This window comes from Drosophila tropicalis, unplaced genomic scaffold, assembly GCF_018151085.1.
Source record: "Drosophila tropicalis isolate 14030-0801.00 unplaced genomic scaffold, ASM1815108v1 contig_573, whole genome shotgun sequence".
NCBI lineage: Eukaryota > Metazoa > Arthropoda > Insecta > Diptera > Drosophilidae > Drosophila > Drosophila tropicalis.
Window position 1 is genome coordinate 647,620 of NW_027173049.1, and position 144,179 is coordinate 791,798.

Below are 144,179 nucleotides of genomic sequence, written 5' to 3' on the forward strand. Positions count from 1 at the left end.
AAGTCGACTCGTCGACTTGGGTATACCATACACCAGGTGAAACAAATATTTCAAATTTCGAAAACCAAATGTATGTCTATTAAATTGTTTTTACATGTTTCATAGTATGTGCTATCTCGCTCACTCTCTTGGTAGTTTTGTAGAAATAGATAAGATTAATTAGTCTGCCGAATTTGAATGCGATAGTCAAAAAAATACAGGATGAAATCGGTTTTTTCTTAATTATGGAGGCGGAATTGGGCGTGGCAAAATATGAAAATATATATACTCTGCGTGAATACTAAGCCAGTATACATACTAAATTTGGTGACTTTAGCTTTGTTTGTTTTTGATAAAATCAGTTTTGTTTAATTTGCGGGGGCGGAAGTGGGCGTGGCAAAATTTGTAAATAGCCAGTTTCTGCGCGTCTATTAAACTAGTCTGCATACCAAATTTAATGTCTCTAGCTGTTACACTTTTTAAGAAAAATAGTTTTATGTGATTCCTGGGGGCGTAAGGGGGCGTGGCCGAAATTCCAATTAACTCTATATATGTACATAATACACAAGTATACATACCAAATTTGATGGCTCTACCTCTTATAGTCTCCGAGATCTGCGTGTTCATACGGACGGACGGACAGACGGACATGGCTAGATCGACTCGGCTGTTCATTCTGATCAAGAATATATATACTTTATAGGGTCGGAGAAGCTTCCTTCTGCCTGTTACATACATTTTGGCGACTTTAATATACCATTTCAACCTATGGGTGTATGGTATAAAAAGGACAACATGTATAAAGCGGTGGCTCTTTGGTTTTTGGAGTTTGGATTTGGATTACTTTTAAAGTTAAGCTAAACTAATTGAAATACTATAAAAACTGTTTCTTATATTAGATGTGTCCATCCAATAGGGATTAGGGATTATATTATTTTGGGAGGCAACTAAAAATCTCAGTTTACAGTTATTGAGTTATTCGAATGGAATTTCATCAATCATATGCATTTTATACATACATACAATCAATGAATGCACACATATATTATATTGCATATATTGGTCGAAACAAAGTGAAAAAGAATAATAGAAAAATTGAAAAACGCTTCAATAAACAATTTTTCTAGTCAATCTTTGTGCCAATTGGCAATGTTTATTAAAAGGCAATTTAAACCGATTTATTTTGCATATTTGTGTTTTGAACATAAAACAATATGAAATAAAAAGAAATTGTATTGAATATGCAATATAGTTGAGCTTCGTTTAGATTGTTTTTTGTGTTTCTTTTTTTATGTGTTTTGTCAATTTGGTTTGAAGTTCAATTCGTTGGAATTCGATTCAAAAATTTCAATTAAAGGCAAAAGTTGAATTTGATTTTTACAATTGTTGAAAAGCCTTGCCAGATATTAATTAGATTTTATGATTTACGGCTCATGATTGCCAGATGGGATTGTTGTAATGCTCTGCTTCCGTCGGCATCGGTGAAACGGAGCGGAAGATGGCGGGTATGGGTATGGGGATGGGCAAGATTCTGTTCCCGTTGCCTTTTAATGAAGTTGTCTGTTGTAATTAGAAGTAATAATAATTTCCTAGCCCGAGTAGAGAGTCATTATGAATTTGGATTGCGGCCAAGGAAATGCCATTAATCAAATTAGCGAGCGAATAACTTTTTATGATTATGCGGCCAAGATAAGCAAACTGTCAGAGGATACAGATAGACAGAGGGAGGGAGGGCAGAGCTATGTCGCGAATCCTGTTGCTGCACATGCAAAGATAAACTTACCAAACGGCTGACTGACTGGCAGGCTGGCAGGCTGGCAGGACAATGTCTGGTCATTTGTTTTTTGCTTTTCTTATTGCTTAATTCTATTTATTTTTTAATAAACAGTTTTCCTAATGAAATGCCTGCAAAACGAGTGGGCGACAACCGAACAGAGAGGAAGGGCGAGTAGCCAAGCAAGAACCGCAAAATTAATTACGATAAACCATGGAAAACCCTGCGACTGGAGCCGATGTTGTAACTGAAAGTGAGGCAGCTGGAGGAGTAAGAGGCTGGAGTGGAAAACATCAAGTTAATAGTAATTGAAAAATTGTACAATAATGAAATTTCTCTACTGCTGTCCGACGATTCGATCTGCCAGGCATTGAAAGGGCCTCACCCTAATTAGACAAACTTAAAGGTCCATTGTTTGTTTGTCCATTTGCATAGTGGACAGGAAATCGTATGAGAATGAAAAGAAACGAAATGAAATCACTCTTATCACTATTTTTAAAGTATTTTTCCCAGTTGAAGGATTATGTCAGCAAAAGAGAAAACAGAATGCCCTCAACCCCTAAATAGTGGGAGTGCATAACTTTTCTCCTTAAGTGGAATAACTATGGAGTACCCCCTCTTTGAGTCGCATAGAGATTTAAATTTTAGCTTCATTCGGGCTAATTGGCCATATCGAATTGGCATGGTTTGTCGCCGTGTTGACATATTTATTTTGGCATTCCGAACGAATTGAACGCATTTTGACCCAATTGGCCGAACAACAAGTCCGACCGAATTGCCGAGACTAGAAGCCAGGACTCGACTCGACAAGTGTGCACTTTGAACTGATTATGGACAAACAAATGTAGTAGTGGCTGGTTCTGCTGATGTTGTCAGATGTCATGGGTGTGGCGGAAAGGGATCTTCATGCGCCGGATGTAGAACATTTGGAGCAGCATTTCTTATCGATTGCAAGAGTGGCAGGTAAATGGTTGGCCCATCGATTGTACCTCCCCTTGAAGCCACCCATTGTAGTGGATGCTGTTAATGCAAGTCTGCATTTAATGTGCCCTGCTTGGCTGTGTATTGAACCACAAAACTGCATTTGTCATTTGCCATTTGCCATTTACCAAATGTTTGTCCAAACATTAGAAAATGCTAACATAATTGTCGACGACTGTCTTTGAACAGATCTGCATCGGGATTTGTCTTTACTGACTGTCGTACATTTACAAGGGGGCCAATGAGTCGGCCAACTTTCAGAGGAGCGTATGGAATTTCAGACACTTTTTATAAGTTATTAAAACATCCCATTTAATTTTTTTTTTATTCACGGTTGAGGATTTTGGCATTTAAAGTCACAAAAGTTGGGTGGAGACTTCAAGTTTCAAAGCGAACGAGTAAGTGAGTGGAGTCTGGGTAGGGTGCGGAGCTAGAGTGGGTCAGCAGGTGGTTGAGGGTTCGAAAGGATATGCAAATTGGGAATGTCTTTTGCCTCCTTGTAAGTTTCAATCAAAATGCAAATATTGATGCAGTTGACATATGACGTTGTTCGGCCAGCAAAATCAAAATCCAAGCTATAGCAGCAGCATGCAGATTTATGATAACAACAAGAACAACTACACAACCAGGAACAGGAACAAGCAGCTAAGAGGAAGAGACATACATACATATGTACTGTATGTACATACAGGGCGGGGCAAGGAGACACAAAAGATGTATGGCGAGCAGAAGGCACAGTCTTCGAGAATGCAATAACAAAGGATAAAATAATAAGATTTACTCATGACTTACCTCCTACCCATGCCTCTTTGCCTCCTCCACCGAATTGTGGAGTCTTGGGTGGGATTATTGGCTGGAACAACTGGGAATGGTGACGACTTTGTGGGAAGGGGATTGAGAGAGGCTCGGCAATGTTTTATTAAAATATAAACACAAACAAAACCCAGCGATAACAACAGCAACAACAGCAACAACAACTATGACAGCAAAGATGCCATCGGATTGAATAATGGAAACAGCAGGTTCATCCACTGCTCACAGGATCAAGACAGGTGCTGAGAGTTTTGACTCAAGACCTGCGGGCTGGTAGATAAATTAAAAAAAAAAAAAAAAACTCACACACACACACACACAAATTATTTGAGCCACATTTGTGATTACACCGAAGTTGTGATTCTCTTATAGTTTCTTGGTCCCTACGGTAAAACCTTAGAGTATCCTCAATAGACTTACAATTAGATCTAAATGAAGGTTAAGTTTCGTTCTATCTTCGCGTAGGCCTATTAATACGAATCGTCCATTTTAGAATTGGAAAATGGTGAAATTTTATCGCCGTTTGAAGTATCGGCGTTTTCAAAATCCAAAGAGTAGGAATCAGCCCTGAGACAAAGTTTACCAAAAATGACAGTCATTTTATTTGAAAATATATTTAAAGAATCTACTTTTTATTTTCCGAAACACAGATCAACCAGTTTCGAATACCTTTTCCACTGAAATAATGACAGAACTCTCACGGGTAAGGGTATTACAAAAAAAAAAAACTCATCGTACTAAATTAGAGCAACAACAATAACAATAACAGCAGCTGCCAAGGTAACTTTCAGTTATTATTTTTCAATTTCTTTCTCAAGTTCTGTTGTCATTTTTCAAGTGCTTATATGCTTCTTGTGCATTGCTAAACAAAAGTCTTGATTAAGTTTTGCCTAGAAATTCAATTTTTTCCTCACCTCCTTTCTCATCAATTCTTTTGCCTACCACGAAAGAAAGGACTTACATAGGTAAACCATACACCAGTAAAGCAAATATTTCAATTTTATTAAACAAATGCATTTTCACATGCTTTTTACAAGCATATCTTATTGTTAGTATCTCGCTCACTCAAGCACACGAGCACCCTAGCGCCCCCACCAGCCAACGGCGAACTCTGGCCTCATGGAAAAACGTTTATATGTACCTACATATGCATAACTCGGCTATTTTATGTCCGATTTTGATCAAATTTGGTATTTTGCTGGATATTGGTATCAAATTCAAGTGCGCCAAATTTGATTGCATAATGTAGAAATATACGGAATATAATCGAGGTTTTTTTTTCAAATTACGGGGGCGAAAAGGGGCGTGGCAAAATCTTTACACATTTACTAAGCAAATATATGTACACACCAAATATGATGTCTCTAGCTAGAATAGTTTTTGAAATACACGCTTTTTTTTAAATTGCGGGGCGGAAAGGGGCGTGGCAAAAATTTGAAATATACTCGATAACTTTACATACTACACGAGTCTCCGAGATCTCGGTGTTCATACGGACAGGTGGACGGACATATGAAAAGAGTTCGAAATAGATTCCAAAAATCATTCGCATAAATCGCCATCGAGTTTCCAAGATCACTCATAGACTTAATTTTAAATCCACTGCCGTCCCATGGATGAAGTGCAAAGTCATCGTAGTGATCGTTACACCCAATCCGAGCCAACGTCAATAGTTTCATTAACTGATCCGTTTTGATATTCAAAACGTCTTTTGAGTATCCAAGCAGCGATATAACTCTTAATGGGCACCGTCAAGGGTTTCCATCCTTGCATGGACGTGGTCAGTACCAAAGGTTTACATTAATAATTGTGGATTAACAAGTCTTAGATTTCTTTCTTTTGGAACAAATTTAGTTTTAAAACTGGTTTTTTAATAATGTATTTATTTAGACTTGCATTTGGCTAATCCATCTTTGTCCATATTCTAAGGACAAGGAGTCCAACAAAAAGTTTTGATATTTACTTCATCTAATGGAAAACTTTTTGCTTTTGGACTTTAAAGAGTTTAAAACATTAATTACAGTGTCGGGTTATTTCTTCCATTACCATTTGTAATAAAATAATATATAACGATATTAGCTAAATTATAATTCTAAGCCTGTGACTGCGCTGAGTAGTAATTAAACTTTCGGAGTTACCTTTATACTTTATATCTTTATGATTCATTCCAGACTTTTGAGCTGCTGATTGATCTATGTATTAATATTATTTATTTTCGCCATTTAGGTTTTCTTTGTCATTACAAGGTGAGAAAAATCAAATCAACTTAAAAACAATATTTTCTTTCAAACTCTAAATATTGAGACTTATTTAATTATGCCAAAATAGGTTTTTGTTTATATGACTATTAGATAATTATAAAAAATGAGCTCAATATTATTGTAATATTCCGTTATTATACAGTAAAACAAAGGCTCAAGTTTACAACTGAAAATTATTTTCACAAATTATTATTACCGACATCCACATTTTGCACGGACAGCTTTATTCAGTAATGGAAGGGGAAGGAAGTTGATATTTTAATTTTTGTCTTATCATTAAAGTGCATGCAATACAATCGCTATAACAAAAAATGTTCATAATAACTTCGATAGAACTTCCGCGAAAATCCCCTACAACCGCCATCGAGGTTCTAACAGCACCCAAGGATTTTATTTTGTCTTTTTTATCTTCTTCCACTTGAAAGTTATCAAAGTGGGCAAATGAAGTGCTTCCATCCTTTTTTTTTAAGTGAATGTATAATTCGTGGGGCTGATCTTTAGTGAGAGAGTACACCATATTTGAGGCAATATTAATAGTTGTTTTGAGTGATCCGTATTGAAGTTCACGACGTTGTATGACTAACCAACCAGGACCAGCGATATCATTGTTAATGGTCACCGTCGTGGGATAATAATTTGCCTCATGAAGTAAAGATTTATATTCTTTGTTTTCTAGCTTTTCAATTTTTGTTTGGTAATTTTTTATCAGAATTTCATTCTCTTTAATTTTTGATGTCAGTTTATTCTCCATCTTCTGTTTTTCAACTTCGAGCATCTTTAGTTTCTCGTGGGACTCCTCTAAAAACGTATTTTTTTGTTTTTCAATTTTTGTTTGGTAATTTTTTATCAGAATTTCATTCTCTTTAATTTTTGATGTCAGTTTATTCTCCATCTTCTGTTTTTCAACTTCGAGCATCTTTAGTTTCTCGTGGGACTCCTCTAAAAACGTATTCGCCTCTTTGAGTTTAATTTCGGCTTCTGATAGCTGCGCGATTAGACTCTCTACTTTCTTCTTGGACTCCTCAAAAAGAGCATTGAGTTCATCTTCTCTAGCTCTAGTTTGATCCGCCAATTGATTCTCCAGTTGTTCTTTTGGTATTTCAAGGCTCTCATTGGTCTTGTTCGAAGGAGCATTCGCCTCCTTGAGTTGCTCCGCGTACTTTGATACGAGGTCCGAGATTTCCTTGCCCTTTTCAGCCATTTGATTTTCCATATAATGTTTCTGTATATCCAGACATTTCATTGACAGTGTTGATATTGTCCTTACATGATTATCAATTTGCTGATCTTTTAGTTTAATCAATTTGGCTGCATGCTGCAATAAGGACTTTAGTTTCTGATAGCAGTTTCCCTCACATTGGGTGTTCATTAACTCAAATCCATCAATAATCTGTAATTATGAGTACAAATAAATATTTTGTTTTAAATCTACTCACTATATACACTTACCGAACTGGTCTCCGATGATGGATCTTCTGGAGAAGCGTCCACATTTGACAACATCAAATTGAGTATGGCTTGATCCATTTTATCTGTAAAACTGAAGAATTCGCATTAGACGCTTGTGCGCAGTTGTCACCGACTAACTTCAAACTGTCTCTTTCGCTTAGTAAGCAAATTCAATAAAAGCATGGACGTACATACATATGTACAAACATACATATATACATGCACATGTATGTATGTACATACATACATACATATGTATACACTTGTGTATGTACATATGTATGTACACGTTTGTATAAACAATTCCACTTTGATTCACTCGAATTCCAAAAAGAGTAACATATGTACATACATACATACATACATAGTGGAGCTTCGTTAAGTATCTTACACTTAATTGGGCTATACTGGGTATATATATGTAAATGCATATACATATGTACATACATATATACTTACATACGTATCTGTTTATATATTTGATTTATTATATTCAGGTATTACCTTATTATTTAAGAACGTTTTCTTACAAGGAGTTAATAGAACTTTATACTTTTTAATAGTAATTCTCAACTCAAATTGAATTTACTTTGGGAACTGAACACTGAATACAGCCGGCAATCGCAGAATGAAAGACCGCAAAATAGTTATCGAATATGGGGAATAATCGTGTTAGAGATGGGCTTACAACAATTGAGCATCGTTTTATTAGAGATGGAATGTTGTCAAAATTTGCTTTTGAAATGGATGATATTAAGGTTTAATTCCACTCGATCCATCTTCGGGGAACGGTTGAAATTAACAGTGAATGTGAAATATCGAATGCCACTGGCACCATGTACCAACTCTTTACAGCTGATTTCACAGCTTGAAACGAGAAAAACGAATAATTTTCTACATTGACTTGCTTTAACCTAAATTGTTAGTAGCCCTTAAAATTTAGATGTATTTATGTAGGCTTGTACCTATGTGTGTATCTGGGCATAGGCATGTGTATTAATGTATACTCTGGCCCGTTGCTAAATTTATTGAAATTTTGTTTCTTTCTATTTGTTTCTTGCCATTCATTATTTACATTTTCGCTGTGAATAGCACATGTTTTCCAGCGTATGACAAATTTTTTGTGTTGCATTCGCAAAATATCGATAAAAAGACCAATCGAACCGCCTGAGATTATAACGCGTTTTTGGGGAATCTCAATCGTTTCGATTTTGTGATATTTGCAGAATTAAAGACTGAAGATGTGTTATACTGAGAGAAAAATAACTTCTTAATACTTACATACATGGCTCAGCCCTACAAGTGATTCGATATTATATCTGTTATTATTTTTTCAATATTGATGACCCTTTTTTTAAAATAAACAAATTGTACATTTTTCTCTCAATAAAAAAGTATTTGGATTCTACCAGGGTTTGATTTGTAGAACATTTTACATACTTCATCGTGCACTCTAGCGCCACCACTAGCCCACGGCCAACTCTGTCCATATGGACCGCCTGCTAAAACTCGTTTATACCTAAATTTCGCATGTATGTACATATCTAGGCCGTTTTCAATCAAATTTGGTAGATCGGTAGAAATGAAGAAGAATAACCAGTGTGCCGAATTTGATTTCGTTTGTCAAAAAAGGCGGGATACAATCGGTTTTGTTTAAACTACTTTAAATAATCATAATCTGCGCGATTACGAAAAAAAACCTACAAACCAAATTTGGTGGTTTTAATTTTGTTAGTTATCGCGAAATTTTTAAACAAATATAATCTACGCGCATACTAATTTAGTATACACATCAGTATCTCTAGCTTGTATAGTCCTAGAGAAAATCTTTTTTTAAAATCGTATATTAAAGTCGCCAAAATGTATGTAACAGGCAGAAGGAAGCTTCTCTGACCCTATAAAGTATATATATTATTGATCAGGATCAACAGTCGAGTCGATCTAGCCATGTCCGTCTGTATGAACACGCAGATCTCGGAGGCTATAAAAGCTAGAGCCACCAAATTTGGTATGTATACTCGTGTAGTATTTAAATATATAGAGTTTATTGGAATTTTGCCCACGACACCTTACGCCCCCAGGAATCACATAAAACTGTTTTTCTTAAAAAGTATAACAGCTACCGACATCAAATTTGGTATGTAGAGTAGCTTGATAGACGCGCAGATATTGACTAGATCTGGACTAGATCATACATATGTACATACATATGTATGTACATTTGGTTTTCGAAATTTGAAATATTTGTTTCACTTGGTGTATGGTACACCCAAGTCGGCGAGTCGACTTACTTACTTTATTTTTTTTTAATTTGCGGTGGCGGAAGGGGACGTGGGAAAAATTAAAAAAAAAACTCGATAACTGTACATCCTACACGAGTCCACTTTTCAAGTTTGATGGCTCTATCTCTTATAGTCTCCGAGATCTACTGGTTCATACGGATGGACGGACTGACATGGCTAGATCGTCTCGGTTGTTGATGCTGATCAGGAATATATATATTTTATGGGTTCGGCGACTTTAATGTACTATTGCATACTATGGGTCCATGGTATAAAAACCATGTCAGTATTTGTTTTTTCCCTACCGTTTCATTTCGATGCACTACGTGGGAACACGATGTAACATATGTAGTTTCGATGGAGAGTTTCTATTGCTACATGTCACTGAAAGCTTTTCGAAATAGGCCAAATATTTAATATTTACTATCATTTTTTCTTTTATCAAAACAAAACACTGAAGCATAATATAACCATTAACCACATATAACCACATCCGCCAGACGTCTAGGCATCGAATCCACAAGTTTGAGTGTATCCTCGATGGTTATTTTGGTCCATTCCTCCATAATAACCTCCTTAAGCATATTTTTCGAGGTAATGGTGTGCTCTCGAATCCTGCGCTCCAATAAATCCCATCGAAGCTCTATTGGGTTCAAGTCAGGTGTTTGGCGTGGCGTAGGCAAAAAAAATCATCCGCAATCCCCAATTATTCGGCAGTCTACTTCAAATTTTGATCCGAAATTGTCATGTAATCATTGGGATCCATGGTAGACTCTATAAATGTTAAGTTTCCAACACCACTAGCCGCCATCCACTCCCAAACTATTACTACTCCACCATGTTTCACTGTGGGAATCAAATTTTCTTTTTCGAAGACTGCTCCTCTTTTTCTCCATCTCATTTTCTTCCCCTTAATGCCAAATATACAAAACTTTCATCTTCGTAAAAAGGAGCATCAAATCGAAGGTGTGCACGACAATGCCCCAATACATACCGCCAGGATGTTCGATGGTCCTAAATATACAATATACATAATTCAAAGTCGGGTTTAACAAAAGGCTTTAAAGTCGCTTATTCGTTAATTTTATTAAATTACATTGCCAAATTATATTATTCGATAACTAATCGAATTCTCAAGGTTACAACAATATCAAATATTTGTGAATGATGAACAAATTTTCAATACACTTTTTTCATACTTTTAATAATAATAAATTTATCTCATGACATACAATCTTCAAATATTTCATAAATGGTATGGAAAATATTTCACGTTTACGGTAAATGTGAGGGGGCGCTAACCTGATGACGCGCAGTGTATGTATGTATGTATGTACATATGTATGTACATAACAAAAGCATAATGTACCCATTATCCTCGTCCTCGTGTAGATCAACAGAAACTGCTCCTAGACCGCTTAAGCACTGTAGAATTCTGCAGATGGATCGGATTACGTTTTAATATTGCAAGTATGTACATATGTAATTAAGCAATTAAGTATACACTAAAAAACTGGCTAAGGTATGCAAGCTGGAATCATGTGATCGAATTGGCATGCAAGAATTGCATATACAACATTTACAACATTTTACATATGTATATTGAAACACCCTAACGTACACATACATAAAATCCCTTTGAAGGAAAGAAAAACATTTTCTCTACCATTTTAATTCGGTCTCTCGGTCTTTGAAGTTGGCAATTCATCAGTTTGACTGGCATGTACATAAATCAAGCCCAAATGAAAACCTCTTCAAAGCCATTTATAGTTGTATTTACAGATGCGCGCAAAACAAAATAAAGCAAATAAATACATGTACATACATACTCACATACACAAATAAAAGTAAATATGGGAGAAACGAATGGGATATTGCCACTTAACAGGACGACAAGTGTACATACATACATACATACATACATACATATGTATGTATGTACATATAAAGTTTTTCACAAAATTTTAATTGAATGGCAATTGCATTGAACAACTTTCTGATGCCACTAAAATTGATTACACACACATCCAACTGACGGCAGCAACATTGCAGCAGCAACATCGGCAACAGCAGCAACAGCACCGGCAGCAACACTCGAAAAGTTTCGTTAAATGTACATACATATGTATGTACATAGGTTTGTATGCATCCTCGTCTATATTGTGATATTGAGAAATTATTGAAGCGGAAATCGGCCAGGCCGCAGGACTGCACACACATACACTCTTGTGTGTCAAATGCATAACGCTGTGCGCTCAATCCAATCCTGTAGCACTCCGAATCTGAGCCCTGTCGCATTGCCAGCATGTTGCAATTTATTCTAATCGCTTGTCGGGGAGTGAAAAAAAAAAAAAAAAAGGACCAAGCAACACACAGAGACGGAAGAGAAAAGAAACTGCAGAACGAGGGCTGATGGAATAGAACGACAAGGGAGGGCGGGGTTGGGCGCTTAGCGATGCGTGTAACGATGCACGTGAAGTCAACGGTAAACCAAAAGTCGAGACCCCCACCCAGCACCAGGATCAGAGAAGGCCTGGCCCAGAAAGGTTGCCAATTGAGAGGCGCCAATCAATCTGCTCTTCGACTAGAAAATGTGTGTCAAAAGCGGCGCCTATGCCTTGTCAAGCTGCTGAAAAACTGCAACTTAACTGCAGCTCGAGGGGTAACTGATGTATAGATGGGTGGATGGATGGATGGCTGCGTGGATGGAGACATGGTGACGGTTTGTTGTGTCGCTTATGGCACTTAATTGACGCCAATCGCATTGACTTGCAACACTTTGCTCCAGTTCTCGCATTTTTCATCCTGCCGGCTCTGAGAAATCACAGCTCGTTAGTGTTTGAAATTTGTTACGGAAAAAAACATTTGAATTGAGATTTATTTCAGAATTGAATTGCACAAAAAGGAGAAGAGTTGGTCTCTCTCAATCTCCCACTGGAATGAGTTTTAGCTGTTGCCTTCATAAGCCGCAAATCAACAGCAGCGACAACTACATGACAGCCAACAGACTCACACACACACACACACACACACACACACACAAACATAACTCTATTGTCGGAGGACCTTTTGCCCAACCGCTTGAAAAGCACATCACATGTACTTTGACTCGTATGTGCGTTTGTTTCTTAATGATTATTTGACGCCATATTTGATTGACGTGTCCTGCAAGGAGGTGTAGCCAGGTGGGATAAGGTCATACAAGCGTATGTTTGAGCTCGTTACAAGTCTTCATCGTAAGCTCCGGCGTCTTCTTCGTCCTTTTCTGGTTACTGGTGCAAAATATTTCTTATTGTATAAATTTTATTATGCGAACATGCGTGTTTCGAGCCACCAACTCACTCCCCCCCCCATCTCTCTCTCTCTCTGGTGTCTCTGTCTCTGCTAATGGCCGTTCAACACCACAACAACCACAAGGCACTTATCAATTTTGCGCCTTAACAAAATGGCACTCAAGCGCGTATGTGTGTGTGTGGAGGGGTGGAGAGACATTTCCTCTGGTGATTCAGACAGGGATGCATGTTTGTACGTGTAAGTCTGCATTAATAAGCCCTTAAATTGACAGAACGGTATATGTATGTACGATATGTGTTAAGTTCGCTGACTTTTCATTGTTACAAGCAGAACGTATAAGTTAGTTGTAATGTGGTCAAAAATAAAATGTCTTTAATGGTTAACATATATGTATGTACATATGTAGATATCAAACGGACAGAACGTTTTAATTCAAACGATAATATATAGTCTATATATGTGATCTGCATCAGATTTAGTACATAATTTTACAATTTCGAAAGCAAATGTATAGTCTAAAATGGAGATCTTGGCCAGCAGCAAGCTTTAGCGGGTGCCGATCATCTGGATGTCATGGGTGTGAAACGTGCAGGTTTTTTATTCTTTATTATAGATGATAATATATGTACTTACAAATGTACAACTGATCGTGGGATGAAAGAAAACTGGGAAAATCTTACCCCAGGCTCCGGTTCTTGCAGTCTCCGAGATCTATACAGATGTTTGTTCGGACGGACAGAGGCGCGAAAAATTTGTATAACATCGGATGATTTCAGGATTGAAAATGCCGACACTTTCAAGTAGAGTAAAACTAAGCCGTTCGTTAGTTATAATTGAGAACTTTTAATGTATGGCTTTCACTTTTAATCTGAGGAATACTCATCGAGTCAAAGGCAAAGAATGAAGTTCATGCCGAACCATGGAGGATCACATAAGAAGAGAATGTAAGAATGTTCTATAACATCTTTTATATAAGATAAGAGTAGGAGATAAATAGTCTTTTTGTAGTAGGTGCAAGTATCCTAGCATCCTAGTATATATATTTGTAGTCTAATTCACTAGCATGGGTCGTTGGTTGTTGGGCCTCCTGCAAGTGTTACAACATCCAATATGCATGTTTTCACTTTTTTCGGCAATTTTTGTTCAGACAGACTTCCCCTCAGCAATTTGGAAACATTTCACGCCTGACCCACTGTATGTACATACATACATATTGTTGGGGGATCTCTGACTCTGGGTGATGTGTTGTTGGATAAACTATGTAGAGAGTCCTTGAAAAACATGCAAAGCCATACAAGCAGAATGCCAGCGGCTAAAAAAGTTAACAGTTGACATAGTTTAGAGTTGAGTTGTATGGTGGGGGGAGGGGAGCGATCAGAGGACTTGAAAGCAAAACGGGTTCAACAGCCACAAGCATAAGCCAGTCAGCCGTTCTGTTGAGTGCGGAATGAATGAATGTCTTAATAGGAGTGTGCAGTGTGTCAGCTTATTGCAGAGATGCTAGAAGGATGGCCAATGGTGCGACGGGGAGAGCTGGGGATGGGGTAGTATGCCAAACTAAATGAATTTAATTGCCGCTGGATATGAAAGTAATTATTTTGCAGTACATAGGCGCAATACACACTAGAAAGAAGGAGGGAATAAGAGACACGCTGAGAGAGTAGGATAGAAAACGCATTGAGGCCAAAGGCGAGTGTCTCTATCTCTGTCTTTGTCTGTGTTTTTTCTCTCGCATTGAGAGGGAGAGAGAGAGTGCGTGTGTTTTTGTGCCTGTGTATTTGTGGGTGCCATCGATGCACTTGCACTTAACAGCAAACAGGCGTAGGCGTATGGCGTTGGGCGTACAAATCGCCACGCCCACTGTTCAGTGTAACTGTAAAATTGCCCCGCGGATATTTTGAGTTGTTCTTTAATTTATTCTCTTTCATGTGTGTGTGTGTGTTTGTTGGTGTCTCTGTGCCTGGATGTGTCCTTCGTTGTCCTTGCGCTGGTTACGCTCCATAGAGGAGCAACGGAGAGAGCTTCTACAAAACGCAACGATGTGTTGCACTTGCAGTTGTCGCTTGCCACAGCCACCCACATATGTAAGTGTACAAATGTATGTATGTGTGTATGTGAGGCACTGTAATGTTGCTTGTTGGTATGCCCGGACGATGTTTTGCTGCCTAGATCAACGATTCGCTTTTTTTCTGTTTTGTTTTTCTTTTCCTTTTTTTTCCTGTGCATTGTTAGTGGGCAGGACCTCGTAACACTTTCGATCTGCCTCCCCCTTTCTCTCATACCTCTTTTGGATGTGCAATGGATTTGTTCTCAGGCTGAAAATGATTGAACCGAAACAGCTCTGCATTCAATTTTAAGTTCCAATTAAAACCAACAAATGCGATTTCACTGTACTACTCTCTTTGCTGTTTCAGTGATTTCTAGCGATTAACAATCGAGAAATAAGTTAAATATTCGTTTTCGTTTTATTTACTTCTAGTTTTGAACTCTATTCGAGGAATCGCATACAATTTGCTTACTGCTCGTATTGCGGCGACTTAACATAGACAGGAGCGGGATCGGTTAAACCATAGTTACGCACTACTTTCGGGTAGTTGGAGGCATATTCCTGCTTGGGATAGCTGGCTGGTTGGTAACCCGAATTCGGAACTACCTGCTTGTGGGCACGGGAGCGTTTTGTGTGAGTTCTAACTGGAGTTTGCTGATAGTAATAGCTGTTGTAGGCATCGATGGCATCGCTAGCATCGTCCAAGGAACGTTCTTCTTCATAGTCGAGATAACGTTGCTTTGGTGGAGGTGGTGGTGGTGGTGGTGGGTAGCCATATGGGGGCAGAAAAGGGTATGGTGGATATGGAGGGTAACCATAAGGTAATGGGTATGGTGAATATGGAGGGTAACCAAATGGTGGAGGTGGTCCATATGGATGGGGCTTATGCCCATGGGATGGTTTTGTTCCACTACCGCTTCCAGAGCTGCTGCCGCTTCCAGAGCTGCTACCGCTTCCAGAGCTACTACCGCTTCCAGAGCTGCTGCCGCTTCCAGAGCTGCTGCCGGATCCGCTACCTGTGCCGCTATTAGGATCAGTTGTCACCAGAATGCAATTCACAGTTGTGGTATCATCGACATCGATACTACTACCACTGCCGCTGCCGCTTCCACTGCCACTGCCGCTTCCACTGCCATGACCATTTCCACTTCCACTGCCATGTCCACTGCCGTGCCCACTACCATGTCCACTGCCGTGCCCACTACCATGTCCACTTCCGCTACCACTGCCACTGCCACTTCCACTTCCACTTCCACTTCCACTGCTGGAATCACTGTTTGGCTCATAGGTGAAAGTTAAAGATTTACCAGCGTCTTTCCCATCGTTTTCATCGTCATCATCCTCATTGACATCCACATTGGTGGCAGAGATGACGCACAACGGATAACCCTTTTTGGTGACCACTTTCTTTGGTGGTTCGGACGAGCCAAATAACGATGGGATGAAACTGCCAGCGGCGAATCCACTCTTAACACCAGCGGCCAGACCCTTGATGCCAGCAATTGGACTGCTTAGAAGGCGGGCCTCAGGGACTTCCTTCTCACCCTGAGTTAGACGGAGCAATTCGTTGTATTCCGCTCGCGTCACCTGATGCAAACGCAACAACTGGGGACGACTTGTGCCTGAGTGGAGACGTTAATAAAGGATAAAGGTGACACAATACGAGAATTACAGTGACTTACCAGCCTTGGCGGCGGCGAAGCTCAGAGCTAGCACTGCCAGAAGTATAAAGATCTTCATTCCGTTCACGAATAAGTTGGCACTGCTTTCGACATTGACTTATATACGTCGATTGACTTTCTTTGTGATCGCTCTCGTCAATTTAATGATTCAAGATCTTCCCCTCTTATGGCATTGTCATTCAAATGGCCAAAATGGCTCAAATGCCGCAAATACAGTTTAATGCTTGGCCATAAGTATCTTGAGAATTTGCATAATTTACATACTGACCCAATTCTTTTGCCGTCCTCTAAGCCAAGCCCAAAAAAAATACTAAACATGGCTATTTTTATGACTGTTTTAAGTCGTTTGCTGGTTCGGTTAATAACATGAATACATTTATGGTTAGATTTGCATGATAAGCGATTCTAATGTACAATCGTCATGGAGAAATGAGTTCGCAAATTATCAACAGATCGTGAGAAAAGGCAAAGCCCGAAAGTGGCTATGATTAATTTTACTACGGAGAAAACATTTCCCCCTCATTTGCATTGTTTGATTGATATCATTCGACATTCCCAAACATCTGCAAATCTATCTAATAATCATTTATCAAATTAACCAAACAGAAGAAGAAACATTTTTGATATTTCGTACAATTATTTATTCATTTATCATAAAACTATTCATTATCATAACCCCAATGATTGTCCCTTTCTACATTGTATATAATTTCGGGTTCAGCGACTACTTCATAGGAAGAGTCGTTATACAGATTATCATCGTCATCGTCATCGTTATCGTTATCATCATCATCGTGATTTTCATTATTAGACGGATCGTAAGGTCTATAAAGACCAAAAGGAAAATTGTAAGGCTGATAAGACTGTGGGGGGTAGGGACCATAGGGACTAGTGAGTTGAGGGTTGTAGAAGCCGTAAGGTGGGAGACCTCCAAATTGTTGTTGGACAAATGGATAAGGATTGTAAATGCCGTACTGCGGTGATGGTGGTGGTGGTGCCGAATATTGAGGGTATTGGTATGGACTGAATTGACGCGATGACAAGTCATTTGATGGTGACTTTGAGTGGGTATTCGTTTTAGAGTGACCGGATTTGTGTTTCTTCTTCTTGGCTAATTTGGGCTTCGGTGGTGCCTCCGTTGTAACTTCTTCCTCTAGTTCTTCTTCCTGCTGTTCTTCCTCTTTCTCTTGTTCATGTTGTTTCTCAGCTGACTGATCTTGGGTCTTCTTTTCGTCTTGTTCTACAACCGGTTGCTGCACCACTTCCATCTTAGCTGGCTCATTTAAGTCTTGTCCAGATGCATATTGCGGTTCTTGCACTTGCGGGGTTGACCAATAGTTGCTAAAATTTGGGCTATATTCTACACTGGGCAGCTCTTGTTCCTGTTCGTGACCATTGTTGAGCACAACAATGCAGTGGATGGGCTCCTCATCAACTTCATCCACGTCATAGGATTTGCCAGAGCTCCGAGCAGAGGTATCTTCTCGGAATTGGCCCTCACCCTCTCTGGTCTTGATCACGCACAAAGGCTGACCATCTATATCCAATTTGGCCTCTTCATCGGCCTTGCTGATTGTAGTGAGACCCACGATACGCAGCAAAGAGTGCCAACCCGAACTGAGGCTCTCGCTAACGGTGGCAAAGCCTCCGCTGATCAGTCGGGCCTCTGATATCACGTTCTTGCCCTCGGTTAGTTTGAGCATTCGTTCATATTGCTTCTCATCGATCCTATAGACACGGACAAGCTGCTCTTGTTTGTTGCTGCCCTGGGGCTGAGGTGCTGTGTTGAATGATATCATGATGAGGGAATTTCGCTTGCATTCTCAATCTAATCGTTTACCCACCTGCCCAGCTAATGCCCAAAAGAAACAGCAGACCCAAATACCTGACCAGGGAGAGTTGCATTGTGATCTAAAAACTCGTGCAAAAATACTAAACTCTGATCACTCATCTCTGGGTTTATTTATACATTCGTCAACGTTATTCAAGAAGCGTCGGTCCATAAAACCAAACGGTAAATGTTTCTTCTACTAAATATGGTTTACAAAAAGGCCAAAACGAATTGCAATCAACGAAACGAAAATAAATAATTTATTTAAATAAATTAAGTTCGGTAAGTTGATACACATTCAGTCAGATTCTGATTCAAGCAAGTCAATGAACGCATTAAAAGGTGCGTTGAACCGGTTCCATACTCGAATATGGACATGGCCAGAGCTCGGGGCAGGGGCAGGTGTTAGGCTTTTGACGACTGATATGAACTATTTGTCTGCTGCTTCTCTCATCAAAGTTGTAAGCGACTGAATTTAAATTTATAATATATAAATTTAAATTTATAAAAGGTAACCCAAAAATCTGAATGGTTATTTTGCTTTAAGACAAATAAATTAACATTAGCGGAATCGTGAAAAATATAATATTGGCTCAGATTCACATAACCATGCCTCATTATAAACACTTCAAGAACGTAACATTCGTTTAGAATTTATGTGTACATATATTTAATGATCATATTTTAAAGAATTAGAGATAAGCAGACCCTTTCTGACCAATTATTCAATTACATACAGTGACCACTCGGCTAACGAAAGTTGTCGTACAAACACATTCTGGTTTCGAAATGAAATTTCTGTATTTGTGGGTATTTTACCCATCATAAACAAATTTTCCTTTCCAAACTTTCTTTCCCATTTCGGTTGTCTCATTCCGCCCAACGCATATTCAGTTCCTTTCTTTTAATAAAAGCTAAACTTGAAATATATTTGGTTTTTTTTTTCAGTTCTTTTATAGTATTCATGTATTTTATGTTATGGTAAAAGTTCAATTTGAAGCATATTTCAGTGTGTTTTGCTTACCTCTATAGGAACAAAGTTGTAAACTTCGGCCTAGACGAAATATTTTCGATTGCTTGGTATTCAAAGCTGGGTGATCCTCGTTATTCTGTTGACAGTTGGACAAGTCTAATAGTTTTGCAATTTTGGCTTGAACTGACAAAAAAGAAGAAGGAAGATCTAAGAAAACGCTTACAGGATTCTTATTAAAAAGCTTTACAAATTTGGTCAGCATCCTGAATTGACTGAGATGGTTTTGGTTGAGTTTGTTGCAGTGGGGATTTATCAATCATTTACCTTGACCATATCGAACGAGCAAAATTCTTCGATCCGCTTTTACTGACCCAGATAAACAATTGAAATTTTTTTAAATTTTCTAAATAATAATTTTATTTCATCATTTCGTGTGATTTTGTGTCTGTGTGAGGGTTTGTTTTTGTATTTGTTTCGTTAAACTTTCCTATATAGATATATATATATGTATATACATATATGCATATATATGTATTTGTAGAATTTATTGTATTTGCTAGATCTGTTTTTGTTGCTGCTGTTGCTTTTAATGATGATATAATAATCATTAGATTTTTCTTACATATAACACTTAATGTGAGACAAATTGAATCATTTTCTTGTCCATTTGTATGCTTCTTGATGTTAGTTTAATAATAGTTAATATATTAGTTTATCGCCTGTCTTTGGTTAATGCAAAAATTCGTTATTATTTACAAGATGTGTTTTACTTTTTCTTTGTAAGACCTTGTCATCGATTGATCGAGATTCTTCGGAGTGGAAAATGTTTACTTAATCGTTTCTTCTATTATCTTTGTCGATGTTTGTGGGTGTACATACATATATGGGTGACTGTATGTACGTCTGCGTGAGTGAGTGTGTATTGTGTGTGCTGTTCCTTGCCCTCTTATTCCGGGCTATGGCCAATTTTGATTCTGTCTTTGCTATTGATTGTGCCACACACAGACTAATATGAATTTCAACATTTTAAATTTTATTTATTTTAGTTGTTTTCTCTGTTTTTTCCACTTTTTTTGGTTTTCCATTGGGGTTGCATCGTATTAAGTTAATTAAAATTACAGCTTTGTCTACTAATGAGTTTATTTACAGTGAGTGCTTGCTCATTTGCCTGGCATTCGTATCAATTACCGATAAGCACAATTATAAATTGCATTTATCAATACACAAATATATATATTTAAATGTATGTATATGTCTATTTGTTGGATATATCTCGATTTCAATTATGTTGTTGTGAGCCAAAAATGCATTCATTATATGTATATACAATTAAAAAACAACTATATAGTTATGTAAGTGTAGGTGGCAAATGGGTCTGGCAGATGAAACAAGATAGAATCAAATTGGGCTGCTTTGACACTGCTAATTTGAGACGAAGGCTTACAGTTAGTACTAAATGTTTACAACTATAACTTAAATGCTCGAATACAATACAAAAATTTGTCTATGCAATGGGTTTTTTGTTTTCGTTTTGTGTGTTTTATGCAACTTTTAGTGTTTGTTCTAAAATCTTCTTGAATGGCTTTTATTTACAGCAATCATTTGGAAAAAAAATCTACGAATTCACAATTCAATTAAACATTGTACAGTTACCTATAGAAGTACATGTACCTATTAATGCATATGCATTTCAATGATTGCCAAAATCGTTTTCTTCATTGGCAGTCACGAGAGATAGAGTCAGAGACAGTGATGTTGAGAGAGATAGAGAAAGAGAAAAGTCGAAAATTATGAAATTTCTCAGTTGTAAATGCAATTGCGAATGCAAATATGCGAATGCGGATGCGGATGTGGAGGAGAGATAAAGGTTTCTGCTTGGTTGGTTGCTTTTGGCTGTTTGTTTGGTTAATGAAGCATATTTATAGCTAGTAAGTCTTATTTTATAATGATAATGGTCTGTGTAAATCTGCATAAATGAAATATTAATATATTATTTTAAATGTGTTTTCTTTTCGTTTGGTTTTGGTATTTCCAGTGTGTGTGCCCTATGCTAAAATGTTTTCCACTAAGTGTATGCATTTCAGAAATTTTCACATTCAAGTTATACACCACAAACCATAACTGAACATCTCCATCATCGTCTCATCTGCATGATCAACATCACCAACTTCAATATCGCCTTCATCTTTGTCTTCGCCATCATCGTCATCGCCATCACCTTGGGTGAGTTTGACATTTCTGTATGTTCTCGTTTCTCTTTATGATTGCTTCCTTCATCTCATGCATTCAACTGCCACAAGGCGTTCTCTTAGTGTTGTTGTTGCTGCTGTAGATGTTGCCGCAGTTTTTCTTGCATTTGGACATTGCTGAAGTGAAGTGGGCTCAATGCACCTCGCCGACATTCTCCTGGTTTCACTTGCTGTTGCTCCTACTGCTGCTGTTGCTGCTGCTGAAGCTCTTTCTGCTCCATAGCTCGTCGTCCCTCCACTCACATTGACAAACCAGTGCTGCAGGCAGCAGGAGACAATGCTTAGCAACATGCAACAGATGCCGCAGTAGAAACTGTTGCTATTGCTGCTTGAGTTGTGCTGCATGGCCGCCGGGTGTTCGCCTGTTAGAAACCAGAAAGCAGAAAGCGAGCAAATCAGCAATGCATTGTTACTTCATTGGTTGTTAATGAGCATGGAGAACATGCTTTATTTACTACATGTTTCACACACACCCACACACACCCACACACACAGACACACGTCTTTCCATACCCATTCATATCCTATCGAGCTGATAACAATGATCAGATTTGCCTTAAAGCCAAGTGCCCGAAAATTTCTTTTTGACCTATTGTTGTCCGTCTTTATTGTTATCTAAAATTGGGCTCTCTGAGATATAGTTTCTCTTGCACTCCACCAAATGGCGGAAGACTCCAAAGGATATATCTTATTGCTAATTGTGTAAAAGTGTCTTTATGGTTTTTACTTTATCTCCAATAACAAGTAGCTATATAAATTGTTATCTGTTTCTGCAAAGAGCCTCAAAAACTTTCTGGATAACTAGCTGGTTGTACTTGTGAATATGTATGCATGGGAATACATATTACTTAAGGACACAATTGCATAAAGTGAGAACTGAGAACAGCTCAGAGTGCAATGCAATTATGGGCACTGCCACGCCCAGTTGTGCACTTGCACATTACAAATTGCAAATGCGCCGTTGCTAACAGGCAACTTCCCGTCATAAACATGCAAAACTGTCAGCCAACACACACACACTCACACTCACACACTACACACTCCCTTCCATCCGGGAATCCCTCCATCACACTATTTTTCAACCGTTACTTACCAATAATTACGTGCACATAGACGCTCGAGGTTTTTGCCACCGTCGGCACACAGGTGTAGTTGCCAGTATCGCCGGGCATGGCATGCCTGATTTTTAATCTGTGGAGTAGACGGACGAGAAGGCAGAGGAAGTGAATGCGAATGGCAGTGGAAATGTCTGTACATATATGGGTTCCTTTTTTTCGGCGGGAACAAGTTCGAGATGGGAGGGGCGAAAAAGGGAAAAACATTCAAAAACTTTTCCTACTTTATGACTTTCACTCAATCTCCCAATCTCTTTCTCCCTTACGTTTTCTGTATGTCCTTTCACTTCGCTAGCAGCAGCATCCTCAACATTTTATGTTCGTCTGTGTCGTTAGTTAACTACAACCATATATAAATGGACTGGCTGATTATCAGGTAGATGAACTGATGTACACAGTTGGACTAATTAAAAGACACATTCGCCTGAACAACTATCCATGAAAATGGATTAAGCAATGGAAAAGTGAAAGTTAATAGCTTGGTTCACTTCTAAAAAACTTTCTCTAGAAACTTTGCACCCCACAGTGTCATTTGCCAGTCGTATTGAGTTAGTTAGTTAATCATTCTACATGCTAATGGCTATTTTCAATTGACTGGTTATAAATTTGTTATTGTTATTCAGTTTTATAATTCAAATAGAAGTTAGCCGTCGATGGGTTAAAGATGCTGATTTGAAGACCCTTTTCTGGAATGCTACGCCCATGTGTTGACTGACTGGTTGGCTCGGGCCTTAATTAAGTGAGGCGGAATTTTAATGCAAAATAATACAAATACTTGACATTAACATGTTTGTGAGTTTCCGTCTGGTGTAATTTTTCTGGGGCATACCTTGAAGTCAGTCCATCGGACCAATCATCCTCGACGCGAATGCGTGCCATGGCGCTGTCAATTTCGTTCTCATTCTTCACATCGAGCATTTCGGTGCCTGGAATGCGAATGTAGATATGCGGGGTCACATCAGGGGTGAATGTAACAAATTAAATTGTTTAAATGAGACTGAAAAATTCTATGGCTTGCGCATTGAAGTTCATTACGCATACGCACCTTTGTACCAGAATATGTTGCCCAACTCGTGGGGTCCTTGCATAATTTTACACGTTAGGTTAATGTCGCTGCCAGTTTTTACCATCAGATCGCTGGGCCCAAAGATTTCCGCTTTGAGTTCTGCAAAAAAAAAAACAAAAAACGTAAAGTAAGGAAAGAATAATAATAATACAAAAGAGAAGAGAACAAAAAGTCACTTAAGTTGGTTTTTCCTCCTCTTTTCTTGTTTTTTTTTTTTTTTTTGTGACAACGATAATAATATTGTTAATGATAACGTCCAAGTGTGTTAGGGGGGGGCAACTGAGACCTGGGGACCGGGTGAGTGAGCTTTACTTTATTACACAGACGCGTGTCTCTATTATGCTGGGCGATAAGCTTTTGTTATGCCATATAGAGAGAAGAACGGAGTCCCTCTGCCCACTTCACTCGTCCTCTTGCCACCTGCACTTAAAGCGTGTATTTCTGTTGAAGTTTGCTTTTTTTCTCCTTTTGGTACTTCTGTTTTTGGCTTTTCATTGACGTTGCTTTCCCCACTCTCAATGGAATTGTATATGTGTGTGTTTGTGTGTGTGTGTGTGAAAATGAATTTGCTACTTTTCATTTTCAGCTCTCAAATCAAAATGTCAACGATTGAAGTGGCTTTTGTTGTTGCCATGTGTCAATGGATTTCACTTCGAAAATCGCCTTGGACAGCTGCGAAATGCGATTCGATGTTAAATGCTAAATGTTTATGACTGCTGACAGTCGCCTTAATGGAATATGTCTAGCACTTATAAAATATACTTTCCTGTTTTCGTTTTTCTTTTTGCCGCCTCATTGCCACTAATACCACACCAATGTGGCACACTCCCGCCACATATACAACAAAGTTTGCTCTACTTTCACTCTTGCCGAGGAATACCTCAACTCGTAAACTGGCAACTCGGCGTCGCGGCAACGCAGCAACTCTGCAACTTGCCGCATGTAGATCAATTTTACAACTTTGCTTTGTGCGAAAGAAGGAATGGAAAAAAAAACACAACTTTCGCCGCTCTAAACAACCGCAAAGCCAGCGGAAATAAATTGCACTAAAACTGGAACTGAAAAAAAAGTAAACTAAACGGTGGGTAGAAAGGAGTCTGCAACTAGAACGGGATACTTTCACATATTCCTTCTTTTTTGCCGCAGGACTAGGACAGTTTACCATTCAATCGCACAGAAAGAAAAAAAACCAAAAATCATTTGGCAAAATATGTGATGTGAAAAGGTATTGCATACTTTTAGGCCCGCTGATTTGCATGAGCCTTACAACCGCGAACAGAAACCCTTGGCAAACCAAGGGGGTTGGAAGCCAAGAGGAGTTAGGTACTCTATATGTATATATACTTAACATTAAAGACCCTTCAACCTGTGCCATTAAATCAGGTTGGAGTCTCCCACCCCCACCAAAATGGGGTAAGAGAAAGAATACCGAAAATGTTAATCTAAATGAAATGCCAAGTGAAAATAGTGATAGAAAAAAGAAGAAAAACCAAACCCCAAAAGGAATTCAAACATGCTGGAGACCTAGGCGATTATCTAGGTTGTTTTATAGACCCGCACAGTCAAGCCTTCGCCTTCTCCTTCTCCATTTCTCCCACTTTCACAAAAAAAAAGAAAAACAGTCGGAGTCAGAGTCAGAGTCGTAGACAGAAGAGAAAGCGCTGAATGTTGGTGTTGCTCTTGCTGTTTGTTGTTGTAGCTGGCAAAACAATTGTGGCAGTGGCAAGCTAACCGTCTATGACTTTTGGCCGCACAATCCAACTCCAAAACCCAGAAACCAAACCAAACCAAACCATCAGCAAACAATATGGGGGAGAGACAGAGAGAGGGAGATAGGTGAAAGGAAGGCAAAATGGCAGAAAAATTATTGCCACACGTGCAGCTGACAACGCGACTGTTCGCTCCCACGTATGTACATACATACATAGGTACATATATGAAGGAGAATGGGGCATGAATTCTCACCTTACCAAAGAGCTGTGGCCTGTTTGCTGGAAGTGTTCAGGGGGGAGCCCGCATTTTTAGCATCGGGGAATACATAAATGCGACTGGAAAATTTCCTTTGGGCTGACATAGTGTGAAATTGCTTATTTAACAATAATTAGATTAAGTGTTGGAGGCAATTTATAAATGACAGCATGAAGGGTAGTGTTGGGAAGGGGAGGCGAGGTGGGATTGGGTCGACAAACCTCATGTATATTTGAAGTTTTCATTTAGATTTGGCCACTATGTTGACCCAGGTTGGCCATGAAGTATGTAGACGAAGAAGAGCAAATTTGGGATCTCTGGCCACATGCCAAACGATAACTGGCAACTTTTACATCCCCCCTCAAGCTCTACCTCATTTTCTCTCAGCTTTTTGGCCAGGACAAACAAAGGTCTGACTACTGACTAAGACTTGTTTGCACAGACACACACACACACACACACACATACACGGAGAAAACTCACTCAGGCTGTTGGAAAATTTTTGTGCAACCAAAGCAAAATGAAAGAAAAGTATGGGAAAGGGTCGAAAATATACTCTTGGAAGGTAGAAACATGAAAATGCATTTTCATTTTTCTTGATTTCGCGCATAAAATGCGCATAAGCCTATATGCCCATAAACATTTGGGGCAATGAACTTTTCTACAAAAACATGGCATACTTTTCCATCCCCCTCCCCCACTTTGTACTCCTCTTCCTCAACGCTCCTTGGCTTCGCCTGGTTATGTGCTCTTCTTTTTCTTTTTTTGTTGGCCCATTGCAACTTTGCTGTAGCCATATCCTTTGCTGGCTGTAAAAATTTATTACCCCTCGCCAATGCTGATGTATGTTTGCACACATGTAACAACACGAAAGAGACGGAGACAATGGAGGATGGGTATTTATTGCCTGGAAAACAATTTAATATGTTCTATATACATGTGTATGTAGGTACACACATACATGTGGGGGTAAAAGGGAAAAAAATCGCTTAAAGTTTCACTGGCTCTTTAAAAACATCGTCGACATAATTAATCTTCAGAAGCGAGCGAAATTTCGGGCTATCACGAGAGGTCAAATTGCTGTGAATTAATTGACAAATCAAATAAATAAATTCAATTTGTAAAAGTCAGCCACATTGCCCCGAAAACACACAATTGATGAAGTATTTGTGTTTGCCCCACTCTCTCTCTCCTCCTCTCTCTTCGTTGGCGGAAAATTCTCATTTGGCTGTCAAAAATCTCGTTCCAATGCCAGAAACCTCATCAAGGCCTAGTCCAACATCCCCACCCACCGACTGTAGGCCGCTCAATTTCATTCCTCATCTTAGGCCTGGGACCTGGACAATTTTCTTTTGTTGTGATTATTATTATTATTAATAATTTGGCATTGCTGCAGAGACATTAATCATTTGCTTCTCTCGACTTCTGCTCTTCTCCTTCTCCTATTTTTCTATCCCTCCTGTTCGCTGTTCCTCCTCCTCCTCCTCATCCACCACTTCTGGCCCATTTCTTTTGTCATATTCTTGTAATTTATCAATACGAACGCTTGAAGAGCAATTTTTTGGCCTAGAATGTAATTTGGATGCGAAATGAAGGAAATTGTGGTAAAACATTTTATTGTCGTGCCAGCATTTTTTTTTCCGCCATTTTGAATACCCTAGAAAAGGATACATCTCGATATACAAACTGTTTGCCATTTTGAAGAAAAGTTAGTCTATGAATTTTGTAAGATTAGAAACTAATAATTTACAGTATTATTTAGGTATTTAACAAAATCTGCTGATGATAGAACTCATTTTTCTGGAATTAGCTCAGATTGACTTTAAGCACTGTATTTGATCCAAATTTAAAGAAGATTGTAAATCAATATGAATTACAATTTCTACCCAGTTGTCGTTTCTGAGTCGTTCGCACCGTTTCCGTTTCCGTTTTCAAAACATTTTTGCCCCAGATTCGCCCACTACTTATGACAGCTTACAGGGAATGAATGAATAAGAGTAATGAAAAAAGGAATTGAAAACGAGAATAGGTTTGTTCTTCTTTTATTTAGAAGGTAATTACTTAATGCCAAATAGATTAATTAAAATTTTATATTCCTCGCCTGATTTACCAGATTTCTATACTTATCAAAATTCATATCTTTCTCTCTAACTCGATTAACATTACATCTGCTGATCTGCAAGTTTCTTTTTTCATGAATCTATCAAAATTCTATAGGTAGACAAGTTAATATAAAGGCTTATGCATCAATAAAACTTGCTTTTAAGGCGGTTTAGAAATGTAATGCTTCTCTTATGGGGCGGAAGTAAAGTAGGATAAAGAAAGAAAGTTCTTGAAAAGCAGACAGCAGAAAATGTACTTTACTTTTTGATTACATTATAATCTGATGGAAGAAATATATATCTACTTTACCCAGTCAACTACTTTACTCTTCAACTACTCTTTCACCTAGATCTTTATCTGTATCTCGTAGCCAGAGTCTAGTTAGATGATCGTAGAAATGACAATAAGGTAGTCAATCTGATGGATAAGCTGTCATAGAGAAAGAGAATTGAACAATCTTCCAAGTGACGTGTCAATTGCCCTTTCAGGTTTAGTAAAACTATAATATATAGAAAGCCCAAATACTACATATGATCTGTCAATATCATACGAAATAATGATTGATTAATCACCTTATTTTGTTAAGTAGAAGTTGTCATCAATCTAAGTTAAGTGCTCTATCTGATTAAGAACATACATAGATCGAAAATGAATAAACTGGAGGGCCTTTCAGACCTAGCAGGGGGGCAATGCAAGGGTATTTAGGACTCAACTTGCGGAAACTAGCTCCGGCAATCAGTCTTATAATACAATATATAACAATCAAGTGGATATGTACATATGTACATATAATGCTTATAATGTTTATGCATTTAAATTAATTCTCTCTTTGTGCAGATTTTAATGTCATTCCATTTTTTGTATCCGCTGTATCCGTCGGATTGTCGGCCGCAGTTCGCTGATTTCTTTGAAACATTTTGTTGATTTTGTGCTCTGCATACTTATACTTTTTCATAATATATATAATAAGTTAAATAAACTTTTCCGCACGTTCAATTTCCACGATGCAAATTGGGTCAACGGAAAAACCGACAACTACAAACTGGCTTCCCACTCGTTACTCCGTTGAATGCAAATCGTTTAAGTTTTAAGCTGCCTAAAGTGTTGGGTAATTTGGGCTCTTAATAAGCATAATAATATGCATTTCGGTTTTTGTTTTAAACCGCAGTGCGAATGGGAGCACTAAGATGCAATTTGCTCGCTGGTAAGGAGGCGGATTATGTTTTCAGACAAAAGACCTCGTATGATAATGAATCGAATCCATCTCATCTCAGTGCAATTCGCATTTCCATCTCCGAATGTCACAGTCTCCCACCTTGAAACACGTCAATGGAATCTAGAAACCCATTAAAATTATTTCAAAAATCGAAATGAATTTAATGTAACAATCAAACATTTCTTCTTCATCAGTATTTAATATTACTTGTAAAAAGAATTAAATTTTAATCCACCTCAAATATTCACCAGGAAAATTAAATATGAAGAGCCAAATTAATTACACAAACAATACATATTGAGAGTAAATCAGTCAATCAATCATTTCAATCTATGATGGGAATATTTTAAGCCGAACTTAAATACGGAAATTAAATTTTAAAATACAATACAGAAATTCAAATTAAAGATACTCATATTAAACAAAAAATTATTCGTTACCCACAATCCTTTCCATTATCCCCGACAGAACTAGCTTTCAGTATTGCTGCATCGGAGGGGAAATGCTACCAACATTGGGGTTTGAAGTAAAGTAAAGCTTTAAAGTTTAAACGAGTGTAATTTAATTTCTTAAGGGAATTTTCGTACTGTTTTTTATTCGTTTTTCTTCTTTGGGTTATCTACAATGAAATTCCCCACCAAGTTTAGTCTTTATAAAGCGTTTTGGGATCATGAATTCGCGTTCTACCTAGTGGATGTAACGTTCTAACTAGACGAATTGCATAAGGTCTTTTCTTTTGAAGGCCACAGTGAATGTTGATCTACAGGAGATAATCGAGATTTTTTAAATTACGGGGCGAAAGGGGGCGTGGAAAAACCTTATGTCACATTCACTTTACAGGTGAGTGGTATAAATAGCTGTTGGTTAAAAAAGTCTTCTTGTGCCATACCCAGGGATTCGATTTTGTTTATGGCCATTGATTGATTTTTAAAATCGAATCTCTTATCGAAGCCAGATGATCATACAGCTTCGTGTCTCTCTTTCTCTCTGTCGCTCCTTCTTAGTCTTTGAAGATGATTGTTTAGCAAATGGTAGCAATTTGTTGAGCTGCTTTCTTGAATACGTCTACCCTTTAGATGGGTTCATTGTTATGTGTTGTGAGAAAGAGCAGAAAACATAATGTGCAACACGAAATGCTTACAAATTGAACGTCTCTTCGAATTTTTAGAGCTGGGGAAATTATTTGCGCTTGATTGCATGCAATTTGCTGGCTGCTAATGTCAACAAAGCGGCAGGCAGGCAGAGGCAACAACAAATCCTGGCGGCAGGACATCAGCACCGCCAGTCGCGTTGCTTTATGGAGCCCAAAATGAGCAATCTACTCGGTTGGCAACTTCATCTGCGACGCGGAGCCAAAGCTGCGCATTCAAATTGCTGTCAATTTCAGTTTTTTTTTTCTTCCTTCGCATCTTTGCTAGATCCTACGCATTCCTCGCATTCTCTGGTCCCTCAGTTGCAGCAGCCACTTATTCAACTCTATGGATAGTACCTCTACCTGAACGTACTGTGTGTCTCCTTTTTCCTTGTTGTGTCTTTGTTGCCGCCTAAGCAATTTAAATTTATTTTTAAACATTTCCCCCCGCCCTTCGTCATCCGCATCTTTTAGTTAACTACGAAGCGCTCTCGCTTGATTACATTCGCCCGGGTAAACACAATTTTTTCATTTGACATTAACATCACCTTTTTTCGCTCCAGTCTGCACTGGGCTGGCCTGGCCTGGCCTGGCCTGGCTGTCTCCTTTCAGTGAGATGCCACACATAATTTCATTTACAATTTGCTCACTTTATCAGCATATTTGATAATTTTGTCTTGTATTCAAAATTAAATCGAGGCCAGGCGACAACTTGTTCCCCCAGTTCGGCTATCTATGCGTACATAGTTTAGCACCTAGTTGAGGGAAGGGCTCGGTGGACTCCTCTTCCTTTCCTTCTTCTCACTTCCGTCGAGTTGTGTACATAAACTTGGTAATTTAAGCAATTGGAGCGGCTGCTGGTTGCATTAAAATGTCGAAAATATTGTGCAAAATACAGGGGGGAAAGCCTGGCGTAGAGTGGGAGGGGAATTTATGTTTATGATGCTTTGGTCATCTTGGCGCTGTTTTGTCTCGCTCGACAACGCGACTTCGCACTGAAGTGTAAAAGAATTTTCACTGGCGTTGGAGAAAATAAATAAGTAAAACGGAAAAACAAATTTATGGAATTTTTAGTGCAATGTTTTTTTCAGTCTTTTCTTCCTTTTTTTTTTATTTTTTCTTTTTTGTTTATTTGCATAAGCGCATAAAAAATGCTGGCACCAACAACAAATGTGTTTGCAGAGACAACATAGACACGGCACAGTGGGTCAAAGCTATCAAAGCACGACGAAATTATAATTAATGCGGTACAGTAGAAACTGAAGCTTCTTTAGGAGTGAAGACTTACATGGCAATATGATTTGGAACTTAAAACCTGCCAATTGAGGCAAGGCATAATGCTATCCTAATAAAGGATAATGGTTTTTTAAACAAAGTTAGAGGATATCTCTAAGGTTTTAGTATTAAATTATTACAAGGTAAGAGTAATTACACCTTTTATAATTCTATAATTTATTAGCAATTTCAAACTGTCAGCTCACATCTTCGACGTTCCTCAACTCCTAACTCTCTTTGTGTTCTTGACATTCTATCTCTCTTTCTTTCAATCAATCATGCCGTTTCATCTATGTGAATTATTTTGAAAATGAGGCGCGAAATCAAGTTAGTTATTCATTCCACAACTTTAGACAAGACAATTAAAATATGCGGCTTGCTTACTTTAATCTCATCCAATCTTTGTTGAAACAGACTAGACATTAGGGCTTTATATGGATTTAATCATTTTAGTTTCGCTGGCTAAGGATATTTTTCGATTATTCAGAAGCCTTTTACTTACTTCCAATCTTTAAAGGATTTTTTTCTGGTAAACGATTTTTTGTGGTTGAATTTCGGGTTCAATAGTCTTGTTACAACTGGCAATTGAAATCAATTTTTCGTTAAATAACAAATAGCTCTCATACCACTGTGTGGTCTGACCTGCTGTTTGCTGTTTCCGCGTGAGTGGCATGTCGAATATTTTATATGCACATTTCTTTTTGGGCATTCAAATGAGTAGGGGGAAAGAGAGCATAGTGAGAGAGTGTGAGAGAGAGGGTGGAAGAGAAAGAAGGGCACACACCGCCTACCTACACACATACATATGTATGTATGTATATAGATAGAACATTGAATAAGAGGGTGGTAGCGGCTTGAAGGCGTATGGGCGTATGAGCGTGACCGTTTTGGCAGTCATTTGCATTTCCGCAAATGTAATATTTATGACTCTTATGTGTGTCTGCCTGTGTAAGTACGTATGTGTGTGTGTGTCAGTCTCAACTGACATGTTGGCTTGTCAGTCTGTCATAGCGTAGCATTTCTTGTTGTTGTTTTAGTAAAAACTTATTCTCTAACCTCTTTCTGTGTAGTCATATTAAAACATTCATAACGCACTCACTCAGGGCTGACCAAAGCATTTTATTCAAAACTCTCTTTTACCCATGTGACCCAGGGAGAGCACACACATGCACATACCCAAACACACACACACACACACACACACATGGATGCATGCATGGTGTGTGTTTGTATAGAAGGCAAGGCTATGGGAAATCAGAAATCAAATAAGCTCATTGAAAGCATTCTTCCGCACCAAAAGATTTTACCCAAAATGCATTTTGGGGCTAATGCGAATTCTGATAATAAAAATGCAACAACGGAACGAAAACGGGAATGAAAATGAAAATTCATTAAAAAATAAATGTATGTTCGGTGGGTGGGGGAGAAGTGGGGGAATGTATCTTTTACTTGACCCTTCCCGCCCCATTCCCCAACAAAATGTTTCAGCTTAATATCAAACTAAACTTGTACTTTAATTACACAACACAAAACTAGTTAAGAACTGGAGACTTTTGTGCGAAGTTTAAGCAACAGCCAATTTGATATGCTCGTCGTGGCTCAGCAGCAGGCCAATTTGCACATAATCGAATTTGAAATTTTATAATCACACTAGACGGCAGAAAGCAGCAAATGCTTCTAGCCAAGCACAAAAGCCGCTCAGTGGGTGTTTAAACTTGGCTAATGGCAAAGATGCTGCTGCTGCGACAGAACGTGGCACACGTAATAGAGCCAAAGGACGGCAAACAAGCAAGGGGAAGTGAGGGTGAAGCAAAGTCTGTGTATATGGGATAAATAACATGCATAGTGTATGACATCCTTAAGCTCATGAAAGCTGCATGTTCTTGAAATGCGAAGCATTTCCCCTTCCCTGTCTCTCTCTCTCTCTCTCTATGTTTCTCTCAGTCTCTCTCTCTATTTCATGCACATGTGTAGTTTGGGCTTAGACCAATTTCAAGAGCATAACACATAAAAGTAATCACTTCAGTGGTTTGTGACCAATTTTCGGCAATGGCATTGCCCAGGGAAACTGCGACTATATGTGTGGCCATATAACTTTTTAAGATTTCGTCCAATTTGAAAGTATTCTCAGATGAGTAGAATTTTTCTTTGGCCTTTACGATAATGAGCACAAGTTTGTGCCCGAAATGTGTAGCATACCTAACAGGGCACTATGGAGGCTTTGAATTTCAACGCTGACCAACACTTTTTTTTTTGAGAATTTGTTGTTTAAAAGTTTTATTAGAATTCATTAATTTCGTTTGTCTGGGAGCGACGAACAAAATGTTTAATTATCGAGCTGACAACTTTTTATTCCGAGGGACAATGGAAAAACATTTTTAATGTCTATGTCTTTCTATGTTATTTATAGCAGGTTTTAATTAATTCTCATTCTATGCCATGGGTACTCACCTACAACATTGAAGGTGTACGACAGGGACATCTTTGGTTCCGTGTTGATTTGGCACTCATAGACACCCGAATCTCGTGGTTGTGGATATTTGATTTGCAGTGTCCAATTGGCTGATCCGTCGGGTCGTATAACCTGCAGGGAAGACACAGACGCCCCTCAATTACGTTATTCACGGCTGCTAAGCCGGCAAATCAAACCGCTTAGCTTACCTGAAAACGCTGATCGGATGTGTAGGTTGTGCCGCCAGCTGTAAGTATATGCAGATCACGTTTGCGTATCCAAGAGACCTGCAAGCACGAGAGAAGTGTAGGATGTTTTATACATATATGTATTTGGGCAATGTCTGAAGACTTGAAACAAAAAATTACAAATTTCCGCACTTAAAACTTTTTTCTATACACACATAAATTCAACTGAGTTAACGTATTTTGTCTTCTTTCCCCCACTTGAAGCAGCAGTGTCGAGGAAAAACAAAGCGTAAAGTTTTCTTTTCTTTTCAATGCTCCTTGTCGTTTGGTTTTTTTTTTGGTTTTCTCTTGTTGTTGTTGTTTAATCTTTAGAATTTTGCCGTTTTTGTTTTGGCATTTAATCAAGAAACAAAAAAGTGAAAGAAAAACGTACAAATGTGAAGGCCACCAAAAAAAAAAAAAAAAAAAAAGAAAACAAGTTGAGAGGGCAAAAAGGGTTGCGTGTTCGACACGTGAACTAAGCAACAAAGCAGCGGAAAGGAGGGGAAATGGAGGACAACAAAGGCTTATTGTCTATATCGATGCTTGGCCCTGTACCTCTCTATTCACCACCTAAACAATTGGAAAGTCTTTAAGCCAGCCAGCCAGCCAGACAGACAGACAGAAGGACAGCAACAGCGATGACTAGTTGAAAGGCCAGTTGAGTTTTGTCAAATTTGCTGCCTCAGCGGAATTTCGAATTGTTTCAAATAGCCTTCTTCTTCCATTTGTCCTTCATTTCAGCAATCCAGAATTCACAATCCTCAATCCCTTTGCCAATATCCAGACAGCTCTAGCTAAGCTTTGACGCCATTTTTTCTTCGTTTTTGTGTTGGCCTTTATTTGCAACATTTTATATTGCTTGAATTACATTTTCATTTGATTGCCTTTGACTTTGCCATTGCCATTGCCTTTGCCATTGCCAATGCCTTTGCCTTTTGCCTGGCCTTAGCCAGGAAATCTTCTGGGAATGTGCCATTAACCATGATTTTCTGTCTTTTTCTCCTTGGACTGTGATTTCTTTGGGACTGCTGACTTTTGTGCCTGGCCTTTTCATTTCTCTTCTTTTTTTCTATTTTTGTTTTTGTTGTTTTGTTTTGGCACATTGTTTCCAATTTATTTAATGACCTTAGTTTTGTTTGGACTTCTTGTTGTTGCTCTTATTGCGATACTCAATTTTAATTACAATACAAAAAGTTTTGTGTCTCCTTTTTGCCCCTTTTTGGATTTTGAATTACAACATTCAATAGTTAATTTACGCCTGTCGACCATTCTTAATAATAAATTCAGGCCGAGAACTATTGGCCATCTAATAAATTCATTTCGATTTCGAGCAACAAAAAATACATAAGAATACATAGAACACCAACAACAATGGGTAAATAAAAACGGTCACGTAACACGTAAACATAAAAATCATTCGCTTGTAAAAGTTTTACGCTCTCGTTTTTATGTCCATCATAGAAGATTCTCCCCTCTGCTCTGTCTCTGTCTCTGCCAAAGTGAGAAAATGTAAATTAAACGTTTCCCATACTGCAAAACCCAACACAATAAATTGGTGGGGCCAGACAATTGGAAGGGGGCGGTGGTGGAGTAGTGTGGAAAGGTTAAAAGGCAACAAAATGAAAGCCGTTCGTAAAACTCTCAAACAACATTTTCAACTGAGCAGCTTAATTCTGGTCAGTATTAGATGTTGCTTGGTCGGCCGGCTTTCAGTGCGTATGAGCAATATGAGGTAATAAGGAATAAGAAACTAACTGCAAGTATCGTAAAACCTAACAATAAGCCAACAGTTTTCGTATATTAAAGTAGGCAACGTCTATTGAATACCCTGCAGGCTTAATCCAGTGATGTGCAGCACTGAAATAAGTATATAAGTATATTACTAACTAACTACCTCTGTGTTTGTTAGTTCGTCAGACTGTTATTCATTATTGATATTATTGTAACTTTTAACCTTTTGCTACTCTTTAACACTTTTTAAAAGGAAAACAATCTTTGCTTACAAATAAATTAAGTGCAACAAAACTTTCTACTAACTTTAAAACTTTCTAGACTCCACGCAAAATATCCTTTGCGAATACCTGGCAATTATTTGAATGGTCTCATTTTATTTTCTTTAATTTATGGGTTAAAACCGAAACATTCCATCCCATCTAATGAAGCTAACATTAGCCACAATTTAAATGATTTGCTTTATCTTTTTGTTAGATGACAATTTCATTTATCACAAAAGATTCACAGAAAATGATTTGTTTGATTTCCTGGAAATTCTTGCAATGAGATGGGATAAATTTCTTTTGTTAATTTGGTCATCTTTGATCTGTTTTTATCAATTGATTCTTTAACTTTTATCATTCTGACATTTTGAAGAAAAGTAAGTTTAAATTTCTAATATCTTAAGCTCAGTTTTTGCGGCTTCATCTGACTTTTCTATCATACTACTAGAGGGTATTAAAATGGATGTTGAAACATTCGATGGGGAGGGGAAATGGAATCGGTCGTATACTTAATTTATGAGTAAGTATGGCCCGAAAAATACGAAAGAGTTTTGCAGTTTACAACTCAACAAGCTCAACACTTTAATATTTAATTTCGCAAACTAAAAAGCAAAAGTGAAAAGTTTTACAACTTCGCTGCAAACAATTTCACAGAGAAGTGTGCAGAGCAACGGTGAATACGGTGTTAAACCCAAACAAAACCCTTCGCACCGGCCAACTCAAGGATTTGTCCAGGTAGCCGAGGCAGCTAAAGAGAACGACCAGCGACCATGTCAAGTCCCTAGCCTGAGAATAAAGTTTTCGCACTGTGCTTTGGGTATAATTTAGGTAATGTCTTTAGGTTTAAATAAATACCACAAGCATAGTTTTATATTATTTAACACTTTGTGTTGGTTGCAAAAACTTTCGCTGGAAAAGCTTCAGTTTTCCCCATTTTCATCCACTCTTTTTTCACTTCCATCTCACTCTTACTTTTATTTTTCGCCATTTTTTGTTTTGTCATTTTACAACACTACCAAAATGAGGCAAGTTTCAACTGGGCAAGGGGTGTCCCCTTACCCGCCTATATATGTATAAGTATATATATCAGTGTGAATACGTGTGTGTGTGTGAAAACTTGGCGAAAATACATTAAAAACTTTGCTGACGCATTTTCTGCGTCTCTAACCAAGAGTCTTTTGGTAAGGAAACTTGAGAGCCTGAAACAGTTGCAGTTTTGCTATTAGTTAGTTGTTGTTTTCTTTACCTCTTCTCTCACCAGCTTCTCCCTTTCTCTTTTCTTTTCTTCTCCACAAGTACTTTTTCTCTGTCTGGCTCTTTCTTTGGCAGTGGCTTTGTTTAGTCCGAGGTCCTTTCGCAAATGGGTGTGAAAAATTTCATCAAGGAAAAGTTACTCGCTTCCAACCAAAAAAGGTCATGGGGTGGGGAAGATTTGACCCCCTTTTTCGACAAATTATAATTACCAGAGAGCTAACCTAATGAACTTAATACACATTAAATTGCCCTTTCATCGATCTATATTAAGACTCCAAGCATAAAGCGCAATTATCACTCAATACGAAAGAGGAAAAACTGGGTATAAAAATGAAGATTTAAACGGCAACTTCTGCAAGTATTTTGTAAACAAAGTTGTAAACAGATTTTTCCCTCTTCTCTTTTTTTTGTTATTTTTTTTTTCTTTTTGTTTGTGTGAATGTTTCAAAAACAGCAACAACAAACGTGGAATTAAAAAGGGTTCGCTGCCTAAAACTTTTCTTTTCTCCTCTTTTTTTTTACTGGTTTTTCTGGGCTGTGTTTAGGCTGTTGTTACATGGCTAAATTGCTCATACTCGTGTTTTGGCGGCGGCACTCGGCACTGCGTAATAAATCAACAGTGAACGGACAATCCTGTGAAGTCAAGTTGAACAAGCGGATTCAAGAGAAGCTTCCGGCGCTCAACGAAATGCAAAAAAAAAAAAAAAACCAGAGAGGACCATCTGAATTTGACTAAGCCGTAGTTTCTATACCCTTGCTGGTTCATCAGTTTATCATTGAGCATCAAGTGCTAGCCCTTATCTTTTGGATAATAGATTCATTTGGTATGCAAAATCCATTAATGCATTTTTTGAATTGTTCAAGTTTGAAAGCATACTTTTGGGGTCAGCTTTTATCTCATCTCAAATGCAACTAAGGATCGTCCGTTTTCCAAGGTCATTGTTCGTAGCCAACTTGTAAACATGCATTTAAGTGTTTGGCAATGCATTCATCTTTGTGTTGTAGAGTTACAAACTAAACGGAGATACTCTTATTGCAAGGGTACGCCGAAAATGGAGAAGAGAAAAAACATTTGAGAATGAAAATACAAAAGGCAGACCGTCGGTTCGCAGGCAGTTGATATGGTAATGGCACCCGCAGCAAACTCTGGCTAACGAACTAACAACGCGGGCATAAATTACACCAGGATGCCAAAACTTTGGCCACCTACCCTATAAAGTCCTTTGGCATGAAAGCCCCATCGTAATGGAAGCCAAGTGGCGGCAAAGTTATTTGCCGTAACTGTTACACTTTCAATTTAGAGTTTATGGTGATGGAGCAGAGCAGGGAACGACAAGGACGGAGGCACTGCAGCCTAGATACCAACACACACACAAATAAAGGGTATGAGGTGGAGTGTCCGTGTGTGCGAGTGTATTTGTATGGCAACTGACAACTCGCGGTTCCACTCTGTCGATTACAATTTACGTTTAACAACCACAAGCTGCTCTTTTTTTTGATTCTCCCTACAAACACAATGGGGTTACACCCAATGTCTGTGTTTCATAGCTGCTGCTAGCCCGGGCCGAGTCTAGAGATCCATATGTACGTATTTTGCATATAGTCGTTCAGTGTGATGGACACCAGCTATCTACCCGACAATAATCCACTGAACACAAAGTAGGGGTGTACCAATATTACAGACTCCCAGAAATTTTACATCCATTCTCAATTAAACTTCCACTTTATGCCCCTCGAACAAGTGGACCACTTTGCTTCCCAATCTCTGACTGGCGTTTGCATTTAAGTTTCCTTTAATAATGATGATTCTGAGGATTCATTTAACTAATTGATTAGTTGGTTGATGATGGATACTTTGTATTCAATATATCAAAAGTATACACTTTGGGTCCATACCCAAAACATTTCTAAAATTTGCACCCAAATGTGTGCTAGTTGAAGAACTTTTCGTTTTTTAATTTTAAGGAGCTATTCTAATCTATTGGAGCTAACACATTATTTATTTGTAATGTTTGCAAACAAATCTGTCAAAAACTTCTTTGATTATCTTTAGGATACTTTTGGGTTTCTGTTTTTCAACCTCAGATTTTACAACATCCATCATGATGGACAAAAGCCAAGTGTGTTTTCAGATTCAGCCCTCAAATTAAGCCCATCATGATGTCAGTTAAATATTAATTTTAATTTTGAAGAATTTCAACTTCTTTGACTAAGGCAATCTCATTATTATTAGTATAATTGACTTTGGCATTGTTGGCCTTAGGAAAATGATCTACACGATGGGGTCAAATCAATGTGAATGACTAAATTAGCAATAAGTTAAAACAATAAGCTGTTTTTAATTAATAAAGGTCTTTAAGGTCTATAAGTAAGTACAAATATTGCTTATTGCTAAAGATAGTTTCTCTCTAAATAAAAAAAAAGTATTTCAAATATTGCTAAAAATTTCAGGGGGAATGAAAAAACTTCCTCGATGTGTCAGAATCATCTTAAACCGCTGCGGAGACGAAGTGTACTTTGAATTTTCAAACAAAACTTTTATTTTAGCCTCATTATAACATAAAAAACGAAACGCCTAAAATATTTAAATATGATTTAAAATTTCTTGTGTTTAGTGAATTGCTTAAGACTTAAACCGATTGACCGTCTTAGGGATTACTGATTAAATCAATTCGTGGCACCGTTCAGTTCACGTGCGGAAATGGAGTGTGAGAATTGCGGTTAGTTCACCTCAATCAATCGCATTGAATGCGTAACTCGTTTGTTTACTGTATCTTCCTCCCATTCTCCACACGGCATACATATAATTGCGTAGATGATTCGGGCAATACTATTGACCACAAGCCAATAGCCGAGACAACATTACAAATGGAACTCGATGAACTCGTGTCGTCAAGCAGTGCCGATGCCATGCCACCAGGCATCATTATTGTCGAGACCTGCATCAATTCGAAGGAGCTGCAATTGCCCATTGCAGCAACAGCAACAGCAACAGCAATTGATAAGGACAAAGATGTTGCAAGTGTTGCAACTGTAACAGAGATGACCGAACAGCAGCAGCCAGCATGCTCCATTTGCTTGGGCCTAAAGCCAAATGTGCAATTTCAAATACTACAACACGATGACGAGAGGTACGAGCATCCTCTGGCCAGCACTGAGGCGGCTTTGGCGGCGGCAACATGTTCCGCTTATGCCACATCCAAGTCAACAACAACAACAGCAACAACAACCACAAAGGATTCAATTTCCACTTTGCGCTATTGTGTTGACGGGACCACACAGTGTAATAACCTTAACCTGGAATATGAGTCGCCTGCCTCTAGTGATTCAACGCCATCGATTGGTTCTCTTGTCTGTCGCATTTGCCACAACGCCGATAATCCAGAACAGTGAGTAAAACGCTAATAAATCGTTTTAGAAAATCAACACAACTGATAGACTAGGTCATATCGTAACCAATGAAATTTAATAGGACAGTAATTTAAGGAGGAAATCAAATTAAAATTTTGGTATTAAGTAAGAATGAACAATTTTCCCCTGCACATGCACCGCTTGAACATCTTGGGAATTATAGGCATTTGGTTAGAAACGAAAACAGGTGCTGATTGAATGTTTTGGCTTTAATAAACGAGTGAACTAGCTGTTAGTAAGAGTGCTTAAACCTATGTACCTAGCATATGAGTTTTTAATAGCCCCCTCAAGTGACCCTTGAAGCAATAATTCCATTTTTATTGGTAACATTGGGCTTTAATTGCACATGAGAATAATTGATATAGGAACTGTCTGTGGCTCGCTGAGGGCATCTGAATCCTCTGCGCCAAGTTCTCTAGTATGTCGGGCATACCCGATTTCATTTAAATTTACTTGCGGTTACAGGGTATACAATGTCCCATTGAATTACGCTCGAACAGTGGCAAATTGTGCGTGAAATTAATTGCATGGAATTAAAATTGAATGCGTTTAACTGAGAACATTTATTTAAATTATTAATATTAACATGTCATGACACCGCCAAAGACCGTTTTGGTGTCCTGTGTTCCCGCACACGCACACGCACACACACAAGCACATACGCACACAAAAGTCCTCCCACTCCTTCAGGCATTTGTCTTTTGTTTTTCATTTCATTTCGCTTCGTTTGTTTGTCTATTCTCAACTCATCGTTGAGTTTTGTTTTTCCGTTTCTTTTGTTGTTTTTCAGGCTTGTGTCGCCCTGTTTGTGCAAAGGATCGCTGACTTATGTTCATGTGCACTGCCTGGAGCGTTGGATTAGCACCTCGCGTTGTACCACCTGTGAGCTGTGCCAGTTTAAGTACAACACGGAGCAAACATTGCGGTAAGTGTCGAAAAGACAAAGAGCAACAACAGATCAAAGAATGGAAAAGTTTTAATCAGCCAACGTTGCTTGGATGGCGGATGGTTGCATGGAGTTCCTCTTGGCCCTCTCACTTAATTGTTGCCTTATTGTTTTAACCCTCTCCTTCACTCTCCATCTCTTACGCATAGCTACTCGTGCCTACACTCCTTGCGTCTGTGGTATTCCCGTGCCATGAGCCGACGAGCCTTGCAAGAGGATTGCCAGATGTTCTCACTACTGACTCTAGTGGCCTTTGGCATTATTGGCACTTTGCTGGTAGGCATTCAATATTATTCATTGCACACTCAATCTTGGGGCCTCAGTAAACTGTGGACCAAGTCGTGGATGTTGTTTTTTCTGTTTATGACGGTGAGCATGAGAGTCCTTCAATCTTCATTCGTTTATCTTTGCTTTCATTAATAATTCGCCTTCCAGATTACAGTTTACTTTGTCAATGTTTATATACTAATCAAATCCCAATTAACGCCCTGGTATCGGTAAGTGCGGATCAATAAGAGATTATTCTGAATCCTGTCTAACGTGTGGTTGTCTTTCAGCTGGTGGCAATCTGCAAGGGATATCAAACTGATTCTCGAAAATCGACGACCTTTTCCAAATCCCAGTCGTTTGCAGAGACTAACCCCGGAAACTAATTCCATTTCTGCCTCCATGTTCACACATCATGATCAGCAGGAAATTACTGCAACAGTCGAAAGTGATAGAGAAAGGCCAACTCCAGTTCCAGCTTCGGTTACTCCAGTTGAAATTCCTGCGCCAGTTACAATTCACCGCAAGGCACTACAAATTAGCCAGAACAGTGAAGATGAGACAGCGGAGGAAAAGATCAGTCAGATGTGGGGCACTCGAATGGATAACGCTGACCTGGCTGCTGTGGTAATCGCCACAGTGGAATCAATAGCTGACGCAAGTGCCAGAGAAAGTGACAGGAAATCAGAGCAACAGCGACAACAGCAGCAGCAGCAGGACACCAATCAATAAGGCCGCCATTTATTACTAAGCACTAACCCACTTCTTTCACTCCTTCACCTCCGCCTCCGCTTCCACCTCCACCTCCACCCATTTGATGGGTTCTCGTCGGACCATTCTGGCCAAGTGTAATTAAGGCTCAAGGGCAAGGATTTTTGCTAGTCGGCTTTTGTTGGTTGTTTGCGTGTGTCATTTGTTTAATGTAGTTTCAATGCTTTTAATGAACTTTCCTTTCCATGAAGATGAAGCAGCTTGAATTAAATGGGCAAACTTGAGCTTAAGCTGGTGCCTGCACTTTGTGTAGTTCCTGCCCCCGTCCCCTTCTCCTTTATCCTAGAACACTTCCTGTTTCCTGTGTACGAGCGAAAAACGACGAGAGTTCAAGCAAATTAAAGCTGATAACGTTGGCCACGTCAAATGGTTGATGTTGATGGCAGAGCCAGTCACGTGATTGATGGCTCATAAATTAGTCATTTTGCCTTGCTGGTGGTGCACTCGTTAAGGTTGCAGACACGCCTACGTTTATGAGGACGCCCACACAGCAACTCACCAATACACACAAACACAAACACGCTCACCGATACATACAACAACATTAAGCAGTTCCTGTTCTTGTTCTTGCTCTTACTCTTACTCTTGCTCCAGTTGTTGTCATCTGTCTTGTTTGCCAATTTTTCTCTCTTCCCTATGCTATTCCCTTTTTGCCAGTGCATTTGCAAATCACCCAGTAATTTGGTCTAAGCCTCCCTTCCTCCCTCTCCCTGTTGCCTCTTCTGCTTCGAACACTTGGCATTTAATAACAGACGCTTTGCTCCTGGCAGTAGTGCTGCCAGTCCCTGAGTTCGTTCTCGAAGCACAGTGCACTATGGATTGTGGGCATCATCAGTTAGTCTTTTTGTTTTCTGTGTATGTTAATTATTTTTTTGGGATTTTTCAAAAATTATTCTCCAGGGAGAATCACAAGCTTTTTCCTCAATTTCTACTCATTATCGGCCTGTCAGTGGCAAATCAAAAAATTTGACTTCTCAATCCAATTATGGAGGACGAACAAATTGTTCAGAAAAACCACATTCAAAGTCAATTTTGTTAAACGTTTTTCATATGCAGAAACAAATTCTAATTAAATTGTTTTTTGAGATATTCTGCAAAAACAGTTCAAATAAAATAAAACCTAAGACTCGTCTCCTAGTAAATTCATTTCACATTTCGCCTATCATTTAAAGAGAAACTCAAGCCTAAAAGTATGCAATGATTTTAGTTCATGTGAATTCTGAAGCACCCAAGCCTAGCTTCATCTTAAAGGAGAAGAGATAAGGATAACCAAAGTTATATATGACTTTCTCTTTAATGCAGGAAAATGTTAAAAAGTCTCATTTATCTCTGAAGTTAATTTTATGTCCATAGTGCAACGGTTCAAGTTTTGGGTAAGGATCTACCATCCAATCATAAATTTTTCAAGTGAACCCAAACCACTGTGCCATGTGCCGCTGATGTTGACATATTAGGCTCGACTCTGGCACATAGTCATTTGGTTGGCTAGTAACTAGGCATATTTGGCGAAGGGTTAACAACCCAAAACGACCTTCAATCATTCGGCTTAGTGCGGCCTTATGGTTACGCAAGCAATCACGACGACCAGAATGATTGAGTGTCTAGCAAATCCCTAACGGAATTTTCATTTATCTCGCACAATTTCCATATGCTTGGTGCTTGTTTTTTGGTCGCTTTTTTTTTTGATTGTCCTTTTTTTTTAACTTACATCCTTATCGCCCAAACGCTCCACGCGGCAATGGAGGAAGCCGGTTTGGCCAACGGTTACGGTCAAGTTTCGCGCCACATCAAAGTCAAAGTAGGGCAGCAAATTCGAGGGCGAGACTGTGGTCGTCGTTGTCGTCGGCGGCGTTGGGGCAATCGCAGCTCCGTAACCTACAAAATACAGAGAAAGAAGGGAAACATAGAGTGTGTGAGCATATAGCATATAGAAACTTGTGCCAAATGGAAATTTATTTTCATTTTCATTTGCTCATACAAAACGAACCCATACGAATGTATTTGTATTGTTGTTTTAAGGGTAAGGGATCCTAGAGAGTGAGTCCTCAATTTTGGTGGCAAGCTCACAAAGCCCTCGAAACATAGTGGTGGTGCAATGTGTGTGTGTGTGTGTGGGGGAGGGGGAAGCAAAAAAAAAAAAAAGCAAACTGAAAAGTAATAAAATTCGCATAAAAATTCTGCGAAAATACAAACAAACACAGCAGCAACAAAACAACAACCAAAAAGGAAAAAAAAAACCCTCAACAAACAATTATATTCCTTTTTTTGCCATTTTCAGTTTGCTGACTGTTTTTTGTTTTCTATGATTCTTTTGTACCAAAGTTTGCATATGGCTTGAAGGCATGGGCGTAGATAGCAAAATTCTTCGAAATAAAAAATACCGCCTAAAAAAAAATAAAAACTCTATCCATGACAGTCGAATAGCCCTTGGATTTGGCCACAATATGACCTCGTTTTAATCGGATATAAAGATTTGGAAGCCCCGGCAGTTCGTGACAAAATGTTTGGTCATATCTCGGCCAAAAACGTTCACAACGTGGACTAAATGTTTGGCATAAATAAAAACATATTTGGACAATAAATTCCGAATTTAGTTTCAAATCGATCAGTTTTTTTGCATTTTTGTACCTTTCTAATGTAAAGTTGTTCAACAATAATTACAAAAATACTAGATGGACAGATTTTTGAAAAGATTTATCAATCAAGATGTATCGGTCTTCATTTCCGTAGGCGGTCCCCATGTCCTACGTCCTTCTTCCCTTTCCATTTAAAAAGAAAATGGACTAAAGAGGCAATTGAACATGCTTTTGTTTGATGTTTGCTTCTTGAAAAGCAAACACTTTGGTTATTATATTATGCAAAAGGTTCGATTCAAAGCATTTAGTAATGGTTCTCGGAAAATAGCTGAATTTTGTGTGTGGTGTTGTTTGAGTGTATGTGTGTGTGTGTGTGTGTGTGTGTGTGTGTGGATTGGTGTGTGGGTGAAAGTGTGTGTTTCTGAAACATTTGCATAAGGCAATGAGTTTGAAAGCTTTCAAGAAGAAACGGCTACATGCAGGACCAATATGAAAAGCATTATGTAGATACAATCAAAAGTAGAAGTAAAACTGGCGAAAATAAGTTCATCAATACGAGAAAGAGATATGACAGCAGTGGAGGGGTCGGGGCTGAAGAGGAATAAACTTTTCACCATGGAACATTCAGCACTCAGCCGGCTGAGACTAACAACTGGAATCAGCCAACAAGAAGAGTTCTTCATCCTGCCGCTGCTGCTGGTTTTTAGTGTATCGAACTCTGAACTCGATGCGGGCGGGCTGGCAGCGAGGAATCAAAGAAGAAACTGCTGTTGCACATTTCCGTTTCCGCACGCGCCCAAAAACGAAACGAAAGAACACGAAAAAAATAAAAATAAAACCAAAAAAAGTGAAAAGTTTTCCCAAGCACGCACGCACACAAAAGGCAGCTGGAAAACATACGCAAAGTTTTTCCACACGGTAGGGAATCAGAGATAGAAAGGAAACCAGATAGCACATAGATGGAGAGCGGGTGAGGGTGATGCTGGGGCATGGTGATGGGAAAGTAAAAACATACGAGCATCAGCATAGAAGTTGCTGGCACAGGCAAAACATGTTGAGACTCTCGCAATAGACTGACTGACTGACTGACTCACTCTCTGTCCTGACAAAGGGCATGACAAATTTTACGATTTACTTTGGAAAAATTTTCGAAACAGACAAAGTTAAATTTAATGCGTACCCGCAACATTTTCGTACGTGAGTCCTTGTAGCCAAAAGAGATCCGAATATGAAAAACAAATTCCACATGCCAAATGTAATAACGATAAGGCCAAAACGAAATCGATATGCCCTACTATATGAGTTTTGCCAGTCATAAACACTTTGAGTCCCTCTCGAACAAAGATAATCAATGTCCAAACTGATGTGATCCAATCTTGTCTGGCTAAACTGGGCGGACATGGATAGCCGGATAGCTGGATAGCTCGATAGTCGGATAGACTATGCCAAGGGAACTTAGGTTCATGTCTGCTGCTGAAAATCAGTAGCCAAACGGGGAAAATTAGCTGGAAAATTTTTCACGTATGTGTACGTGGTATGCGTGAAAAAAAGCGTTGGCGGAAAATGCGTGGGAATTTCGATAAGCAGCAGCAAACGAGGCAAAAGCTGAACTTAATTTATTGATTATCAGCGGACATGAAATTTATGACCAACAAACAGCCAAACATTTCCAGACGAAAATATCCTGCCATGAGTGTGTGTGTGTGTGTGTGTTTGAGTGTGTGAGGGCGTGCGTGTTTTGGAAATTTTGTCTAAAATTTTAAGTTTATGCATGGAAAATTTGCTCATATTGTGAAAATTAACGATGCGGCTTTTCTGTTCTGCTTTGTGGAAAATGTTTAGCCCAAGTTGCCACTTGCCACTTGCCGCTGGCGGCACCGGCAACACCCAACGAATAGCAGATGCCGCCTGTCAGATTTTGGTTTTGGCTTTAAACATGTATAATCAAACATTTTCAGCGCCTACAAATTAACATAATGCATTAACCTAACCAACCAACCAACCAGCCAGCCACCCACCCACCGATCCACAACAAAACAGATGGCAGACAATGCGAAGGCTTCCGGGAAAAATGTTTTCCAACTTTCTGCCACTAAATTAGCAAATGTGGTGGAAAATTTTTCAACATGATGTAAATTAGAATCTACACAAATACATTCATATATAGATAGAGATTTTGGATTGAACAAACATAAATTGAAATTACTTTAATTTCAATGACCTCACTTCATCCACCCCACCCCACCATCCATTAATTGAGCGTGAAATGCATTCGGGTTGTGGACCAAGTTGGCTCAAATATTTGGTCAGAACTAACAAACGGCTAAGCGGAAGGACACTGAGCACAAACAAACTGAATAATCCATAATCTATGTGCATAAATACAAACACGTTTAGAGCAAAATAAACGGATATAGAATTGTTTCACAAAAAGGTCATTCTTGGGACCTTTTTCTTTGAGCCATTCACCATCGAAGTTTATGACTCAGAAATAGTCAAATCATTTATCCATTATTGACAACTTGATTTTAACAGAAAGTATAACTACTAAGTCTCGATTATTAAAATTTTATTGTTAAACCTCACTTTATTTTTATGTGGCAATAAGTTTAAAACGACTAATAAATCTCAAATCACTTGGCAACAAAAAAAATGAAAATTGTAATAACGATTCAGAACTAATGCATAATTATTGAATAAAGTTGCATCTTATCAAATAATTATTACACTTAATGTTAATTGATAGAGTATTTTATTCCTAAACTTGTTAGTTCATTATTTCCATATTCGACTGTGTTATATCATTCATAAACTGGCTTAAGTCGTAAATTCTAATTGAGTATTTAATTTTATATTATTATTTTAGAAGTGTTTGTCAAATCATTGGATCAGGAAGCAGCGACGGATACAAACGAATAGCAAAATAATCAAAACTTATTTAATCTAGAAACTTAACTCACAAGTAAGTACTTCTCTTATACGTAATCCATCCGATTTTGAAGCCAAAGCTGGAGACAGCTAATTATTTCATTACTTTAATAGATGATGTATGTATACAGACGCTCATATAGATCTGATATAAACTTTGGAATAGCATTAATAAATAACCATTTCCGACACATTGTTACACATCTTATCTCACTATGGCTCACTCTAGCTAATCGTATGTTTTATTCTCTAGTTAGTTAAGTTGTTTTTCTTGTAATCTGACGTCAGCATGTTTGCTAAAACGACTCCAACTTAACCGGACGCAATGCTGTGTAAGTTGCTTTATATTCTTCATGATCCCATGCACTTAAGGTTAAGTTGCACTGACAACACATTGACGCATTGAGTAGCAGCGCCCCTTCGCAAAGTCCTGGCAGATTTTCTTTGGCTTCCTCTTCACTTTTTGCATCCTTGCCATGTCCCTTTCACCCTTTCCCTTTCGCTCGTTCTCCCTCTCCTTCTCGATGTTGACTTGGCATAAAATTGTCTAGACGCTGCACGAGCTGAGTTCTTGAGCTCTTTTAAATATGTTGAACTATCCATCTATCGATTATGTGCTACTACTACTGATAGCCTTCACCCGCGCCCACGCCCTGCCCTCGCTTCCATCAGCCATGAGTTTGCCTATTTCTGTAGAAGCAATAAATATTTGTATTGCAAATTGCAAATTTAAATTTGCAGAAGTAAAGTTGTTAAATCAAAGTTGTTTGTTTGTTTGGGGGCTACAACTAAATTGAATTCATTGAGTATGACTCGATTGATTAGCACAATCATTTGCATTGCTTTGAGAATGAAAACTATCATTCGGTTGGAATTTGTTTCATCGATTTGCTGAAAAATATTTACACAGGCTCAAGTAATCATGTGACTATTTTGACGGCGAAGGTGACTAATTGTTATCTAGATATGCCCTAAATAAACTGTCTAGTTTAACCAAACAACCGAGTCTACTCTCTAAATTCAATACATGATGACTGCTTGACAAATTCGAAGAAGATTAACTTCATAGTGATTCTGTCTCTATTTATTTCGTTAATCTCATGCTGAGCTTGTCTTGGTATTCAATGGGATGTCCTTCAGAATGTAATGATGCTTAAAGGTCAGTTCCCAGGAACATTAAAGCAGAAATTTATGCAAATCGTGTGATACTTAGTTTATGTATGGCAAATCAAGTTCTTTGCCGTTCGTTAAATTCCTTAAAGCATTTTCATGTATTCAAAATGAAAAGTTTGTCATACATCTTTTTTCTTCAGACTGTGTAGGATTTTATTTGCGAATGTGTGAGTGTCGAATGGCAAGAAAAGTTTCTCGATGTCGTCGCCATTTTTATGGCTGACAATGTCTGCTCTTCTCTTCTGGTTTGTTTTATTTCATCACTCTCTAGTTGCTTCTCTTCATGCATGGTTAGTGCCTCATTTCGGATTTATGTATTATTATTTCTCTCTCTAAAAATAAAAAGAAACTATGCTTAAATACTAATACGCATACAAATCAGATTCTATTCATATGTACATAAGCATGACTCAGAATGGAAGATTTAGGCAATCCAATGAATGTATAAGAATGCGCGAATGTTGACATCTCCAATGGAAAATGAAAGAAAAATCTTTTCATAGGGAGAAATTTGAAAATCGAGGCAACTTTCTCTGCCCCACGGCATCCCACCATTTTCATTTAAATCTCGACTCTCTTGCCGCATTTGCATGCGTCGCATCACATGTCACGCAGATTGGCAAAAAAATAAAGTCGGACGAAAAAAGTCAACAACGAAATCAGATAAACGCTTGCTGAATGCCGTTCATGGCGACAACTGACGGATATGGTCGTAAATTCTTGTCGAGATCGTTTTGGCAACCAGAAAAACACAAAAAGAGAACATTCATTTTACAATAAACGCGAAAATCGGCTTAAATCTACGCCTATCAAAAAAAAAAAAAAAAAAACGCCAACTTGTAGATAATTTAAATTAGCTTTGGTTAAGCCTAGTTGCTTTTAGGCAACAGGAAAGAACAGACGACTCTGAATTCTCTTTTCTCTTCTCTTAGGCACTTTAGTACCCTCAATTTACTTGGAAGTAAAGAATATCGTAAGAGTCTAGAATCCATTTTCATTGAAGCTGTCAAATTTTGCCTAGCCTAGGCAGAACTTCAAACATTCGAATTTCATCGCAATCGGTTCAATTTAAGGACTCTCATTAGTAATAAAATGTCGTGGGTTTACTCAGTCTATAAAAATGTTGAACTATTGTTTTTTGTTTTAAAAGGAATCTTATGCTAATTTAACACAATTGGAACCTAAAAACGTACTAATATTGTTCGTCTCTTTCAATTTAAGACATATTGTGTATATTCTACAAAAGAAATGTCCTCAGATATTTCCAAAGAACCAAAATTTAATGAAAATCAGTCCAAGAGTCACATGTCTGGTTTGTGCTTGTCATCTACTGAATATTAAATACTCCAAGGTGATATTTAGAGATAAGTCTACAATAAATTTTGTAAGCCAAAAGTGTGTGTTGACAATGCCGAATACACACACACACACATACACACATAGAGAGAGAAGGAAAACGGGGAGAGAGAGACAGAGGTAGATTCAGGGAAGACAAACTGCTGGCATTGGCAAATCGAAATCTTTGGGAAACGACATACATGGAGGCAAACATTTGTGCTGAGCATAGCAAGTTGCTCCTACATACATATGTACATATATGTGGTGGGGGAGGGGAGGGAATAGAATGGATAATGGTGTTGGAGTACTTCAGCCTTAAATACTTTTCGGGACAAACAGACAAAGTAAAGTTCACTTCACTTAAATGCAGACATTAATCGAAGCGTTCACATCAATTGTGTTTGCAGTTGCCCAGGAAATGTTCGAGCATTATAAATTCTGCCAGAATTTAATGTGGAGAAATCAAATTGATTGTACTATCTACCTACAGCACACACACAATATATCATACATATACATTTTAAGCTGCTTCATTGGTGTATTTCAATTGATGATGATGGTTAACCCGAAAGAGTTGTTCAATAAATGAATTTAATTGCCTGATAAAAAGTCGACTCATTGCACAGAACCATAAATAAGTATATATATGTACATATGTATGTATGTATGTATGTATGTACATTTATGTAACTCGTATTATTTGGCATATGGTTGAGAACTGTTAGCAATTTTCCTACTTATTAGTTTTCCGTTCCATTCGGTCGATTTTGAATCTCTTTACCCATTTGCCAGACGACAGCAAACGCACTTAGGCGCGACAATTAATTTATGGCCCAAGGGTTTTGCCAAAGTAATAAATTATACCACAAGATGCTAGCCGAATAAGGAATTCAGTCGAGTTGAAGTTGTAGTTGGAATTGGAATTGAAGATGGTCGCATTAATTGGGCTAACTAGGACAAGAAACCAGAATTTGGAAATGTTTGGTGAATTTTCTTTTGCCTAAAGAACAATTATTTGTCGAAAATATTTCATTTCAACTAATTGGAATTCGTAGGGAACAACTGATTGATTAATCTTTTGACCACAATTGATTAACTAGCCCAAGAGTGGTGAGGTATTTGGCCATAGTTAATTTCAAGTGTGGTTTCAACTGGTTGATATTGTGGCAGAATTTCCCATTATAAATTCGTTTTGATTTTAGCACTTTAAGTTGTCCTTTAAGCAGACTATCTTCCTTCCTCTCTGTTTCTCTTGTATATATTCTTTCACTTTAGCGTTTTTGTAACTATATCCTTTCGTTTTGGCAAACTTAACTAGAGATTTCTAAACAATAAACAACTGCCAGCAAAAGGTTTTTGGCATTCATTTTCTTCTCCTGGCCAAGTTGTTGGTTCTTCTAACCATTTATTCTTTTCATCTTTATGCATTGTCTATCTTTAAGTTGGCCAATATTTTCAGAGCCTTCAAACGCAACAATGCAAAAATGACATTCACAAAAGACATCGACTACAAGTGCTTCCTCCTACTCGCCTCTCTTGCAGCTCCTGCTGCTGTTTCTCGTTGCGCAACAAATTTTGTTGGCTGACAAAATGTGAAAACTATTGGGGCGGATTCTATCTCTCAATATTGAAGGAGGAAAAGAGAACTAACTGAAAGAAACTGAGGGGGCACTCACACATACACTCGTATACATACTTGCACATGTATGTGTAACTGTAACTTTGACTGTATTTTCCATGTGCGTCAGGGCCAAAAGTTAAAGTAGACAAAAAAGCGTTGCAGACTTTCAGGCGTCGATTTTATGGCTAGCTGTTGTTTTATTTGTTGTTGGCTCTTTCATGATTATTTGCCTCGTTTCGGAGAGATACTTTTTTGCTACTGCCCTTTTCCTCTATCTTTCTTCCTATTCTAGTTGAGCAAAATGTCGCCAAACCAACAGTTTTGGCCCTCCGTTTGTTGGCCATTTGGTCAATTCTTATGCCATTGCTATCTGGTTGGGAAAGTAGATGTTTCTGCTGCTGCTGCTGTTGTTGTTGTGTCATAATTTAGCACATTTTATTAACCAAGGCTTGGTCGATAAGGCAGTCGATTAGATTGGGCCATGTCCTAACCACTGTCAGCCAAAAGAGCCTAGGTCGTCGCCTCCTTGGCGCTCCTATTAAATTAGGTTAGCTGGGTGGAACGAGAAGGCGAAGATGAGGGCTCAACAATGCGTATGAGTGATTTTTATGGCATTTTTATTTGAGGCAGAGATTTAACTCACTAAGCCATGTCTAGACTGCCTTTCCCACCCCTTCCCCCACTTCTCATTAGCTCTCACAACATTTATAATGCTGCTCAAATGCAATTCCATTTTTATTTCTTCTCAAGCACATTAACGCATTGCAACTTTCAGCTCACCCCAAGACCCCCCCTCCCAAACGAAATCCTTCCACAACATGGTAAACAACTTGTACTTGCAACACAAACAAGAAGCTCAAGAAGAAGTGGGAGAAAAATTAAAATGCAACTGCTATCTCATTTAATATACATGCGGCATGAAAAGATTCTTGCGTATGCAAATGCCAGAGTCAAAGTTTCGTTTCGTTTGCCTTAATCAGTGCGTAAAATATTCCCTCCGACACACTACCAAGACTCTGTTAACTTGTTGTTCTTCTCTTACATTCTTAACGTTTATTTTTTTCGTTTTTTACGCAAATCTTCGTCGCCTTTGCGTTGACTTAATGTCATCCCGAAAGTTTTCCCTGCTGTCTGTCTGCCTTAAAATGGATTTACTGCATCCAGCTTGCAGCTTGTCGTGGCAGAAAGAAGCTTCTGCCAGTGACATTTAATTTTTAGTTAAAAATAAAAGAAACTCCTCCATCGACTGTAAGATGTTGTGTGGTAGTCAAACTCTCTCCCCACTCACATTTCGTGCATCCAATTTAAAAACCAGGCACAACGAATCCCTGGAATTGTGATGAATGGCTTAAACATTTGTTGGAATTCATTTTCTTTGAGGCAGCGAGCGGCCTTGGTAAATATTTTATTTGCCCCATTGTCGTTAAATGAAATAAATTGTGAGGAAAATGAGATTAGCAAATTTTCTTGGCCGAAGCGTTGCCTTCTTTATGATTATAATTTTGAGTTTTTTTTCCACACTCATTTTTTCTTTCCCCATCACAGAAGATGAAAAATCATGGCCTTGGTGTCCGAGGGTTGGCATGAAAGCTTGCCAAATCTGAGCAGTTCTTCTAATCGTATATCTTTTGAAAGCGGATGTAAATATATTACCTTTTATTCCCATCTATTTTCACAAATCAGATTTCAAAAGTATTAATATTGCGGTTCACTTATTGCGAGCAACTTTTGTTAACCCAGGAAAATCAATCCCGCGGACGAATGCAAAACATGGAGAACAGTAAAACTTTAAAAGAAGTTTTTCGACTTCAAATACTGAAATCGAAATTGATATACTTATGTATACACTCACTTCCAGTCACACAACAATTAAGTCGAATCTTGTCTAGTTATTTATTAATTTTATTTATCAATTCTGAAATGGTTTAGAAATTAAACTTAGTGACGTCCTTTAAAAAAGGAATATCTATACGACGCAAGGTTTTGGACAACTCCTCTATGGCAAAGACAAACAAAAAACTGTCTTGGCAATAAGAAAGAACTCACAAAATTAACTAAGGTAGAAGAATTGTGTCAGGATATGAAATAGAATATTAAATGTTCACTTGTCTAAAAAACCCTTCCCAGAAAGTCCCCCTTTACAACAAACAATTGTGAGGAATGACACATCTTAAACAAGATTAATTTCAACTTTTGACAATCACCAATGGAAGTAAAAGTTGTTTAAAGAAAATATATCATTGATGGATTTGATGTTTTTGGCCCATTCAATTGTTCAATGGAATTTATCGCTTAAGGAAATTGATTTGCTGGCTCTCTATTAAAGTCGTTGCGTTGAGCATATTCAAGGCAAATGCCAAGTAAATAGATCTACTTACAAAACTCTCAAGTTAATGGTCTTCCCCATTCGAGCCCAAAAGTCAACAAGTCTTTGGCCATTCTCCATTCTCGCTATCATCCACTATTCTTTTGCCACTCTTCTGCATGACCAAAGGACTTCTATTCAATTTGCATTGAGTATTCTTGTTGTTATGCCGCACACCCATCCCACAGACACACACACACCCGCACTCATACACACACAACACTCAATATAGAGCCTAGTGAAAGTGTGCAAATAAATATGTTTGCTTCATCCGGAGGAGAGAAAAAAAGCTGGCAATGGCATCTGTTCGAGCTTGGGGGGACAACGTGCGGGGTGGGGACTTATTCATAGTCCGGTCACAAATTCAACACCTACGCAACTATTGTGCCAATTCCGAGACCCAAGTTGACCTTTTTTCTTTATTTTTTTCCAACCTGTCTGTGTGTGTGCCTGACAATGCATGCAAATGACGACATTTTTTTTTTTTTGTTGCTTTTACTGGGAAGGTTTTTCATTTCGGTGCCACGCACAGGACTCACACCCAAAATAAAAACATTCTTCAGAGTCTAGTTCATTTTTGGGTTAGTTTGCTGACTGGCAGCTAATGTCTTCACTTTTGGTCTGGGTTTTGGTCTTATGGGCTTGTTAGCACTCATAAAACTGCCTAAAAGTATGCCATTGCCACTAAGGAAAAAACGAAAGAATAGGAGCCAGGGAAATGAGATGGTGTTGGGCGAGGCGAGGGTGAGAAAAGCTTTTGTAATTTTATGCCTGACAACACACCATACGCAGGGAAGGACGGAAGGAACAAGTCCGAGACTTGAACAACTTTAAGGCTTCAAAGTGTCGACGTGCCACCAATAGCTAAAATTATTATGGTGTATGCTAATTTCTTCGTTTCTTTCGCTTAGCTTTAATGCGTCATAATCACAACACACACACACACACACACACACACAGAAACACACCCAATCATAATTTGCATGAGGCATAAGGCATGCTCTGCATAATTTTCCACATCATTACCAAACCTACTGAAAATTAGCAACAAAACGAGAAAACTTATGTACGCCCAATTGCCTAGCCAAAAACCGCAACAGCAGACCCAACCGGCAAAAGCGGCAACAGCGGCAAGTGCAACTCATTTAGACGTCTTTTGTTTTGGGGCCACTAATTGAACTACCTAAACTACGTAAACTTACAACAAACCTTAGAAGGCATGGCTCGTTTAACCCGTTGCGGGGGCAGGGGCATAGGTGTCGGAGGTGAAACCAAAATCCCAACTACATAGTCTTCTATGTACAGACATAACTACTTACTTGATACCTTTTGTTGCTGCTGCTTGCCCCATTTTGTGGCATGGGGTTAAACGGGTGGCAGTGGCCAAAGTTTCAAGTAGCTGTCAAACACGAGCTGCGTGACTCTACTTACTTGAGAGATGTCGAACAGCTAGACACACAGACAGACAGTGAGACAGAGAGAAGGACTTACATACATACAAGGGCTTTGAATCCTACTTCAATTTGTTTGTTTGTTTGTTTGTTTACATGAAATGAAAGTTTCACCTCTAAAACTTGGAATCTTTGAGAGAAGAAGCAATCAATTTCTCTTGGAAATATGATTTTGAATCATTTGTATAATAGAATGATACTTGGTTTCATTTGCCATGAGTTATCGATTGTTGTTTGGCAATTAGTTTAATTATGAGCAAACAAAATGACTGTTCATTAAGTTGATATAGTTGGTTAAATTTAATCAGACAAAAAGGTTCGACACCAAAATGCTAAACACACTAATTAAGAGTTAATTAATTTGAATTTGCATTTGCATTTGCACTCGTAAATTATGAAAGCTCGCAAATGGCTCACCAAAAAGTTTATACGAAATGCATATTTAATATGTTCGCCAATTGAATGATTTCCCATATACATATATATGTACATATATAAATAATAAATTTATGCAAATTATGTCCGAGTGTATGCGTGTGTGTGTGTGTGTGTGTGTCTGCATTAACAAAGAATGAGGCACAAGTGCAATCCATCGACTGTTACGTAATTACGATTGTTGATTAAAGCGTCTCTCCATCGGCAAATGACCTGTTTAGCTGCCCAACGGCAGACACCAACTCTTGATTAACCGGAAATAAATCAAAATTGTCAAATGAAAAACATTTCAATTAATTTTTCATTTCATTACCAAAAAAAAAAAAAAAAGGAACTTTTAATGCATATTAATAAGAGCAAATAAAATAAAGAACCGCGAAAATTACGCTCAGTGACAAACAGCTTACATCAATCGGGGACAATGTGGCGTATGCGTAATGACAGATTTATGCCCAACGGAAAATACTGTTCCACTAATTGATGACCAACCGCACACACACACACACACACAGTGCTCATTGCAATTTGAATAGTTTACATAATTATGTTAATAATTTTACTGCGGTTTGTCAATCAAATGCTGCTAAGAAAGTTTAATTGTTTGCCACTAAATTTAATTTTCAACAATAATGTTTAAGAATAAACATCATGTTCATCTGAAATGGCTTCACCAAATCAGATTGAACAAAGAAATAGACAAAACAGAAAACAAAAATAGCTGATACAGATTCATATATCAAGTATGGCTCAAAAACCAAACAAAACATGCGTCCACACTGGGAGCTCAAGATTATAACAACGGCACAATATCAAGTCGCCAACGCTGTGCATAAAATATAAACATTAAAATAAGCATTTTTAAGAACAATTGTCGCCTCCTAGAGTCTAAGAATTCATTTATATACACAAGACGTTTGTTAATAAAATCAGTTCATATTTTGAATTCAACAGATGATGCTGAAATCCTCTTCAAATAATCTACCAGAAGTCTTTATTTAAAGAGAAGTGAAACATTAGGATCGATTACTTAACTCCAGTTAGTTTTAATACTTATGATATTTCCATTTTTAGATTGTGAAAACTAAAGTCTGAAATATCAAAACTCTAGCTCATGATAGATAAATAGTCCAATAAAAGTCAAACTAATGAACTTTTGTTTGAAATTAATTGATTGAAATATATTGGGAGCTTAGAAAAACATAAAAAAACCATTTGTGCTTTGTATTTTTTGACCTTGAGTCGGCATATAATAAAGGTTTGATAGAAATACTCTTTCCGCTTCTTCACCCTCATATGCACCCTGAACGAACGTTCGGACCTCTTATGCATGTGGATCGGTTCCACGCAAGCTTTGTTGAGATTATACCCATGAAACGAAAGGCCTGGGGATAACTTCGGCCGCGCCGAAGTTTTTATACTCTTGCAATAGTTTTTTTTTGTTTTTTGTTTTTGTTAATCATTCCTTCCATTGGGAATATCCGTCACCGAGAAAAAAGGTTTATATTTATAAAACATGTAATGTTTGCGAAAGAACAGCAGTAATCCAGCGCCAGCATATTGATAGTTTATCGTTTGTTTATATGGCAGCTATATAATTTAGTCATCCGATATTGATTGAATTTGGTACAGTTATTTGTAGGTATTCGAAAGGAAGAACTATTCGGTTTTTATCGAGAAAAGTCACTGTTCGTTTGTAGGGAGCTATATGCTATAGTGGTCCGATCCGGCTGAATCCAAGATCTACAATCCGTGCAGTATACATACAGTCTACAAGCCTTTACGGTCTAGAAGGAGATTGCATTGATCCAGACGGACATGGCTATATGAACTCGTCTGTACGTGCTGATCAAGAAAAATTTCGGATTCAGCCGGATCGGACCACTATATCATATAGCTCCCATACAAACCCCAAAGTCACGAACAGTGACTTTTCTCAATAACTTCGTTATTTTCTGTGCTATTATTGTGAAACTTAATATTCGAGGGTTTATTATGCCTATAAACGACTGTGCCAAATTTGATCAAGATCGAATGACTATATCATATAGCTCCCATAGGAAACAACCGGTCGAAAACAGTGACTTGCAAATAACTCGTTACTTTTACCGCGATTGCTTTCAAATTAAACATTTGTTAGTTTCATATATCTGTTAATGACTGTGCCAAATTTGATAAAGATCGGGTGACTATATCATATAGCTCCCATAGGAACGATCGGTAGAAAACAGTGACTTTGATCAAATTCTTCGTTATTTCCTATGATTGTAGGTCATTCTTTCACAAGCATAAGCCTTTTTAGATAAAACGTTCTTCCACATTGATGGCTAATAGGTAAGGAAAGAGTTACCAAAAAAGTTGCAGGGGTATACTAACTTTGACGCGGTCGAAGTTAGCCCCGGCCCTCTGGTCATTTAATAATGTTACTCAAAACTTTTTAAGTATTGAAGTTTTTATAAAATCCTTATTTCCAGAATGGCATCCAGGATTAATACCATTTATAACAAATGTGTCATGTGGGTTATGGGCATTAAAAAATCCCTTCTCATATGTTGTACGCGCATCTCTAGTTCGATAAATATTCGATACCTATGTAAGTACATATATTTTGCGGTCGTTGGTTCACAGGTAGTTTTTAGTTTATTGCGGGACTCCCAAAAAAAAAAAAAAAAAACTACATAAGTTTGACCTGCGTTAAGGATTAAAACCAGTTAAATAAGGTAATAAAGGAGCAGATGTCTGTTAACAAATATCACAGAATACCTAAATATCATAAATGAGCCAACACATATATATGTATGTATCCAAATGTACATAAAGAAGTTATCCACAGCATATGTATGTATGTTCATATGTTTGTCCATCTGTTTGTTTGTATACATACATATATTAGCTACTGACTCAGCAAATCAGACAGTTTGATCGGTCACTACTTCACACACATTTCTCACTCAAATTCCTCAACCTTGCAGCTGAAATGGATCAAGCTATAATCAATCTGATGTTGTGGAATACCGATGCTTCTCGAGAAGACTCTGCATCTGAAGCCAATTCGGTAAAGAACAATTTATTTAATGCTGCAGGGTAAAAATAATCAAATTAACAATACCCCTATATTCCAGATGATCGATGGATTTGAGTTAATGAACACCCAGTGCGAGGGAAATTGTTACCAAAAAGTCAAGTCCATTTTGCAGCAAGCAGCTGATACGATTAAACTGAAAGATCAGCAAATTGATAATCATATGAAGACAATATCAATGATGTCAATGAAAAGCCTGGAAATACATAAACACTATGTGGAGAATCAAATGCCTGAAAAGTCCAAGGAGGTCTCGGACCTTGTGTCGAAGTACCAGGATCAACTCAAGGAGTCGATCGCCCTTCTAAAAGAAACTAATGAAAGACAAAAAAACCTTGAAACTCAAAAGGAACAAGTGGAGAATCAATTGGCGGATCAAACTAAGGCCAGGGAGGATCAACTCAATGCCCGTTTAGAGTTGTCCAACGAACGACTAAGGATGCTGCAACTTGAAAAAGAGCAAGTGGAAAATCAGCTGACAGTAAAAGTTTACGAGAATGAAATTCTTATTCAAAATTACGAAAAGCAAATTAATAATTTGAAGGATCAAATAATGGCCCAAGCTCCAGCCCCTGAAGAACAGAACAAGGACAAGGATACCGAGCAATTAGTTTGGATCCCCGGATTTGGCCCCATGCCCGTAACGATTCAAAATAATTTAGAGGGTTATGATTGGATGGTAATTTGTCGCAATGAAGAAAATCGTGGCAAGTTTCATTTAAAAATTGATATTGAGTTGGAACGCTTATACCATTTGACCAAAGATTTCGAACAGGAATTGTACATTCAGTTTGATAAAAACAAATTTATCTATCACCACATTACTGAATTTGCCATGTACGGCAAATCAGATGGATATCAAGTGAAAACGTTAAAACTGGACCCACAAAAAATGACAAATTATTTACCTATCGATGGAAATATATATGATGTTATTGATGGCTGGTTTGGTTCTGACCCCTATACTGTAATGATGAGATACAACCCAAAAAGTTCTATTGAAAAATGTTCAAATTCAAAAACAGCTCCAAAAATGTATTTTATGAATCGTTAACACTTCGAATGTTCCCAAGTTCGTTAAATGCAATAATCAGTTATCCCAGTTTTTGCCTTATGTGTCATATCCATGGTAGTTAATATAGATTTATCTTACATAAATACAATATATATATAATATATACATATACAATACATAAATGCCTATAGCTATACATTTGTTGTGATTATTTTTTGGGGGAAGGAGAGACTGTCTAGCAAGCACAACATCTTGTGCCAATATATTAGAGAATAAATAACTATATGTAGATAGAAATTACTTTTGCGCATTTTGTTTTGCATTTTGATGAGCTATTTTTCCTTTTCTATTTTCGATTCGTTGTTGTTGTTATTGTTGTTACTTTTTTTGGCTCACATCCAACGTATGTGCGCCCACAGGTTTTTGGCCCTGTGTCTGGGAGACTAACTTAAGTTTACGTATTAGGCTTTGTTAGTGTCAGTATCCCGAAATCGATTTTACGCATTGATGGATATGCCAACACTCATAGCTATAACTTAAAGATATGTATACATACATATATACACTTCATAGGCCAACTTTAAGTGGTGCTGAGAGGACTCTCTTTTAAACAAGAAGTAGCTGGCCAAAAGAGGAAATGAAAACTACTTTAGTATGCAGCTTTTCAGAGGCAGACCGACTGGGAATGGGGTGGAAGGAGTTGAGTGTTGCAGTGTGTTGACATGGGCTTAAGCATAAGCCGCGTTGGCGCCATTAAGGGTACTCAACATTAATGTTTCATGAATTTAATGCTTACTTCATTAATGCCCTCGCAGCGAGTGCAGACTATCACCCTGACCTGACCTCCTCGCTCCTGGCATTGGTCACAGTTTGGCGCGGGTTTTCACGCTACAGCGGCCAATGACCATTTAAATTATAATTCTTTTTTCTGTGTTTTTTGTTTTTTTCTTCGAGCTGATGCCTTCTAAGTACACATGCAGACAAAGGCATTGCCAAAGACTTGGCATAGGCATAAATTCCAAATGATTTGCTCTGATTGTCGGCGCTGTAATTAAACTTTTATAACCTAATTAAGGCTAGCCAAATGAATGTCCCAGGCCTCCCTTTCCCAACTGACCCTGCTTCCACCCAGTAGCAATGTGTGTGTCTTGACCCTGTCAATAGACGCATAAACATTTTAATGACTTACCGAAATGACAATCAGCTAGGCTGCTGCTGTTGGCCATGATGACAGCTCATGGCCATAAATGTGCCAATAAATGACAGTTGCTTCTGTCCTGCATTAAAATATGACAAGAACAGATACTTTTCCTTCCGAAACAGGATACACATGAATGTATGTATGTATGTAGATGTGTGCGAGCTTTAGTCGGATGCCATTGGATGTTTGTCTTTGGGGTTTTTATTGCTTTTCCCAACATATGTATATATGACTAGCCAATTTTCACTTCACATTTCACACTGCTCACATTTGTGCCATTGTCTTATCAAATTACCTCATTAGACAAGGAAGGCAACTGAAATTGTATCCAAAACAAATATCAAATTGGCCAAAAGGTCGTTTCGACCCATTTAGAAGCCTTACAAATTGCATAAAATTGCATTAAAAAGTAATGCAAGAAGCGCAAACAAAAAACCCTAAAATAAAATTCACTAAAAGTCTCCTTCTTTCCTTTTCTTTTTCTCTTTCTCCTGCTAGAGTCTTAAGTATTATTTGTATTTAAACGTTAATGACAAGGGCGTAGAAATAGTGCCACTAATGGGGGGCGGGGGTTGTGACACATTCATCGAAGCAATTAACAGATCAATGATATTACAATTAAGAATATTAAGGCCACTTTATTTACGAATTACTAATCAGATTCTAATGGTTCAAAGAAAGCTTGAAGAAAGTTTTTTATGTCAGCCGAAATCAATAAAGTTGTTCTCAATAACAAGGTTTTTTGTGAGGTATAGGAATCACTAGTTGACTCAATTCACTCTTTAATAAAAAAGTCATTCTCATTAAGAAACGGAGAACTATCCTTGTTAGTCATTATTTTCTACGCCCATGACTGCCATGAAAATGTGGCCATTAGGAAGGATTCTCCTTCACATTGCTGCTACTGCTCGGTTCCATGATTAACGCAAAGTTGCCATATCTTCTATATGTAGATGTATACCTATTTGAATGTATTTCTTTACAACATAAAGCCTGAGCGCCTGAACCTCTTCAGTATTTTGTTATACTTCCGTTTGTTGTATGATTTACTTGACTATCTTGCTGTCTCTGTTGCTTTCTCTCTGTTTCACTTTGGCTGGTTCTGTTTCTGTTCAGTTTCTCTTTTCGCTTGGCTTTCCGTTGCCTTCTGAAAGGAACAGCCATCTTGTGGCCATTGCTTCTAGCCATTAAAATTGCACTTTTTTATGGCAAACGGATGAAATTTTTGCTTGTGGCCATGCAATTCTATGGCTAAATACATTTGGTCGGTTTGCTTGGTTTGCTTTTGATGCAATTTAAATGATTAAGTATTTTAAGTTCAGCAAAGTAAATGGAAGCAAAGCAAACTGCAAATGTAGTTTCAATGTTCTTTAATGTTGGCTTTAAGAAGTCATCAAAGTGAAGTTTTGTTAACCGATTCGGCAACTCGGGCGTTTTATTTTGGGATGTTTTCTTATTAGTTATTTAAGAACAAACTTGAAATCATTTCCATTTGCTTGTCTCAGCAGCATTTCATTATGTTTTCCGGAGCCCGCAGTTGCTCCGGACCATTCATTAATTGACTCAGTCATTAATTTATGAGATGCGCCCCGTGTCCACTTTATTGTTGTGTAGGCGAGTTTTTTGTTTGCAGTTACACCCAAGGTAAATACATCCAGCTAAAGTACAAACCAAGACAAGAGACTCCTCAGACGGTAAATGGGAAATGCGAAATCATGAAGTATAACCCCAAGGAACGAAACCAAAAAGGACACAACGAAACCCAAGCATCAGAGGAAAAAAGGCATCAGTGCCTGGGTGCAAATTACATGTATACATATAATCAAGTAAAGAAATACGAGAAAACATTAATAAACTGGATTCATTAACGTAAATCTAGGCGTAAACAGCAAATGACAGCAAAAAATAAATAAAGCACAAACAAACAATTTACGATGAAATCTCTATACCCTATAGATCTCTTAAATTTATAAATTTCTTTGAAGTTTATGTAAATTTTCATTTAATATTACTTGATAAAGTGATCAATTTTGTCAACTATTGTTATAAGAAAGTAATATTACATGAATCAGCTCCTTTCCGTTTCGGATATACCTTTGACTCTCATCGATAAGTTTAGTTTTACAAGGCATTTAGATTATGCATTCTTTTAGTCTATATTGGACTATAATGATTAATACATCCTTTTTTATCTAGTGAAAGCCAAGAACTTTCGGCAGTCGCTATTACAATTGTCGATTGGGATTTCAAATTTGATTCAAGTCAATTGAAGAAACTTTATTAGTTAGTGTCTAATTGAATTGGTTTTTACTGTCACTCACTGATTCACAATTCTAATTACTTTTAAACCATTAATAAAAGTATAGTTCGTTAAGTCAAGCTAAGGAAACCGAACTTCTATCACGAAGTAGAAGAAGTGCATACTTGGCGTATGCGTAATATTAGGAAGCAAACTGCCAAGAACTATTCCTCTTAAAGGTTTTGTAAATACTTTACTGAGGCAATCTCGGCTTGGCATATGCCGCATTATTCCTAATTGTTTAATATATATCCTCAAGTCGATGGGAATGGCGAATTTTTTCCCCGTTTTATATAATGAAAAGGATTTGCCATCGGATCTGTTGCAACTTTTCTAATCAAATGCCATATACAGAAAAAAGAAACGACAAAGAGCCACTTGAGTACCTTTGTTACCTGTGTAGTTTTCAGCGTTCAGTTTCGTTTTCTTTTGTTGAAAAGGTCAATGAACATAATACGAATTTAGACAAAAGAGAACATTATGGCTATAAAGAGGCCTGGGAGGAATGCTTTCAACAATGATGACACTGCTGGGGGATATGAGAGAAGGCCCAAAAAGACTTCCGTTTAGGATGATTAATTTCTCAATCCCCCAAAGATCAAGAGAATGCGAGCATAAATGCGATGACTCGTTTCGTACTCTCTAAATGTATGAAGATAAAGGAGAAATGGCAATTAAATGATAATTCAAAGCTTCAGCAATATTCAGAATGATTATAAATGTCACTTTAACTTGATGCCATATTTTATGGCAATTGTAAATAGAGCTTTTTGATAGATTCTAATTAAATGCCATGAGTAATTCGAGTGCAAATAAAGTCTAAATTAAATTAGGTTGAATTTGTCACTGTCGCGGTTACTGTTTATATTTGGTTTACTTTCCTATTCTTTGTACTCTGTTCATTTTTTTGTTCGTGTTCTTGTCTTTCGATAGTAATTCCCACCTCCATCAAGGTGGCATCAAGGTTGCCAATGAGACGAGAAGCACTTGAAACAAATTGCCACAAAATGCGGCAACGTCTTCTCGTCGCTGTCTCATCTACTCTGTTCATGCACCTTGGCAACCGCAGCCGAATGGCAGTAACCTCCTGTCGCATAAATCTTCATCAGTCAAAGTAAGTAAGCAGCATCGGTGCCACGCCTTCAGCCCCCATCCAAAAGCGCCAACTGTCTCCAATTCCTGTAAACTCCTCAGCTCAGACAATTTGTTGTTGCCTTCTTTACTCTGTGCTACAATGTTAATTTTTATTTATTTTTATTTCCATTTTTTTGTATACATATATTGTTTTAATTAAAATTTATTTAAATGAAATTTTCCCTTTGTGTTTTTTTCGCATACTCTTGTCACCAAAAGGCATATTTGTTTGGGCAGCCCGTTTGCCAGTGATTTGGTAATAGTAACAACCAAAACCCATCGACCCCAAGCTCTCTCTTGTTCGACAAGGATTAAAGATGATTCCCTATTAATGCCGAATTTAATCAAATAATCCCTACCAGAGTAAACCATTTAATATTTTTTAAATCAATACATCGATAATTCTTTTGTTTTACGATTAAAATCATAAATTGAGTGTGGATGAGATGTGAAATGAGCTAAATGAGCCGAATCCATTAGTTAATCAAGAAAAGATGTTTTTAAATATTTTGTGCCAAGTTCTTGGAGCCAAGTATTTCGACAATTTAAGGAGAAAAAGTATGTTAAAAAATTTGTTTAGATTATTCAAAAGTGGATTGAATAATTAATCGGCTTCATTTGGATAAATTTTAAGAAAACATAAGATTTTCAATCGTAAATAAGGGGTTTAGTTTAAAATTAGACTAAGAGAACTAATGAGTTCCTGAAAAATCCACTCAAAGTACTTGATATTGAGAAATTAAATTTATAACTGATGAGAAATTTGTTCAAGTTACTTTGACGATTACTAATCAAGACTAAATTCATTCTTAATCGATCAGTTGTGTGTCATTTCCTGTTCTACTGACTCAAGAGTATACAATCTTCGGGACACTGGAATTAAGCCCGTTTTCCACTTGGTGTTATTTTTTGTATCTTGTCGTGTCTTCTGTTTTTCGAGGCAAATCGTTATGAAACGCCTCTCTGGCAAGGATAATTTATAATGAAAAGTTCACAGTCGCTGCTCGTCGTTGTCGTCGTCGTCGCATTTGCTAACGAAATGCAAACATGCATACTAATTACTTTTAAAACCGGCAGCTAAACCAAGTTAAGCACGAAAATAAATCCTTTTTTTCCCACAACCAAGAAGTGAGAGTGTGGGTGAATGCGAAAGAAAGAAAAATTATTTCAAGTGTGCAAGAATGTGTTGAATGGGGGGATGAGCAGCGGAAACAGTTCAGTACAGACATTTGCCTTTCTCTTCCGCTTTGGCATTATTTGTGTTTCCACATTGTAAATGCGGCCTAAAGCCGTCACTGAGAGGCTTTGCTTCCCAGGCTAACTTACTGATTATTTCTATTTGGTGTGGTTAGTCCTTGTCATTGAACAGGATGCTCTTCAGCATGTCTAATTTCAAAAAATTTCAAAATCGTTCTTATAAAAAAGAATCTCAACTGGAGAGAGCGGATAGACTATAAGGGCAGTTCAATGCATCTTCTGAATCTCGCCGAGAGATGGGTATTTCCATAGAATCTTAATCAGTGTAGGGAAAGCGGTTTCTTTGCTTTTACCCACCATGCAGTTAAGCCAATTTGTTTACTTAGTCGGGAAAAAACCTGTTGAAAGGCTGGCTAAAATGAGATAATTCTGCGAAATTTCTGAAAATTGAAATGTATTTGCAATCTGCTTGGGGCCATGTTATACACAATTTTCTCCCAGCCCACTTGCTGTTCCATTTTAAGGACCTAGCAACTCATACTTGGACTTTATCCTTTGACGTAAGATTTTCGCATATTTACTCCTTACTCTTGGTAAATATTTTATTTTCTTTCATTTCGTTTTAAAAAGCAACAATTTCTTTTCAGCCAAGTAACAAAACACAAAAAAAAAAATTCCAAAGTGCTAATGAAATTATATCTGTGTGCCTGCGTGTGTGTGTGTGTGTGGGTCTTTGGGTTATTTTTTATGATAATGTGTTTAATGAAATGCCATATGGATGTTTATTAGCATATAAAATATTTACTTTGTTTTAACGCCCACACACACACACACACACTCATACACACACTTCCGACGCCTCTTTTTAGGTATTGCCATAAAAGCTTCGTCCTTCCCCTTTTTTGTTTAAAGGACATTTGTACATATGTTACATAATTGTTTGTTTTTCTAAACAAAATAAAAAAGTTATTTGTACTTATGTATATGCATCTATAATTAAGCCAAACTTATGGCAACTGTGTCCAGGTTCGTCCTTAATTTGTTCCTTTGAGTTTTTCTATCTCATTGATTTGATCAATTTCTTTACTCGGTATTTGCCAAATTTACGCTTCGTTGGTTAACAGCAGCTGTGATTTTGTCTTACGTATTGGAGTGTGTGTGTGCTGAGTATCTGTGTGTTTATTTGTTTGCCTCCATCTGTGTGCTCATAAGCTATAAGTACACACACATGCCAGATAATTAGACTTGGCAAACACATTCATAGAAATAGGCATTTGGTGCTTCATTGCATTTCAATTGCTTGGGAAATGATTTAGAGTTGTTTAATGCCTACCAAAAGATCTGCTAATGGCTTGCAGAAATTCTGTCAAATTGAATTGCATTTAAGTCTGCAACTCATGGAAAAGGTATCTCGATATAACAATTTAAATGAGTTAAGAGTTATCGTTCAAAGATATCAATTCCTGTCTACACTTCATTGAGTTGGCTAAGCGAATAAAAAAGATATTTGGAAAGATATTAACTCCAGCTTAATTCAAACTAATTTAAAACCAAACGAGTAAAGTGTTTCCAACTCTTTGCATAGTTTCAGCCAAAGGCAATAGACAATATTTTAACATCAAAGTCACTTCAAAGGACATCAAAATGATTCACTAGGCTGAGTGATTATAGAAATGAGAAAATAGATATAAATTGAATTGATTTTTATTTTAAATTATTTCCCCTTAAGTTATAAGATTATTAATTAATTTAAAATAATGGCAAATACATATTATCTAAGTTGACTTGAAGGAGATTAAATTCACTAAAAGTCGCAAAAATTTCACTAATTTATTTTTTGATAAAAAGTCATTTCAAATCATTTCAAAAATAGGGTTAAGCGTCCTTTGGAAGAAGAGTGACTTGATTAGAAGTCACTCTTCTTTCTTATTAATTGAAAACCTAATTACCTCCCAAAATTTTTAAGCAACTTAAATTTAACACACTGAAATCTGTCATTAATATCCAGGGAAACTTGAGCAAATTCAGTCCGAGTTTTTGCGTAAGATCAGAGTTAGAGTGCTCATGGGTTTGTTAGAGTGAGCGAGATAGCATGATAAAAAAAAAACTTATCAGTTTAAGTGCCATCTCGAAAATTTCATGCTTAAGCTTTGAGAATGGAGATTAAGTTTTTCAATTGGGTGGATGGGTCAACTTTATTGAGATATATGTAACTCACAGTCAGTAGAAAGTAAGAAATTTCTCATAATATACATACATACCGAATTGTAGTAAAATCTTACAAAATACAAAATTACTTCGATAACTTCTTCAACAGAAATTTATGAAGGGAATAAACGATTTTACAAGAGCACCCTCTAGCACCCTCTAGAAGGATAAGCAAAAAAGGATAAACCAAATAACTAAATGAAGTTTTTTTAATAAATATATTTTATCTATCGAAGGAAATTTCTCCTGCTCGGTCCCCGGTCGTTGAAGTTGTTCGGAGCCAATCTTCGCAGCTTACTATCGAAATTCTATCCTAAGACTAGACCGTTTAAATTGCTCTGTTTCGCGGTAGGGATTACTAATAACTAACTGACCAAGGATCGTGTATACACTACGTCCCAAATTTTCGGAGACGCGATCTACCCGCGAATTTCCTCCCACTCAATTATTTTTCAGGCAGTTAAGTTTTGTTCTTAAAGTTTTTGTTGTTGTACGTGCTCTATATATTAAACAGATTCTCAACTGATATCCTTTGGCACTCATTTCCACTTCATTATGGTAAAACGAGACAATGTAAAATAAGAAATATGAAATCTCTTCCTTTTTTTTGAGAATGTACAAAATGTTTTTAATTTTTATCACTTTCTGCTTCTCTTTTGTTCAAATTGAGCTGTGTGAAGATAGAAGAAATTATGTACATATGTCTCCCACTCTCTCTTTCTCTCTCTCTCTCTCTCACGATGTGTGTGTAGGCAGTGTTAAGGCAAACAAAATGGCATAACAAAAGCAACAGTATAATTTTTGCCAGAGGCATCAGAAATTTAGGAAAGTGATACATCAGCTGGAGAAGAGGAAGAAGCAGCTAAGTATGCATAGAGGCGATGCGAAAGGAGTGACAGCGGGCGGCAGGAGGTGGGCAACGGGCGGAGTGGGGCTGGATATGTCCCAAAAACGGGTTAATGAAAATGAATGCGGCACTCTAGAGCGAGCGAGAGTTCTGTCATGAGCAATCTACTTTATGCACATGTGTTTGTCTCTCTTTCTGCTCACCCACTATATCCCGCCACCTATTCGTTTGTGTGTGTGTGTGTGTGTGTGCACTTTGTTCCATGGTCTTTTGTGTTTTACAGGATGCTCCGTTACGTTGAACCGCCTCTCTCGCTCTCTCTCTCTATCCATGATATATATCTCAGGGGGGATTTCAACATAATGAATGAATATGAATTTACTGTGACATTTTAACTGTGGCGATATTTTTCGTGTTACATGCTTTTAGGCATGGCTTTTTGTTTGTCGTTTGTTTCGTTCGTCAAGTGAGTAGACATAATGTGACCAGGCTCACACACACACACACACCCAAAAGCACAAAGACAAAAGCAGGAGGGAGTCAGTTAGACAGAGACAGATACAGAGGCACAGAGTCATATCAATCATTGTGGATTATAAAATGTGCAACTGACTCTCACACTTCATCTCTCCCTGACTCCCTGTCTGCCTCTCGGCATGTGTCTGTCTCTCTAGATGCAAATGGACAATTCTGAAATGAGCCCAGGCCAAAGAGACAAGCTAGATCTCTTCCCCCTGGGCGAAACAGTTGGCAAATGTATCATTAATATATAATATGCTCCCAAAAAAAAAAAAAGAAGATATATAAAAGAAAAGTATGCAAAAACTTTTTTCGCACTCTCTGTTTGGTTGTGTTGTTGGCGACGGCAAGAGGGGACGGGGGGCGGGTCGAGGGGGCCATATAAAGCTGATGCTGTCAACAAAACTCAACTCGAGTCGACTCCCTGGCCAGGCATTAAGCGAGTTGTGGCAGCTAAAAGCCAACGTGGGATTAGATTGCGTTTTCATATTGGATTTTTTTTTGTTTTTGCCTTTTTCACTTGAAATAGAAATTAAATTAAGTCTGGCATGTGTGTCTGCTCCTGTCCCTCTCTCGATTTGAGTGTGCGTATGTGAATTATTTAAAAGCAAGAGAGATATGTACATTAAATTTCATCTGTCAACATTTCCAGGCCGACATTAAAAGTACTTGCCAAAAGAGAAAAAAAAGGAAAGGTCCCAACTGCAACATAAAACTAACAGGCATTGAGGCAGGTTAAGCCAACTGCAAATTGCCTTACTGCAGGCGGCATAAACAACTGAAACAACAGGAGCAACAGCAACCACAACTCAACAGCCGCAACAAGGGCAGCTTATTAACTATAGCCAACTTTTTCTTACAACATGCATCATGCAACAACAACAAATATGCCTTCCCAGGCTGCAGCTGTTGCCGTAGTTGCTGTAGTTACCTCTGCAACAAACTTGCGGCTGGAAAACTGAAATAATTAAAAATAATTACGACCACAACACCAATTGCAATAACTGCAGCAGCAGCAGCAGCAACAGCTCAGCTCAACTCAGTTCAGCTCATTTCAGTCCAAAACCACATGAGCTGGAGTCAACCAAACGCACACACGAATGCCAAGGATGTACAGGATGTACTAGGATGCAGTCATCTCAGCCGGAAGACTCAGTTGAAACTGAAGCTACCAACCAAAGTTGTCATTGTCAAATAAGAGAAAATGAGTTGAGGCCGAGCTAGGCCATTGTCTGGCTCTCCTTAAATTTGTATACACAATCTTTAAGTTTACAGCCAACAATTTAAAAGATAATATAGTATATTCATGAATGAAACAAATATGATTGTTTTTGCAAAAGCCGTCAATATACTTACAAGAGAACTGCATGAATGAGAATGAAAGAATGAATGAATTTGAGACATTTACATTTAACATTAAGACTGAAATGAATAACTCTTTTAAGGAATTCAAATATTACAAATGTTGTCGAATTCATTCAGTCTTTCAATCAAATGAGTCAAGTGAGTACACATACGAATAATCCACCCTTCAACTATGACTCATCCGGTTGCAAATACTCGAACTCAAGTCCTGTTCTTGCTTGTAAACTGCTAATGAATATATTAAAAAGTAACAAACTATGAATCCTTAATATACTCAAGTCTGATCTCTTTGTGTTTATTTCTTGTATCAGTATTTTTCAGACTGACTGGGTCATTCATTTTTATTCATACCTACTCAAAAAGTACTCCGATAACTGAAATTTTGGTTTTCAAAACAGATAAGCCAAAGTTTTGTGTTGCTGGAGCAGCTCTTAAATATATAAACAGATGCACAGCAAGAAAAGTTTAGTGTCTAAGGAAAACAGCGTTCTGTCCCACTGTGCTGGATGTGAACCGAAAGCCTTTTCTTGTTTGGAAACCGTTTTGAATCGGATATTAAAAAATGAAAAACTTGGCAGGTCATTTGGAAACCGACGAGAAAGAAGATATTCCTATTCTAGAAAATTTATTCGAAAGCGATGCTAAAATATTTAAAATTTTGATTTATAATTTTGTTTGTAGTTGTAGGTCGGCCTCTGGAAATTTATTATTGAGTTCATATTTCAATTTTTTTAAGGTAATGAAACTTTCGATCTACTTCAGTGTCTTTTTGGTAAAGATTATTTTAAAACCCGACATTACACTTGCTCTATAATACAATCATATGGAAATTCTTAGTCTTTTGAACTTAGTTGAATCGGTTCGTGTTCAAATGACCACCGAACATCGTGGAATAGGGAAAAGTGAAACAAAAAACAGATTGTGAAAACCAAATTACGCAAAAGTTATTACCCATAAGTCAAAGCTGCTTAAACTTGTTCCATCTAATAAGCACAAACAAATTATAAAAATGTAGCCACATTTACCCACATTATGATTAGACACTTGAATCAGGAGAAGTGGAAAGCGAGGAAAAGTTGTGAATGTTGGAAAAGTTTTGTATCAAATATTTACGTTTCTTTCGTGGACACACACTTTTATCTAATAGTCTTCATATTGCAAAATGAAGATTAAATTAGAAACTATGCTAAAATGGAATTTTTAATGACATAAAAGATAGTCAAATGGAAATTATAATTATAGAAACCAGTTTCGGCCAAATTGTGTTTGACGCATTTCTAACTAATTTTATTTCTCGTCCGCCCGTACAAACTCTCACACGCCACAAGGATGACCATTTGGAGCAGCAACAAAGGATGTCTCAAATTATTTTAGATTGTCGCCCGAAAGTTTTTTGGGGTCAGGCCATGGACATGAACAATTTCTACTATATGTACACGCATATATATCATAGCCATAGTCTTTCGGGTTGCTCGCATGGCTTTTGGCTAAGCTTTGCTTATGGCCCGGCCAGTAGCAAATTATCAAATCTAGCCTACGCCCACACAAACAAACACACACACACACAGACACTGAGAATTTTGGGTTGGGGGTCATCTAATATCCACACGTAGATCCTGCACACACAATAAACATTCCCCTTGTCCTTTTCCAGAGTCTGAGAAATTTAACATATGTGCCCCAATTTGTAAGTGTTTTGTGCGAATTGGAGAATTGTGCAATTTTTCAGCAAGCAAACGAAAAAAAGAAATGGGAAAAAGAGCCAACTCGAAACTAGGCCCAAAACCTACCCAAGGGATAATCACATATACATATGTATATGCACATTCATATGTACATATGTATTGAGGAGCAGACCTTATCTCTGTATATTTCCAATTTAAATGACAAACTTTTATTTAATGTTGTAATTTATTTTCTAGTCCTGGCCCCAAAGAAGTAATTTCATTCCACGAAATTTAAGGCTGCAAATTGAAAATTGAATGGAAATGTTGTGTTAGTGTTTTTTTTTATCATTGTTGTCTTTGTTGTTATTGTTTTCCCTGCTGTTAGCAGTGTAAACAGGGCCAGCAAAAATTAGCCCTTGGCTAAATGTCCCGCCTTCAATTTTTAGTCATTAGTTCTTATCAAAAGCCATTGCATACACTGGGAGAAAAATACATAGCAAACATGTGAATTCAAAAATCGAATCGAATCGAAAATATTCCTTATATTTATTCTTAAGGAAATACACAAAAAATCGTCCTAAGGTAACGTAAAAATAACTTTTGCCAATAATAAAAATGATTAATGACTAATAGACAGAATGGAAAATTAAATACAATAATCAATTGCATAAACTAATTAATGATAAAATTTAGTAAGTTTTAACCAAATAAAGTTATCCTACTAAATTCACTTGAAGTTGTCTCACTTCTGACTTACTTGATATCAAGATTTCAGGTATGTAATAAAAACAAATTAACGCCAATTAAACACACACCTGTTTTTGTCGAGTGTAAATTCGCCTCTATTATATGCCAATCAAGTTTGAAATGGCTCTACATAATATTTATTCGCATAATTTGCAGCTGTTGCCAACTAACTAAGACGCAGTCGGAGCCGCGACGCCTAAGGACGATTCAGCCACAGTCTTGACCGATATTTGTCTAGAATTTGTTAGATGTAACAGATTTTAGGCTTTCGGCCAAATTTTAATTACTCACCATAAAGACAAGCTGCTTTAAGTCAATATCAAACTGGTCGATTGAACTATGTGCTCGGCCTGTTTCATGGTAGAATTCTTGTCTCTAGCTCGAAATTTGGTTGTGCAGAGATAACAAAGCCGCAAAAATACAAACAGCCACGTGTAGCCAAGCTTAATATTCATGGCTGGGGGAAAAAAACTCGTCCAAAACAAACATTTGCCTATCCCCAAATCCTGGCCCAGACCCCGGCCGAGCCTCAGACCCAACCACACAACAAAATCAAATTGTCTCGCCCATGAAATCGAGGCGCTAAAGTGCGCAAAATGTCTCGCCCAACGGCAGCTATGCCATTTTGATCAGCCATTGAGGCGGCTTAATTACTTCAACGGGAACCCAAAATGGCCAAAATGCACAGCCAACAACAAACATAAAAACAAATTTGTGAGCGGCCATAAAAAAAAAGTTCAATACGAGTAGATGATGACGCGACGCCGTCGGCGGCATTTTGCCATGAATGTCAATGGGCTGTGGGCGTTGACGATGAGGAGAAGATGGCAGGTAGGGACATTCTCCATTCTAACCAGTGAGGCTAGATGGGGAGATCACGGTTGGTGACTAGGCATTATAACCTATGTATGTTTGCATAAAAATGGACCAAAGTGATGTCAAAGTATCGATTTACAGATACCCTACACACCGAGCAGAGCTGATAAAAATTCCTCCTAAGCCCAAAGTATGCAAAAACTGTTATTGATTGTAGCAGCCAGTAAAAGCTATCCAGACACCCATTGAACCATCCCTTATAGATCCTCTAAATTGTTAAGGTGAAGAGTAGACACAGACGAGGACACAAAGACTTTATCTATCAATGCCCTTACTTTCTGGTGGAACTCTCAACAAGTCTGTTGATGTTCATCAGAGATAAAAAGATCTTTTCAACAATTCAAACGAAAAACAGGTTGGAAACGTAAGAAATGTTTGCCTCACTTAAGGCTTTACTGGTTTCATTTCCAGGTGAAACATTTTGTAGTTTCCAAATTACAATACAAATGGTCGCTGAAAGGTAACAACTTAAAATGGCATTCTAAATGAAGTATTCTTTACATTTTTCCATTACAACCTAATACATTAGTTAAAATTAGCAGTTTCAAATCTTAATCCTATATAAAACGATGTGAGCACAATATTATAACTAGCAATTTGACAGTCATCATAATCTCCCACTCTGGTGATAGCCCCAAACGCCTTTTTAGGCAAATTCTCTAGGACTGAAAATAAAGACATCCCATTCTTAAGGCGCATCTTGGGTGACATTCCTAACGTTTACCTTCAGTTGAGAAGTCCTGTTTGCAAATACCGTGTACTAAATTAAGTTTTCATAATCTTGACTGAGCTAAATATCATTCCATCACCCTTTCACAATTGAAAAAAAAAACACGCTTAGGAGAAAATGTGATCCTATCTAGTAAGTTAAATTCCTAAAGGATTCGGTTCCAATGCACATATCCTGTTCAGATAGTAGCCAAACGAAATCTCGCCTTTGTCAGCATGATGATGTGAATTCTGTTTCATGACAAATTAATTGTCTTACTTTATTTAAACAAATATACTCACTTACCACATGGGAAACAGGGTATTGAAATATTTATGAAATGTCAACTGGGGCTGGAGTGTTGCCATAGAGAGTGAAAAGTTTTGTTGTTTTAAGTTCAAAAGTTAAGGAAATTATAAATTCAGAGATACTTTGCCTTTGGTTTAAAGGTAAAACTGGAAATTAAGAAAATTGAAAGGAAATTGGAAACGGCGAATTTCTGTAACCTGGCCCTACATATTACGCATTTCTTTGGCATTTTTCGTGTGGAAATGAAATGCCAAAGTTTAATTGCTTTCTGCTGTTTTTGTCGGCCAAAAACCGAATTGCATTGCGCTGCCTGTGGTTGTTCTTGTTGCCGTTTGTTGATGTTGTTGGCCACATGCCAAGCAGCCGTTGTTGGTCTTTTTTCCTTTTGGTTTTTGGTTTTTATTTTAACTACAGGAAAGGACACTACGAAAATGAAGGCAAATGTTGGTAGGACTCAGTTCAGTGAACCAGATGGGGAATGTGGATCAGATCGTGGTGTCTGTGTGATTGTGTATGTTTTTTATGTCGTTGTTAAGTTTTAACAAAACAAATGCTTACAATTGTCCAACACAGACCATAAAAATGTAGAACATGACAAGTTTCGCATGAATGTTAGTTAACTGTCAATGCGTGATAAACGACAAGGAAATTGTCATTTTAATTAAAATATAACAACTTTTCTCCATTTCGCCACCCAACCTCCCTTACACCCACTGACAAAAAAAGAACTGTGGCAACTTTTGCGCCCAACTAAGCGGCTTTCTGCACAATGCCAAAAGAAACGGGAAATGAAAAACACAAGCATAAGGAAAACGACACATCAACACAATTGTAAACTGGGTGTTTTGTTAGTCTGTGTCTGTGTCTCTGTCCACACAGACAGAGGCAGAAAGGCTCAGTTCTTATCACAAAAAAATATAGATGGAAAAAAAGGATGTGAGCTCAAATGTAGGAGAAATAAATAAATATGACACGCGCGAGCGCATGTGAAATGCGTCAGCATTGCCCCAGCATCGGCAGCCCCCCAGGCGCCAAAAATACTCCGTGTTGACAATGCCGGCAGGGCAGGAGGACAGTGACGACAGCGATGGGGCCAAAGGAAAAGAAATATCTACCAGGCAGACATGTACAATAAGTATATAAATAAAATATCAAATGCCTATGAAATAGATCAAGCATAAACTAGTTGATACCCCATACAAACAGAACTGTTCCTTTAAAACGATCCTATCGTCCTATCGAAATCACTAAACTTGTTTATCCAGTTGGAAATCAAGAGCAATTGGTGCATTTGGTATGTCAGTTGGATGAAACACTTTATGTAGCCTACTTTTCGGTGTTGCAATTTCATTTTCATCAACCAGTTAGTTTTTTATGAACAGGACTATTAAGCTGAAGGACCGCTTGTGTCCTTTTGCTCATTAACTTTACTATCGAATTCAGTAACTCCCAGTAAGTCTCCTTCTAAATCTGAGTGATGTTAAAGTAATTTTTACTATACATTTATCTATTATAGAGTTTATTTAAATGAGTCAACAATTTGATAGACTTAAGTAACTACTAGCACGTTTTATTAAAGCCTTGTTGAGCTACCTACACACACATGTACATATGTGACTCATAATGCTAGTGCTTTGTGAGGTGATTAAGCGACAATATCTCAACGGTGATTTAACTATTTATTCATTTTTAATGTCATGTAATTCTGTATTTCCCTAAAGAACGCGAGGAGCAACTGTTTAATTATGCAACTAATTAACACATTGTTAAAATGTCTATCCAAAGTGTGCCCGAGAATGTGTGACTCCATAAAACAGATTGAAAATGAAATTCTTCATTAAAACAGGAAATGATCAATTACCTGACACTCTAAATTGAGAGAGATTTCGATAGATTTCTTGGTGTGATTTCTTACATATTTGTTGAAATCTTTTAGGACTTCTTGCCCTTTGTTCAATAATCGTTTTAAAACCTTTTTTGCCGTTGCAGCATATATGCCCCTATTAAAAATGGGTATAACAAAAGCAACTGCGAAAGGATAAAACCAATGCTGCTTAGATTTTTGAAAAAAAAAAAACTGTCGTTCTCGGAGTATCCTTGTGGCCTTTGTTGCTGCTACTGATGTATCTGTCTGTGTGTATCTTAGAAGATGTTTGTGTATGTATGTACCATCTAGCTACTGGAATGACAAAGCAATAAAACTGCTTCAACAGCAAGAGGAACAACAGCGACAATTGTTGGTTGTTTCCTGCTAGTTGGTTGCCTTAAACATGCTTATTTCGGTATCTCTACCATCTTTCTCCTTTTAATCCCTATCTTCATGAGCACGCCTGTGTATGTGTGTGTGTGTGTGTGAGTGTGTTCTCTTTGTCGGTGTGTGAGGAATTTTTAATAAAACAACTCAGGCAAAGTGAAAGAAACAGCTCAAAGCTCTCATGTAGGTTACTGGCACGCCCCAAGGTATGCAACAAAAACAAAACTTCATCTTAGCAGTACGTGTGGATCCCTGTGTGAACGTGTGTGTGTGTATGTGTGTGTGTGTCAGTGTAAGTGGTGGTATTGGTGTGCCAGTCCCGTGTTAATAAAACGAAATGAGCTTTCCTTGCTACAAAATCATTGAAAGACCTACATGATTTTTAGAGCCGCGCAACTGGTTTATGTGGCTGCTGTAAATTTATTATCGCCCAGCCACGCCCCCTTTTTTGTCTTTCCTCTATCTGCTCAGTACTTTCGGGTTAAATTTTCACTTTAAAATTGAGCGATGAGTGTCAGCTGTTGGCCATATAAATGCGTATTTAAAGTGCTTTTTAGTAGCTTGTACTACACACAATTCAGAGCCATAAAAGCATGAAACAGCCAAGCAATTGTCGAAATCCTCTCCCTGCTCCTCACTCTCTCGAAAATGTGTCGCAAATTTATTGGTACATCTAATTTGTTGTGAAAACACAAGACCACGGACTCGCATAGAAACCCAGTCTTTCTCGCTAAACGTGCGTGAATTTAATTTTATTTATTTTTACGTTGAAAATTAGTTGAAATCAAATGCATAAATTTCTTGTTTTTCCTTTCTTTCTTCTTGTTTTTTTATATTTTCTTTCTCTTTTTTTTTTTTTGCGGTTGGCCAAACGAACGTGACCTAAATTGTTGAGCGTGTGTGTAAGCAGCTGAAATGCTTACCAAGTAACTCAAATACACAAACATCTATAAATATATAGTCCAACTGTATATCTAGACAGTCGGGCAATAATGTCTTCGAACTGCAGAAACGTTTAAGAAAACTAGACATTGGCTCTACAAATTCTTTTTTATAGTCTTTTAAAAACGCAATAAATTTCCCAGGTAGATTAAGATTGTTTCTCTTAAAAGTTATGAAAGTTCATTTATCGGATGGAGAATTTATCCAACAGTTAACATTTCTAGTCGGCTATAATTAAAATCAGTTAAGTAAAAGTTAACGTATTGAAAATGTTTTAAATGAAACAAGAAAAAACATGCCAAACATGCGTCCACACTCTGTGGGAACGCACTCAAGATTTTAAGAACGGCGCATATCAAGTCGCCAACGCTATGCATGATATAAACAAGCATTAATATAAACATTAGAGTAAGCATTTTTAAGAACAATTGTCGCCTCTTAGAGTCTAAGAATTCTTTGATGTACACAAGACATTTGTTAATAAAATCAGTTCATATTTTGAATTCAACGAGTGAAGATTGGGTTATTCTTCTCCTCCGAAATCCTCTTCACCATTGTAATTGGGCGTGTTCAAGGACAATTAATCAAACTTTTCACTGTGCGAATACTTAGTTGGTTGACTGTATGTATTTGTACGTACTTATAGACTTACATAAATGGTTGTAAATAGTTGCGGTTTTGGACTGGCAAAATAAAAACAATTTCACTTTTCTCAGTCACAAAGGACCCACACTCCCACACCACTTTCTCGTTCTCTCTCACACTATCAAACACACACACACACACACGCGTTCCTCCATTGCATAACGCTCCCATGGAAAAAAAAAAACAGAAAATCAAACGGATTCACTGCCAACAACAACAACGATGCCAAAGTGTCGGTTAAGTATACCAAAATTGCGACATACATAAGAAGAAAAAAACCCAAAGAAAAATGTTAACTGTCATATAAATGTCAAACCCATATGTGTGTTACGCAACCAGCGACAACATAAAAACCCCACACAAAATTATTATTATTTTTTAACAGAAAAACTTAAAAAAGGGACAAAACCACACCGACAGACCCATACATTCACAGTAGGGCATCTCGCAAGCATATACAAAGAAGCTCCCTTGCGCTTAATGCCTCTGGAATATCATGATCTAATAATCTTATTTCAAGCAATCGCATTCAAGTATTAACAAAATTATAGTATCTCGTGTGAAGAAAAAGGAAAAAAGCATGAGAAAGTGTTCCTGAAAAACTAAAGGAGAATCGCTTGCAATGTCTTCTATTATCTGTGAAGTCAATTATGTGAGAGTTATTGAAATATTTCAGCTGAATTTAAAATATTAACTTCATTTGACTTGAAAATAAGTCAGTTTCATTCGTTTAGATCAACCAATTTAAAATTAAAATTAAAAAAGTTTACTTTTATTATATTACTATAACCAATTTGTGCTAATGTGCTCGTCACTAAGTTGTCCAATTAAAATGAAGCAAGTAAGTCGACTCGTCGACTCGGGTATACCATACACCAGGTGAAACAAATTTTTTTAAATTTCGAAAACCAAATGTACATATGTCTATTAAATTGTTTTTACATGCTTCATACTATGTGCTACCTGGCTGACTCTACAAACACACGAGCACTCTAGCGCCGCCACTAGCCAACGGCCAATTCTGGCCTTGTGGACCGCTTAGTAAAATACGTTCATACGCATATTTTGCATGTTTCTAGTCCGATTTCAATAAAATTTGGTAGTTTTGTAGAAATAGATAAGATTAATTAGTCTGCCGAATTTGAATGCGATGGTCAAAAAACTACAGGAGGAAATCGGTTTTTTCTTAATTATGGAGGCGGAAGTGGGCGTGGCAAAATATGAAAATATATATACTCTGCGCGCATACTAAGCCAGTATACATACTAAATTTTTGACTTTAGCTTTGTTTGTTTTTGATAAAATCAGTTTTGTTTGATTTGCGGGGGCGGAAGTGGGCGTGGCAAAATTTTTAAATAACCAGCTTCTGCGCGTCTATTAAACTAATCTGCATACCAAATTTAATGTCGGTAGCTGTCATAGTTTTTAAGAAAATCAGTTTTATGTAAATTCCGGGGGCGGAAGGGGGCGTGGCAAAAAGTTTAAACAATTAGTTTCTGCGCGCCAACTAAACGAGTATATAAACCAAATTTGATGTCTCTAGCTGTTATACCTTTTAAGAAAAACAGTTTTATGTGATTCCTGGGGGCGTAAGGGGGCGTGGCCAAAATTCCAATTAACTCTATATATGTACATAATACACGAGTATACATACCAAATTTGGTTGCTCTAGCTCTTATAGTCTCCGAGATCTGCGTGTTCATACGGACGGACGGACGGACGGACGGACGGACGGACGGACAGACGGACATGGCTAGATCGACTCGGCTATTCATCCTGATCAAGAATATATATACTTTATAGGGTCGGAGAAGCTTCCTTCTGCCTGTTACATACATTTTGGCGACTTTAATATACCATTTCACCCTATGGGTGTATGGTATAAAAATTTCGATGACTGCCTTGCAATTAATTTAAAATTGATATACTTTCGAACTTTTTGATTGCCCAGAAGATACTTAATAATTGAAACATGGAAAAATTGTAATCGAAACAAGGTCAAGAAATCAGGAGTTGCCAAGAGTTGATTGGGCTATGATACATGAAACTAATCAAATTGTTAATGACTAACTAAAATTAATAACTAAAACAGATTAGAAAACATTTGCTTGGGCTTCAGGTTTGTGGTCAGCTTGAGTTTTACAAAGAAAAAAAGCAGCCCTCGTAGTGGTTTCAAGCTTCGGTGTCGATTCAGTGCCCAAACTCACTTCATTTAAAAGTAAGAGATGTGATACTAAAACCAATTTTGTATATCTTTAGCGGAATATAAAGTATTAATTTACTTTTTTTTCTTCATGTGTATTAAAAAAACGAAAATATTTAGCAACAGCAAGCTTAAACATCAATCAAAAAAAAAAGAACTTTGTTGTGCAATGCAATAGAGAATAACGCAGGACTTGAAGGAAATCAATATACAAATGCTGAAATTCATTGAACAAAAAGTTTTTTCCTTCAAATGCATTGTTTATCCTGTTTCAATATCTGCTTTTATAAGAAAAGGTGGGGGATATAGTAAGATAAAAAAGTAAAAGTGATAAGTTATCCATTTTCAGTAGACAAATTATAAGTCTATGAGTATTGTCTGGACGTTGACGCGTACAATGCGAAGTACGTTCAAGTGGCCCATACGACACCAGGACATAGCCTGTTTCGCGCGAGCCCAAGCAGAGCGCTGTCCACCTCCCGCCCGACCGACCGTGGGGCGCAGACGCATATCGGACGGCACGATCGCGTGGACAAATACAAATAAAACGGACAAACTATTAAAAATATGATTAACTACAGCTAATTACGAGCTAAATGTGCTAAAATAGAAGTTTTCACAAGGGAAAGAGAGGCTTCTGATCTAATTACGGGATACAGAAGATTGTAATCAGAACATAGGACTCGAAAAGGTTCATGCAAAGAATAGTTAGAGCTACAGTGTTTTAAGGATAGAGGAATAAAATTTCTAGTAGGTCTACGGGGTACAGATAGGTTTAACTGGTTCAATAGCTCAGGAGAGTCTATTTCACCTATTAAAAGTTTATGAATAAAGATAGCACCAAGCATTACTCTACGATTAATTAAAGAAGGAAGATTGATTAAAAGAAGCCTACTGGAGTATGATGGCAAATTGACATTGCGATCCCAATTTAGACCGCGAAGAGCAAAAAGCAGAAATTGCTTTTGAACAGATTCAATTTTACTTTGGTGCATCTCATATTGAGGTGACCATATGCAAGATCCGTACTCTAAGATAGGACGGATTAAAGAAGTATACAGAATTTTGGTTGTGTACGGATCGTCAAACTCTTTTGACCATCGTTTCACAAACCCAAGAACATTCATAGCTTTACTAACTGTAGCAGAAATATGAGGATTAAAAGTTAATTTATGGTCCATAAGAACACCTAAATCATTGATAATATCTAACCGCTCTAAGGCAGTGTCGTTAAGATAATAAGTTGCTAAGTATGGAGTGCATCTATAAAAAGACATAACTTTACATTTAGAGCCGTTAAGGTTTAATAGGTATATAGACAAATAATGTCAACCAGCTTTAAGAACTAATTGAAATTTGTTTTTAAATTGTTCTCAACAAACTAAATATGGAAAGGACTGCTTCTTTTTATATGCGTTGCAACTAATTTTAAAGCTCATTAAGTTTGTCTCGTCGACTATTTCTCCGAAGGATATTTTTATAAATCTTAATGGGTATTTCAACGAGCACGTCTTCTAAATAGGATTTCTCTCTGCCTCGCTCTCTCTCTCTCTCTCTCTCTCTCTGTCTTGTTTTTTATTTTACTGTTATAATCAAAGAAAACTTTGAAAATTCCACCCTTGAGCAGGTCCCAAATGGAATTTAGTCTCCTGCCTATTGATAAGCAACAATAACAACAACAACAACAACACGGACTTGGTTGTTATGCATCCAAGTTTTGGTGTGAACAACCTTGGCCCGACGGACAGACGTATGAGGGGATGGGTGGGTGGATGGATGGATGTCGTCGCTCCCACTTCTACTTAAAGATTGTTTGTTATGGGCTTTACATACTTCACGGGGGCGCTGGCAGCTCATCAATTTGACTCGTGTGCGTGATGCATGTCGATGTCTAAACGAATTCACAGGATTCATTCATCAGAGTGACGCGACTATCGCGCCGCCGGCAAAATGAATACCAAAATATTTCTGAAGGCCTTCCAGCACACTTATACATATACATACATATGTATGAACATATATTCACGCAAACACATAGATGTATGTATGTATTCACATGTATTTATGTTGGGGGACTGCCCCATCATTTTTGCTTGCTGGATTTATTATGCGAATTCCTTTGGCATTAAGTGGACTCAACTGAAAATCACGTCAATTATTACTATTTTTTTTGTTTTGTTTTTTGCTTTCGTTATTTTAGCGAATAAAAATATTTAAGCGCTCCCATAAATATGCAAAAGAAAGCAACAAGAAGAGGTGGTCGTTGGCCACTAGTCGACGGGTGGGTCCTTTTCGGTGGTGTAAGGACGAACAAAAAAAGTAACTATAACGCCAAACCATTTGTTTGGCTTAAATGGCAAACAGCTGTGCAAATAACTGCAATTTACATTTACCACCGTCCACCATAAACTGAATAAATATTACGGAAACCGCAAGCGCAGAATTTATTTATTAATTTCTGGTCATGCGGCAACAACATTACAATAAGAACAAAAGCAAAATATGAAACAGCGCACAAGAAGTTAAATGAATTCATTATGGTAAATAATACATTTGTATGTCGTATTTATTATTTTTTCAATTATCTATAGAAAATATGCGAAAATCGAAAATGCAACCAAATCCATCCAAGTCTAAGCTCTGAATCATTGTGTTTTTTTTTTTTTTTGTCTTTTTGGCCAACTCTCTTGGCTAAAAGTGTACCAAAGTTTGCCATGTGCCTTTCATTTTCCATTTGTATTAAAACCGAAATAGAAAAAAAAAAAGGGAAACTGCCAACTAGAAAACGAATGTCCCGTTATGTCCGTGTGGTTGACACTTTGTGCGTAGTTTGCACAACGCGTGCAACATTTTAGTCGCATCCTCTCCTTTCATATGGCCACATAGACGAACGAAACCAAGTGGGCCTGCGGTTGAGTGCCAGCTGCCATTATGACTTATTTAGCAGCATGTCAATGTCCAAATTGGTTTCAGTTTTCCGTGTTTTCCCCTTGGCTTCCAGGCTTTACTGTTATCTCTGTACATTTCACAGAATTCAATTGAATACGATCTCAAACACTTTGTTCCATAGAACCTCAACATTGTACGCAGAATCTGCTTTTTCTATCTTTCTTTCAATATCAAAAGTAGGTATACATTTTGAAGTTCCATTACTGTTCATTTAAAGTTATTTTATATGGCACACTGGGCGTATACGTTATTACGGCAAGGGAACTCCCTAATATGCTTTCCATCCTCTTTCATCTAAGACTCTTTCCTGGACTTCACTAACTCTAACCAGAAACTCAATAACCTGAGACTCTAATTAATCAATACAAATTTAAGGAACTTAAAGTAGAGAGACAATGCAGAAACCTTAAAGTTCTTTTTTAACTATGAAGGCTTGAACAAATTTAGAACTTTCAGTAAATTGCTGGAATATCCATAAAATTGAAAATTATTTGTGAATATATTTCATAAAAGAACGACTATATAGTCAAAGAATAATTCATAGGAGTATAGTTATCAAAAATGTACATTATACTTTTCGAGAAAAACTTGTAACTATCTCATGATAAAGATAAACCGAAAATATGTCAAAAATTGTATCATCTTATTTTTTAACTTTTGTTAAGCATGTATTAGATGATAAATATTAATCTTTTTTAAATAATGCATGAATTCAAAATACAAAATTTCTGAAAGTGAACAAAATTTTCATCCCAAAAATGAGTAATAATTTGAGTCATCAGTAAAATATGAAAGAGGAGAGACGACAAGTAAAAACTATCTAGAATAAATTTCAACTACTGAAAGCTTTAAATTAAGTTAGAAATAATAAAAAACAATGAATTCGAAATCGTTCGAAATTACTTGAGAATTTCAGGAGAGAGTTTATTATTTTGTTTTGTTTGTGTTATCTCAGTCTTAATTAAGGTAGGTCAGCATGATGAATGATTTTCTTTTGTAAAATTTATAGTCTCTTGCCAAGCTTATGGTTATAAGTTGTTGGTGCGTTTGGGTAATAAAACTTTTTGCCGTATACAATTCAATTACTTTGGCATTTCAATTACACAAAGACCCCTTGGGCAGCCGAGTTATTTAAGTACTCATATTTGTCTTCCAACTTGGCCATTTTCAAGTGGCTTTCAAAGAAATGAAATGACCACAGACAGAGTGCGAAACGGAAAGAGAGTTAGAAAAGCAGAAACACAAAATGAGTAGACAAAAAAATGAAAATAGAACAATTTGTAAAAGTAAATTGCATTCGAAGGGCAGCATTTCATTTGGAAACCTTAAAAGCCCCGACAAACGCGCAGACAATTACAATTGCAATTGCGTTGGTAATGAAAATTGAAAAGCTATACTACATACATACATGTATATGTATATAAAAACGATGATGCATTTTCCACATGCCATAAATTGAATCAGAATCCGAATCCGAATTCAAATCAGAGAAGTTATTACAAAGTTCTGTGTGTACCCACTCACTCGTATGCCTGAAAGTGAAATCCACTTTGTGAGTCCATCTGCGGTGGCAGCCGCCAGCCAGCAGACAGCAACACCAACAATCTGCAACCTGCAACCAGCACCAGGAACGGAGGCAACAGCGGCAACAACAGCAAACAGAATTCAAGCCAACGGCAACGGTTTCCATGTGTCAACTGCATTCAGGCAAATCCTGCAGATGCATCTGCGAATGACCCTGACTAACAAAACCAACCAAGCCGGGTTTTTGCTTGCATTTTACAAGTGTCTGCTGCTCGTTAGTTTTTTTCCAGTTTTCTTTTTTTTTTTTCATTCCAACAACTTTTTCGTTAGTGTTTTCTATTTTTATACCCTTGCAAAAAGGGTATATTAATTTTGGTCAGAAGTGTGCAACGCATAGAACGAAGCATCTCCGACCATACAAAGTATATATATTCTTGATCAGCACGACGAGACGAGTTCAACTAGCCATGTCCGTCCGTCCGTCCGTCCGTCCGTCCGTCCGTCCGTCCGTCCGTCCGTCCGTCTGGATCAACGCAAACTCCGCCTAGACCGTAAGAGCTACAGAGCTGAAATTTTGCACGTAGGCTTGTATATACTGCAGGCGTTGTATATCTCGGATTCAGCCGGATCGGACCACTATATCATATAGCTCCCATACAAACCCCAAAGTCACGAACAGTGACTTTTCTCAATAACTTCGTTATTTTTTATGCTATTATCGTGAAACTTAATATTAGAGAGTTTACTATGCCTATAAGCGACTATGCCAAATTTGATCAAGATCGGGTGACTATATAATATAGCTCCCATACAAACGGCCAAGTCACGAACAGTGACTTTCTCAATACCTTCGTTATTTTCTGAGCTATTGTCGTGAAACTTAATATTAGAAGGTTTACTACGCCTATAAGCGACTATGCCAAATTTGATCAAGATCAGGTGACTATATCATATAGCTCCCATAGGAACGATTGGTCGAAAACAGTGACTTTTGTAAATAACTTCGTTACTTTTAACGCGATTGCTTTTAAATTAAACATTTCTTAATTTAATATATATGTTAATGACTGTGCCGAATTTGATAAAGATCGGGTGACTATATCATATAGCTCCCATAGGAGCGATCGGTGGAAAACAGTGACTTTGATCAATATCTTCGTTACTTCCTATGATTGTAGGCCTTTCTTTCTCAAGCTTAAGCCTTTTTAGATAAAACGTTCTTCCACATTGATGGCTAATAGGTAATGATAGAGTTACCAAAAAAGTTGCAAGGGTATACAAACTTTGACGCGGTCGAAGTTAGCCCCGGCCCTCTGGTTTTTTTTCATCTAACTCTTGAAAATGCATTCGTTTTTTTGAGAGATAGAGAGAGTGTGTGGCAAACTATTATATGCAGCATATAAAAATAAATAAATAAAAAGTTTTTATGCTTCACACACACCCACACACACATTCATGTGAGCACATATGGGCATAAAATGTGTCATTCATATTCCCACTGCCGAAATGACCTTTGCCAGGCCAGCCAAGGCTGTTTGCCATAGACTAATACTACTAACTATGATTTTTCGTTTTACTCAACTGTCACAATACCCAACACACAAATGGAAACCAGGACAAAATGCAGGAGAAGATTTCTGACATCATCCAAGCTTCAGCTGATGCTTAAATTGGTTGAGACTCTGTGATACTCTTTAGCAATTAGATCAGATGGAAAACTAAATGTGTAAAAAGCAATTCAGTGTCTAATTAAATATCAATGATCAGGGTGATCAGGGTCATCAATTAATCATTCTATAAATTATTTTATAGAACATTGTCTGTTAGACATTGGTTTATATATTTTACCTCGATTGTTTTGAGTTATGGGAACATTCAGTTCCTTGGCAATAGTATGTATTAAAGGATATTAAAGGACAATTTGCGATCGAAAGCTATTCATTCGAGTTGTTGACAAACATTTGAGCCAAAATGAATATTTGTAAATACTTTCACTTTTTCTGGCAAAAAAAAAAAAAAAAACAAAACAGCGAAGGACAAGAAAAAAAAGAATCATTACTCTTGAAGCAAATGAAATTTCTCGACAGCAAAATGAAAGAAATTTAGAAAGAATTTCAATTCGCATAGCTGCTATTAGCTGCTCGCCCTTTTTCATTTTTCTGTTGCCTTCATTTTTGCTTACGAGTTGGCGGAAATTAGACAGGAAATTCACGGGCACGGGAAAAACAGACGAGCGACAAACTGAGAGTAGTCGAACGAGTGTATACGGATGGGGTTCTTTGTTGTTGTTGTTGTTTTTGTTTTTGTTGTCAGGGTTCAGCAATTAGATGCTGCGGCAGCCAAACAAATTAAATTTAATTAGAAATTAAATGAAAATAAATTGGATTATTTAATTAAAAAGCTGGGCTCCGAGCACGAGCTCAAGCTCGGGCTTTAGTTTTCAACGGAAAAAAAGTGCTTGGTGGCGGGAGGGAGAGGGTGGACTTACCTTTAAGCAATAGCATCAGTAATAGCAGCCAACTGATGAGCCAGTTGAGTAATCCGAAATTGGCTTGAGATGAGAAGGACGCAATGGGTGAGGACAAATGTGGGCGGGCAAACATTTTGTTATTGTTATTATTGTTGCTGTTGCTGTGGTTGTTGTTTTCACTGCCGTTGTAGTTGTTATCCGCAACGCTTTATTATTATTATCGTGGCAGGTCGACACGCGATTTGTGCTCCCTTTTTGTGTAGTCTGGTCAACTAACAATTCCGTCAAATTAGTGTCAGGCCAAGAAGCACTCACTTGGGAGCCATAAGAAAATGTAGGTTTTTCTATTTGATTTTGTTGCTTTTTTCTCTCCGCTTTTTCTCTCTGCTGTTTCTTTTCTTTTTCACATCTTTGAAAATTGTAATTTACCGCGAATTAAGCAACAAAATGTTGTTAAACTGAAATTCAACCTTATTTAAGCGATTCTGTTGTTCACTCTCACTTTGATTCGTAGACGTCACTTAACTGATTCATTCGTCAATGCTCCACTATTTACTGTATCGGCCACTTTGACCCATTGGACACAGACGCACAACACAAACCGTCGGCGAGTTAGGAACGCGTGCTTCGCTTTCGAGTCGCAGGATGAAACTGAAGAATACCGTTACGTTCGTTTCGGATATTTTCGCCCCCGAAATAAAGAGTCCAACACGACGTCGCGCCGTCTCGTGTGGCCGACAGACGAAGTGTCCCCAACATCATTGGCGGTCGTGCGGTAGAAATCGAAAGAGAAACATGGCACTCTCTTACAAGCAAGAGGGTGGGCTCCATGCACTAACAGTTTTTAAGAGAGCGAAACAGCGACTGATGATAAACAAAAAGAAAAAACGTTCCAAATATTTTCATACTTTTGTAAAATTTGAATATCCTGAAATAGAACAGACCAAAGGCTCCTTGGAAGTGGTAAGAAATCTGTCAGGTTGAGATCCTCCGCTTAAACTAAGTAATACTTTACCAAAGAATAAACTATACAACGTTAACAAATTCGTTTGAATGTGTTAATATAGGTCGGGGTCCTAGATGGACAGTCTGTTACCAATAACAACCGATATTTGGAAGCCTTTTATAGTAACTCTTATAACATTATGTCAAAATTCTCAATTTAACAATATATACATATGTTTCAAAATAACAAGGAAATGATTTAATAACTTTTGATAACTTGATTTCAAATCTCAGCAACAGTATCAAATAAACAAACTTATTTAGTATAAAACCAGAGGGCCGGGGCTAACTTCGACCGCGTCAAAGTTTGTATACCCTTGCAACTTTTTTGGTAACTCTATCCTTACCTATTAGCCATCAATGTGGAAGAACGTTTTATCTAAAAAGGCTTATGCTTGCGAAAGAAAGGCCTACAATCATAGGAAATAACGAAGAATTTGATCAAAGTCACTGTTTTCTACCGATCGTTCCTATGGGAGCTATATGATATAGTCACCCGATCTTTATCAAATTTGGCATAGTCGCTTATAGGCGTAGTAAACTCTCTAATATTAAGTTTCACGACAATAGCTCAGAAAATAACGAAGTTATTGAGAAAGTCACTGTTCGTGACTTGGCCGTTTGTATGGGAGCTATATGATATAGTCACCCGATCTTGATCAAATTTGGCATAGTCACTTATAGGCGTAGTAAACTCTCTAATATTAAGTTTCACGACAATAGCTCAGAAAATAACGAAGTTATTGAGAAAGTCACTGTTCGTGACTTGGCCGTTTGTATGGGAGCTATATGATATAGTCACCCGATCTTGATCAAATTTGGCATAGTCACTTATAGGCGTAGTAAACTCTCTAATATTAAGTTTCACGATAATAGCATAGAAAATAACGAAGTTATTGAGAAAGTCACTGTTCGTGACTTGGCCGTTTGTATGGGAGCTATATGATATAGTCACCCGATCTTGATCAAATTTGGCATAGTCACTTATAGGCGTAGTAAACTCTCTAATATTAAGTTTCACGATAATAGCATAGAAAATAACGAAGTTATTGAGAAAAGTCACTGTTCGTGACTTTGGGGTTTGTATGGGAGCTATATGATATAGTGGTCCGATCCGGCTGAATCCGAGATATACAACGCCTGCAGTATATACAAGCCTACGTGCAAAATTTCAGCTTTGTAGCTCTTACGGTCTAGGAGGAGTTTGCGTTGATCCAGACGGACGGACGGACGGACGGACGGACATGGCTAGTTGAACTCGTCTCGTCGTCAATTTTTAAGCATTTTTAAGGATCGTAAAACTTTAGCCATTTCTGGACTAATATACATATATTAAATTTGGATTCGGGATAACAATAACCGAGCACAACAGGACCTTCCCTATATACTCATGGGTGGGTTTGGGAGACGAGAATGTGTATATCCTGAGTTCCCGGTTTTTCCAATGAAACAAATTTGCGATCTATCGATAACTTTTCGTTTTGTGGATCAAATGCAGTTCGAATTAAGTTGGATTTTCACTAGTAATCTCATTGAATTTAATTTAATTAATTCAATATTTGATTTAAAAAAAATACATTAATATTATTGTCTAGTTTTTAATATCTGCTTTTTTTTTTTTTTTTTAAGGAATTCTTTCTGATTTGTTTTTTTTTAACATATTTCGGCACCTGTCAACAAGTTTCTACTTACTACGCCATGACCTAGGTCAGTTCATTTACTCTTTGGTATAAGAGTTTTACATTTTGCCTTATACTCTTATACAGTTTGCTGTAGCCAAAGAAAAAAATACCACGGCGGTCGCAGCATAATTCACGGATGAAATTTCTCTTAAATTTTCGTTTGGCTTTTTTGGAAGCCAAACAACAAAAAAAAAAAAAAAAAAAAAAACGATTTTTAATTAATGCTTGTAATTAGCCTTTTTAGCTCTACCCCTTTTTTTAATGGTGTGTGTATGTCCTGTGTGTGTGCGTGTGTGTGTGTGTGGTTTTATTGTTTGGACATTGAGATTTTTCAATCAATTTGCAAAACTTTTTAATTACAAGTCAATTTCATTTGGAGCAAAGGCAAACAAACAAAATAGATAAACTGCAGTCGAAAAGGAGAGGAGCCAAGGCTGCTTGTTGGCTAGTTGTGAAATGGTTTTAAATCAATTAAATTAATTAGTGCCACGAAAATAAACTTTGTGTATTTTTTTTTTTCTCATTTTTTTTTTTTTTTTTTTTGGCTTTGTTATTTGCCAGCTGATTATAAATATATTTTGTAATTAATTGGCCACAGCTTTTGGCTTTTCAATTAGCAGCAAGCAATGAGTGTATTATGCAATCAAGTTTTCTGACTCATAAACGCTTCTGGCCAAGGCCACAATTAGCTCTAGGCCACCACAAAAATAAAGCTGGCGAGTTGGGGGCACGTGTCAATCGCAAGCCGATTAGCGGCAAGCAAAAGCAGTAAACTTTTTAATTGAAACAATTTGTAAAATGTTGGGCCAATGTTCGCTAAATAGAATAGAAAACAAAAGGAAAACATCACAAGAAACGGAAACGAAAAAAAATGTTTCAAATGCAAGCGACGACTTTCCCATATCCTGTATTAGGCCAGGCTGACTAATCAGATGCGAATGTGTGGGATAGGCCGTGAATCAAGGCGGACTACTAGACCGAGGAGTCCCTGGAGGAATTAAATCTGATCGAGAAGTCATCTACCCAATGCAGTTACAAATGGACTTTTCAACTTATCCATACAGGGTATAGAAACCGAAACACAGATAAACTTTCAGTTTTGCTTTTAATCTTCGCTTCTACATTTTTCCTTTTCTTGGCTTTGGTTTTGGTCTCTTGGCCTTGGGCATCATTCACCTAGCCCAGTAAGAAGCAACAGTAGTAGTAGCTCCTTTTGTTAGCCAGTTTGCGTGATTTCTTTATTGAATTATTCGGCTGCTTTAACAGGTCCCTCGATTTTGGCTCACTTTTTCCTGCCTTTGCCTATTGATTTTTTGTCTCATAAATATGAAGGATTTTGAACGCGAGAGTGAGGAGTCAGGAGTGAGGGGAGTGGACGCAATCATTATTCCAATCAGAGACGCACGAGCGGTTCACAATTGGATTCGATTGTGGTGACGGCACACAGGATACACAACAAACAAATCAAAAATCTATTAGGACTAACCGCGACGTGAGATGCGCCCCATCCGGTTGGTCACGTGTCGGTGGGTGTCGCTCTCAGTGTCGGTCTCGGTGTCGGTGTCGGTGTCAGGGGCATTGTCACGAATTGCAATGATATCGTCGCAAAGCATACATAACTCCATTTTTTGTGATGGGGAGGGTGATGAAGGATTTTATCTTCATTAGTGTGAAGAAGCTGCAGCCAGATGTGAAAGTGAAAGTGAAAATGAGATGACTCTCGAGGGTGGCAAGTGCCATTAATTCAAAATGCCAACAACAACATCTTGTCAGAGCAACGAGCCATGATACACACACTCCCTCACCCCCCTTCCCCACCTCCTCCTACATATATACATACATACATATGTGTGTGCAACTCTCCCTTTTCGACATGGTGACTTTTGTAAAGATTTTGATTTTCAAGTGTTCACCTGCTTGAAGAAGAATGTCTCTTCTTTCCTCACTCTCACTTTCCCTCTCTGTCCCTGTGTCTGTTTCTCTGGAGACTTTCGTCTTAGAAAAACATTCATATAAAACAAGAGAAAGCAAAGCGGAAAAGAAATGAGCGGTATTGCAATAAAAACCAAAACCCGCATAATTTAACACAAGTGCGAGCAGCGCAACAAAAGGGGGATAAGCATTCGCATAAACGTGGGGGGATTAAAAAGTTGCAAACAATTAAGTTAGGACTATTCCTTCCTATCTCTATAGATATCTTCCACAAACTTTCATGAAGTTCTTTGTTTAATAACCTATCACATTATATTGCTGAGAACCGATTTAAGGATTTCATATTTTGTTTCTGCAATAATATTTGAGGTATTAATGAAGATTTTTTAATCCCGTTTGGATCTACATACTAGTTTAGGCAGAAAGAGAGTCAGCTTATCCGCCCCTGTGCCACTTGTAAAGGATATTCTTGATAGACTCGGATTAGCAAATGTGCTGCAATGAGCGCAAATGAGGTCATGCAGATCCACAAGCAATACTTCTCTTTCTTCCCTCGTTGGCTCACATATGTACATATGTGACTCTGGTGTGTAAACTTGCTGCGGAGGCAAGCAAAAGCTGAAAAAATCAACATCTCAATTATTTGTTGGCTCTGGGATTTTTCAATGCAATAAAAACAAAACACAAAAAGAAAAATGCGTGTGAAACGGGTGTCAAGAAGAGACGCCTTCTTTTATTATCGACAAAAACGAGAAGCAACAACAAAACAGGCAACATTAACATTTAAAACAATTTTCAATGCTGTAAAAGTTGCCTTCTCGACAAAATCGAAAGCAAACAGAAAAATCAACAACAACTATCTGGCCAGCTCCTTCTGCCCTTTTCGTTTTTCGGGGGCATGTCACATTTCACACGCCTGCATAGTTAATACCATGCTCAGGACAGCAACAGCCACAGTAATGGCAACGCCAGCGGCAGCAGCAACAACAACAGTTTTACTATGACCCTGCCCCGCCCCCTAATAACATCCACCACCAAGTAAGCCACACACACACACACACACAGAAAGAGAGAAAGCTAACAGTTCTTTTTCCTTATCGCTTAAATGTCATCGACGACTGTGGTCGACCTCCTTCAACCCTGATCCCCTTGCTGGCAGGCGTTCATTTGTGAAATTCAAGACATGCCCCAGTCCCTGCCCCTAGTTGCTGCCCATGCCCATGTCCTTGGGCGGCACTTGCGGCATTTAGTTAGTAATTTAGCGCATTTAGTACGCAATTTCAGTTTCGGGGATGTTACATTGGAATAGTTGGTCTGTTGTGGGCCTTTTGCCGACAACTTGGAGCAGTGGGCAGTGGGTGGTGGGTGGTGGGCAAGTGGCGGTCGGTGGGGGGTCATTAAGTGTGTGAAATACCCACTAATTGGAGTTTTTTTTTTCAAAGTTGTTTTTTTTTTTATTGTTGCAATATGTTTATTTCTTTTCATAGTTTTCTTCATAATTATTCTTAGTTTTGTACAAACTTATGCAAAAAATAGATTTTACCTGACCCTATGACCCTCTTGAACTCGAATTAAAATTGGGTAAATAGAGTTCAAGTCTCTGCCTCCAAATACTCCATTTCAGGATAACTATTGGAAATATATTTTCCATAATAAAACAAGAGTTTGAATTTATTAAATATTATTCGTCCTTAGTAAATAATGAATCATGTCAATATATTTATTTATATTCTGAATTGAAACCGTGATTGCAAATTACGGACAATTCTTAAATCTAGCTATAGCTACTAGGCCTTAAGCTAAAATTGTGCTAATCAGTTAGAAAGATATTTACAGAATACTAGATGTATATGTGTATATGTACAAAGGCTAATTTGTATTGTTGAAAGTTAATATTTTGGTAACTTTGAACCAGATGATTATATAAGATGGGATAGGTTTGCTTCTTGGAGGAATTGTTTAATGGAAAGGACGTTGGAGTTGTTAAGGGAGTCGAGAGGATTAGAGGGAATGTATTTCTTTCTTATTGGATTGTATTTGGTACAATCTATGATTATGTGGAGGACTGTGTTGATTCTGTTGCATTCAGCACACTGTGGTGGAAGTTCTTTCTTAAGGAGAAACTCATGGGTGAGGCGTGTATGTCCAAACCGGAGTCTTTGGAATTTGACGAAGTCGACCCGAGTGATGGGGTTTTCTATCTTTATTTGTGAGTCCTTCGCTGTGGTTTGACTTAGGTTGACTGCCCTGTAATGGTCTGATGATTTTAGCCATACATCCCTACTATGTCCTTTGAAAGTACTCTTAATGTAGTTTATTCCATCTTTGTAATTCAAATTGGACTCTATTATATTTGGGAATTGGTGAGCTTGTTTGGTGGCCAATATATATTTGCTCTTTTTAGAATTTAATCATTTGTGTGGAAGTTCTATAATGAGACTCCCGAGTTGTCTTTCATTTATTATTTCGATTATTTGTATTATTGGATCAAGTTCAAGTTCCGCATGACTATTCATTGCCCCATTGATAAACATGCCCTCGACATAAAGACGGATGGGCAACACACGTTCGTTCTCCCCGCTTGGAATTTGACGTCCCACAACTTTGATAACGACCGTCATCAGCTCTACAATTGGTCGATTGGGGGCAGCCAAGTATCAGACGTAACACGTCAGCGGCATTAAAACATTAGCAAAATACAAGACAAATATATGTACTTCAGTTCTTTTAGCTTAGCTAACTCCCCCGAAACGTCATCAGTGGGCATCAAAAATCCAAACCGAAGTTTGGCTTTGCTGAATCTCAATTGTTTTAAGTTCGTAAACTTTGCCATCTCGTAATATTTGACATCATCATAAATATAAAGACGAAATTAGATGTTGAAGCTGAACAAACAGTGATCAGTCGGACTACAATGACTTTAACCCAGACTTTCCGACTTGTTGATGTACTTTAACATATAAAATATAGAATAAATTTAAAATGTCAAAACACTTTACGCGAAAAAGTCGCCCATTTACCATACGGTCAAAGATTTCAGTTGATTGAAATTGCATGGGGCGATGATCAGGAATCTTCACTAAGTGTGTCTGTTCTGGCTGCCTCTGGCTCTAGGCCAACTGGCTTAACATCGACGTCCGAACATTTGGTTCACCTCTGGCTGCATCGCATGAATTGACAAGTAATGATTTTCCGATGAACGATTTGGGGCTTTGTCGAGGATCTGGAGACCAACTACATCGCCATAATTCTTGAAATAGTTAAGCAATTCGCTTTCATTTAGATGCAAGATAAAAAAGACAATAAGGTGCGCGAAATAAGTAAGTGGCACACTACATTGCTATCTATACCAACTAAACTGGTTAGGATGTTAAAATAAAATAAATTGATCTTTAAACTTTTTATATTTATAAATATATTTCAGCCCATTAAATTGAAAAAACGCCTAGGTCACAATTAGAAAAATATCAAACAAAATATTTTCAAATGAAATGAGACAAATTGTTAATTGTTAAAATAAGAATTAGAGAGACTTTTAAATATATATTATCCGCTAGAAAATGTATGTATCCTGTCCAAATTGCCCAAAAATGATCTTGGACATATCAACATAGTTTTGTGCATTTATTTTATGCGTTATAAAAGACTTGAGAGTCCTTTCAATAAACGGGAATCCCGTCCCAATAATCATATACAAATTTCTGGACACAAGGACTTGTGTTGGGTGGCGCAAATCACGAATCTAATAGCGCTCAATTCTTTTTTGTTCATTTTAAAAGAGTTAAAAAAGATTGTTATTCAAGGTAACAATTTCATGTCCTTATCTAACCCGAAATGACAGAATTGGTATATGGAAAAACGTTTATTTGCATAACTCGACTATTTTTTGTCAGATTTTTATTAAATTTGGACATTAGTATTAAGTGTGCCAAAATTGATTGCAAAAGGTAGAAAAATACGGGAGATATTCGAGTTTTTTCAAAATACGGGGGCGAAAAGTGGGCGTGGCAAAATCTTTACACATACATAATGTGCGCATTTACTAAGCAAATATACAAACCAAATATGGTGTCTCTAGCTAGATTAGTTTTTGAGAAAAACGTTTTTTTTTTAATTGCGGGGATGGAAAGTGGCGTGGCAAAAATTTGAAATAAACTTGACCTATCTACATACTTTACGAGTCTACATACCAAATTTCGTGGCTCTATGTTTTACAGTCTCCGAGATCTAGGTGTTCATACGGACGGACAGACGGACATGGCTAGATCGCCTTGGCTGTTGATCCTGATCAAGAAGATATATACTTTATGGGGTCGGAAAAGCTTCCTTTGCCTGTTACATACATTTTAGCGACTTTAATAAACCATTTCACCCTATGGGTGTATGGTATAATTAATGTAACTGAAAAACACTGATACTTTTTTACAATTTTTTAGTCATCGCTAAAGAACAATACATACAACTAAACTATAGAAAGAAAAGAGAAAACGAAAAACTGCATATTTTGGACGAAATAATTTGTCCCACTTACTTATTGCGTTTAGAACTTAACCCTATGGGAATGTCGTATAAATATAACTCATAGAAGAGAATGTGATCCTCGGTGTAGTAGTTGTCATTTTTGACAAACAAATCGTTTGAGGTTTTTTTTATGTAGTGATTAATATTCACTTACCAGAATTGAATCCAGCCATTTTGGCCAACTTTCTCTATAATTGAATTGCCCAGCGTCTTTGACTTAATTCAGAAATTGCGCAACTTGAGTTATTTTTACCAAAACGATTTATTGGTTTGATTGAATTTTTAATTTATTCTACGTCAAGCTGAGAGTGGATAGGACATGTTGAAAGTATTAGTCGCTTATATGTATAAGATACATATGTATGTATGTATCTTACATATCTATGTATATGATTACTTATGTATGTATATTCATACATACATATGTATATCCACAGTCACTTAATTCTTTTTTACAAGAAACTTTTAATTCTGTCAATACTTCTGACTTGACTTTTAGGCGCTATTCATCTTATGGATCATGTATTCATTTGTTGGGATTAATGGTGGCTGAGATATATCTATTTCCACTAGCAACATCCACCACATATTGGGAACCGATTTTCCAGCTGCCACGGACAGATTTGTTGCAAACTGCGAGAATGTGTAAGTCTAACAAGCATTTCTGCAATAGTGTTGTAACTGAATTGAACCTAAATATAGTATAATTAGCCTTCTGCAAATAATTTTGTGTTCAGTTTTATGTTCGAAAGTTGAATGTCGTCGAAAATGTTATAAACGTCGATCTTTAACCCGATTCCCACTGGCGACCATCCACCATTTCTTTGCATATGGTGCATAGTTTTGCGGCGCCGAAATATCACCATCCAAAAAAAACGTTTCTACTTCAGGCCGTTCGATTGGCCTTTTTATCGATATTTTGCAAATGCAACACTAAAATTTGTCATTCTTTGGAAAAAACGTGCTAATTAGAGCTGGGAATCCATCGATAGTCTCCCCCCTCGATGGTTTTTTAAGCGATGGAAAAAAAATCGATAGTATCGATGGTTTGGTCTTTTTCCATCGATGGATAAAACCATCGATATTATCGATGGTTCCATCGGATTATTATTCAAATAAAATACAAAATTGTTATTTAGGTTTTTAAATTTATCTAATTAACATTTGAAACAAAAAAACTTCAACTTCAACTTCAAACAAAAGCTTCAACTTCAAACAATAACAAAATTCATTAAGATTTTCAGTCTCAACTGGATAACTTAAAACTATAAAAGTCTTTTACACATACTTATTGTGAAACAAAAGCTTCAACTTCAAACAATAACAAAATTCAATAAGATTTTCAGTCTCAACTGGATAACTTAAAACTACATAAGTCTTCTACAGATAGTTATTGTGCTAACAAGCAAAAACACTTAATAATACGTTAAATTACTTTCGAAATTAATATGAGAAAAGACAACGACATTCGACTTAGTGGTTAAGAAGCCATTGGTTTTTATTCAAAAAAACCAATGTGTTCACCTGCTTTGGCTTTAAGCACGCTCTTCGGTCCGATACAATTGCTCCTGCCTTACTAAAAGTTCTTTCAGATTCCGCTGAGCTTGCTGGTATGCATAAATGTTTAACTGCACATTGGCTGAGCTCTGAAAATGATTCCTTGTTTATCTGGAACAAGAATGGAATGTAAGAATAATGGGGTAAAACAGAAAGTTATATAGATTACCTGCCAGTATTGTAAAGGATCCACGTCTTCTGGTGAATTGCTTTGCTCCAAGTATTGCCGAATAGTTATGATTGCATCCGCCCGTGAAGATTTGTGTTTTTCGTCGATTTTTTTTCCGACACATTTGAATAAAAATGAAGTCTTAGCATTTTTTGGCGATTCTGTTATGATAGGATCTGCAATATCCTTCAATAATTCGTAAACCTCAGACTCCAAAGCCAACGCTGCCTGTTGGGCATTAGATGGGTTCTGAAAACCATCTTTTTTTAACCGTGGATCCAGAAGTGTTCCTAGGCGTGGTCCAGATCTTCCTTCATACACAAAAAGCCTCTTTTTCACACTGTTTATCAAAAATTCGCATGTTTGGCTGACCACATCCGTTAACATTTTTTCAGTAAGCTCTTCCAAGCTTTGAGTGAGAGCAAAAGTTGCTGGAATAATCAGGGAAATGGAAACGGACTTTTCAAAAGAGTGGCTATCAGAGGATCCCGAGTCAGCAATACCCTTTGCAGCATGTAATAAGCACTGTTCCACCGCGTTGAGACCTCTTGCAGCAGGGAGTGCGGTTTTTCTGTCCCTTGTGCAATTTTAAACTTAGCATAGGCTGTAGCGCTGCTTTTAAAAAACGAAACAATTCGTTTAGTGGATTTTAATATACCTTGCACATTTTCTAGGGCTAACGCATCTTGCACAACTAAGTTAAGAGTGTGAGCGAAGCAAGGTAAGTGCTTTTTTTTTAGTAGTTCGCAAGTCTTTATCATGGACGCCGCGTTGTCGGTCACAATAGTGTGAACTTTATCAAAAATATTCCATTCATCGCATATTTCGCGAAATGTAGTTGCGATATTTGCGCTTGAATGGTTTGTCTGATCAGTGAGTGGCTTCGTAGCTAACACTACTGACTTGAGCTCGAAGTTTATAATAAAATGGCAAGTTACAGTGAGGTAGCTTATATTGCAACGAGACGTCCACGCATCTGTCGTCACCGAACTTGAACTAATTGCAGTCAGCATACCTTTTAGTTGCGATACCATTCCATCGTACATGTTCTGTACATGTGTGTCCCGTAAGGTTTTCCGGCAAGGCATGGCGTATTTGGGGTCTACCACTTGCATCAAATTTATAAACCCTGCGTTCTCGACAACGCTAAACGGTTGCATGTCCGTTGCAACCATTTGCGCAATGGCTTCGTCAATTCTCTTTTTTTTCTCCGATGTTGAACTATAAACATTTGTCTTTTCAAAATATTTATCTAATCCAATTGGAGGAACGTTTTCCTTCTTCTCTTCATGCACTAGAGGGTGGGCACGTTTAAGGTGCTCCATTAAATTGGAAGTATTGCCACTGGTTCGTAGCTCTTTGCTACAATGCCGACATTTTGCTTGCTGTTGACTTGGTAATTTATCGAAGTGGCACCACACCGATGATGATAACTTCTTCCGCTTTCGCACCGGCTCGTTTTTATCAGATTCCTCAGGCGGCACCATTGCTGAGGGCATTTGGTCATCCCGATGGTTTTCTAATGTTAATATTAATAAGTAAGTACATGTTTTCAAGTTTCTAACTTAATATTGTAAGGGATTCTTAATTTTGATGCCAGCGAAACAATTTTTTTATTTATGTATAATCGTTATACATATGTACATACAGTTGTGTTCAAAAATATAGCGCATCGCCTTAAAAAATTTAAATTAATTTTTCGACATGTTTAACATTAAAAATAAAATTTTTTTTTTTTATTTTTCAAAGAATAGGATATAAAGATGAGAATATGACTAGATTCCGGTAGTTTTCCATTGGTTTTTATAATTTTTTAATGACTTTTCCGAAATACACCAAGAAGTGCCTGTTCAAAATTATAGTAGTGGCAACAAAGGAGTAAAAAAAAAACAGTTTATTTTTAATTAAATTTTTTTTAAGGTGATGCGCTACTATATTTTTGAACACAACTGTATGTACATATGTGAACAAAAAAGTATACAGTCAAGTAAAATAACAAAACTTGTAGGCAGAAAAGGACGAAACACATCGCAAAATGTCACTTTCTTATTCGGTGTATGTTGACTTTTTTCCTTGACTGTATGTATATACACCATTTATATTATTTCTGAAGTCTTTGAATCAAAATCTGGATAATAAACTATCAGCAGGCCCGACGAGAGGGGGTGGTAAAGGTGGGATTCCCACCGGGCCCGAAGTTTTTAGCGGGGCCCGGTTTTTGATCGAAATTATATCAAACAGAATTGAAGTAAAGGGTTTGTGGTAGAGAGAGAGAGAGAGAGAGGGGGGGGGCGTAGCTTACTACCACTGGGCCCTGATATATTCTCGACGGCCCTGACTATCAGGGTAAAATACTTACTGGTGGTATGTAAAAACTTCTCCATTTAAATTGCCAAGATCAAAACGCAGCTCCTGAAAATCCTTGCCAAAAATCCACCTGCTCCGGCGAGCACTTTACCAAACACGTGACCACGCACAAATCAAGTTCGATAGATCGCCATCGAAAAATTTCCATCGATCTATCGCACTTTTTTAATTTCCATCGATACTATCGATGGATTTCCCAGCTCTACTGCTAATCACAGCGAAAATAAAATACAATGAATGGCAAAAGTGGCCGAAATGTTTGTTGCCGAGTTTCAATTTGTCAAAGATCGATTTCCTATGACATTTTCTAAGGCAACGAACTTATGACCATTACTGTATTTGAAATGAATTCTTAACCCGCGCTGAGAAGGCTTTATCAGAAACATTACAAGGAACCAGAATATGTTGTAAATTTGCTTTTTTAAAATAAATGATCAACTTTTTTTAACAGTCTAATTATAACGTTAAACTTTGGATAGCAACAGCAATTAAGTCGCATGCAGAAGCACTTCCGGCCCCTTGGAGTATATATTCTTGATTAGCTTCAAAAGCCGAGTCGACATAGCCATCTGCCCGCCACGATGAATTCATAGACCTGTATTGGACTTATTTCTTTAGATTATTTCTCCACTACATTTATTGACCAATGCGTGTCTAGCTCTATTTCGAGGACTATCAAGTTCTTAGTAGATCTCGGTAACTACTCTAGAATTACATTGAATGTTTCTATTTATTTAAGTTCGCTCATTAAAACCTTTAACAAAATGTCGTCCACCCTTTCATGTTCATGTGACATTTAATTTGATATCAAAGTGCAGTCCATCTCCTTTGGATTGCTTTTAAGGCATTAGCATAAATAATAAATGGCAACTAATACAATTCGTTTCAACTATCAGATGGTATCTTATTGGCGAGATAGGAATATAACATTAGCATTAGCATTGCATTCCCCCTTTAGCCACGAAGATGTGAAAGTAAGGCCTCAGACCGGGCCAATAAATACAAATACATACAAAGTTGGTAAGTAGATGCGAAGGAGGTCTTTCAACCACATAAATTTCACATCAAAATCAATAGAGAAAATCACAGAGATGAGAGACAATGCCCATGGACTATGGGACGAAACCATTCCATAACCATTCCGTCTGACATTGGCTAGTGTTAAAGTTAATAAATTGTGGCCAAAGAGATTTATGGCTTGGCCATTGGCCTCTTGTCGTCGGCAATGACATTTCAATGTTTACATAAGGCCCAAGGAAGCGGAAGGGACGAGAAGGAAAAAGGATGGGAGGGACTCGCTGTATTAATTTCTATTTACAATATGTGTGGGATTGGATTGTGTGTCCGTCCATGTGCGTGACATTGCAACTCTCTACGTGTGTGTGTGTGTGTGCGTGGATGTGTGTCTGGGAAGTGTTTTTCAAATAAAACCACGACCCACTCCCAGGTCTACATATATGTACATATATGCCCACGCCTTTCCAATTGATTAAATCAAACGATATCACAATATGTTCGCCGTGCCCCGGCATTGGCACATCAAAATCTTGCCATGTCATTCGGCCATTAGTGACAAACTCCATGTGCTTCTTCACACTTTGAGCAATTAAATTTTTAATAAACTAATACAAATCAATAAATACATTAGACCTAAAAATATACCTACATATATGTATGTACATATATTAAGGTACTTTAGTTTAACGTTGATTCTTCAGAAATCTTTTTCGCAGGTTTCTCTGAGTTCGTTTCTTTTCTGTGCTCTGCCTAGGAGTCTCGTTTGCCAAAGTGTCCCGTCTCCTTCTTCCCTTGTTCAAAACAATGCAGGTGAGGCCACTAGATCCGCCAGAGGTAGTTCCTGTCGTACCTGTATCTGTATATGTATTTTCTAAACTTGTGTCATAAGTTCCGCTTCCTGCTCTCTCTTGTTCTTGTACATCAGCCGAACTTCTCCCTTGAATGAGCTCTCCCTCTAAGCTTCGGCTTCTAAAGCAAATCTCTTGAGCTGTCCCACTGCTATCGCTGTCCGATGACGATGATGCCGAGCTTAATAGATTGCTGACATACTCCAACGTGGCATTTGCGGTAACCACATCAAATAGAATAGAACCGCCGACACCTTTGGTTATGCCCAAAGCAAAGCCCTTGATGCCAGCCAGAGCTGACGCAACGGAGCGACCAGCTGGTGTGTCATCCAACTGACCGGATTCACGCAAAGCCCTGCGTAGTTCTTTCAGCGACAGCGGTCGAAGGGCCAAGCGTCGAGCTGTGGTTAAGCAAAAACCATTCAAGACTTGATGACTCTTCTTCTCTGTGAACCTCAGGGGCAATCTTACCATCCACCGTAATGCTGATTCCCATCAATATTACCAGCGCACAAATCGTCCAACTTCCAAGCAGCTTCATGTCTGTTAATGATCGGTGATAACTAAAACACTGTTGCCAGTTCTCTTCCACTTTTATAATCTTCCAGCCAAAGAAAGTTCAAATATGCAAATCTGACCTTTGACAGAGCAGCGCCGATCGGAATTTCGAAACCGGTTTGTTTTCAACAATGACCATTAAGAAAGAAGACAAAGTTGGCATAGGTTCTGCGAAACATTTAGCAAAAATTTCATTTCTCTATTTCTATAAAACAGCCAAACCACTTTCACTTAATAATTTGACTAACTGACTGAAATTTCCCTCCCTAAAAAAAAAACCAGAGGGCCGGGGCTAACTTCGACCGCGTCAAAGTTTGTATACCCTTGCAACTTTTTTGGTAACTCTTTCCTTACCTATTAGCCATCAATGTGGAAGAACGTTTTATATAAAAAGGCTTATGTTTGCGAAAGAATGGCCTACAATCGTAGGAAATAACGAAGATATTGATCAAAGTCACTGTTTTCCACCGATCGTTCCTATGGGAGCTATATGATATAGTCACCCGATCTTTATCAAATTCGGCACAGTCATTAACATATATATTAAATTAAGAAATGTTTAATTTAAAAGCAATCGCGTTAAAAGTAACGAAGTTATTTACAAAAGTCACTGTTTTTGACCAATCGTTCCTATGGGAGCTATATGATATAGTCACCTGATCTTGATCAAATTTGGCATAGTCGCTTATAGGCGTAGTAAACTCTCTAATATTAAGTTTCACGACAATAGCTCAGAAAATAACGAAGGTATTGAGAAAGTCACTGTTCGTGACTTGCTCGTTTGTATGGGAGCTATATTATATAGTCACCCGATCTTGATCAAATTTGGCATAGTCGCTTATAGGCGTAGTAAACTCTCTAATATTAAGTTTCAAGACAATAGCTCAGAAAATAACGAAGTTATTGAGAAAGTCACTGTTTGTGACTTGGCCGTTTGTATGGGAGCTATATGATATAGTCACCCGATCTTGATCAAATTTGGCATAGTCGCTTATAGGCGTAGTAAACTCTCTAATATTAAGTTTCACGATAATAGCATAGAAAATAACGAAGTTATTGAGAAAAGTCACTGTTCGTGACTTTGGGGTTTGTATGGGAGCTATATGATATAGTGGTCCGATCCGGCTGAATCCGAGATATACAACGCCTGCAGTATATACAAGCCTACGTGCAAAATTTCAGCTCTGTAGCTCTTACGGTCTAGGAGGAGTTTGCGTTGATCCAGACGGACGGACGGACGGACGGACGGACGGACATGGCTAGTTGAACTCGTCTCGTCGTGCTGATCAAGAATATATATACTTTGTATGGTCGGAGATGCTTCGTTCTATGCGTTGCACACTTCTGACCAAAATTAATATACCCTTTTTGCAAGGGTATAAAAACGGCACAACAACAGAATTTACATGCCCATGCAAGATTAGATACACTTTCAGGTCAAAATCAAAATGCTAAATACAAGACAATAATTAATAACTGATGACGGGATTTGCGTGTAAGTGATGGGGCAAAGGGGAACCAATTGGAATTCGTATAACCACGAGTTCAAATTTAAATTTTTTTTTACGACTTCTTGTTCTAATTTAATACAAAAACCCGAATGTGATCAGCAGATACAATTATGGATATATTTTCTTCCTGATAATAAATAAATCATTATTTATAATCAACAATCGCTTACTAAGGAATTATATTTTGTCTTAACGTTGGATTTTATGACTCTAATAAGTATTTTTATTCATAACTAGAAATATAAAGAATTTCGTCTACGAATTTCCGTCCTTCTGCATACCATTTAAGTTAGAGACCTGATATTTTGCATTACTGGAGTATATCTCGAATTCAGCCGGATCGCATCACTATATCAAATAGCTCCCATATAAATGGCAAAGTCACGAACTGTGGCTTTTCTCAATAAACTATTGTCATAAAATTTAATATGACTGGTCCCAATTTGATAAATTAATATTTGTCAGTTTAAGATACCAATTATTACCTATTATTAATTTTATCATAATTAGATAACTATATTATTTAGCTGTCTGAATATATTCTATTCGATCTAAATGATACTTCTTTAAGTTTCATTTAGTAAGTTAGGAATATAATTATTGGACAAATGGCAAACATCAATCAACAATCAACGGCATATGTATTCCACAAGTTGAAGTGTTAAAAAACTTTGCGTGGGGAATAATTTTTTGTTAGCTTTTTTGCCCAATAGATTTCTTCTTTTTGTTTTTTGTAAATTCTTCAAAGTTAATACGCAAGATAAAAAATCAACATGAGGACGACGAAGGAAAACAACGAAGAAGACTAATTTCGAATCACTCTCGGGAAGAAGAATGTGTTAGCACAGAAACATGACCATGGATGAATTTTTCGTCTAAGCCGAAGCGAAAATATAGTTAAGTTGATAGTTTCCAACTACGCATGTACATATGTATGTATGTATATCATGTACTGATAATAATAAAATATATAATTTAGTAAAACTAAAAACATATACATATGTACATATGTGCATATCCAACCAACATTTTTTCATTGAACAGTTAAGATAATTTTGGAGTTTTTTAAGCATTTGTTTTATGTTTTGTCTAACCATTTCCAATCATTTTTGACCCAAAGAACTAGAGTTGTGTTAAATACACTGGTAGGTAAGTCTAATTCATTTCTGATAGGATTCTTTAAGTAAACGGGCTTTGAAACGGATAACCTAAAAACTTTTAGTGGAACTTTGCTTTTAAAAATGGTTTAAAGCTGACATCTGCCAATTGCTGAAATTTTGTTCCATTTTTACTTTCTTTTATTTCTTGGCGGGGTGGTGCACATAAAACGAAAGTTTGTGGACACTAAAAGTGTCAAAAGCATTTGCCTGGAATCTGTGCGTTTCTTTTATTTATTTGTATGAACAGCTGCAACTGCAACAGCTGCAGCGGTGGCGCAACAAGTGAAATAATGCTTCTGATGCATACCAACTTGTCTGCATATGCCAACAATGGAAGTGCAACATCAACAGTAACATTATGAGAATGCCACCGCCCTCCACAGCGGCAGAAGGGACATGGACAAGGGGCATTCAAAACGCCTCCCGGTTGCATGCATCTTATGTCGCTCTCACTTTCTATATGCCTGTGTGTACTTATGTATGTATGTACATATTTGGTTCTGTCTTTCGTGTTCGCAGCGAAGCGGATAACATCATTTGCAGCTCATTAATCAGTTTTGGTTGAGGAGTCAGCAGCAGCTCAAAGGAATGCGCAGCTACCAATCCTGCAGAGGGGAAATTGTTTTGCCACATTGTAGCAAGTACGCGGATTAAGAATAACTCAAGGTGAAATTTACGAAAACTGTTTCATTTCTAAAGTATTGCGATAATTCAGAGAGCAGAGTTTAATGCATTTCTCAAACTTCGATAAGCCAAATGTTGTGGATAAAAGTTTGTTCCCTTTTTCTTCTTCTTTTTCATTTTTTTCATTGCCAAATATTTTGGTAGAAATATTACAAGACAACATTATTTGTTCCTCTTTATCATCATTGCATTCCGAAATAAATAAGTTTACTCTGGAAATATAAGAATTTTACGAATAATATTACTTCATACATATGTATGTATATGTATTTATGTACATATGTTTAATAGCTTCGAAGACATGCATGCGAATGTTTTTTGTTGCATCACAAAAACTGTTTTGGTTGATATTGACTCGTTGAAAGGTTATCGAGTGAATATATGTACATACATTTGTGCGTATTTATGTATGTACATTGTAGACCGCAAGGGTATTTACACTTCAGTTTATTTTATAATTTTGGTTTAAAAATCACTCGTTTGTTTAATTTTAATTTTTCAAGAATCGTTAAAAACATCGATAGCAGCATACATCGATATTTCTCCATACCGATACATTTTTCGTCACGTGCATTTGCACTTTAAAGCCCTTAGAACTAGCTTGAAACAACTGGCTGACCTCGTTTGTTTAACCAACATTTCATTTCCATCGAATTAGATAGCTGCAAATAAAAAGACTAGATCACACTGATCATTTATCGATAGTATCAAAGTTTATAGTGTGTAAATCAAGTCATCGAAAGCAGAAATCGTGCCAAATTTCATCATTATTAAGTGGGGAGCTACAAACACGTCTAACATTTGATCGGCTATAGAAAAAAATATAAATTTCATTTGTAAGTATGTACATACATATACATCATAAAATATCCGAGCATTTCATAAACCTCAATCCATTACCCAGATCATCAGTAAGGGGGTGGGAAGGTAATTGGATTGGATAAGGCAAGGCAGATTTGACCAAGATCAATACAATGATCCATTCATGAAAATTGGGTAAACGTGCTTTAGTAAATAACGGTTGTTATTGGATTTGTTTTAAGTTCCAACGGCAATGTGAATTGTAATAGAAAAGCATAGAAAACGCGTTTAAAACTCTTACATAGTTATTTATGGGGGTTCTGATTTGATTCTTCCTCTCTTAAGCCTATTGTTGTATATGCAACTTTTAATATTTTTGAAATGTTTCTAAATTGTGAGACAATTCGGAACTTTTCTTTACTCTATGTCTGATGTAACCTAAAAATAAACTTTTTTTTCGTTTTCGTCTTGTGATTCCCATCTCTGGGATATAGCCGCCCTGGGCAATGGCCTGTCCGCCCTTAGGTTCGGCCCTGAATATTTGAAACGCCTAATCCAAGAAAAAGATTCAGAAAAAACTAGAAATATACTTGCTCAAATCTTCACTTATTTTTGTATTCAACTTTGAGATGAAGTTTTATATGTTCATTAATATTATTGAAATAAACTAAATTAATTGAAATTATGTTTTTAAGGTACTACATTCATGAAATAAAACCAGGACGCGTTTGACGTTTTGATATAATGGCTGAAATCCCTACATGTAAGTCCATTTAAACGAATGATGAAAAAAAAATACCAATAAAAAACCAATTATCGTGTGGTTATTGATTTACAGCTTCCAAACACTACTATATCAAAGATGACAAGTGCTACACAGAGGATCACATTCTCGTCCAGGAGTTATATTTGTACAACGTTCCAATAGAGGTAAGTCCCTGCCTAAAAAATAAAACATTGTTTATCCAATATTTCTTTCAGCTAAATGACGATGAAGTACATCAATATTTTAAGAATTATGGCGATGTGGTGTATCTGAGGACCTGCTACAATAATGGTAGAAAAAGTCCTTTGGAAATTCCGGATTTATCCAACACATCGAACAAAGAACAGAACGAAAAAGAACAGCAAGAGAAAACCGGCCGCGTCCTATTTGCCCGTCCACTCGATGCAGCTAAAGTTTTGCTGAGTCAGAAACATCTCGTGAATAGACATGAATTCCATGTCAAGGCCATTGGCAGTTATGGCCCAGTTGAGCCACCAAAAGATCCACCAGAACAGATAGATATATTGAAGATCCCTGATGACTGCTTGGTTAAAATCCTTAAATATCTTCCGTTGCCCGATCAGTTGCAGTTTTTACGATGTTGCGCTCGCTTTCGAGATGTCTACAATTTAGATACGAGACCCTTACACAAGTCGGTAGATTTCAAAATATTTGACACCTTGACTGTGTGGGACATGCGTGAGTTTTTCTTTATCTTTGGTCGAAATATTGAAACTTTTCAAGGTGTGATTAAGCCGCGTCTTGAGCGGTTTTACGACTATTTTGGAAAAAACTGCGTAAATTTAAAGTCTTTAAAACTTCGGAGCACTCAGCTAAGTTCCCGAAATGTGTTAAAAATGTTTGCCAATACCAGCAACTTGGAAAATCTGGATCTAAACGGATGCAGTCTTACTGAAGGAAGTTTAGTGGCTTTAAATAATTTAAAGAATCTTAAAAGTCTTATCTTGTCCCATAATTGGCAACGTAGTGGGATTGATTTAGAGAAACTTCCAGTATCTATTAACACTCTGGGACTTTTCAATTGTAGAGATAAAATGTCGAGTTATTTGATGCAGATGGGAAAGTGTTTACCAAACTTGAAGGACCTTAACATCTCGGGTATCGACAACATACACTCGGATATTAATGAATATCCGATTTCAATAGAAACTTTGCGCTTTAGAATTTTCGATAAAACCAACTATAAGAAAATAGCAAGTTTGCCTAATCTGAAGAGAATTTACATTCAAAGTATACACTCAACTAATACATTCACCCAACTTGTAGATCAGCTTCTCGTTACAAAATCGGAGCAATTGGAACAACTAAATATTTATAATGCACACGATATAACTAATCAGATGCTTCTGAAAATAGTAAAGTTTGACAAATTGCGTAAACTCGTTCTCTCCGGGTCGAGGGACATTGATGATGACATTTTGGGGGCGTTTACCAAGATGAAAAACCTTGAGCACTTTTGTCTAGAATATAGCATTTGCGTTACCTTCACTGGTGTTTTGCGCCTACTACAGGGCTGTCCAAAGTTGAAAGAATTAGATCTTTTTTATTGCCCACACTTAACTAAGTTTCGAATGCGCAACATGGTCAGTCTCGAGGGATTACAAGCAACTATCAACAAGGTAAAGAATCGTGAGCTGTCCGTCCGTCTTTACGTGGGAAGTACCACAATCGGGGGAGTCAAGAAATGCTAATTCTGACGTGGCTGCCAATAATGTAATTAATATAAGATTGGTCAATTGAATTATAAATTATCCGACTAATGGAAAACAGATAGATCTGAAATTTCTATCTACATACATTATCTTACATTATCCATAATTCACATATATCTATATATATTATCTATACTATAATCCAGAAATTCCGAAAACTGTAACAATAGAAACTTAATCTAGATTTATAAATGCTACAAAAGTTTAACTCTGAAGAGTCATCATCCAAAACATTTTATTTTTACGGTTATCTTTACTTTAATGGACAATATTAAATGAATAAAAAGCAAAACATTTTATTTGACAAAAAGAATGTACTGACAGAAACTTGATATAGTCTATGTACATACTTTTATACTGCAGAGGATGTTTTTTTTTTTTTTTTTATTGAGCATGGAGGATCTAATATATGTTCTTTTAGATGGATAATCCTTTAATAATTATTGATTATAATCAATCTTAAACTGTTTTCCTTGAAAAAATTATCAAAAATGACTTATATTTTTGGGCTTTCATCTTTAGTTTCTTATTCTCATCATAAGATCACTTTTTAAGCTGTTTATGTGTTTTGAGTTGGATATACAAAAAATTAGAGACTAACATAATGCTCTTTTTTAAAATGTGTCTAGGATAACTCAAACAGTTTGCATTAGAGTTGGTGGAAATATAGTGTTACCCTTTTGAGTAAAGAATCAACTTTTGGTTTGGGTTTTATTGAACACAAAAATGGTTTAAAAAAGATTAAATGCAGTAAGATTCAATTCTCTCAAACGTATTAATGTATTAGCATGCTATTTTTGACAAAAAAAAAAAAAAAAAAAAAAACATTTCTCAATCCGTAGAAACTATTTGGTTTTTAAATATAAGACTCTTAGAGGTATTGTCGTTTCATTAAGGATCCGTTTTTAACTTCAATCGGAATTGTTAGTCTTATTACTTAAATGCTCTACTGCCCTCATTGGCCAGTTTAGACGGGCTTCCTTCGCATATGTGGTAAAAATATGCATTAGTTTTACTTTTAGTTCTTCCTGGACGGAAGTACTAAAGTTGTCCATGGCAAAGTTCAAGTTCTTAAGGACCAATCTGGGCTTGCAGGTCATCATATTGATCTCCGGTATATAATGTTCTGGATAAATTGTCCCTCTGGTCTCAGGCAGCGGCCTATTGAGATCGGAAGGAGGTGTGCCCTCTGGTCTTATCTGACTATAGATTTCCCTCATATGGCAATAATAGTTCTGATTCAGAAGACAGCGACATTCAGGATCTCGCACATTTAGAATACGTTGCTGGCGAATGGCATGCTGCAAGCTTAAACGGCATTCAGGAACTAAGAGATATTGAAAATGCTAGGATTAGAGTCAACTCAAGATGATCAAAGTGGGGAATATAGCTAGGCACCTGTGCTATTAAGATTTTTGGCAACTCTCATCCAAGCCGCACGCTGTTCTATTGTAGTGGCTCCCGCATAGGTATGAGGATTATTACGCAGCTCCTGGGTCAGATGGAATGGACTAATTGAGGGCAATATTGCCGACGTACCCTGCGGATGTCTCACTGAATTCTCGGCGGTTGGTGGAACAGGGCCATGGATCTCGGGCAGCGAAAGTGGGGGCCAATCCCGGTCATTTGCAGATGATAATGGTGTGGTAATCAGCCGACCGGTAAGTAGACGTTTGGCCTCTTTTGAGTCCCAGGGCATGATGAAAGTAGTCAATTTGATTGTCTTAAATGCATTCTCCTTGCCCATTGAGTTGCTTTTCGACGACTCGTGGAGGCTGCATCGTATTACTTCTTCCTGAAATTTTCTGTGTACAATATAGTAGAATGGCTCCAACGGATGATAACGCACCGAAACAAGAAATTTCAACTGTTTCAGCGACTGCCACCAGTTCTGCGGCCAAGGATTTTCAACACCCCGTTCCAGATCTTCCATATAAGTGCGAAAAGTCGACTTAAATGTTAAGCAGATTTTACGGCAATTCACTGCAAGAAAGATTTTATAAAATAATGCAATTATTTTTTCTCCAGACCACTTACTGTTCGGAAACTTTTTACTAACTGATCGCCATATTTCCTGACGTTTTTGTTCAGTGCATTTGTGACAAGTCCGAAGTGGCTCGCCGGGACGTGGCTTTCGTAGATCACAATAGAGGTGATCACAATGTCCAAAATGCTGTAGCAGAGCGGGCAGTTTATCCTTGTGATTGATCCATTGATTTTCACTTGCTGTTTTATTGAAATCACTAAACAGATAATGCGATGTCTCCCATATCTTAATGTTGGTTTCGATTGGGCACATTAGCTCCGACATGGGAGCAATGTGGGGGAAATGCCGATATATTTTCCACCAGAAAACTCCAACAGCCACGACAGGCAGCCTCTGTCAATTTAAGAACAAACAATTTAATATAATTTAAAAACTTTATAGGGTTGTTCTTATTTACACACATACCCGGTACATGGAATTTGTGGGAAATCTGCTGCCAAAAGTCGTCGTTTTTCGATAGGAGTTGTGGATTCTTGCTGTGCAGCTGCGGTATGGACAATATCTCACGAATAAACGACGCAGTGCATTTCATACTCAGTTGGTAATGAAAGGCGACGGTTTTACTCCAAACATGCAAGGAACAGGCGTTACCGAGGATCTCTACAAGTTCCACTTTCAAATCATTTGGAGTTTTCTCAGTAGTGGATGAAGCTAAATAAGCGGTCTCCGTGGCTGAAGCAACTCCATTCGATCTAAAATTTAAGGCGCTTTTATGATTTCTCTTCACTGGAACATTCAATGATAGTATAGGTAATGGGCTACCAGAGGACAAGCTTGTGGTTGCGATCGCCACTGAGGTTGGGTTTGGCTTGGTTACAGACTCTTTGATAAAGTTAAGGGTATTTCCCACTAATTTTTGTTTTTTTTGCAGGAGGGGCAAGTGAGACTGATGGAATGGATGGTGCAACATTGGAGTTGCTTAAAAGAAGACGCACTGTCACTGGGTTTCCATTTCTTGTCAAGGGTTCGATGGGTTTCCATGCGGTGCCCAGAGAGGGAAACTTAAGAGAAACTAGAGAAGTGGTCGAAATGGAACTTGTGCTTGTAAGCAATAGTGATGATGAAGTTGTTTTGGGATTGGAATCGGAACCAATGTTGGTGTTGGCTGACGGCGGATATACTATGGCGAATGGCAACATCTGTTTGTTCATGGAGCCGATGACGTTTTCGAAATACCATCTATCCTTTAGCAAGTAGCCACTTTTACGCATTTCAGAAAGCTCATGAAACAAACAACGAAATGTTAGCCAGGTGACCTCACAACTCTGACAACTGCTATTCACCATGCTGGCGACCTTTAGCCAGAGATCATGATAGCGTGGTGGTTTTTTGGCGGGGGGCACATTCAATTGCACAAATTGCAACAATTCAGGCAACCCTTTAACCGTATTGATCAGAATTGAAGTAGTGGGAAAATGTTCGATGGGATCAAACCAGTCATTCTGCAAATACAGCGAAGACTTGCACACAGTGTTAGGTGTACGACTGACGTAGGGGCCAAGGAAGGAGAGCATATGTCCGAGTTCCGAGTGCTGCAGTCTGTTCCCAGAGATAATCAGCTCCCATTCGTAGCGCGTTTGAAGACGGAGCCACATTTTCATTAGCTTGGTAGCCTTATCGCGCAATTCATTTGATATTGAGAGCCAGATAAGGCCCCGATGTCTATAATTATTATAGTCCGTGTGATCAACATCGTAGAGTTGCGGATAGGATTTCACCGCCTCAATGAGGAGCCGATGTGTGTTGGTGCACGGAAACTTAGTTACGTCTTCGTCGGCAATCAAATCGACATCAATAATTTCGCAAGCAGCATTGCCTGCCGATTCCAGGCTCTTTTGTTTCAAACTCTCAACAGGCATTTTCGGTGAACTCTGTGGTTTCAGTTTCAATTCGGCGACATGGTCAAAGAGAAACATCAAATCCTCTTCGAGCATCATAAACGGACGACGACCCCGAATGGCGCCGCTATTATGACCGATTGTCCGTCGATAAGTGCTTAAGCGTCGCACATGTCTTTGATATTTATATCGAACCTTTGCCCATGTGCTAAGGCACTCGACCACATCGAGGGACAATTGTTGGGCTATGTCCTGCCACAATTCTTTCTTGTACGCAGGGTCATAAAATTGGTGATGTGTAGTATCATAAAGGGCGTTCTGTTTGGCTACCAAGGCAATTAGACGACGCTTCATCTTAAGCTTCTCTAACGAAACCTGCGTCTTCGGCTTGTCTTCCTCCATGATAGTCCCTTCAACGACATAATCCTCTGAAAAATAAATGAAAATTTAATTTGGAATATTATTGTCCGTTATCTTTCGACAGACCCTCCATTGCACACAACATTTTCCTTGCTACGTATATTGAAACTTTCGTACATGTATCTGTTTTCCACATATGTATGCCTGCCGAGTAGAGTTGGAACAAATATCGATATTACGATACATCGATAACTTTGTATTTTTGGAAAGCATCGATGTTGTGTAATCACCATCGATAGTTTCTAATTTTTAAAGTGAATTGAGTTGGATGAGAAATTTCGCAAAAGGACCAAATAATGAACAACTTTCTTTAAAGTAGCGTTTTTCAGTCATAGCTCGCCAGTACAATGCACACTGGGCTGAATTGCCAAATAAGTGGCATAAAGTCGAAAATTTTGTGGAAGCAAATAATTATTCTAATTATGTATATTCAAACTAGAGTCCCGAAATATGTAGGAAAAATCGATGATAGCTTTTACCAAACATGCAACCCTGTCATTCTGATCAAGCTTCAAAGTCAGGTGATTAGTCAGCTGATGCCTGCGACAAAATTGGCGGGAAAGTTTTATTTACTTTGAGCGCTTGGCAAATTTACACAAAAGAAAAATAAGATAGTGGAAAAAATGGATTTTGGAGGCCAAGCTATGTAGAATGTATAAAACACAACAATTTGGTGTTCAAATTTATTATATTTTATATATCTGTACTGTTTTGTATTGTCCAAAAAGATAGAAAATTAAACAAACGTGTTCGTCTTCTGTGGAGTAAAAACTTACCTTCTGTGTGTTTCTGGGATATGTAATGTATGTGAAAACTAAGTAGAGAGTGTGTATAAAAAGTTAGTAATAATCTTGTTTGCGGCTTTTTGCGGCTTTGGCGGTATTCTGAACTTGTAGATCACATTGAGTTCTGTCATTCAACGCTGCTGGACGTATGGATTGACAGCGACCGCAACTCTGCCGTTCTTGCAAACTGGATATTTGGCCAATTGACGGAATGTTCGCTAACCAATGAAAGCATTAGTGAAATTAAAAAGAATGTTAAAACCTTTGAAATATACATTACTTCGAATTTACAAAAGTGCAGCAGAAATATGCGCACATTCTGAATGAAACATTCACAGTGGCTATCAATGAGCTTTAAAATTGGATTGGACAATAAAGATGATACGGACAGTCTTCAATTGGGTTCAAAGCTAAATTATGATGAAGCTGGGCCCCGTCTTGATTCATGCTGCTACAATGGCAGCCAGAAAATCAAATGAAAGTAACACTGCATTTGTGCTTAAAAATTTTAGCAATTCTGAATGTGATGCAACTGAAGCTAAAAGAAAATTCGGTATTGCAGAACCAATACCTTTAACAATAAATGAAGCTTTGAAATTCTTGCTGGAAAACTCGATAAGCAAACGATTATACAATGAAATTCGTCAAATAAGCAAACAGCATAATTGTGACATATATCCAAGCTACCGAAATGTCCAGGAAGCTAAATTGCAATTGAGACCTATGGGTATAACAGTTACAGAAACTATGGCAAAAGTTACCTTGCAAGATTTGTTAAATCACAATAATATGATGGATGTATTCGAAAGATCTATGGACACTTCAGATCCCCTCATTTCAAGTATATCCATTAAGAAAAGGGCAGCTCGACATAAAAAAAACCCCCTTCCGCGAGATGTCATTGAACTTTTAGAAACGCCACATTATAATTTTCCAATAAATGTTCAGTCTTTAGATAATGATTACAGTTTTCATGATGACTTCGACTCAGAAATAGAGGATATAAATCCATATGCGTTTGAATTAGATGTGGAAAACAATTAAAAAATGAACTTTTTAAAATTGTTAGTAACTAAGACCTGTCTTTAAGTAAGAATTAATTCATAATAAATATTATATTACTATCACTAAAACATAAAAAATATTAAAATTTTTGTACTTTATATAGTTTTCACACTTTCCTTTGTGATCACGTATACGCATTGTTGCCTTATATGGGCTACTGGGGAAGTCGTGGTCAAATGAACTTCAAATTTTGTTTCAATATTTAGAGTGCTATTCTTATCAAATATACCAAGTTTCAGCTCGATATATGAGTTATTCGACTTTATGCCACTTATGTATTTGGCAATTCAACCCAGTGTGCAATGGTAACAAGCATCGATGTGTGTTCTACTGCCGGAATACAAAAACGTATGAAACTTTTCTTACCCACAGAATCCTTGAGTTCGAGACAAATAAGAAAATCCTACATGGCAGCGTTTTTTCCCCACTGTTATAAGGTTACAGGGCTGCCAAGTTTTTTGGTCAATATAATATGAACGAATTTTAAAAAGAACTGAATTGAGGCATTTTATAAATTTATAACATTTAACTAATGTTTTGTGGAAATTTAAAGCAAATTAAAATGAAACTGACAAAGACAGTGAATTCAAGTGAAAATCATCCACAAATAGTTTTGATGGTTGGGTGATAAATGTAAGTTATCCATCTGTAAGGGCTGTCCAAACGAATTTTGAGTAGTAAGAATCTAGTTAACTTCACGTTTCATATAACTTTCAGTTCGCAGACTACGCTTTAAAATAGAGAAGTGAATTTTATAATTCTGAGAGCCAATCCTATTTAAGACAAAAATATATTTTCCCGAGCTACGACAAATTAATTACAAAAGAAGTCCCAGAGTTTTCGGCGAGTGTTCCTTTGAATTATTTGTTGATTCACACGGTTGAGCGTCTAGTGTGAGGAACTATACTTATCTTCATAAAAACATATGTATGAGTGACTTCTCAAGGTTTAATGTATCTTTCTTGCTGTTTGGAAAGATTGATAATCCTTTTTTTGAGGATATGGATTGCACACAGCTTATATTTTCTTTTTAGAATCCTCTTCGTACGTTTTGTGGTTGGAGTTAATAGTGGCTACCGCTTTCAAATTTACTAAGACCGCTCCGGTAGGCGAATCCATGAGTTTTAAACTTCAGACTCCATTCAGGACACGGTATTTCGGACTGAACTTTAATCCTGACACATTAATTGTTCCTTTTTTAGTATACATAGATCAATCGATATCGCTATGTGTCCATCTGTATCACATAGAAAACACCAATATTATTGTCTTCTACGATATTTTGTACTTTCGCCTTCTGTTTCGTATAGGTATCTGTACATGGCATGCTCGAATGGGTTTCATGCATCAAGGCAAATGGGCATGCAATGCCAACATCAGAGTCAGCATCCCAATCGGCCTCGGCATCATGGTCGAAAAGATGTCGGAGATATCGTTTGCCATGGCGGACGTGGGCATTTTTCAATAGCCATGATGATAACACTTGAATATACACACACATACATACATGCATGTTTGGATGTATGCTTGTGTAAAAGTGAGTATTTTTATAAAGGAAGCGAATGCAGTTATTGGCTCGTTAACATTAAACGCCTTGATGCATGCAATACTTGTTAATAATACAAGAGGAGTAAGTACAATGAATCAGCAGGATGGAGGAGCTTTCCTTTTGATGGCCGCCTTGGCATTTGACTGACTTTTGATAGGTCACAGCGAGGCATTTACGTTTGTGTGTGTGTGTTTGTGTGTATAAAATGTGTATCCAATCAATGCACAGCCATTTGTCCCTGTCGTTTATGGCCCAATTGTTATAAGTTGCATCGCAGCAAATTTATGAGCCTATTGTAACGTTTCGCTTTATGGCGCAATTTAAATGTTAGTGAAAAACAACAACAACAACATGGTCAACTTTTATTCCACTTAATTGTGCTCAACAAAGGCATAATTTAACGTTTATATTTTTTAACAATACTTTCGTTATTTGCTTCAACTTTTCCAACACCCCCGACATATGCATTTGCATATTAAAGCTTATCGATTCAATTTTTCGACCATAGCTGAAGGGCAAAAGTAAATCTGCAGATCTTAACTTTAACATTAAGATTTAATCTGAAATTTAGAAACTTGTGGAAACAATTATCCAGGACTTTTAAATAATTTTTTTCATTTGTTAGTACCATATTCCAGTTTGAATAAAGTAGTTCAAATCTTTGGCTTTGAAATTAACACTTATGTTGAGATTATCTCTTAGGCCTTCTTTCGAGAATCTCTTCCCCATTATGTTTTCCTTTCATACACAATTCGAACCCGACAAAAAGACTGGCAAGTCAACAAACTTGACACACAAAACAACATTTTTGATAAGGGGTCATGTGTAAATTTTTGGGGTAGCGTTTTTATTTGTGGCAATTGAGAAGACGAGAACAATCCCAGCTCGGATATGTGTTGGCATTTTAAATTAACGTTAATTGAATAGGGTCGAGAAGTGTTTCGCTTTGTTTTGGCAGATCTTTTTTATTATTATTATTATTTGCACATGTCAGAGAGTCAATCAGTCGGCCAGTCAGGCTGTCAGCTGTCAAGGTTCGATAGAGATAGGGGGAGAAGGCAACAAATTTTGGCATTTTGTTTGACGTAGAAAAATTGATTTACTGACCTAAGGAAATCTATAAATAAATTTAGACAATTCCAAAGTAATAATGTTTTGGTACATATAATTTAACTACTATAAACCTCTCACAATTAGATATATGTATATGTATATGTAATACATGTCCTTAATATTGGCAACTAATCAATCCAATTCAGTCTTTGCATCAACCTTACTTCTCTTAATAACTTTGGAAGACTAAAATCATGTTAATCATAATAGAAAACTAATAAGAAGCCAGGATAAATAAGAAGAGATCAAAGAGGCAAGGACTTCAATTGGATTCCCTAAGGCTAAAGGACATGTGTGAGACATCCTAATTGAAAATCGTGATTTTCGATTGTCGTTTTCGATTTCTTTGCTGTGAAAATTCAATTATTATTATTTACGGCGACTCCTTTTGTTGGTTTTTGGTTGTCAATTGTTTTTTAGATCAATTGCCTAATTAATTTTACACTGGATTTCAGCAAGTTTTTGGGACATTCATAAATATTTAATGCCAAATAATTAACAGCAGACGAGGAGGAGGATGCCGACAGACAAGAAGGAGTCATGATTGATTGCCTCCTGCTGTCGTTTGGACAATCATAAAATTTCCGTTAATCAAGTTTAATTAATTAAGGCAACAGCCGACGACAATGATATGGACTTCTGGCTGGGCCCTTTGTACACTTCATCCATGTCAATATTTCCGCCTTTTGGCCGAATTGTAAATTATGCAATACCTTCCCAGACCAAGACGACGGTGGGCTGGGCGCGGGTGTTGACATGGAGATGGAAGATGACAATAATAATGATGTGGACCCAGGGACCATGAGTCTGCAGGCATTCTTAAAGATTACAAAATTGAATTCTGTTACTTATTCCATTTGCATATTCTTCAATTGTAAGTATTCATTTGTTTAGGATTTATATTAACCCACATATTGATCCATTTTCTGATTTGTTTGCCTAATTTGTGACAATTTATTTGTCACTTATCAGTTTACTGACCGATGCCCAATGCCGTTCAATTACTAAATTACATCCTAATGGCTACGACTAATTACTTTCATGGGCATTTAACCAATTTGTTTCCCAAATCACGTTTCAGTCGCTCATTCGAATAGCCAGCAAAATGACAGTTCTCTTTTTCTTTCCGGAGCCAAACACTTTCTACGATTGTGTTAGATTCATCTGTGACATTCAGTTCTTTATGTGCTGCAATGGGTTCTACCACATGGAGATTAGCTTATGGTCTCGCGTCTACTCCATAGTCTTTGCAGTTCTGATCATATTTGGTCTCTTCGGCTCCCTCGTCGTCATAATGTTGGACGGTGATCTCCGGTCTCGTGTGCTGGAAATGGATAGCTTGGTGTTGGGTATTGTGGGTCTGGAACTGGTCATGTCCACTATGGTGTTTGTGGTCACCATGATGACACTGCAGTTTTCAGCCCGGCGACATTTGTCTATCTATAAACGGTTAGCCAAAGTGGACAAAAGACTGATAAGGGATTTCGGAGCAAATCTAAATTACCGCAAATTATTGAGAAAAAATGTTGTTCTATTAACAATAATAAGCCTTCTCTATGTCGGCGCTATAACCAGGGGACTAGCCCTCATCTCTGGTGGACAACAAATACTTCTGATTCTGGTAGCAGCTCTTTGTTACATTGTGGTAACCGGAGGACCACATTTCACAGGCTACATTCACATGCGTCTGGCCGAACTATTGACCATACGGTTTCGACTTTTGCAGCAGATCCTGAATAGAAATTTTCTCAAGTGGAAGTTCCCCAAGCCACAGATCCGAGATCAACGCTTACGTGAAGCAGTGGAAATGGTGCAAGAATTGCATTATCTGATCATTGAGATAAATGAGGTTTATAGCCTTAGTTTGTGGTCGGCCATGGGCCATGATTTCACATTGAGTACTAGTGAGCTTTACATTATATTTGGCCGGTCTGTGGGCATTGATCCAACCGAGGGCGCTGATCTCGATGACTTGAGCAATGGAACTCGCATTGTGCTGGCCTATGTTGCCTTGTGTATGCTGCCTCCGTTCTACAAAATGCTTATTGCACCATTCTATTGTGATCGCACGGTTCAGGAGGCTCGGCAATGTCTTCATCTGATCGAACAACTGGATAATTGGTATCCGGCCAACAGAGAGATACACAATCTCGTTGAAGCGTTGATGAAATGGCGAAGGGAATCCCAAATAAAATTTAAAAGTGGATTGGATGTGGTGCTCGATAAGACCGTAATTAGTTTGGTGAGTAATTAAAAACACATTTTGATTAAATTTAATTGGTGCTCATCTTATCGATTGCAGTTCACATCAACTGTCTTTAACTATTTGCTAATACTTATACAATTCAGCATGACCCAGAAGATGGGTGAACAAATTGAACAGCAAAAAATTGCTCTACAAGATTGGATAGGCTCGTGATGTATGTAAATGCAGAGATCGACTTGCCATATGTACATACACATACATACATACATCATCAAGTTAATTAATTTACTTACTCGTCCTTCTATGCTTCGTTAACATAGAAACTCCATAAATAAGTCAGCGGAAGAGACAAAGACCACTTGGAGATGCCAACCTACTCTCCAATGCAATCAGGCTCGTGTCCCGTGTCACTGCACCCAGGAGAGCAAAGGCAAAACACTTGCTTCTCTCACTTTGGGGGCTTTGGTCCAGGCTACTAATGATTATAATGTTTGTCGTTTGTTTTATTTGAATTTTATGCAAATTTTTATGGAGACTGCAGCCTGGCAGGCTGTTATCACACGGCGCCACCAACTCGACTCGTCCACCCCACACAACTCCTGCTCGAGTCTCAACAAAAGTTCAAGTTATTTTATACATTTTGAACTAAAAATCATCATCGCATGATGATGAAAGCTTTCATTTAATTGACAATTGATTTTTTCAACATTTCCAATGAAAAGGCAGTTGCTTTCTCCTTTATTTATCATCCTTAAAAATTAAGTCCCCACTTAAATTCTAAAGGATTTTTTCCGTCTAGTAGATAGTAAGTATCATTTTCATTGAACTCAGTATTCTTATTTTATCTTCCAATTAAACAATTGCATAAATTTGCCACTTGCCGACATGCAAGAGAAAAAAAATCAGAAAAAATACAGTGCGTATACGTATTATTATTGTTATGTTGTTCAATTTATTGATCGAAATGAAACTTAAAGTATTTATTGCATTGGATCTTTTATGCTCATCATTTCAATGGCTCTGAACAAGCCTCGTAATTATACACTTTCGACAAAGCAAAAAACGAAAAGCAAAAAGACAACAAAAGAAGGAGAATATTGGTTTTTTGGCGGAGTTTGCAACCAACTTGACTGGCTGAAGACGTCAAAACCGGACACCCTTACATATGTCCATATGGATATCCAATATAGATAAAGATTAAATCTTTATAAAGTAAATTGTTTTCATGCAAATGGAAGCCGTTTCAAACCTCTTCTCCAACCAATTTATTATTATAATAGGGTATAGGAGCTTCGCCATAAAGGTGACTGTTGCCTTTATATAACTGATGAAATAATATTTTGTTCGCCCTCGACATTCTTTTGTGTCATTACCATACATTTTTTTCCTTCCTGACTATTATACGGGACCACCAAAAGTATTTCAATTGCCATATATACGAAGGATACGAACCAATGGCCATAGCAATCTCATATACAAAGGCTGAGAGCATTTATTTTCAATAATTACTGGAACAGCCAGGAGCAAGAGCGGGAACAGGGGCAGGCTGATGAATGTTGGGGCATTTCCCCCATTCGAAGAGGGAAAATACACACACCAAAAGATTGGTTGAGTAAAATGTTATTACATTGTGGCTAATTGAAAATTGATTACAAGCACTTATGGTAAATAACTGCTGCCAGGGTAATGCTTACTCCGATTTCCTTCGATTTGCTCTCTTGCCAATCAAAGTTACACAGAAAAGTACTGTAATAATTTATCCAAATTGCTGGGCATAGAGAGAGAAAGACTGATTAGTTGTGATATGACTTGACTAGGGGAATGGGAAATTATGCAAAAGCCAACATCAGCATGTAACCTACTTTGACATCAACTAACTCATTTAAAACTTTTACTAATAGGATGTCACACATGTTGACGACAAGGCTAGGACTAAAGGACTAAAAGAAGCCAAAGGAGCAGATGTTGGCCTCATCGTCATCCTCATCGTCGTCGTCGTCATCGTCGTTGTAGTCATAGTCGACGTGTGCTTAGCCCAATTAAAATGTGGTCAGGGCTAAAGCTGCAAAACCCGCATCAGCGGGAACTGCGAAGGCAACGACACAAAAGTTGGCTCTATGTGCAACAATGCAAAAAATGGTTGAGTTTTTGCTTTCTTAACTTAACTTAATTAGCAGACGACATGGCTTTTTATTCATTCATACATTCATTCACTCATTCATTCGTTCGCTCGGCACCTGCATGGGGAATACAATAAAAAAAGAAAATGTTTAAGTTAGCATGTAAAAAAACAGCTAACACAAATTAAGGTTAAGTTAGCAGACAAAACGTTGCTTCATTATAATTACACGACTCAGTGATTTGAAACTGGGCATTGCATTTTTACCTGCTAAATTGTAGGCCTTCCCAACACTACACCGCTAATTGCTAAAGCCTCTCCAACATGTTCAGTGTTGGTCTAAGACTTTCCACGCAAAGTAGTGTTAAAAAGTCTTACAAAATTGATAAGCCGAGAACTTCGTCTGAACTCACTTTGATAAAGAGTTGAAATGTTACCTAGTCAATGATTTGGTTGTAACGGTATCATAAGTATATTTATGCGATGTGAATTCTTCCTAAAGGGATTCATTTATTTGCATTGTAAGTATTTGAGCAGTCATTACTTATAGCCTTATATGTACATATATACATACTTTATACTCCATATAAATTCCAACTGTTTCTTAGAACAGAAGTTAAACATTTTGCATGATTTAGTTCACTAATTTAATATGTGTTCAGTAAAAGGTGGCCCCACAAAAATGTATCTTATTGTTAGTTCAAATAGAAAGCCATTATGGTCATAGTGAGAGCCGCTCTTTGAACTTTATGCAAAAGTTTTAATGTCCTGTTGACCAGGTGATTCTTTACAGCAGATTTCTGGTCCTTCCTTGAAATGAAATGCTAGTCTCTTTTAAAGCTTAATTTGAATGGCTTTGCATTATCAGCAGAAAATCAGATATATCAAAGACATTCGAGAGTTTTCCTGACAGATTTCGTACCGAATCAATTTTTTTCTGGTAAGAAATCTTTTATATTCGATTCAATCACAACTATTTTTCTGTTTAGACCTTTCTGAATCGGTCTTAGTATTAGTCTTAGTCTTAGCCCCTAAAAACTAAACTATCGAACTATTAAAAATAAAATAATAAAAGTTTCCCTCATTAGTTTTGATTGCTTTTGGAGTTGAGACAATGTTTAAATTAAGTCATGCCAATTCAATCAGCAGTATGTGTGTGTTTGTGCATGAGTGTGTATGTATATGTGCACTATGTATTTGTTTGCATAATTTTACTTAAAGTGTCAACATATATGGTAGAGGTTCCTGACACATGCAAATCTTATGAAACTTTTGAGTATTTGCTTAGCATTTGACTGCCGAGCATCAGGCGACAGCAGGCAGCATCTGCTTCCATGTCCTTTTGGCTTCCTGCAACTGAATGTTGCAGTCAAAAGAAGAGAAACCAATTCATATGCAAATATTGTCATTTCGACATGTTTATCTATCAAAATAAATAACAAAAATTTGGTCAATGAGTTAATGGAACTATGCTTGGTTAAGTGTCTAAAAAGTCTAACACGTTTAAATTGACCAACTAATTTTGAGATTGATTATTACAGCAAATGGGTTCTATAACAGCTGAAGGAATCGGTGGAGTGAGCTGGTGCTTTGTCATGGTGGAGAATCGTTTCATTTAAACAGGACAAGTGGAAGTAAAAAGCGTCAAACACTTCTCTGAAGTCGTCTCACGGTGCCGACTTTTGAGATCTGTCATTTCGTGAATATTAAATTACATTTGTTTTATTACTGATTGAAATATTAATATTATTTATTTTCGCCATTCAGGTTTTCTTTGTTATTACAGGTTTTCTTGTTATTACAGAAAAATTAAATCAACTTAAATACAATATTTTCTTTCAAATTCTAAATATTGGGACTTATTTAATTATGCCAAAATAAGTTTTTGTTTATATGACTATTAGATAATTATAAAAAATGAGCTCAATATTATTACAGTAAAACAAAGGCTCAAGTTTACAACTGAAAATTATTTTCACAAATTATTATTACCGACATCCACTTTTTGCACGGACAGCTTTATTCAGTAATGGAACGGGGAGGAAGTTGGTATTTTAATTTTTGTCTTATCATTAAAGTGCATGACGCAATACAATTGCTATAACCATAAAAGTCCATAATAGATTCGAAAGAACTTCCGCAAAAATCCTCTGTAATCGCCATCGAGGATCTAACAGCACCCAAGGATTTTATTTTGAAATCTTGATCAAGTGCAAAGTTATCGCAGTGGGCAAATGAAGTGCTTTCATGCTTATTTTTTAAGTGAATGTATAATTCGTGGGGCTGATCTTTAGTGAGAGAGTACACCATATTTGAGCCAATATTAATAGTTCTTTCGAGTGATCCGTTTTGAAGTTCACGACGTACTACGACTAACCAACCAGGACCAGCAATATCGTTGTTAATGGTCACCATCCTGGGGAAAAAATTTGCAATATGAAGATCAGCTATATATTCTTTGTTTTCTGCCTTCTCAATTTTTGTTTGGTAATTTTTTATCAGAATTTCATTCTGGTTAATTTTTGATGTCAGTTTATTCTCCATCTTCTGTTTTTCAACTTCGAGCATCTTTACTTTCCCGTGGGACTCCTCTAAAAACGTATTCGCCTCTTTGAGTTTAATCTCGGCTTCTGATAGCTGCGCGATTAGATTCTCTACTTTCTTCTTGGACTCCTCTAAAAGAGCATTGAGTTCATCTTGCTCTCTAGCTCTAGTTTGATCCGCCAATTGATTCTCTAGTTGTTCTTTTGGTATTTCAAGGATCTCATTGGTCTTGTTCGAAGGAGCATTCGCCTCCTTGAGTTGCTCCGCGTACTTTAATACGAGGTCCGAGATTTCCTTGCCCTTTTCAGCCATTTGATTTTCCATATAATGTTTATGTATATCCAGACATTTCATTGACAGTGTTGATATTGTCCTTACATGATTATCAATTTGACTATCTTTCGATTCAATTTGCCGATCTTTCGATTCAATTTGCTGGTCTTTTAGTTTAATCAATTTGGCTGCTTGCTGCAATAAGGACTTTAGTTTCTGATAGCAGTTTCCCTCACATTGGGTGTTCATTAACTCAAATCCATCAATAATCTGTAATTTATGAGTACAAATAAATATTTTGTTTTAAATCTACTCACTATATACACTTACCGAACTGGTCTCCGATGAAGGATCTTCTGGAGAAGCGTCCACATTCGACAACATCAAATTGAGTATGGCTTGATCCATTTTATCTACAAAATTGAGGAAAAATGTTACGCAGTTGTGACCGACCAACTGTAGACTATTAAACTCGTTGAGTAAGCACGTCCAATATATAGGTACATACATACATTGGTGCAACGGTATCTACCTACATTATATCTATGTATATATTTGCAGACATCTGCCGTTTTAATACGTGGATTTGCTTCTCTTAATCCTTAACTTAAGTAGGTATAAACTTGGTTTTTATTGCGGAAGTCCCGAAAATAAAAACTGCCTAGTGGAATACAGCGAAATATGTCTGCATTATTATAAAATTTCAGAATGTAACCGAATGGTTGTTTTGATGTAAGATGTGGTCTATCTGAGTTAATAGCTACTTCCATTACACAGGCCGACATTTTTGAGGTCATGAAAAAGTGATTTAAGCTCAATAGGTCTCCTATAGTAATTGGGGGGTGCTGATCACGGCCCTGTACTCAGTTTTTCTCCATCACGTCAGGATTTCGAAAAAATTGCGTTCAAATTATTCAAAATGACCTCATTTGCATATATTATTCCATGATATAAGCATAATATTGTACATAATTGTAAAAACATTATTATTTTAGCCTATTAATATATTAGGCTTGATTGAAAACAAATTTACAATATATCAAAGAGTTAGTTCTATGTTATAATGGATAATATATTACACTGTGGATATACACTAGTTCTATAATGAGGAAAATTTCAACCAAAAAGTATGCTATGGGAATTCCAAGAATTGTCTGCTTTTAAATTTTAAAGAGTTCTAGGAATTTGCTGCGTCTTACAAATTGTTTATTAGTTATATGTGCAAACAATAACTATTTTTCTTACATAGGATATTCTAAAATCTGTTAAAAAAAAAGTTGAAAATGATTGTTTAAACTTTCTATAGTGGCTATTTTCCAAAATCAATCTTGTTCTCATCTATTTTGTCTCGTTAATTATACATATATCTATCCTTAGCAAATATTAGTTATTTAGGATACATACCTGTTCAGACGTAGAGATGTTTTTTATTGGCTCTTGAAGCAGATTGTTAATCTCCTGTTTTATTACAGCAATTTGTTGTCCACGTTTGCGCTTTATGTTAGGTAGATTTTGAAAGATCTGGAAATTACATACCAACCATAAAATGCTGACTAACATAGAGCTGGCCAAAGCTTCGATTGGTGTTCTCGATACGTCGATGGCTTTGCAATTTTGGAAACTATCGATGTTTGACCATCACTGTCGATAGTTTTTTATTCTGCCTACAGTGGTTGCCAGACTTCAGTTCTGACTTTCTTTAATTAATAGTAGTAATTGTTTGGTGATTATGACGAACAGGAAATCAGTCAAATTAATATTTCGCCATTCATCCATTCGTATTTGAATTTAAACAAAAAATAACTAAATATTGATATTAAAAGAATCGCAGGAATTATAAGAATTTATTTTCTTGCTGCACTTTGCGGCATCTATAAAATCAGCTCTTAAGAGATGGTAAATGGTGCCATGCCAGTGTGATCCGGTACTTCACATCCACCGTGAATCCCAACCGTTCCGCAGAAATGGATCGAGTGGGAAATGGAAACCATCCCCCTTAGAGGTGGTATATGATTGCAAGTGGCAATCGGGTATTAAAGTGACCTCAAGCACCATCCAAATAAATGCGAAGTTCTGCAAATCCAAATAATTAACTGTGCGATGAAGAATATGTACATATTGTAAGATCTCATTTATTTATGTTAAGAATTATCGTTCTGCTCGATTAAATTTAGATATCTACACATATATCGCTGTCAGTATTTTTGTGTATCGATTGTTAGTATTAAGTCAGTATGTCGAAAATATCGAGATGTGGCCTAAGGCCACTCTGGAAATGAGCCTCTCTCTGGTGACGCTTGACTGAGCTAGACGCACAGCTGCCGAAAAAAGAAGTCTTTTTATATACATAAGAGAACTAATAACACAGGCCGACATTTTTGAGGTCATCAAAAAGTGTTTTAAGCTCAATAGGTCTCCTATAGTAATTGATCACGGCCCTGTACTCAGTTTTTCTCCATCACGTCAGGATTTCGAAAAAATTGCGTTCAAATTATTCAAAATGACCTCATTTGCAATATATTATTCCATGATATAAGCATAATATTGTACTAAAAACATTATTATTTTTTTTCCTTTTTAATATATTAGGCTTGATAATATCTTACACAAATTGTTTATTAGTTATATGTGCAAACAAGAACTAATTTTCTTACATAGGATATTCTAAAATCTGTTAAAAAAGTTGAACATTTTTGATTTAAACTTTCTTTCGTATACTTTTGGGTGCCTATTTTCCAACCCCAGATCTCCAGATTTCACAAAATCTGGACGTGATGGACAAAAACCAAGCATGCAGTCAGAATCAGCGTACCCGAATTAGTTAGGAACACTTCTTAAGTTAACGTCAGCAAAAATCATGTCGGCCTGTGTTACCTTTCACATGGCACTAGAAATTCAAGTCGGACCACAGTTTTTTTTGTCATGTTGAAGCTATAGTCCGATAAGTTCCTAAATTATGCTATCGACCAAAACAACAATTCTAAGAGCCTTTTTGTTTCTTTGGCGGGTGTGAATGAACAAACTATAAGAATTAACAAACGTATGTAAAAAGCTGAGATCCTGCCAAACTTCATAAACGTTTTTTATAATTCCTGTTCGATGCGAAAATATAGTAGTATAGTATTGTAGTTTTTTAACGTGACACTTTTACATTATCTTTTGGATTTTTAAGTTTCTATAAAATTAAACATTAACGATGATTATAAATGAGTCTTAATATACATATATGTAAGTCCACGATGCGCCGACTCCTACAGAACAAGTAGAACCATGCCCTGCACATTGACCAACTATGATGCAGCAAGACTAGACGCAATACCAGAAACTGTTCCGGGTAGTATACCCCTTCTCATTAAAAGTCACGTTGACAACACACACATCCCATAACCCTAGGAAGTACATTGTGACCCATATTAATCCACACTATCCACTTGTTCCATTAATGACTTCCTATACCTAGAGTAAGCACTTTAACGCTTGACCCAATATTAACTTCCTATCATATAGCATAAACACTTTTATATTCACCTTTGTAACCAACCAGAGTGACATACTCTCAACATCGGCCATAGTACGATCAATAGACGTTGATCAGCCCTCTTGAGGTATATTTAAGTCTCCGATCTCTGGAGTAGCTTTAGTCTTAGTCTGGTCTCGGAACCAGAAGTACATTCTAGTGACCCATAAACAAATAATAACTTTAAATCAAAGCTTCTGTGTAATTAGTTTCATAGTAAACTAGTGGTTAAAGAAAGAGTCTTATGTGTCATCTCCCATGTGTATCCGCAGGATCATGGCAGGGAGACACGTATGATAGACTCATAGCTGGCTACCGAGTAGGGATCAGTCTCGCATTCATGACTCAGGCTCGTACTTAAGACTCGTAACTTGTATATGTTTTTGTTTTTAACAAAAATATGGTAATATTTGGTAAACTAATGTCCTCTGTCTATAAACAAATAAGGCCACCTTGAACTTTGAAGCTGAAAACTACAAGATTTTGCCAAGTATAGTGCTAAACTACCGTAGAAAATAGTAATAAAGAAACCGATAAGGTATTCTATTTAATTACTTTTAACTTCGGTTATGCCAAAGTTTATAAACCCTTGCAGTCCTTGTCAATAATATTTTTACATGCTCACAAAATTTTTCGTGTACCTAAAGTTATTAATGTTTGTTTGGCCGCATTCTGAAGCCAGTTTAGTTCCAGTTTCCTATGCCTCATCGCTGTCAAGGCTGCACATTCGGGTAGAAAGTGTACAAGAGTTTCTGGAACATCCGTTACCTAACATTCCCTGCAATTGGTACAGTCTAATAGGTTTAGATTGTTCGCATGGGTTGCTGGAAGGTAGTGTCCTGTGAGTATTCCTGTAAGCATCATATAATCCGTGCGGTTCAGACCTAGCGTTGCCAGTCTGTCGTATTGCGTGCTGCACATGGTTTGGGTGGACGGCAGGTGATTAGAGTTTTAGTATTTTTCGCTCGATGTATGCAGTTTCGGCTTGCGACTCTCCTCGATCAATTAATAATAGACATTAACACAAAACAAGCAGTTCAAATGATAAATCAAATCTGGTCCAGTCCAAGAGAATTGCTTTTGTTTGTCTACCGATGAAAAAAAAAACACTGATATAAACTCTCCTTTCCTGCTTTTTCGTCATTTGTGTAAGGACTGATAAAAAAACCTGCCCCACCGTCAAAATTCTATGGCATGGAGGCGTACCAGCAGTACTGCTTGCACTGCTTGAGACCTATTTGCCCCACTTAAGTGATCAACTAGCTCGGTTTCAGAGAATCTAAGTTGATGTAAACAACGCGGTGTGTGTGATTATGATTATGATATGATAGTGAGGACCGGAATATCGACAGTATCTACATGGTAAGCCGTAATACGTATTAGATTAATGTGATAGAATATTTATGAAAATATTCCGATTGCCGAATTCAGGCCCGCTTTTTGTTTTAGATAGTTTTCATTGCCTCTCGATAGAGGGCATTTTTGAACAACCATCTCTTCCCATTCCATACATGTTTAGGCGGTCAATACTAAAACCTATCTTATTTTTAATTTCATAAAGATATTACTTCATACCTTCATGAATTATTTGAAATTCACTAAATGATATAATGGTCCAATCCATATAATATTCATACTTTATACCACCCAGGTAATTAAAAGACTAAATACCAAATTAGATCCCAATACCTAACAAATTTTAGTTTATCTTAGTATTTTTAGATTTATAGACCTTTCCTAAAGAGTTCAGCCGAAAATTTGAATGTATCTCAGACAATACAGCAAAAGCTGAGTATTTACGGGTCATCATCAGAATACAATAACCAACTTATATCATTAAGTTACTTAAGAGTCGAAAAAAACCTGAACTAAAGTCAAACCTCGCCTTCGCCTATTGCAGTGAACATCTCTATCTCGTAGAAAATGATCAAAGATTTGTTCAAAAGCACCTCATGGGTAACAGCGATGGGGTCTACAGCTACAAGGGCAGGAAGTGGTGGAAGCAAATGAAAATAAAATCACCACACATTGAAAGTCAGGATAGGTGTGACCACTATCGTGTTAGTACAGGATTTGCGCCATTGCAATTTGTTAGCCAATTCATTTGGCTATAATGCAAAAAAAAAAGATATTACATTGTTTTGGTCAACAGCGAAACGAGCCATGATACACTAATAGAGTGCCTGTAGATGAAATAGGCACTAACGCACTTATTATATAAATATTTAATGTTCAATCAATTAAAACTCACGCCTAGAGTAGCAAGGAGCTGAGCTTTTGGGCCTAGTCGGCACCTTTTGTACTGTTCCTGCTGCTGCCTTTGGAGCCTTCTGGGAAATTTCGTGTGTCAATTTCGAATGCAAATCCACTTAATTAAAGCAATTTCAATGCAATTTAACATCTCCAGCATGTGTTTGTCAAATTAAAAATGCATTAACGTTGCCATGGAGTAGCTGGAGCGCTCCTTCAGAGGGCAGAGAAAAGGTAAGAAACATTTGCATTGTTTCTCAAAGTTGCAGCTATAAAGTTTTAGTTGAATTTTCAGTTCCAATTCCTATACATAAATGAGCCTAAAAGCCAAGCCACACACACACTACGTAATGTCTCTAAGTAATAAACATTTTATGGGTTGTGTGGGTGTGTATGTTTAAGGAGTGTGTGTGATGGAGAGAAAGACTAAATGTTTATTTATTTAACTGCATTTAAAATAGCATGAAATGCTTTAGGCGACAAACACTTAACGAGCCTGGCTTAGACTCCAGCCACCCTCCTACCTGCACCACCTAACCCCCCTCTGGATCTCAAACAGGAGACGAGTGCGCAATCAAAGATGAGGGCAGCGAGAACACTTCAGGTTTTTAAGCATTCGCCATGTCAGCAGCGTAAATATTGAAGCCTTTTTTCACTCAGGGCAATGTCATGAACGCCCCACACACCCACTAACACACACACCCACCCATACAACCCACAAATCTACACACAAGGAGAGGGAGACAGAGACACCTACACTTAGACATGTCGTCATCTAATGGGCTCAAATTTTGAACTACAAGATGACGGGTTGCAGGAATAAAAAGTAAAGGACAACCAGAAAGATGGTTAGGTCGGAGGGCAACCATTAATGCATTTACTAGTCTTCGTTGTCGTCTCTTCTACGCTCATCTGTCTCTTCTTCTCCTTTCGCTCGTTCATTTTGTGTTTGCTTAGTCCAAGCAAACGACTTTACAAGTGCCGCAGCTGCAAGGACATGCGAAAAGCTTGGGGTAAAAACTCGAAAATAACACAACGCCTGTACAGCACATCCCTTTCCCGACCCCTCACATTCCGCTTCCTCTGTCTGTCTGTCTGTCTCTCTCTCTCTCTCTCTCTCTCTTTGTGACAGCATGTGTATATGTGTGTGTCTAATTCAAGTGCAAGAAACAAGCAAATTACAAGCATTTTGTGCAATCTGCTTAAGCAAAAAAAAACGAGCAGTGCAGCAGGAGAAAGGCATGGAAAAAAAGTTGGGTAAAGGGAGGGAGGGGAAGAGACCAAGCAAATAGTGCAAAGGTTAAGGCTACTTAACGCCAAAGGCCAAAACTGTCCACCTCTCTTCTCCTCTACCCCCACTGAGAAATTAAAGTGGACACTTTAATTTGGTTTTACCCTAATGTCAATGTCGAAGAACAAACAAGTTTAAAAAAGGAGTTGAAAACCAAAAATATTAAAAGTTTCTCTGACTTCCATAATTAAACGTATTTGCAATGTTTTTAACTAAATCTTTTCTAGACGAAAGCATTAAACAGTTTTAGCTTTTAGAATACAAATATTTTCACAGTAAACTCGGAAGTTTTCATTCAGCAAGCATAGAATTATGAAATAAATTCGGACAAGCTTAACAACTGTGCACACAGTTGCATCCACTCGTAGCTTCAAGAATGGACTATATAGAAGTCGAACTCTCAAATCAGCTATGTGGTATCAACGTTGTTAAGTTCCACGGATTAGTGAGTGCCTCCGACTACGAAAAACAAAGAAATCTATTTTACTTTAAAACAACGAGGTGTCATCTCAAAAGTATCTACAATCTTTGTATCTTGACCTTCTATGACCAGATTATATATTATCAACTAATGTCACCATACATGCGGGTAATTAAAGAGAAATCTGCGGCAATTCTGAACGACCATTGTGTTACTAACAACTACTAAAAGGAACTTAATATGTAAAGTTGTTAATTGTATTTATTTAAGTATATAAATTGATTGTCTAAGGAATTGTCGTTTTAGAAATTCGAAATTTAGTTAGAATTGTCGTGTCTATTAGAAGTTGAATACTTCCCCCAAGATATATGTACAAGTGAGCAATGTAAGTTAAACGGGTGGAACATCCGACTAAACATTAGCAGATGTAGTAGTAGTTTATTATATCAATTCATTTCATTGCTTGCTTTATTTTGAAACATTGATTTTATTAGATTTCATTAAAGCAATTAATGTCCACAGTTTAAAGTCACTGCCTAAAATCCCGATACAGGAACTTTGAAACTAAGATAAGATACATAGATTATTAAAAATTAAGTAAAAATGGAGACGTTTTTTTCTCTTTAAAAAGCCAAACATCTGATTTAAATGTTTAAAATTCCTTGAATTAAATATTTCACAAATTTATCATGTGGTTCTATATAATTTGTATTGCCAATCGCTTGATGTCCCTCTCTTTGGTGTTCCTCATTCCATTGCACCAAGCATGCCTGGTGATTATGGGATATTAAATATTTTTCTACACCAAATCAATTGAAATTGCAAACACAAACATTTGCATGCCCATACCACTTACTACTCTGCCACAAGACATACATACATACATACATATACATATGTATGTATAGGGAGAGATGACTGTTTAATTGTAAAAGTTTGCGGTTGCATATTTGGATGTCGACCACATAAATTGCCCTCCAAACCAAAAAAGCCCCTGACTGTGAGTGAAAATCGGAAAGGACCCAACCAAAATCAAAATCAGACACTTTCACATCACCCACCCTTTTAGCCGATTTAGGCTAAATTGCAACGCGAATTGCCAAACATCAAAGCCAAAAATTCTCGAAAACACCCGAAACACAACAACAGCGAGCAGAGGAACACAGTGGGAATGTGAGAGAATGTGAAAAAGCTGCATCCTATCTCTGACACATATGGACAGACAAAACCAGGCATTAAGTCTATCTAACCCTTTCTCCACATCATTGCCAACCAATAGTAATTGCAGTCTGTCATGCGTATTTCGCACAAAATGCGATCAAAGTCGCCAAAGCGGCACAAGTCACCGACGCTAATTCGATTCCCGCCACTCCACTCGGTCCGCCTGTGCATTTTTTTTCGTCTCGCTAGAGTGACTAGAATAGAGTACACTCAACTAGGATCCACTTTCGACTGTATAACCAGTTAAACATGTAACAAGGGTCGAGGCTTGACTTATGTAGGTTTTTATTAGATTTTGCCAAGTCCATTCGAATTGAAATCGTTCTAAATCTTTAGAAACTCTATTAAAGATTTAGAGGCCAAATACTTCTTTTTGGGTGGACACTCAAAGTGTCGACAATGGGCAGAAAATTCAGATGATTAAATTTACATTGCCTTCAGATCAAAATTGGAATAGTCTTCGATAGTCTAAGAATCCTTTTAGTTTTGGTTGTTTCAGTGTGGTTTCTAAGAAAGCACAGACAAATCGTAGCATACTTTTAAGCTTATGCGTTTTTTTTAATATACATACATAGATTTCAAGTTTAAAATATATCTATATTTTTTGTTTATTTGCTGCGAAAAAACGTTAATACATCCGCCGGAAGTCTGTGCCAAAATCAATGCATGTCTAATGAACAAAACCAAGGCGACGAAAGAGAGAGAGAGAGAGAGAGTGATAGATTGAAATCAAACATAGAAAGAGATCAGAAGAGAGAGGGGCAACTCGTCTGCCACTAACAGAGAAGCGGGAAAATTGCTTTGTAATTTGAATTTGATTTTGAGAAAACAATTTTCGAGAATGCGGAAATTGAAAGCGCATGCTGCGACGCCACCAGACACGGAAAAACTCAAAAATACTCGATGCTCCTTACATAATTACAAGCGGAAGGCTGTTAGAAAAAACAACAACAAGAGCAATAGAAAACAGCAGCAAACAAACAAAAACAAAGTTCTACTTTGGCTTTACTCGTGCACCATTTGGCATTGCCGCGACGGCATTCGAGGCGGCGGCGAATGGTTTAGAAATGTGGCAACAAGCTGCTGAAAGCGTTAAGAAAGTTGAAAACAGTTCCGGCATTTACTAAATTGACTGACAATACACACACACACCCAAACACAGACGCGTCTACAAACTTCTTCACACACACACACACATATGCACTGACACAGAGACTAGAGTGGATTGTTTTATCTTGTTTTAAATACAAAGAACGTTTTGCTCTTTGGGGTTTCCCATTTCAAATGTTGGCAAGCTTTTCAATATCAAAAGGCTGAAGATATAGAAAATCCGTGGATTTGCTTAGGTTATTCATTCATAGGAATTTACTGGATATAAGAAAACACTCCTCGATACTCATGAGAAACTTATGTGATTCCTTTCGCCAAGTACTTTTTGTTAGTAACTCAAGAATTTGGTATTCCCAACTCGAGTAAGAGTCCAGTCTAATGCATAAGCCTTGCCTGGCAATATCCACTTACACAAAGTTCATATAATGTTCCTACCAAGTGTGCGATCTGCGCCTTCATTTAATTTAACTGAAATAACATTTTCGCGTGTGTGGCTCGGTGTGTGTGGGAGTGTGTGTCAACTTCTAACGAGTGCACCAAGGCGTCCTTCTAGTTCTCTTTGTTGCTCTTGTTGGCTATTTTGCTGGTGGTTTACACTGCAGCCATCTGGTGACACCCACACACACACATACATACACTGCGTATGCGCAACACTGAGTTAAGCGAAAGTGAAAATGTTTTCTCCTTTCTGTGTTTGTGTGTGTGTGTGTGTGCTTTTGTATTGTGCGTGTGGGAAAATCTGTTGCACTGCTGTGTGAAGACTGCGACTAACATGCAATTTGCCACATGCCCAGCAAATCTCTTGATTGCAACTTGCCGAAGAGTGTGCTGCCTGCTGCGTAAGCCAACTTTAATTGCACCAAACTTGAATGTGGCACGAATGACACGAAATGAAAGATGGCTGTCGACAAATGTTAGGATAATGAAAGAAATTACAAATCACAATACGTAGAACGTTTTAGTTTGTCGCAAACAAATTCATTCTTTCATCTATTTCATTTACAAAAATCAAGGTTTGTTTAATTAAATGCAAATGGAGGCAAATTTATCCGCAGCACCGAAGATATTTGGCTTGACTGCAGAGCCCACAGCTAGGATAACAGTCTCTTCCCTGAATTTCCTTCACATGTTCATCTTTCCTACAGCGGAAAATGACTTAAGGCTGCAATATGAACATGGCTGCATGTTCTGCCTGTGTCTGCCTACTGTCTACTTCTTCATCTGTATATAAAAACATCAATTCATGCATTCCCTATAAGGACTCTGGTTATCGTTATTAAGGCAGCAAAGTAGTAAGGTTCTAACTTATTGTGGGACAAATCTTAAACAATCAAATCATATACCTATCGTACCTATCACATATGCACTATTCCTTTGTAAGAATACTGTGAAACATAATGTCTGCAAGGGCAAACATTTGGTCAAGTTTTGCTTAAGGACTTGTGTCTTTTATTTCTAAATACATTTAACCGCAAAATGCATTCGTGTGGGTGGAGAAGAACACCCGAAGGAAATGTATGCTGAAGGTCCAAGCTGGGCTGCTCCATTACGCTAAGTGCCGTGTGGACATGGCGTAGAATGGGACTAGAATGTAGGATGCAGCCTGCAGGATGTGCCATGCATTTGTCATTTTGTTGGAATGGAATGGAATGCATTTTGCACCAAATGTTGGCCACGACAACGCGTTCAAAATTACATGACACAAATTCTTCGTTGGAGTAGGAAAGGCTTTTCCTTTTGGCTTTTTCTCTTCCCTCATGATTCCTCCATTCTTTGCTGCTCTCTCTCTCTCTCTCTCTCTCTTTCTCTGCTGTGATGGCAGTTGAAATTAATATTTGCACTCAAAATGCAATTTTCCAGGCATTTCCCTTTTCGGTGAGAGGGAGTTTTTCGGTTGCTTGTTAGAGCTGCTGTTGCTGTTGCAATTTCTATTGTTGTTGCTACTTTACTTTCGTTTTGCATTTTCCGTTTAGCAGCCGTGATAAATGCAAACGTCGCGTAAATGAATTTGCCATTTCTCACAGAGTGAGATGGGGACTGTGAATAGAGAATATAAAGGGGTATAGTGAGACCAAGTCAGACCCTGTGACATGACCATTCGTCAGACACACACACACACATCTACAGTAAATTAACCATCAGCCATCTGCTGCTGCTGATGTTGGCGCAGTGGCAACCTGCACCTGCAACAATAATTGCATTATTCATGGGTTTGTGGCACATACACATGTATGTATTGCTGCACTTCCAACTCAATTTCATAATGAGCCTGCGATGCTGTAAATAACAACGACAAGTTCAAGAACTCAATTAACAGTGATGCCTCACACCAAAACTTCCTACCCAGGAGGTAAAATAAGCGACTTCTGCATACATAGCTACAACGTTGATTCAACATTCATTATAAAACTATGATCCTTCTTGGATTCACAACTGTTCCTTACTTGTTTTTCGCCTTTTCGGTGTCGTTCATGCTGTATGCCAACTGCAACTTTTGCCGTAGATTTGCTGCAACTATCCACTTTGTTTCCCGTATTTGTGTGCTGAATGCAAGGGCACTGAACTTTTCAAATCTCTGGTATTCGGTTAAGCCACTGCAAATTTTGTACACTTTGAAATAAAGTATCCAGTTTCTAAATCACCCAAAATCGGAGTCCTTTTGATTGTACTTCACTCACCGGAACAACAACGTTAACAGCTCATTACTAGGAATTATGAAGGTGTTCTACATCTAAATGATTTTAAAATTTTACAAAATAAACATATCCTTACAGAGCTATTAACTTATCATAAGCAACATCTGCTAATGCTGATGGCATGCCAAAAACAATTATCCTTATAATTAAGAAGAAAGAGTTAGTTAATTTTCTACTCCTCATATTGATTTTGACTACACAGATCACGTTATAGGCCACGCACACAGGGACAGAAATGTTTGCCATTGTCTTTTGTCAAGGATAACAAAAGATTTTCTTGCTTTGGTAAGTATTTCTTGCAAACAAATCACCATAAAAGTTTTCTAAATTGAATTATTTTAACTAATATTTCAATATTTTCCAACTAAGAAAAAGTTTTCAAACCTTTTATTAAAATCTCGTTAATTAGTAACGACTTAGTGACTAAATATAGTTCTCTATGATCCTTATCATAAGCATATTGACAATTTACTGTTAAGGAGTTAAAGATAGTTTTAAGATTTATTTCGACAGTCATTAATAAGGACAAAGCAATCAATTTACTAACGTAAATTCGTATTATTCAAACTTCACCTAATTGAGTAATTTAAAGTATCTGAAGAGTTATCATTTTAAAGTGACAATGAGAATTAGCTACATATATATTGAGAGATGTTCATAACTAATACACTAATATCACGGCCAATCTTGTAAAATCAGGAGATCTGGGGTTGGTGTTGGCACCCAAAAGTATACTATAGAAAGTTTGAAACAACTGTTTCTTAACATTTTTAACAGATTCTGGAATATCCTGAGTAAGAAAAATAACTTATGTTGGCAAACAATGCTAATAAACAATTTGTTATAAAACAAAAGGATTTTAATTTTCTATTGCCTATTTTTGGGTTGAATCAGTCTCAAAAGTTTATGGTGCTGCTGAATTTTTTCAAGTGTAGAATTTTGTGGAGTAAAGGAATGTAGTATGTCTCGCCGCCAGCCAAAATAAACAAGCTATGAGAGTAACTAACTACAACATGCTAATGAGTCTCTCTCTCTCTTCCTCTCTCTGTCTCTCTCTCAGTCTTTCTCTAATTAATTTCACATGCCACACACACACACACACGCATACACACTCGCAGAGAAAGAGAAACAACAACACCTATGGAAACATGTATAGAAACTTGTCTGCTACGCACAACTTTTGATGCAATTTCAGCTAATTAAAATTTGATTATCAACAAAAATGCAGGAAATCTCTCATACACTCATTTGAAAGATCAGCAGCAGAAAATGGGCAAACAACCCCGCCCAAAAAACAAAAAAAAAAAGAAGAAAACAGAAAAAAGATAAAGCCGGATAGAATAATTCATTCTGTTAACATGGTTTTTAGACCAATAAACTGGCAAAGTTGAGAAATAATGTATGCATAACAGATAATCTATATACTTTTCTCAAGGTCAAAGCCATTCTCATTCTGATTCGGATTCAGATTTCGATTCATATTCAGTTGTTTATCAAAAAGTTAGTTGCATATGTAATTTGACAATAATCCTCGCAAGGGGAAACAATAAAGTAAAGGCACAACTAACCAAAATACACTGCAATTCCCCTGGGTAAGCATATTGTGGGGCTGCGTTTGTTCAAAACTGAAATCAGGCCAATAATATTATAGTCAAAAGTATTTCAAAATCTCACCGAATCGCCATTATCATCATCACTTTAATTGAGAAATTTATTAGCTAACGTTCAATTTCTCTATAAAGTAAGAATCCAGTTTCCATTTCACAATAATCCTTAACTGTCCGTTTATCCTTCATCAATAATATTAAATATTATAAATTTTCATGTATGTACGATGGGTGAATCATTGGGAAATGAAGAAGCTTCAAGTCCAAAGTCGTTATTACGACCATTTAGTCGACCAACTTCATAGGATCACTAAAGGATCACCAAATAAAGTTCAATTATTTTAAAGTTAATTTCCATCTGTTGATTTCGTTCTATTTCCACTTCAAGGGGATTCTTTCAAGCTCTGACTTAACATAACTCAACATTTTATGCAAAATTCAGAATGCACATTGATGTCATTCGAACTGATAAGCCTTAATTGTAGCGTATCCAGTGGCACAGTTTCGAAACTTATTTGCGCACACAGAGGTACACACACACACACACACACACACACACACACGTATACATTGCCATGACTTTTTTCACATGGTAGGCAATTTTATGGCAAAAGAATAATAATAAAAACAAGGGGAACAAAAACAAAATAAAATAAAATAAAGTAAGTAGAAAATCAGAAAATAACCCACACACCGCAGTCCTACAGACGTTCATTCGTTTGTGTGTGTGTGTACGTGAAACAAGAGCGAAAGCAACAAATTCGAACGCAAAAACTTTCTAATGAGTTGGCATTACAATTTCAAATTTGTAGCGCAAATTATTATAAAACTTTTGTATATGCTGAACAACATACTCAAACTTATGGTACTGAGAAGAGAATCGAGTCCGTGTACTCCGCCAGAAATGCCGCAATCATTTTCTCTCCTCCCCGCCCCATCCAGACACGTACAATGTACGCTACATACGACATATCCAGTACAAAGCCAAACATAGAGACACAGTTGGGAGTACATAATGGGTCAGGAGCCTAGTTGGTTACCCTGCAATCCAATGAGACAACAGTGGGACCCAGCATGCCTGGACGGCCCATTAAGTGTTGCTCATCCGAAATTTTCCTAACCAAACACTTGGTAATACTTTGAATGGGAATGAAACAAATTCCTTAGGATTTGACTAGGCTGAGAAGGAAATTCCAACCTAGGCAAAATAATGGGACTTTGTCTCACATTTGAACCCAGTTGCACAGGGTATCCTTGAGTCGATGCGCTTCTGAAATGTTTGAGGACAACTTTCACAGTTAAATAAAAATGAGATAGTCCATAGACCAAAGAATAAATTATTTATGATGTTTTGGCATAGTTTCTGACAATTAATTATTATTATTAATTTACCATGCTCTCTCGTTTTTCGTTTTTTATTGCAACATTTTCACTTTCAGTTTGGTGTTTCTGACAGATTTTCCATATTTCCGGTTCCGCAAATTGGATTTTAACAACGCCTGGCAACCAACACGGAATGAAGAGAAACAACACGGAATAAAAACACTTGCTTGCCTCTCAACAATTTACACCTAATTCAGTTTATTATTTCATGATTTCATTTATTTTTGGCCTGCGGTCGGCCAAAAATGTTCTCTGCCAAATTAGATTAGGGGGTAGCCAGGGAGCGGGAGCCCTGTGCGGGGACGTTGCAAGTTGACGATATCATAAAAAAGAGCAAATATACAACACATTTGCCTGTCCGACTGACCCACCAATTGACCGACCAGTCGTCGGACTGTCTTTATTTTATTATACAAAAAAAAAAAAAAACAAAATATTACAAATGGCCGCATAAGTCACTTTGTTGGCTTTCCATTGGGGTCGGTGGGAACGGGGGGGGACGGGTTGGGGGCGGTGTTTTTAGGGGCCAGGTTCTGTGTGAATGTTTAAATGCATGTTTGAGTGTTGTTTTGAATATTTAAATCGTTTTATTTTCTGGCCCACTTAGAGAGCAACAATCAGAGGTCCAAATCAATTATTTAAACAATATGACCACGCAAAATCAGTTTAGAGTGTGCATGTGTGTGTGTGTGAGTATGTGGTGTGTGTGGGTTTTGTGCATCGGTGCCGCTTTATGAATTTAAATTAACCAATTTAGTTGCAGCAGATTTAGTTCAGTTATTACGCAATAGTTAAGTATGTCACGAAGTATTTTTGGTAATTGCAAATTGTTAACACTAAATAAATTGAAAGGATTCCAAAAAATTCGTGACATGGCAAACCGGAGACCAGGTTAACATTGAAAACAAAGTCTTCTTGGTATTCTTGGTATCATAAGGAAAAAGAAGTTTGGGTTTGCATCACCAGGTCAGGCAAGCATATTATCCTATGTGAATTAATTAACCACACTGAGAGATTAATTGACCAACTTACTAGTTAAACTTAGTTTAGTTAAAATTCTATCAAAACATTACTAACCTAGAGAAACTTGAGTTCCCTCCGATCTTATAGTTTTCAAGTCTTTTCTAAATTCTTTAAGTTTTTAGCTTGCCAAAGTAATCAGGAGACTCAGCTCCTTTAATAGGAGAGAGATTCAGAGGGGCAGATCTTTACATTGCTGATTTATACTTAACTCGTGATTTGGACATTGTCCCCTAACTAATTAGATAATATAAAGCACACAAAAGGATTATGAAAAAGGATGGACTTTGGTATTGTAAGCTTTTCGCTTCACTTAGTTGCAATTCGCAACTAGTTTAAATAGTGATTAAGCAGGATCAATAAAATCTCCGATCATTTCGCTACACAGCTCTCTTACAACATGTTTACTCTGCTCGGTACTTGAAACGAAAAAATCTGCTTCTTGAACAAGTCGCAGCCTTGGTTGTTTTTGGAAAAACGACCACCCGAAGTGATCGTTTGTGAAATACAGTTTAAGCCGAATGAATGC

The 144,179-nt window shown here is 37.4% G+C and overlaps 11 protein-coding genes and 1 long non-coding RNA gene across 13 annotated transcripts; 4 read left to right on the forward strand and 8 right to left on the reverse strand.

The window, feature by feature from the left end:
• Nucleotides 1–5,410: 5,410 nt before the first annotated feature.
• LOC137575307 (angiopoietin-2-like) lies at nt 5,411–7,882 on the reverse strand. Of its 2 annotated transcripts, none has more exons than XM_068287798.1 (3): nt 7,762–7,882; nt 7,258–7,348; nt 5,411–7,198 (listed from the first exon to the last, which is right to left on the reverse strand). In XM_068287798.1, exons 2-3 carry the CDS (start codon nt 7,333–7,335, stop codon nt 6,032–6,034), a joined length of 1,245 nt encoding a protein of 414 aa, XP_068143899.1. In that variant the 5' UTR covers nt 7,336–7,348; nt 7,762–7,882; the 3' UTR covers nt 5,411–6,031. The 2 variants fall into 2 exon arrangements, with proteins under 2 accessions (XP_068143899.1, XP_068143901.1); XM_068287800.1 differs by having other exon boundaries at nt 7,717–7,830.
• A 7,466-nt stretch (nt 7,883–15,348) lies between these two features.
• LOC137575453 (uncharacterized) lies at nt 15,349–16,620 on the reverse strand. Its single transcript, XM_068288034.1, has 2 exons — nt 16,563–16,620; nt 15,349–16,502 (listed from the first exon to the last, which is right to left on the reverse strand). Exons 1-2 carry the CDS (start codon nt 16,618–16,620, stop codon nt 15,349–15,351), a joined length of 1,212 nt encoding a protein of 403 aa, XP_068144135.1.
• Nucleotides 16,621–17,221: 601 nt separating this feature from the next.
• On the reverse strand, nt 17,222–18,467 carry LOC137575454 (uncharacterized). Its single transcript, XM_068288035.1, has 2 exons — nt 18,407–18,467; nt 17,222–18,342 (listed from the first exon to the last, which is right to left on the reverse strand). Exons 1-2 carry the CDS (start codon nt 18,465–18,467, stop codon nt 17,222–17,224), a joined length of 1,182 nt encoding a protein of 393 aa, XP_068144136.1.
• A 1,288-nt stretch (nt 18,468–19,755) lies between these two features.
• Nucleotides 19,756–89,496, reverse strand: dpr1 (defective proboscis extension response 1). The gene is made up of 8 exons (XM_068287804.1): nt 88,883–89,496; nt 44,527–44,693; nt 34,152–34,229; nt 33,942–34,074; nt 23,776–23,895; nt 23,560–23,656; nt 22,709–22,806; nt 19,756–21,977 (listed from the first exon to the last, which is right to left on the reverse strand). The coding sequence occupies exons 1-8, from the start codon at nt 88,995–88,997 to the stop codon at nt 21,640–21,642; spliced, it is 1,146 nt and encodes a 381-aa protein (XP_068143905.1). The 5' UTR covers nt 88,998–89,496; the 3' UTR covers nt 19,756–21,639.
• Nucleotides 39,941–43,008, forward strand: LOC137575319 (uncharacterized). Its single transcript, XM_068287833.1, has 6 exons — nt 39,941–40,143; nt 40,239–40,812; nt 41,625–41,759; nt 41,930–42,149; nt 42,216–42,277; nt 42,338–43,008. Exons 1-6 carry the CDS (start codon nt 40,125–40,127, stop codon nt 42,777–42,779), a joined length of 1,452 nt encoding a protein of 483 aa, XP_068143934.1. The 5' UTR covers nt 39,941–40,124; the 3' UTR covers nt 42,780–43,008.
• On the forward strand, nt 59,370–60,881 carry LOC137575581 (CAP-Gly domain-containing linker protein 1-like). The gene is made up of 3 exons (XM_068288177.1): nt 59,370–59,422; nt 59,675–59,757; nt 59,825–60,881. The coding sequence occupies exons 2-3, from the start codon at nt 59,680–59,682 to the stop codon at nt 60,836–60,838; spliced, it is 1,092 nt and encodes a 363-aa protein (XP_068144278.1). The 5' UTR covers nt 59,370–59,422; nt 59,675–59,679; the 3' UTR covers nt 60,839–60,881.
• Nucleotides 89,497–100,222: 10,726 nt separating the features above from the next.
• LOC137575587 (uncharacterized) lies at nt 100,223–102,177 on the reverse strand. The gene is made up of 3 exons (XR_011032199.1): nt 102,090–102,177; nt 100,746–101,249; nt 100,223–100,342 (listed from the first exon to the last, which is right to left on the reverse strand). It is a non-coding gene; the product is annotated as an uncharacterized lncRNA (long non-coding RNA).
• Nucleotides 102,178–103,797: 1,620 nt separating this feature from the next.
• LOC137575457 (uncharacterized) lies at nt 103,798–104,503 on the reverse strand. The gene is made up of 2 exons (XM_068288038.1): nt 104,434–104,503; nt 103,798–104,363 (listed from the first exon to the last, which is right to left on the reverse strand). The coding sequence occupies exons 1-2, from the start codon at nt 104,501–104,503 to the stop codon at nt 103,798–103,800; spliced, it is 636 nt and encodes a 211-aa protein (XP_068144139.1).
• Nucleotides 104,504–108,641: 4,138 nt separating this feature from the next.
• Nucleotides 108,642–111,242, forward strand: LOC137575437 (F-box/LRR-repeat protein 20-like). Its single transcript, XM_068288016.1, has 4 exons — nt 108,642–108,711; nt 109,372–109,439; nt 109,515–109,606; nt 109,658–111,242. Exons 2-4 carry the CDS (start codon nt 109,421–109,423, stop codon nt 111,152–111,154), a joined length of 1,608 nt encoding a protein of 535 aa, XP_068144117.1. The 5' UTR covers nt 108,642–108,711; nt 109,372–109,420; the 3' UTR covers nt 111,155–111,242.
• An 844-nt stretch (nt 111,243–112,086) lies between these two features.
• On the reverse strand, nt 112,087–115,589 carry LOC137575458 (uncharacterized). The gene is made up of 5 exons (XM_068288039.1): nt 115,547–115,589; nt 113,628–115,488; nt 113,213–113,555; nt 112,574–113,158; nt 112,087–112,502 (listed from the first exon to the last, which is right to left on the reverse strand). Exons 2-5 carry the CDS (start codon nt 113,634–113,636, stop codon nt 112,087–112,089), a joined length of 1,353 nt encoding a protein of 450 aa, XP_068144140.1. The 5' UTR covers nt 113,637–115,488; nt 115,547–115,589.
• Nucleotides 115,590–121,097: 5,508 nt separating this feature from the next.
• Gr57a (Gustatory receptor 57a) lies at nt 121,098–122,411 on the forward strand. The gene is made up of 2 exons (XM_068288040.1): nt 121,098–122,234; nt 122,295–122,411. Exons 1-2 carry the CDS (start codon nt 121,098–121,100, stop codon nt 122,409–122,411), a joined length of 1,254 nt encoding a protein of 417 aa, XP_068144141.1.
• Nucleotides 122,412–126,272: 3,861 nt separating this feature from the next.
• Nucleotides 126,273–128,629, reverse strand: LOC137575555 (chromosome partition protein Smc-like). The gene is made up of 3 exons (XM_068288142.1): nt 128,539–128,629; nt 127,465–127,547; nt 126,273–127,404 (listed from the first exon to the last, which is right to left on the reverse strand). The coding sequence occupies exons 2-3, from the start codon at nt 127,540–127,542 to the stop codon at nt 126,337–126,339; spliced, it is 1,146 nt and encodes a 381-aa protein (XP_068144243.1). The 5' UTR covers nt 127,543–127,547; nt 128,539–128,629; the 3' UTR covers nt 126,273–126,336.
• Nucleotides 128,630–144,179: the final 15,550 nt, after the last annotated feature.

What these genes read in the sequence shown, in the direction of transcription:
- LOC137575458 (XM_068288039.1), bottom strand. An exon ending in TAGTAAAAAGTTTCCGAACA is followed by an intron (nt 113,159 to 113,212) that starts GTAAGTGGTCTG and finishes TCTTTCTTGCAG; the next exon opens with TGAATTGCCGTAAAATCTGC. An exon ending in CAAAAATCTTAATAGCACAG is followed by an intron (nt 112,503 to 112,573) that starts GTGCCTAGCTAT and finishes AATATCTCTTAG; the next exon opens with TTCCTGAATGCCGTTTAAGC.
- dpr1 (XM_068287804.1), bottom strand. Translation starts at nt 88,997, where the DNA reads ATGTTTGCCCGCCCACATTTGTCCTCACCCATTGCGTCCTTCTCATCT. An exon ending in TCCGATGGACTGACTTCAAG is followed by an intron (nt 22,807 to 23,559) that starts GTATGCCCCAGA and finishes TCTACTCCACAG; the next exon opens with ATTAAAAATCAGGCATGCCA. An exon ending in CTATGTGCACGTAATTATTG is followed by an intron (nt 21,978 to 22,708) that starts GTAAGTAACGGT and finishes GGTTTCTAACAG; the next exon opens with GCGAACACCCGGCGGCCATG.
- LOC137575555 (XM_068288142.1), bottom strand. Translation starts at nt 127,542, where the DNA reads ATGGATCAAGCCATACTCAATTTGATGTTGTCGAATGTGGACGCTTCT. An exon ending in CTTCATCGGAGACCAGTTCG is followed by an intron (nt 127,405 to 127,464) that starts GTAAGTGTATAT and finishes CATAAATTACAG; the next exon opens with ATTATTGATGGATTTGAGTT.
- LOC137575437 (XM_068288016.1), top strand. An exon ending in TGTACAACGTTCCAATAGAG is followed by an intron (nt 109,607 to 109,657) that starts GTAAGTCCCTGC and finishes TATTTCTTTCAG; the next exon opens with CTAAATGACGATGAAGTACA.
- LOC137575319 (XM_068287833.1), top strand. An exon ending in TGTTTTTTCTGTTTATGACG is followed by an intron (nt 42,150 to 42,215) that starts GTGAGCATGAGA and finishes TTCGCCTTCCAG; the next exon opens with ATTACAGTTTACTTTGTCAA. An exon ending in CAATTAACGCCCTGGTATCG is followed by an intron (nt 42,278 to 42,337) that starts GTAAGTGCGGAT and finishes GTTGTCTTTCAG; the next exon opens with CTGGTGGCAATCTGCAAGGG.
- LOC137575453 (XM_068288034.1), bottom strand. Translation starts at nt 16,620, where the DNA reads ATGAAGATCTTTATACTTCTGGCAGTGCTAGCTCTGAGCTTCGCCGCC. An exon ending in CTTCGCCGCCGCCAAGGCTG is followed by an intron (nt 16,503 to 16,562) that starts GTAAGTCACTGT and finishes GTCTCCACTCAG; the next exon opens with GCACAAGTCGTCCCCAGTTG.
- LOC137575457 (XM_068288038.1), bottom strand. Translation starts at nt 104,503, where the DNA reads ATGAAGCTGCTTGGAAGTTGGACGATTTGTGCGCTGGTAATATTGATG. An exon ending in AATCAGCATTACGGTGGATG is followed by an intron (nt 104,364 to 104,433) that starts GTAAGATTGCCC and finishes GCTTAACCACAG; the next exon opens with CTCGACGCTTGGCCCTTCGA.
- LOC137575454 (XM_068288035.1), bottom strand. Translation starts at nt 18,467, where the DNA reads ATGCAACTCTCCCTGGTCAGGTATTTGGGTCTGCTGTTTCTTTTGGGC. An exon ending in TTTGGGCATTAGCTGGGCAG is followed by an intron (nt 18,343 to 18,406) that starts GTGGGTAAACGA and finishes CATTCAACACAG; the next exon opens with CACCTCAGCCCCAGGGCAGC.
- LOC137575581 (XM_068288177.1), top strand. Translation starts at nt 59,680, where the DNA reads ATGGATCAAGCTATAATCAATCTGATGTTGTGGAATACCGATGCTTCT. An exon ending in CTGCATCTGAAGCCAATTCG is followed by an intron (nt 59,758 to 59,824) that starts GTAAAGAACAAT and finishes CCTATATTCCAG; the next exon opens with ATGATCGATGGATTTGAGTT.
- LOC137575307 (XM_068287798.1), bottom strand. Translation starts at nt 7,335, where the DNA reads ATGGATCAAGCCATACTCAATTTGATGTTGTCAAATGTGGACGCTTCT. An exon ending in CATCATCGGAGACCAGTTCG is followed by an intron (nt 7,199 to 7,257) that starts GTAAGTGTATAT and finishes TCATAATTACAG; the next exon opens with ATTATTGATGGATTTGAGTT.
- Gr57a (XM_068288040.1), top strand. Translation starts at nt 121,098, where the DNA reads ATGACAGTTCTCTTTTTCTTTCCGGAGCCAAACACTTTCTACGATTGT. An exon ending in ATAAGACCGTAATTAGTTTG is followed by an intron (nt 122,235 to 122,294) that starts GTGAGTAATTAA and finishes TATCGATTGCAG; the next exon opens with TTCACATCAACTGTCTTTAA.